Source organism: Protomyctophum parallelum (genome assembly GCF_964188405.1).
Source record: "Protomyctophum parallelum genome assembly, chromosome: 3".
NCBI classification, from domain to species: Eukaryota; Metazoa; Chordata; class Actinopteri; order Myctophiformes; family Myctophidae; genus Protomyctophum; species Protomyctophum parallelum.
In genome coordinates this window covers 52,939,805-53,058,338 of record NC_139698.1, presented here as the reverse complement: position 1 = coordinate 53,058,338, position 118,534 = coordinate 52,939,805, and the positions used below count along the sequence as shown (strand labels likewise).

Below are 118,534 nucleotides of genomic sequence, written 5' to 3'. Positions count from 1 at the left end.
GCATCACTGCACTGGCTTCCGGTTGTTTTTAGGATTGATTTAAAAATTCTGTTACTTGTCTATAAAGCTCTCAATGGTCTCGCACCTCCTTACCTCCGTGACTGCCTACCTAGATATGTCCCTAACCGCCCCCTCAGGTCCTCCAATGCTGGCCTACTTGAAGTCCGGTGAGGCAGCTTTTTGCTTCTACGGCCCAACAGCCTGGAATAAACTTCCATTCGAGCTCAGACACGCACCCTCTGTAGACATTTTTAAATCTCAACTCAAGACTCACCTCTTCACTCTTGCTTTTAGTTGAGTTTTACTATGCACGTTCCTACCCTGCCCTGACTGATTTGCTGCATGTGGTTTTTATTTATTTTATGTTCTTATATTCAATTTTGTTCTCTGCCATTGTTCTATCATTTTAACTACTTGTGTTTTATTGTATTTTATTTTTGTGTCCTGCCCTGTGAAGCACTTTGAGCTTCATTTATGTATGAAAGGTGCTATACAAATAAAGTTTATTATTATTATTATTATTATATTTTAAAGGTGAAATACACCGGTAGACCAAAATAGGCAGGCAGAGAGAGACCAACTCCTAAAGGGCTCAAAAGAGTATAGGTGTTGGAGGCAAGCAGAAGACGGACACATGCATTTTAAGTATTTATATAAAATAAAAATTAAATGATAGTAGCAATAATAATAATAATAATAATAATAATATCACTTTAATAGAGTTACAAAGCAGTAAAACACCTAAAGGGCGAGATCGCGTGCACGCATCCGCCTATAGGTGACAGCAGACTGCTGGGCGAGCGCTGGCGCTTTGGAATGGGGGGTCAGATCAACATATTCGCCTGGGTGACAGCAGCCTGCTGGGCGAGCGCTGGTGCTTTGGCATGGAGAGTAGGATCTTAATTTTCGGGCCTGTTTTCGCCGGCTGCACTAATAACTTTGGGACAGGCCCGTCTAGAATTTGAATGGACAGGTGTGTGTGTGCACATTTGGCATGGGCCGTGGGCCGTGGCAACAGTGCCGGAGATTAGCTGTACGTAGACGGGCGGGCGGACGGACGGACTCACACACGGACGCCTTACGGTCGCATAAGGCGAGGCTAAAGAGAAGACAAACACAGTGGACAGTGGATTGGCCGTTGTGCGTATAGAGCGCGACCCTCAATCATCCATTGGAATACAAATGCATGCCTTTCAGTCTTTGTAGCCTACTCGTCTGGCAGGTGTAAGTCTTTGAAAACCTTCAGTGCTTCTGATTGTCGGCCGGGGGGGGGGGGGGGGGGGGGGGGGGAGACGATGACGACGACAACACATCTTGCCTGCCGATGGGCTAGCGGACCACTGACAAGTACCCCCATGGACCCTGTCACTATGACTCAGACATAACACTGTGTATATAGAGTTCATATCTGGGCATGAAAGGGACACACACGCACACGCACACACACACACACACACACACACACACACACACACACACACACACACACACACACACGCACGCGCACACACACACACACACACACCACACACAGAGAGAGAGAGAGAGAGAGAGAGAGAGGATTACAAAAGCACTTTGATGATTAATGAGGTAAACAGTGAAATCAGGATTTCATATGATTGCAATGGTATTCTTCTCCCATGCTCTTTTATGTCTTTTTTATTTCCCTTTCCACAAAATGTATCTTGCCGAACATTAAAATAAATAAATAAATAATTCAAATTATCTAGCTTGTGTTGTCTTATGTATTTACTATTTATCATCTAATAATAAGGAGTCTAACTAATATTTTGAGTTTCATAATTTTTTTATTTATTTTTATGAATTTTGCTAGAGGATTGTCCCTTGTTGCAGCAACTCATTTTCTAGGGCCCTCTAGGGGGTCCACAAATGTTAAAGGGACACTTCACCTTTTTGCAAAAAATATATATGTTAATGACGTTAACATATATATATTTTCCCGCGGGGTCTTTATGTGTGTAGTGTAATGTGGTTTTAGATATTTTAGATTTTAGCAGTGAGCCCAGTGTCTCTGATGTCACACCCCCCGCCAAACAGGTACAGGGGGTGGTACTGGGCTACTAACATCCCCCAAATGGAATTTCCGTGTCTTAAATCTCTCTCACCTTTCTCTGTCCACATGTGAATTTCATGCTATCTCAATATCACAGCCAGTCCCCCTCATCCTCATTGTGCTGTATCGCCCTCCAGGAACTCTCGGGAACTTCCTGGAAGAACTAGACTCTCTGATCAGCTCGTTTCCGGAAGATGGCACCCCTCTGATTCTACTGGGGGACTTCAACCTTCCTACCGCAGAGAAATATCTTCCCGTTACATCCCTTCTGGCCTCATTTGACCTCTCCCTATCTCCCTCCCCTCCCACTCACAAGGCTGGTAATGTTTTGGACCTTGTGTTCTCCAGAGCCTGCTCTCCCTCCACACTCTCTGTTACCCCCTCAACTAGGTCTGACCACCACTTCATAACCTTCTCCCTCTCTCTCTCCACCCTCCCGCCTAAACCTATTAACCCTCCGAACGTCACCTCCCGATGCAATCTCAAGTCCCTAAACCCCTCCTCCCTCTCATCCTCTATTCTCTCCTCTATACCCTCCCTGGAGTCCTTCCTCTCCCTCTCACCTGACACTGCAACCTCATCCTTTCTCTCCTCTATCTCATCTGCATTCGACCAACACTGCCCGCTCTCATCCAGGCCAGCTCGCTCATGTCCACCGGCTCCCTGGCTATCTGAAACTCTCAGATCTGAACGAACACCTCTAAGGGCAGCCGAAAGAAAGTGGCACAAGACGAAGCTACAAGATGACCTTTCACACTTTCACTCACTCCTCTCTGCCTTTGCCCACTCACTAACCACTGCTAAAACCTCTTTTTACCACACCAAGATCCAATCCTGTACCTCTAACCCAAGGAAGCTCTTCTCCACTTTCACCTCCCTCCTTAAACCCCCTCCCCCCACTCAACCTTCATCCCTCACTGCTGATGTTTTTGTCAACTACTTCGAGAAGAAGGTTGATGATATCAGCAGCTCCTTTCCTCCCCTCCCACATAAAGTAGCATCCGACTCAACCAACACTAACCCCAACATACCATGCATGTCCTCCTTCTCTCCTCTTTCCCCAGACGAGGTTCTACAACTAGTGACATCCTCTAGACCCACCACCTGCCCTCTTGACCCTGTCCCGTCTCCAATCTTCCAAACCATCGCACCTGATCTGCTCCCCTTCATCACCTCCATCATCAACACCTCAGTAACCTCAGGCTGCGTCCCATCTGCCCTCAAGTCAGCCAGAGTAACACCACTCCTCAAAAAACCAACCCTTGACCCTTCAGATGTCAAGAACTACAGACCGGTATCACTCCTTTCATTTATTTCTAAAACCATTGAACGTGTCGTCTCCAAACAGCTCTCTCTCCATCTCTCACAGAACAACCTGCTGGATCCCAACCAGTCCGGATTCAAGAAGGCCCACTCCACAGAAACTGCCCTGCTGGCAGTCACAGAAGCACTACATGCTGCCCAAGCTGCTTCCCACTCTGCAGTACTGATTCTCCTAGACCTATCAGCAGCATTTGACACAGTGAACCACCAGCTGCTCCTAGACACCCTAGCGGAGCTAGGCATCGGTGGAACGGCACTAAAGTGGTTCTCCTCCTACCTCACCGACCGGACCTACCAGGTTTCCTGGAAAGGTCTGTTATCATCCCCCCGAACCCTCCAAACTGGGGTCCCACAGGGATCTGTACTTGGTCCCCTCCTTTTCTCACTGTACACTAAATCCCTTGGCACTATCATCTCTGCCCACAATATATCCTATCACTGCTACGCCGATGACACACAACTGTTCCTATCCTTCCCCCCCTCTACCACTTAGGTGGAAGAGCGCATCACTGCATGCCTGGCTGACATCTCACAGTGGATGTCCTCCAACCATCTCAAGCTGAACCCAGACAAGACTGAGCTTCTCTTCTTCCCAGCTAAGTCCTGCCCTATGCGGGAGCTAACTATTTCCGTAGACAACGCCCTGGTAACGTCTGTCCCAACAGCCAGGAATCTTGGTGTTGTCCTGGACAGTCAGCTCTCGTTCAAACCTCACATCACAGCTGTCACTCGATCCTGTAGGTTCACACTCTATAACATACGACGAATTAGACCGTTCCTCACCCAGGAATCAGCCCAGCTCCTAATCCAGACAACAGTCTTATCAAAACTCGACTACTGTAACTCCCTCCTTACTGGCCTACCAGCATGTGCACTTAAGCCTCTCCAGCTGATCCAAAATGCAGCAGCTCGCTTGGTCTTCAACCAGCCAAAATTCTCACATGTCTCCCCCCTGCTCCGCTCCCTCCACTGGCTCCCGGTCGCTGCCCGCACAGAATACAAAACTCTGATGCTGGCATTCAAAGCAACCAAAGGTATGGCTCCCCCATATCTTACAAGTATGATTGAACCCTACAAACCCTCCCGCGCACTCAGATCAGCCAACGCAGGGAAGCTGGAAGTACCCTCACTAAAAACGCCGGGACAACGCTCCACACGTCCCAAACTCTTCTCCCTTCTGGCTCCAAAACTGTGGAATGCACTTCCCATTGCAGTCAGAACTGCAGCATCACTCCCAATCTTCCGCCGTAGCCTGAAAACCCACCTTTTCAGACTCCATCATGGCCCTTAGCACTTACCCTAAACCCTTAGATAGCATTTCTGTTGGATTATATAGCATTTGATACAGACTTATAGCATGTTATGTAGACAGCACTGTAATTGTATTGTATGTAGTCATAGCACGCCATAGTACACATATATAGCATAGTAGTAAAGATGTATAGTTTATATGTATAGTGTATGTATAGTTTCACTATATAAATATTCCACTGTTACTTTCTTAGCTTACGCATGTTTCATGATAAATGCTTTTTATGTGATGTATTCCCATGCTTTGTTCTTGCTTAAATGTAAGTCGCTCTGGATTAAGAGCGTCTGCTAAATGCCTAAATTGTAAATTGTAAATGTCATCGACACTGGGCTGACTTCCTTCCTGGACTACAATTCCCATAAAGCTTTGGTGCACTGCTCCTCCTTGTGGATAGGGGGAGGGCTGCCTTACTGAGACAACATGTAAGGTCACTGCTACAATCTAAAATATCTAAAACCACATATCGCACACATAAAGACCCCCAGGAAAGTGTTTCCCTTTAATTAGGGGGCTTACAGTACAGTGGGAATAATGAGCAAGTCAATAACATGGTAACAACAACTGTGGTGGGATAGTTACATTTTTATTGTGCTGTACAGATCAGTCTTATCCATCCATTCATCCATCTTCAACAGCTTATACGTAGTTGGGTCGCGGCAACTGCTCCACCAGAGAGCTCCAGATTTCCCTCTCCAAAGCAACATTAGTAACTGTTCCAAGGGCAGTGAGTCGATGTAATCCCTCCATCTCATCCTTGGTCGGCCCGGGGGTCTCCTCCCATGTGGGACGTGCCTCGAGGACCTCCTTGGGGAGACACTCGAGAGATATTCTAACCAGATGCCAGAACCACGAACCGTCGAAGAAAACTCATTCTGGCTGCTTATTATTTGCGACCTTATTCTTTGGTCATCATGACCCACAGTTCATGACCATAGCTTTATAGGGATGACTATCTACTATCTTCATTTATCAGATAACAATTTCTTGACATAATCAGGTCAGCTTAATCTAAAATATGTCCTTCTGGCAAACAGTCACAATGACATTTCAATTACAATTTAAGCAGGTCATAACACTCGCCTGAGGTAAAATTGCCAGTTAGCTTCGCAAAGCTGAAAAGTGTGTTAAGCAATACAATAATTGGGACCTGAAAAAGTATTGTAGCCTACATGAATTGCAGGTTATGCTGGATAGTTTCTATGTCTATAATGTATGCATGCATTATGTCTAATGTAAGTGTATGGACAGTGTCCAAATACAGGAGGGGTTACAGGTCTGGCATCAAGGCTAATGGTTACATACATAGTGCAGTGCCTCCTCTCCTCCCTGATCCAATATATCCAACAAACAGGCCAGAAGGCAGGAAGGCAGAAAATATGATTAGAAGCAAATGAGACTGCTCTAATAAGACTTCCTCTCTGTCACACTCAACAGGTGCATAAGCATAGCACAGTACATTAATAATAATAATAATAATAAAACTTTATTTGTATAGCACCTTTCATGACATGAAATGCAGCTCTACAGAACAATGGAGAATAAAAGAAAAGCAAGGCAACGACATTAAAAAACAAGCAGTAATGCAGTACAGTGAGGACATGAAAAATAAAAAAATAAAAGATCAACTAAAAGCAATGTTGTAGAAGTGGGTCTTGAGCTGAGCTTTAAAAATGTCTACAGAGGCTGCATGCCTGACGAAGGTACAGTGGGAGCTTGTTCCATGCCGACGGCCTGTAGAAGCAAAAAGCTGCTTCCCCGTATTTTTTAGTTGCCATTTTTTTGGGCAAAGCGGTGGAAGACCTTAGGGGGCGGTTTGGGACATATTTAGGCAGGCAGTCATGTAGGTAGGAAGGTGCGAGACCATTGAGAGCTGTAACATTATTACAGAATGGTGGCAGAACACCTCACTTGGTCTATATAATCATTGTGACGCAACACTAACAGTATATTTTCCTTTGTGTTGGATAGTTTCCGTCTGGACTCATTTCTGTTTACCAAAACCCCACTCTCAACACCACTCGTCCTTCCGATTACAACCAGGTGACATGAATGTGAAAAGACAAACAAGTGGCCCTCTTGCTGTGAGAGTGGCCAGCTCTTGTCAAGTATCAAGTGATGGATGACCTGCTTGTAGATAATGTCTTTGAAGCATTGTTACATGGGAAGGTCGCTATTAAGGTGTGTGCATGCACAACATCAAGCTCAATTGATTGCCTTCCGTGAAAATGTCATGGCTTTTCATGCCACTCAGTGTCCACAGGGCCTGTGTGTGAATGTCTCAGTACACTTCAACCAACCACCATTCAGAGTCATAATGTGAAACTCCCATTGATGGTTTACCCTCCACCATTAACACCCAATGAATGCCTAGCATATTGGTTTGTTTACGTGTGGGACAGTGGGGTGTTTGTGTGTGATTGTGTGTGTGTGTGTGTGTGTGTGTGTGCGCGCATGCACTCACGTGTGTGTGCGCGTGCACGTGTGTGTGTGTGCTCGTGTGTATGTGTGTGTGTGTGTGTGTGTGACTGCGTGCCTGCCTGCGTGCCTGCGTGTGTAAGTGAGAGAGATAGAGAGAGAAATATTACCAATTTGTTTATACTTTTCTTATGGTTTTGTTCTCTTATGGTTTTGTTTCTTATGCTCTGTTTACACATTTCTTTATTCCCTTTAATAGTAGCCTAGGCCTATACAATACATGTTTTTGTTTTGACTGTTTTGTTCCAGTCAAATTTGGCAAGTTAGTGAACCACCTGGCACCTTCGCCAACAACAACTGAAGACATTATGACCTGTATGTGACTTGCAGTAGCCTCTCAGTGACCTACTTTCCATACATAGCTCTTTCTTGACTGGACAAGACACAGCTGTGCCCTTTTCACGGACAAGTCTCTTAGCTTTCTGACATGGAAAATGTTGCACAACAACACACGTAATATATGGGTTATAAGGGGGTGAGAACTATTATGTCGGCTCTGGACTTAGATATGTGTTCAGATATCAAACCAGTTTCTTCAGTATAATCTTTAGACTTTGACTATGACACTATGACAAAATGTCAGTGAACTTAGTGAAGAACATAAAAGTTTTTTTTTCTTTTTTAAGTATAGTCTGGAATGGATATCTATCCCTATTCATAAGGAAAACAGAAATAAACTGTGGGCCCTTGTACTGCATGCATATACTCTGGGGCCCATTTAGTTGCTAGACTTTTTGGAGGGTTTAAAAACATGTAGCATATACTTTTTTGTTGTTATCATTTACTCCTGCTTTTATTGCTAGACACTAAAATCACAGAGATATTGTAGGCCTCCTGAGAGTACGTTGTCATTACTGGTTTCTCAAGACAGATTCAGCTCAGCAATGGGTTCCAGATAGTTGTTTTAAAGGTGTCAAGTGAAATTAATTTTGGTGTAAGCTCCATCGTTTTTGTTGTTTCCCAGAAGGGAATAAGTTGAATGTTGATAGTTAGGCCTGTTACTAATCCTTGAAAAAACAAGTAGGCTATAGCTGATACCGGCACCAGACCAAACAGTTCACTTCACACAGATTTCTGCAGGCACAGGGGCATTTCTCAAAACAAATGACACACAAAAAACAGGTAGTCATAACAGAAACAGTGTAACACATTGGCAACAGTGCTTTTATGCAATGACATCACATTGTATAAAAGTGTTATAACATGATTAGTGATTACACATGCCGAATTGGATCAATATCATGTAGTTTATTGCACAGAGAAAGAAAAATAACAAGGCACAACAAATTAAATAAAAACGTCCACGTATAGGTACATACGTAATTTTGGTTTAAGATGCAGAATTATATACAGTAGGGGTTAGATCCCTGTCATTAACTGAATTTACACTATTTGCAATATCAAGCCACAACTACAATAAATATTTGTCTCGCTTTTTGCCAATGGCAATGTGTCCCAAATAAAAAAAATCAATGTTATTTTCCAAGTCAACATGACCTTGATAGGAACATGGTGACTTTAAGAAAAAAAACTCCCACCGTCTAGAGAATACAATGATCAACAAACAGGATATAGCTTATACTAAAATGTAGTGTAAGGAAGGATAAAGGGAGGGCAGATCAATAAATGTGCCCCCTATCAAGAGACTTCACACATTACTGTCGTGTCCACACAGTGACCACTGTTTTTATTGTTATACAGTCAAACAAAGCCAGCAGGGGTCTGGTCACCTGGCCCTGGATGATCATGCGAAACTCACTGGGATAGATTGGCCAATTGGAGAAGAACAAAAGAAAAACACTGCAAGCACTGCAAAAAACACTAGATAGACTAATCCCACGTTTTATAAATTTGTCTGTCCAAGCAAATGAGGAATGTATTTAAATTAATAGATAGAGTTTTTATTGTTATTATTATAGTAGCAGGGGGCGGACTTTTGGTGACTAGTTTCTGAATTTTGGTGTGGTGTTAGGTATGGGTAGCCTATAAGGTTTTCAAAAAGCTGTGCAAACGCGTTGGGCGTGCTCCCTATAGTGGTCTGTTTGCACAGACTCAAATATTGGATACATATAGGTTTGGTTGAAAACCAAAATAATTGATAGAAGAGATTTTTGAAAGGCATCGTTTTCAAGATGACGTCCACGATGGCTACTGCAGGGGAGCTTAAAATGCCCTTTTTCATTCCAAAGTTGCAAACCGACCACTAGGGGCGAGCCAGATTTGCTATGATTTTTGAAAACCGTATGACCATACCTAACATTAATCACATAGGCATTTTAGCTCCCGGCCTTGGGGTTCCAACCATATACTCACATATCTAATAGTGGTTTCATTGCAAACCGACCACTAGGGGGAAAGCCCAATTAGTTTGCAATGGTTTTTGAAAACCTTATGCCCATATACCTATAACACGATTAACACCATGCCAAAATTCAAAAAGTATTTACGAAGTGCATAATTGTTATGATTTTTTACAAATCCCAGTTTATAGGCATTTTAGCTCATTTTAGCCACCGTGGACGCCATCTTGAAAACTATATACCCATACACCACACCAAAATGCAAAAACTAGTCACCAAAAGCCAAATCTTTACAAGTGTGCCCCCTGCTACAGTTATAGAGCAGAGGGGCTTGTTGTTTTTGTTTTCTGACCTGACCTCTATGACAGAGGTCACTAGGTCAGATCAGAAAACAAAAACATAGATAAGACTATCTATGCACTATGCAGCATGTTGCAGCAAGCCAATGCACTAGGACCAGAACTTAGAAGTGTATATTTGTACGTCTCTAAATGTTTTGATGAATTGAACAAGGTGGACCCTCTTGTAAACAAGTGTAATGCTTTATTGGGTCGTCCACTCACAGTTAACAGTCTTTGTATTGAGTTGTGCTTGAATTGTACTGTAATTCTGCAAACTGTTAATACATATTTCAATCGATCAATCAATCGAAGGTAGAAGGATTGCACTGGAGCAATCTTGGGACAGTTTTTTTATAACATTTTCGTCAGGTCATCATGACAGGCACGTTGCTTGCGGTCGCGGTGCCCTGAGGCTGTTCCTTTCTCCTCCTTTCCGTTCCTTTTCCTTTCTCCTAGGCTAAGCCTATGGGTTGAGTGACTGAGTGTTGAGTGTCAAATGTCTAATCAGTAGCGGTGCGGTGCAAACACGGCGGATAATGTATAGATTACGTACACAGAGCTGTGTCTATTATTGGCTTGTCCTGAATACACTGCCCTTATAAAAACGTATGTTATGGACAAGTTGTCCATAACATACGTTTTATAAGGGCAGTGTTGTTGTCGATTCTAAAGTTCGCAGCGAGGGGGGCGGGGCGGGTAATTTTTGTTATTTTCTCACTTCTCTCAGGAAATACCCCCAACAAAGGAAGGGAAAGCGTTTCGCCGTACGACGGTGCCGCGCGCAAATGACAGACGATCTACAACTCTACAAACTTGCATCCCATTTCGCGACTAAGGACGAGACCCCCAGTGTGAGTTTTACAGATCTGCTATTATATTCCGCGCGACACCGTCGCGTGGCGATGCACGAATTAGGACTGAGGGCATTGACGTCACCCGTCTGGCAACAGGCATGGATGGCGTCCGACTAGAGCTCGCGGATTGGTCGCTGCGCTCCGAGCTGATGCGTGATTGGTCAGGTCTCGGCTACATAGCGCCTCTGTAGGGTCCATTTTGTTCGCAATTGGAGTCGGAAGGGAGATTTGACGTTACACAACAACTGTACAACGCCGTAGGAAAAGCCAAAGGTTTCTCGAAAATTGGTAGGAAATATAGCGTTGCTGCTATAAATTCAACATCATCCACCGTTGAGATTTCTGAGGTTCAATTTGACCATTCTATGACGAAGAGGCTTTCACCAACCAAAGCCTGAAGGATTCGGTAAGTTTATTTTATTTGGAGCCTCCGTCCGTCGCCATATTGTCACCGTCCTTTTCTTTGTTATGGTGCCAGACCGTAATGTGAGACACTATTGTAAAACAGTCACGTACTCATTCATATAGTATGTGGGTAATGGATTTAAAGGAATCCACCAACAAAATATACGTTTTTGGCTCATCACAACCAGTGAATACCTCGGTTATTACGATGTCTTTGTTTTTCCTCGGGACAAAGCCGAGGGCAGGCTCACACACAGTTGGATTAGTCGCTTTATGTAACGTTTATTATTGTGTTATTATTGTGATCATCGACCAAATGGAGGTGTTCTGTCGTTTTTTTTTGTTAATAATGATAGTTGTAATAATGTGGTACTGCAATATCCAGACCTGGCATGTTGTGTTTCAATCTTTGTGCGATGACGCACTTGGTAATTCATTGTGTGAGCGTCCCTGCTGTATTCGTGTCTTTGTTCATCTTCGTGTATTTTATTATTTCCCTTATTATTTTCAGTCTTTATAATGCCAGAACGATACGATTGCGTATATTTTATATATAACGATAAAAATGAATAATACAAATAAATATATCATTTTTTTTACCGAATGAACAAAATTAGCAGATACACTAGCCCCAATGTATCAACCTTTACATTTCACAGTTAGCTAAACCATTGTTATTTTCAACCCTGTAGGTAGGCCATCGGCTTCTTGGAGCGTCGAGGTGAATTAATGTTCAGCTCGGCATCACGGGTAAACATCGCTCATCATTGGCACATGAACACTTCAGAACTTGCTGGACACAAACGTGCAGCGAGAAGTAGACCGAAGACTACTTCGAGGACCTGGAGATCTGCTGGAAGGGAGAGATTAAGCTGCTGCGCAGTCAACTTTACAACAACAAAGAGGTGAGTGGAAGCTGCTGTTTTCGCTTGGCTGGGTGGGGGATGGGCGGCTCGCTGTCTAGTCTGCGCTGCACGTAGGCTGCAGGCAGCATAAGCCTTTGCAGTTTTTGTTGTTGTTGTTATGCCCGCCAGGTTTATCATGTGACCTGCTACTACTAGAGTTTATTGTTGTTTGATTGATAGATAGATTTTATTTACAGTATAGTCTATATACACACACAGTCATATATACGTATATGCGTATATGTATATAACCTGTGCAATTTATTTGTGTATGTGTCATAGCTGATATCTTATAGGTTAAATAGTGTACAACTTTGTATTTGCTGTGTGCATGAGTGCAAATAGTAGGGACAAAGGTTGACGTGTGCTGCACTGGATACAGTGGATAGGAGTGCATACAGACTTTTGTGCACTTCATAGATGGTGACATAACATTATTATCTCATTGTTCAGGTGACACTTGTGACACAGTGGAATAGCAGCATGGGAGGTGGAGAGAGGTACAACATTCCAGTGTCCCACCCTGAGCGCCTGTTGCCCAAGAAGAACCACCAGCTGGGCCGGGTCAAGCAAAGAGGTCGTGATCAAAACATTGCAGCAGCAGCATCCGCAGGAGTAGTGGGGGGCCTTCACATCCACCACCATGGCCACCGCAGGAGCGACAAGGGCACAGCCTACCCCTGGTCTCCAGAGGCCCGGCAGGCCGCGGCCGCTGAGAAGAAAAACGCTTCAGTCCGTTTTACCAACTATGACCAGAACTGGGAGGGCGCAGTTTCCCATCTCAACAACCTCCTCTTGGCCGCGCAGGACTGCCCGAGCTATGCAGGAGCAAAGTTCAGCGAGCCACCGTCGCCCAGCGTGCTGCCCAAGCCCCCTAGCCATTGGGTGCCCTTCGCCCTAGCCTCCTGTGATAACAGGGAGATGATGACCTTCCAGTTGAAGAGCCTGCTCAAAGTGCAGGCCTGAGACGGACCCCCGCACTTGCCCTTTATGAAAAAAGAAAACAATGCATGAACTACGACTCCTCTGACAGTATTTAGACCCACCAGGAACGCCTCAGTGCTGTACTTCTTTTAGTACATTTTTAGCTTGTTCTCTTGGGTGGCATTTGCAGTATTCCACTGCAAATGTCCACAACCATTTTTTTTAAAGTTTCAAATATTGCAGAACTGTAGCCTTGCTGGTGGGGAAGATGCTCTCAGTCGAGACAGTTTCTGTAACTGACGACGAACTGGATATCCTTTGTACTTTTGCGCTCTGTTATTTTGTTTTGCTGTTTTTATGTTGGCCATTATAGCAGGTCGAGTGAGCTTTTCTTCCCAAAATAGCAGGTATGGCAAGGTATTGTAGTAAGCAGTAGAGCTCAATCTCTTTTACGGTCCATTTCTGTGGACAGATATGCTTTTCCATTGACATAGGACATAGGTTATGCTAATCCTTTTTGGACCTCACCTCTAAAGCATCTGGTGCTAAAGCACATTCACATTTGTAGCATTTTTATTTCTTTTATTTGGGGCCCAATATATTATTATTTGTTTTATCTGGGATGTAAAAGCCACTCGCCTGCAATTCTGCAGGGAAACCAGAGATATATTTCTGGAGAGGAATCAGCTGTCGCGAATACAGGTCACAAGCATAACCTCAAAAAAACTGAAGGGTAATATGAGACCATGGCACACGGACCTTGGACTCTCAACTCCTGTACCTTTTTTATAGCGCTGTGCGCACTGCACTATGGGAGTTGGGCTTGTCTAAGGCCCGCAGTTCTCTATCATAGCGTTACTTGTGTTTAAGTCCATTTGTGTTGTAGTCGAAAGGTGTATGAGTCTGTCGCACTTAACCAAAGCAATGTCTTTAGCTGTGTTTTTGCCACCTCCTCTTTGCCTAACCGGCGTGGTCACTAGTGCCATATCGACCACGTTGGCCGAGTGGCGAATTGGATGTGAGTCCCTGGGGTCACATCCCAATTTCAAATCAGTGCTGTTAGCCCCCTCAGTCGAAACGCCACATGGCAAACAATGCGGAAGAGGACCAGACAGGTGGTGATGTGACTGCACCAATTTCACTCTACCTTTAGCTCATGTCATGGTCCTGTTTGCTGTGAGGCCTTCTTTCCAGTGGGGAAGGCAGGGTTGGTTGAAGTGCATGATGTGGCCCAAGGGTCTCAACAATGTAAGGCGCAAGGCCAGTGCGGGTGTTTACATAATATACATGGGTCTCAAGGGTTGGCCATCCCAACAATCTCCAGACACTCACTGCCTCCTGCACCCCATTTATCCTCTTGCACTTGTTGTCTTGAGTTACAGGCTGAAAAGCTGTTTTTCGCTCTTAATGGTGGGTGCGTTATCGACTATCTATAGTGTCTTTATTTTTATTTTACCAAACCTCTATTGAGGCTGTCTATTTTTTTTCCTTTGCAGAATGGGAGCTGTAATTGCCAGCTTAGAAATGACAAAACAAAGTATGAGTGCTTGAAAATATGTTAAGAGCCATGTATATAAAGAAATGTATTAAAATACTGTAGCATATGTACATTTTGCAGGACAATTTGAAGGCCTGCTTGACAAAGTATTTTTAGTAATAACACTGAATGTACACGACATGCTATGGACATGTCTTAACTTCAAATGCTGAAGAATATTTTTGTTAAAGAAAAGAAATATCTGCATATAGCATTTGTCAATACCCCTGCACTGTGTAATCTTGCCAGTGATCTTGCACATAATGTTTTTATTATTTTGTATTATGAACAGTGTAGGGTGAAAAGATGCTGTAAGTGCACATTTTTTAGAAAAAAAACAAAAAAACGAATCTTTAATTGGACCTTGGAGGAGGCTTCTGTATGTATGAATTGTTTGGATGTATTTTTTATTGTGCTTACATTATGTAAGCTTGCTTTTTTTATGATCAACCACTTGACAAGTTTAACAAAGCCTGATTGTGCCTATGTTGAATCTCACTCTGAAAAAGAACTTATCAGACTCATTTTGAGTTTTTCCCCTTCCTTTTCCCCCTCTTCATTGGGTAGAGCTCTTACTCATTGACCAAACACACATAGCCACCTGAAACCCAGCTTCAGTTCTCAGTTGTTCTTCCGCCAACTGCCACCTGATTTTGGACCATTTATTTTTATGAACTGTTTTCCCAACTATTTTATGTAAAAAAAAAAACTGTTTTCTATTGTTTTGTAAATGATCATGCATGCAAAAGTCTCCTCATTCTAAAATTGTAACAAAATTGGCTGTTAATTTGTCCCACTTGTTAATGTCACCGAATATGAATAATGAAAAAATGATTCCATGTCCACAGAATTGGTACTAATTAGATCTTCAAAAATGTTAAGATGCTGTTTAAATTGGTAAAGACAAAAATAAGCTAAAAAAAAAATAAACCCCTCCCCTTCCCCCCACCTTTGTCTGGTTGTCTGTATTATCATGTTCTTGATGCATATAGATTCATATAAGTGCAGACCACACCACAAAAAAGTACATCACTGTTATATTTATTTGAGTTTCACCAGGTCAGTTTACTTCACAAAATTCCAAAGCGGTTAAATGTAATTATCTTTACATATCCATTGTACACAGCATAATTCACCATTGATGCGTACCCAGATCTTTACTTCAGGTGTGTCGCTCTGAGCTCTTTTACGTCAACGATCCATAATATGCAGCTTGAGATGGTAATGTTTTCTGTTCTCAGCAAATGAAAAATACAAATGCATCCATTTATTGACGCTTCAATGGAATAACACCACTAAAATACAGATAAGAGTACTAAGGAACACTTGGGAGTCAATTAATTTAGTACATACATAAGGAAATAAAGCAGCCTATTTTGAATATATGGACTACATGTAACAAAATACAAAAATGGGCAATAGAAAGAATACCGCATACAGATTTCTGTAACAAACCAAAGACATCAGGCTACATTGCATACAATGCAATCCATTCCTTACTAATTGCAGAAATTAGTAAACGATGGTAAATTACATCTGACTGAATGGTCTAATAACATACAACAGTATATAACATGGTAACCTAAACGTGGAATCTTTTTCCTATTTTTAGTTCTTATTCTTTCCATTGGAGAAATAACTAAAACAAAGAGAAAATTTTAATGCTGCTATGTATAATATTGAATAAAATGGGAGTAGATTTAAGTTAACTTAACTCAACATTAAATTGGCAAAGTTAAACTGAACCATCTTTGAAACTATAAGCTAAATCCACAGTACGTAAGTCACCAGATATAGCGAACAACCTATCAAGAACACTCCCGGGAGCTTGCATTATATCCAACATATAATTAACTATACACATTAACGGAAATACCAGGACTTTCTTTTCTCTTGTGCCGTGCAGAATGTTTCATGGTGATATAAGCCAGTGGTTCCAAAAGGGGTCCTTGAGGATTCCAGGGGGTCCCCAGCTAAATGATAGTTTGGAACCAAATTGACCCTTATGGGACTGTAACTCCCGAGGGTCCATCTGGTTCCATTTGTACAGAGTTAAATTAACATTGATTTTGCAATATAAATTGGGGTCCCAGAGATAGAAAATAGAAATGCCATCAAATTGGGGTCTGTAGACTAATATGCATATCAAACTGGGTCCTTGAAACGAAACAGGTTGATAATCACTGCTAGAGCCGTACAAATGTTCTCTTATGGGGGTCCCCGACTCCCTGGCATATATTTTCAAATGTTGGTCCACGGGCCAATTGGTGTCAATTTGGGGGTCCTTGACATGAAAAACTTTGGGAACCACTGATAGCAATTAACTAGCAATTAACAATGGTGGGCATGAACATTTGAAACCTGAAACCATACTCAAAACATCCTTTAGATAAAGAACGACAGGACTTTGGAAGTGTGGGGTTCAATGGCCGCCAGACTTGCGGCCAGCCCACGACCGTGAGCGAGATCGAGACCGGGACGGAGACCTGGAGTAGGAACGTGATGGTGAGCGTCCCAAGTTCTGCTTATGGGAGCTGGATGCAGGATGAAAGTCTTCAGCTGGGCTTGGGGACCGGGACTGGCTTTTTCTGCCTTTGGGTCTAGATCTGGCAGGGGATGGGGAGTGAGAGGCTGAGCGACTACGGGATCCTGGGCCGTGGTGCGTCCTGTTGTGGTCACGGGGAGGGCCTCTGTACCTAGCAGGAAAAACAACATGGAGCCAAACTGGTATGGTAAAAGGAATTTCCCCTTTTCACATGGAATAATTGAATGCGTCATAGATGGGTAAATGCAGCAAGGCAACTACAATGCGATTGTTATTATCAAGGTAATTAACATTAACTCTGTGTCTGATTTTGGAATGTGTTTCTGTGTGCAAGCATGAAGTACATTTTACAGTAGATGTACCTGCTGTTACGCAAATAAATTAACCCCCAAATTAATGTCTATAGGAAGTACAGATTAGCATCAGTTAATATATAACAAAGCACAGAGGTTGTACAGGAATTTAATTTAACTCTGACATTGGCACAGAGGAGAGATGTCCCATTCTTTTCAAAAGATAATCTTCAAGGACATTTCATGCAACCCAAAAGGCCAAAACTATAACAGCTATATTATATTATTTCTAACATATATTATATACCGGTATATAGTTAGATGGATTAACACCTTAAAAATGTGATTGCTTATTTGTTGCATGTTAAAAATGAAGTTATTATTTGACGGCTGGGTAAAAAATAAATAAAAAGGATGCACTGTCTTAGTGCTATAACACAAAACAAGAAGATACTGAGTGACTAGAGTGAAAAGTGTATGCAGTCAATGGGCAGCTAATGATACATTTTCATCTTATAGGGTGCATCTTAAAGGTATATTCAGTGATTTCACTTAATTCAAATATCACTTATTTTTTTGTTTTGTTGTGATAATCCTCCCTACTATAGAGTGTGCTGGCCATATAAGGAGTTCCACCCTGTCCCCAGTTAACCCCTGGGGGTCAAAAAACCTTAGGTTTCGTTTTTGACTCTCTATCCTGATTGGACGAAAGGCTGGGTCCCACAGCCAAAAACGAAACCTAAGGTTTTTTGAGTGAAATCACTGTATATACCTTTAACATATCTAAACCGACTTTGATACTCTACGCCCGTCCATCCGCAAGCAACAAATATCCGGAACCGTTACCCCCGATCGATGTGAAACTGTGCACACTCCCACACCCAACATTTTCAAATCATTCTCATGGTGGTGTTACAATAGCCCAATTCGTGTTTTTTTTTCTATAACTTTTTCTATAACTTTTTTTTTCTAGCTGGACCAATCTGCGTGCAAACCAAGGCCCTGCATTTTTCACATGAGCCCTTCATAGCGCCTCCAGGAGGCCAATGTTTGCACAACAATTTATTTTATATTACAACTACAGATTTTGTCCAAACATCACACAAATCGGTACACATTATCTCTGTCTATAGTCATGTGATCAACACAGATTTGTCTGATATTTCATATTCAATCCTGACTGGCTAGGATTGGCATCTCAATTTCTCAGTTTGCAGGTTGTGTACCATTTCCTTTAGCCTGGCTGGAGACAATGATGGAGCTTACACAAAAACAAATTTAACCCACATATACAGTATACACCTGTAAACCTGTGATGTGACAATTAACCCATTCTGAACGGGAACGCATTTTGGTGTTAGCATCATGTCGTGCTTTAGCTATTGAAAAATAGCAGATCTACAAGCTCATAGCGCGCCACCGAGTGGCGCGCTACGAGCTTGTAGGTCTGCTATTTTTGAAAAATCGAAGAATGACTGACATTTTTAGAATCTGATCTCGGGTCAGAATGGGTCAATCAGACCAGTGTGTGTCCAGTGGAAACCTCGTATGAATCTGATCTCAGGTCAGAATGGGTTAAGAGGATTCTGATTCTGTCATGGAATGTAAGTGTGATAGCAAAGCATCACCATATCAGTACCATCAAGACGTAATGATTGTAGTAAGTTACATATGTTCTACTTCCATCAACAAAATGCTTCATAAAAACAATGTTGGGTTCTGAACGGCCACTGTATATGCGGCTGGTCGGTGATTTCGCCATGGTTCCTTGTTGGTTTAGGACGGTCAACCTCTGTCTACCTCTAATTTGTCATGGTATTGTCCTTTTTAGTAACAAACTAAATCGACAAAGTGTGTACTATTTCCCCATTAATTAGCCATCAGGTTGTGTTTGTAAAAAAAAATGTAATTGTCACATTTGCACAAATGTGTCTTCTGCATCTGATGAAATAAACCCAAAAAACAGAAGTGAAAATTCCACTGGGTATGGGAACGCAGTTTTTTCTTCTTTTTGGATCAAAACAAGCTTGATTTATTTATTCTCTAAAGTCTAAATGATACGATCCCCGGTTACAAAATGTGTTGGGTGAATTAAATAACATTCACAGGACCTGTTACATGATTATTCACTTCCTGACTCTCGGTTTCCGAGTGAAACCGGCTTTCAAAATAAAGGGGTTTCCAATAGAAAATCAATGTGTGGTGGTCCTGGGGTAGACAATTCAGACACCACACCAGTAGTGTCTGACCGCCACACATTTAGTGGCAGTAAATTAGTTAATGGTGTAGATTTGCTCGGTTCATACTTGTGCCATAACAGAAGGACTTTAGAAGGGAGGATTTTATTGTCTGGACTTTCTATCGAACAATCAAGTATCAGCTAATGTGCCGGTAATGTGCCGGCGCTGACGGCGCACAGAACGGTGAATGCATAACAGCCAAGCACTGGTCATTTAATTAAGCCACATACACATTTATATTATATAATCTATGAGGTTTCTATTTTAATTGAATATAATATCCCCGGTTTTGCAGAGATAAAGCTCTCTTCCTAATAGCTTGTACGTATGTTGAGTGCAAGCCTCGTCTTTCCATTAGTTCTCCGTTCAATCTTTAGTCGGCAAATGAGTAATTTTACAAACGCAAAGCGTGTGAATTGTCATTCCCAACGTTCAGCTGTGGTTCAGTTTGCCCCACAACACGGCGAGGGGGCGGAGATCAGAGAGAGGGGGCTCTCCATGACGAGACGTTGCTGGAAACTATACTTCATTGTACGCTGGTGTCACATCTAAAATATTGGTTATTTTTGCGATTTGTGAAATATTTTTTTTAAAGAGCAAAACTAAAATCTCTTTGTTATTAGCCCACCTGTCATTATCGTGGCTTCTGCTGCGTCTGTTCCGTCCATAGGATCGAGAGCTGCAGAAAAAACAAGGACAATTACAATTTAGGCATTTAGCAGACGCTCTTAACACATTGATTGCTAGAGTTTTCTATTTGCTCAGGCTTGGTGGTGCTGAGCGATTAACATTGGGACTTCTGAACTTTTTCGGGGCCCACAGCGAGGGGCCTCTTATAGCGAGAATCACACCGCATAAATCAAAAGGAAGCCAAACTAGTCCACTTCAATTTAAAAAAAAAATTATGATTCTACCATCTTCCATTCTGGAGATATTGACCTTTTTCTAACACCTGCTTTTCGCAGCACGCTGCTCTTTTGAAAAAACAGCAGAGATATGGAAGGTTGAAGTTGACAGACATTGACAGACAGATATAAAAATGAACACAAATAATATCATATACATACTACACACTGAATGAAAGCCCTGAATGTCTACTTTTAGGAGGAAAACAAATACACATGGTCCCATGTATAGTTTGTCAGTAATTGGCTATTGAATGCAGCTTGCGCCCACCAGAGAGGATTTCAGAAAATGCATGGACCAGAAGAACTATTATTCACAAAATAAGGCCTATAGCGACATGTACATACTATATACCGTATGAAACAGAAGACTCTCTGCTTTCATAAGAAAAATACTTCTACTGTAATAATAATTAAAATCACACCCCTGTGAAGTGAGCAGTGCAATGTTGCGCAACATTGCACTGCTCACTTCACAGGGGTGTGATTTTCATTATTATTAAGCAGAGAGTCTTCTGTTTCATACGGTATATAGTATGTACATGTCGCTATAGGCCTTATTTTGTGAATAATAGTTCTTCTGGTCCATGCATTTTCTGAAATCCTCTCTGGTGGGCGCAAGCTGCATTCAATAGCCAATTACTGACAAACTATATTTGAATATATTTGTATATTTGTTTTCCTCCTAAAAGTAGACATTCAGGGCTTTCATTCAGTGTGTAGTATGTATATGATAATAATTTATTTATGTTTATATCTGCCTGTCAATCTCTGTGACTTTAAACCTTTATAACTCGCTATGATAACTTCATGAGGAAATGCTCACTTCACAGGGGTGTGATTTTTATTATTATTACAGTATTAGTTTTTTTCTTATGAAAGCAGAGGGTCTTCTGTTTCATACAGTATATAATATGTACATGTCGCTATAGGCCTTATTTTGTGAATAATAGTTGGACCTGAACAACTGCATTCAACCTACTGACAAACTGTACATGGGATCAATATTATGTATTTGTTTTCCTCCTAAAAGTAGACAATTAGGGCTTTCATTCAGTGTGTAGTATGTATATGACAATAATTTATTTATGTTTATTTTTATATCTGCCTTCAGAACGATAGTATAACGGTGAGATGCGTTACTGGATCGGTGAGTTTAGTGGTTGAGGTTGACATGTCTGGACATGTTTGAGGAAAGAAGCACAGGAGAGAGAGATGATCAAATAACTGGCCGCGTTGTTGGACAACGCCATCGCGTCTTCACTTTGTTTGTTTGTGCAAAGAAGCACGATCAGCGATGGAAAAGAGCTTTATATCCACGGCAGATAAGTAATGACGTATTATCGAGGGACCGCCATGATCAACTAACTGCCTGGGACCGAGGCTACGTTGTCACCAGCCAATGCAGCCATCGCTATCCGTTGTGTGATTGTAGCCTTTTTATTCATTATAATTGCAGTGATAAGACCTATATCACAGCCGGGCGTCTCTCTCGATACCGTGGATATAGCCTACATCCACAATCACACAACGGATAGCGATGATGGCTGCATTGGCTGACGAAGACGTAGGCAGTAAGTTGATCATGGCGGTCCTTCGATAATACGTCATTACTTATCTGCCGTGGATATAAAGCTCTTTTCCATCGCTGATCGTGCTTCTTTGCACAAACAAACAAAGTGAAGACGCGACGGCGATGCACACAACGGATAGCGATGGCTGGTGAAGACTGAAGACGTAGCCAGGCAGTTAGTTGATCATGGCGTGTGCCGTGTGCGTGTTGAAAACGTTATGAAATGGCGATCGTTGAAGATTATTCTTGGTTTATATACTGGCAGAGGGCAAATCGACACGACTGCGTTATATCTTTTTCCGAGAATGAGAGAGCGGTGCAAGGCGATTGCAAGGCGCAGTGTGGCCTGGGGCCAGTGGGGGGGGAACTCAAACTGCAATGCAATCTGGGCAGAAGTTACTCCCCCCACAAAGATTCCTCGGGAGAAACCATGTAGAAACAGGAGGGGAGGGGGAATCGAGTGTATTCACAGACACTAGACTACTACTAGAGTATGGGTAACTCCATTTTAGATGCCCTGACATCTGCGTTGGTCTATGCCGTTGCCGTGCAGACCCATACGTGTAATGGAGGCATTGGAAGAGGGAGCGTCTTCGCCACAGACAGACCTCTTTTCAGGAGGGAGGGGCTTTTTACTCCCGGATCACATATTGGAGCTTCCTGGAGAGGATCGCTATTATTTTCTTCGGTGTCCTGGAGCATAGGACGTTGATGTACAGTAAGCAATAAAAAAACGTATAAAACGTATAGTTACGCTTCGCGCGTACGGCGTTCGATATTAATAAAGCGTATGGATACGTTTCCAGCATTTTTTGTGTTAATCCAGAGCGATTTACATTAAGCAAGAACAAAAAAGCATCATACATCACATAAAATCACATAAAAAGCATTTATCATGAAACATGCGTAAGCTAAGAACGTAACAGTGGAATATCTATATAATGAAAACTATACATATAAACTATACTATGCTGTACATATGTACTATGACGTGCTATGGCTACGTACAATGCAATTATAGTGCTGTCTACATAACATGCTATAAATCTTTTGCTATCCAAGTCTACAGAAATGCTATCTAAGGGGGTCGGGTAAGGTTAGGGGGGCACAACAACATATCTGAATATGGCCATCGTAAGTTGCACTTGCTGAAGGATTAACTCACTCTCTGGGGCTCTCGGACCTCCGTGGGCGGCGCTCGTAAGAGGGGCTGCGAGATCTGCGACGGTTGCAGCTGCGGCTGCGAGAGCGGCGCCGGCGATCATCTCGATCACCGTCGTCGTATCGGGAGAAACTGCGAGGGGAGTGGCGCTCCTTTGTCTTCATCTGGTTAGGGGCTACAATGGACAAGACAACGGGGGGACATTTTCCTGTTTTAACCTAGTCTTGTGTGTGCGGCTGTGATCTAGCTGGAGTTAACCCATTTGGGGCGGGAACCCCTTTTGGTGTTTTAAACATTATGTTATAATTTAGCTATTGAAAAATAGCAGATCTACAAGCTCATAGCGCTGCGCCACCGAGTGGCGCGCTACGAGCTTGTAGGTCTGCCATTTTTTTTTAATCGTGGAGGATTTAGAAGATTTCTTTTTAATTTCGAGGTCAGGCCAAAATGGATTAAATGCAATGTTGCTGGGATATGAAACATGGATGAAGGCTGTTCATACTCTTGCGGTCTCCCTGGGCAAACTGGATCTCGATCTGGCGGCCGCACACCCACTTGCGGTCTAGGTTGTGAAGGGCATCTTCTGCATCCCGGACGTCTTCAAATGTGCTGGACTGTTAAGGCTTCTTACTCAGGGATTTTTCCCTCTTTTTTTCGGGTGAGGTTAGGGGGGAGGGGGACAACAAAATTCTGTGCACATACAATACATACATACTATACAGGCTGGTGGCTCCATTCTGACAAGATCTATACATGGAGCTGATGTGTTCAATAAAATAAAATAAATTTTTTATATATTATATAATGTATACAAATGATTTTGAAGTAAAAAAAATAAAAAGACTGACTGTGAAGATTATGACTTCTACAATTACAGATTACAATTACTGATTCAAATAGGCCAACTCGTGATTTGGGACTGAAGACACATAAGACAAATACTGAGATGGTGAGCCATCAAGTGGTTTGGGTAGGATACAAAAAGTTTGGCTCGTTACCTTTAACATGCTTGACCTTTGACCTTCAGCTTGCTCTTTATTGGCTTGGCAGAAGAACTCGAGGTTTCCTGCTTGTCTTTGCCCAATAAACTCTTTGCTTTTCCTCCCTTTGGTAGACAAATGAAAGCCTGGATGCTCTCTTTCCTCCACTTTGCATCTTCATCTTTTTGCCTTTTCTTTATTTTCCAATTCCACTATTGCTTGGTGCCTGGGTGTCTTTGGCTTGATTCTACTCTACCACGGCCTTTCAACTTTCTTTTCTTTTGGTGTGGGGTCTCCAGAACTGTATCTTTACCATTTCTAAGGCAACAACAGAAGAAATATTAAGTTAGGAATATGTTTAATCCTGCATACAATATACTAAGTGACAAATTACAAATTAAATTAAATCCCATACAATAGACCAATCATTTGTTAAATAAAATACATATAATGTTGACTCTGCATCGGAGTACTAAATAATCCACTGCAAAGAAAAGGTTATTATTTAACCCATTCTGACCGGGCACACATTTTCGTGTTGGCATCATGTTATGCTTTAGCTATTGAAAAATAGCAGATCTACAAGCTCATATCGCGCCACCGAGTGGCGCGATACGAGCTTGTAGGTCTGCTATTTTTTGAAAAATCGAAGAACGACTGACATTTTTAGAATCTGATCTCAGGTCAGAATGGGTTAATCAGACCAGTGTGTGTCCAGTGGAAAACTCGTATGAATCTGATCTCAGGTCAGAATGGGTTAAAACATTTACAGTCAGTTGGGGGAAATATCACTCAAGTCAAAACATCTGAAACATGAAAAATACAAAGGATATTGAATGTAAGCAAATCCTCTTGGTCGCCGTGTATAGAAGTCAAGTGGAATGTAGACATCTACAATAGGCCCATAACGACCAAACTCACGGCGAATATCCTCTGGCCTAAAGTGTCATGAAATAAGGACATTTATTCTGCTGGCGAGCAGATAAGACTACGCTAGAGCCCAGTGTGTAGGCCACACACAAGCTAAAGCCAGCATCTATTTTTAAGACCATAATATATCATTAGCTCTGGTCCATATAGCTCTAATGCCGTCGCATTTAGAGCTATGTTACTGTCGACTTCCGGGGCTCGCATAAATGCAGACCAGCCTCTCCTCTGTCGCGAAAATTAAAAAAAAGTTTTACCTACTCACCAATACAAAGACGGGTTGTGTAATTAGAAAGCATAAATGCACTTTTTGGCCAGAAAGGGATTATTTTTTCACCCGAAGGAAAAATCTTCTCCATGAGGGTTTTCTTCTCTTGGCAATAGAGGGTATGTGTGTGACATCATCATCAAACCCGGAAGTTATGCAGGAACGTCTACTGAGTGGCAAAAAACTACTTTCTGGCCTTGACAGCCCATACATCCGAAAAGAAAAGTTGTATTTGATTAAATGACGATAAACGACATTAAATACAGTCTATGGTTAATACCCTCTATATCAGCAGAGGACGCAGTGGAGTAACTAAAAAAAAATCCTGGTGAAAACAAAATCCCTTTCTGGTGTATTTACACGTGTGGTGGGGGGCTCAAAGTGCATCCACTAAGGAAAGTAGGCTTTCTAATTACACAACTCGTCTTTGTATTGGTGAGTATGTAAAATATTATTTTTATTTTCGCTACAGAGGCTGGTCTGCATTTCATGCGAGGCAGGAAGCCAATCAGTTCCATAGCCAGCAAGAGCAGTAAGGCTATGGACTAGAGCTAATTTCTAATCAATTATTGTTTTAGGCTAAACACCTATCTCTCCCACCACAAAGTAAGCACCCCCCCCACAAGGAGCCTGTTTATTTGGGGACACACCGGTTGATGGCTCGGCATTCTTTAATTATAGACGGGTGTAAACGAAACGTTAGGGTTTTTAGTACGATTTAGTTTAATATTAAGTAGATTACATTAGTTTCAATTTCATAATCACCAAGCATCGGTCATGTTTCAGGGCCTGGTGTTCGATGGACATCATGACAGTGTACAAGAGAAGGGCCTGGTGCCTTGGTTACATTAATCAAAACAAACGGCCGTTTTGTTTATTTTAGTTCACTTTGATTGACCTGTGTCTTCGCTTGACGTGCCTTTTCAGCAGAGAAACTGCAACAATAATGCACACTCTTTTCCTCAACCGTTGGTTTGTTTAGCTCGTGTTTAGAGCAGACAGACGGTGCACACATCTCGCAACATCCTTGTATTGTGAATCCCCCCTCCGCCCGCAGCAGCAGCAGCACTACAGCAGCTCACGGCTGGAGCAGTGCAGTGGAGGTTACTCAGATTCCCTCCTAACGTTAGCCATCTTGGTCACGTCAAGCAAGCAGCAGCGTACAAACAGACGTACCTGGATTCGTCAGAGATGTTCCTAACGAAGAGAGAAGTATTTGGAGGTCTTAGGTACCTCGCCATTTTGTTATGGGAAACGAAAATTCTATATTTTTTTACACAACGTTCAAGATATTCGGCCCTAAAGCTCCACCGGCGGCTGACGTTACGTGGTCACGTCCGTGCCTCTGCCTCCTTCGCCTACGTGCAAGGGACTGCACGGAAAGTCCCATTGCGCATGCTCTCTAGAACGGTGACACCCACGAGTGAGTTAGCTGCAGCGGATAGAAAATAGTGTGTGCGTGTGTGTGTGTGTGTGTGTGCACACCATCCAGGATCCTGGTGAGTCATGACCATAAGGCATAAAACCTTTGATTCTGTGAAAAAAAATTAAATAATAAAAAATAAACAAAGGGTATTTATAGTACTACCGGTATGTCCATCATCATAGGAGGCCCCTCAGGGGGGCCTCCAAGCACAACCCCCGCCACTCTTGGCTCTCTCTATCTCGCTCACTCACTGCCTTGCTCTCTCCCACAATGTATTGTAAAGTTACACCTATTTTATGTTAATAACCTGGGTAAAATGTGCAGCATTGGGAGATAAAGGGGAGACACTTTAATTGTGAAGGGACGACAGGATGAGGAGAGGTGGTGTTGTTGCTAATTGTCGAGATTAATGGCTGAGTGTGATATTGAACAGTCAAACTATTTGTATCAATACGGCTGTATCAACAAAATAATTATGTCTGGGCCTCTGGGGGGTATATGGGGTATAGTATACGGGGCTAATGGGGGCCTCATATTTGGTCTTGAAACGGGCCTCCAGATTCCCAAGGCCGCCCCATCATATAATTAAATATTAAATTATTATGCTATCAATATTTTTGTAAATCTTTGGGGAAAATTAATTGGAGAGCTTTCAGTGGGTCCAGAAAATCACGTCCACTGCTATGAGCTATACTCCAGTGTTTTGATTGATGAATTGAATACTTTATTAACAGTTAACAGTGTAAATACAGTAGTATGAGTATACAATGGTGTTAAAAGCCTAAAGCCCTGATCGAGGGCTCCATTGTAGTCCTGTGTATTAAATTCATTGAGACATTTAAAGACATACAATAATAATATACAAGACATATATAAACACTAGTAGCAATACAATGTATATAGTAAACAGTTGGGGGTGGGGGCATTTCTGGTGTCAAGCTTTGGTGTGCACAGTGTAGAGATGCTGGGATTGCATTTACTCATGTACGCTAATTAAGAATGTGGATAAAGATGACAAAAGGCACATTTTATAAGCAACATTTTATTTAAATAACCATTTCACTGACACGTTTACATCTTCTTACTCCTCCTGATGAAAGTTGTGGTACCCACGGACAAAGTCTGGAATGTGAAACATAAGAGAGCGATTCATTGTTATGTACAAGATGTAGTGCTTTTCAATCTTTTGTTTTGGCTTTAAATGTGTGTAGTAGACAAAGCTAGGATAGACCTACAAAGAAGGGAAAGTAAAAGACGTACCTCAACCATCTCTCCTCCCTTTAGCTCTTGGATGTGGCTGAACTTGCCAGTGTTGGTTACTAGCTTTCCTCCGTCCATATTGACAGTGCACTGGGGAGCACAGAGACAGAGAGTGAATATCCTGTCAACCCTGAAACCTGAGCACCCGTCAGACCATTACTAACACTATACCAAACCATACCCTAACCTCAGACCATTACTAACACTATCCCAAACCCTAACCTAACCTCAGACCATTACTAACACTATCCCAAACCCTAACCTAACCTCAGACCATTACTAACACTATCCCAAACCAAACCCTAACCTCAGACCATTACTAACACTATCCCAAACCAAACCCTAACCTCAGACCATTACTAACACTATCCCAAACCCTAACCTAACCTCACAAGAAGACACGGGTGAGTTTTAACTGGCCATGCAGGTCCCACATGCAGGTCCGACTAACAGGATGACTGACTTATGGGCATGCAGTCCCCCTGAGCACATCACAGAAATAAAACGTGCATACTAAGGCATATTAAGGCTTTTTGTTCTTTGTTTGCTTTATTTATTTATTTGTATTTGTTTTATTTGCCTTATTTAACTATTTGAAGATAAAAGAAAGATACTGTGTAGATATTAACCTTGATGCTTTCATATTTTCTGGTAACACTCAAAGACAAGACAGCAAAATAACATTTAGATTTTGTTGATGTGCAGCAACAATTGTGATGCATCTTTTGGAGATTTGTGCACCTTGATCTTCTTGCCGTCCATGGTGGTGATGTCAGCCTCTTTGCCGATGGTGAAGGAGTTGGTGATAGACTTTCCAGGTGTCTTGGAGGTGATGACAAAGCTGTCACCGGTCTGCTGGATCTCAGTAATGGGCTTGATGTCCTTGGCAACCTTGACCATTTCATCAGGAAGTCCTGGTGAATGAAGAACACAATGGGGAAGTCTTCATCAATCACTGGTCAACTTTTCAACATACTGAAAAGTGGCATCTTTAAGTGTTAAATGCTGTTTAATCCCCATGAGCATCATCAACATCCAATTCTAGGACCACAATGGAAACAAGTCCCCAGGACTTTTTTGTTATCCGTTTAGCCTCAATGTCTTACGTTTACTGTAGGCTACCACGTGCTGTTTACATAAAGTAAGCAATCAATCAATCAAGCAAAAAAATCTATCAGATCTCCCTTCGAATATACCAAGTCTTTGCTATTCAAGCTATCTGTGACATATAACAAACACAAGAAATGCTTTGGTTTGCTCTACCAATTATATATTTGATTTTAATGTCAATCTTTGCAACGTTAAGGTAGCACTTTATGAGTCAACTCACCCATGGCTTTGAGGAACTCCTCGTAGTTCTCCTGGGCGTATACCTGCCATGTTCCACTGAAGGCCATGTTTTCTAGAAAGGTCTGAGTTCTCCTTCACCAAGGCGGGCAAAAGGCTTTGACAGCTGTGTGAAGCACAATGTAGAGAACACCAATGTTCTCCCACCTTCTTATATCAGAAGGTGGAAAAGGGGGGCCCAGGACTGTGATTAATCAGTAACAAGAGACTAACAAGAGAGTAATCCCCACTGTTTGAACAACCTAGCGTTCACTTGCACCTGCTTGGCTTGACCTCAACTTCAAGTGAAGAGGGATGATGATTTTGGATAGGAGTGTCCATGGCACGTGTGATCCGTGCTGCACAATCTCCAATGCTAAACGTGGTGGGATTATAGGATGATATAGTCTGTGTAACTAAATTCTCATTAACCCTTTTTATACAGGATAGGTTGGACTGAACACATGGCTGCGGTATGGGACAGGGCATTGAAGGTAAACCGGAGCAGAGGAAACCCACTTGAACTCAGAGAGAACATAGACTACAGACTCCACACAGAAAGATTTGACTGATGACCTTGTGGTTTTGTGGCAACAGTGCCTATTATGTAGAGATGTCATGTTAGATTATCTGTTGAGGGGACACATTGTTCACATGCCACTCATGTGGGTATGGATATGGCTATACATGTGTGATATAAGGGTGGGTGGGGTCAGGTTGGCACAGTGGCTAAGTAGGCAAAGCGCCCGCTAGGGCCGTTGTAGACTACCCCCTGGACCCTGGTTTTTAACGCCTACTCTACTGTCTGGGCTCCTATGGAGGGGTCAATGACACTGCAGGCGTTTTGGCTTTTTTGGACGAGAGCAAATGACAACATATCTGGTTGCATAATAATACACAAAGCAAATCTTTCACGTCACATTTCTATACCCGAATATAAATTAGGATAACAGCAACAGCATTGATGATAATAATAACAATAATAGTAATAGGCATTAGGCATCACCATAATCACTTTGAATAAGCAACTTTATTAGTTACACACAAGAGGACAGTATTTGAGATGTTATTCAGCATAGCTTTGAATAGGCCAATCCTTGAGCATAGTGCAGGGTTTCTTCCTTAGAAGTCTTTGTGAACGTACTAGTTCAAACCTATATGTCTAACATGAAAGCTCTAATAAAACTCAACATCATTGGAATTTTGAACATGCTCAGTTCTCTGTTCTGTATGTTATTGTGTAACCATTGAAGCCATGCAGATTAGCTTAATGAATCCAACCTCCTAACCCCCAGGTCATTATCTCTAATATAGCTATAACAAAAGATTCAGGCTGACTGTGTATAAATTGGATACTAGTAGACCGGTGCCCGGCTGTAGAGCACTGTGTCAGTAATGATGGAAGTTGGAGATCCATGTCGGAGTTTTTGTCAGGCCTGCCCAAATATGGAGTGCTAGCCTGTGATGTCAGAACATCCATACATGGAGCCCGGGCAGAGGCCTTTTGTGGCGGTACTGGACAACCGTGGGTCCGACCGACTCCACACCAGGCACTGCACTGAATGCACTCCCTGTGGGGGTATGGAGAGCGTGGGGGTATGGAGCGCGTGTGTTGAATTTGGCGAACGGTCCTCGAGTTACGTGCATTACAGCCGTACACACGTACAGACAGATGTACAGAGTACGGAAGTACTGTAAATGAAGTATGGAAAGTAATAATTTGGAGTAAACCTCAGTTAAAGTCTCAAAAGCACATATGCAAAAATGCATCCTCACAATAAACAAACCCACCATTTTTATTACTTGCGCAAGCAGAGCACGCAAGTACTGTAATCGGCTGCGTATGCAGATTGGCTTAATGAATCCAACCTCCTGGTCATTATCTCTCATAGCTATAACAAAATATTCAGGCTGACAGTGTATTAATTGGATATGGTGTTGGCATATTCATTGCCTGGTGTATAGACATGGAAAGTGTGGAAAGTAATAATTTGGACTGAGTAAACCCTCAGTTAAAGTCTGAAAAGCACATATGCTAAATGCATCCTCACAATAAACCAACCCACCATTTTTATTTATTATGTTTTTAAATGAATTATGTTTCTCCTTTTCATTGAAGGTCAAACTATAGCACACAAATAACAAACATTGTGACTGAGAGGTGCTGTTTTAATCAAACTGCACAGCGTTTGCTGGAGGCTTATCCCCATGCTTGTATATGCTCACGGTCACATTGACAGTCTGACTGCCATGCTTGTTACGCACAAAGACGTTGTAGTTGCCAGAGTTTTCCATTGTGACACTGTTGACAGTAAGAGAAGTGCTCTTAGACTCCTCGGTGATGGTAAACTGTCCCTGGTTGGTGATTTCTCTGTCATTCTTGAGCCAGAACATTTCTGGTGCCGGGTCGCCATCGACAAAGCAGGTCAGGCAGAGAGACTAAATAGAATAGGAAGAGCAGACAAGAATACTAAATGTATACTCTCAATGCTTGAGAAGATGTAAACGGGTTTCATCACAAAATGTGTCACCACTAAGCAGCTAAACAATGCATTCGTTCGATCGATGATCTAAGATAATTGAATATTTGCACTAATATTTGACAACATTGTACCTTGCCCTCCATGATGGCCACCACATCAGGGAGACCCTTTGTTACCCTGGCCCGATCTGGAAACAATAATGGTTAAGGTTTAATCCTTGTTAAAGTCCTCACCATAATCATTCAATCAATTTAGCAGACGGAAATAGCACAGGGGATTAACACATTCTACTCACTTTTCTCAGCAAATGCCACTTGCCTGCAGGGGTCAAATCAAAGTGGCATTACACGGTGAAACAATGTTCTGCAAATACCCTGTTGTTACTAATCCCTCTGCATAAGTCTGACCCCCCATTTTGTGTCTTCAACCACAGTAAGTCATGCTGAATACAAGATGCTGCACTTACTTCAACCTTTGGAACTCGCGCAAGGCATCAGCAAAGACTGTCAGAAATAGAGAATTAGAAAAGCATCTGTAAAATGATGTAACTTAATTTAAATCATATGAATACACATTAGTTATAATGCGTACTGGAGCAAAACAAAACAATTTTATATATATATATATATATAAAACAAATCTTCCAACAACCTTGTCCAGACAGATCAAGATGGCGTTTGTGTGTCTCCTGGCCATCAAACATCTCCAGTGTGTATTTGCCCTGGTCGTTCTCAGTGGGGTTAAAGACCTCAATCCAGACTGTCTGCATACTGGTAGCGGGCTTGCATCTGGCTTCCTGGTCAATCCTCTTCTCTCTGCAGGAAACGGAATTTTTGGTGTTGTTTTTCTCTTCCAATAAATTAGACAAAGAGACGTAAGTCTATAAAGAAACGCATGAGCTTGGACACTTCATTTAGCTTTTTCCATGGAATCAGACCCAACGTTATCACAGGTCACATCACAGGTTTATAGGTGCATAGTGGGGGGGGGCACCTAGTCTACTTTCAACCTATCAATAAAGGCAGAAAAAGCAACAAAAAAAAACTCTAGACGGGCCTGCCCCAAAGTTATTAGTGCAGCTGCAGCCGGCGAAACTCAAGAGAATGTCCCTGCTACCACCCTTAGATCTCCATATACTGACTGTATGGAGCTGACCAGTTCTGTGACATAACATATGTTGATCTGACCTCATCAAACGCTGTACACTCAACTCAAGACATGCTCCTTATATGGCCAGTACAGAATTCATTTCATGTTGGTCTGACCCCCCCCATTCCAAAGCGCCAGCACTCGCCCAGCAGGCTGCCATCAAGGAGGCGGATGTGTGCGCATGAGGGCGAGAAGCCTCTGTCTCTCGCCCTCATGAGTCTTACTGGTGTGTATATATATATATATATATATATAGACAGCAGAAAGATATCCATCAATCATGGAGCTGTCCACTCAGGTGAAAAAAGTAGCTAATTGTTAACTTCCAGCGTTGCAGAGAGAAGAGGTGTTTCCATAGTTACTTATGATCAGATTACCGACAACTATTCCATCACCTTGCATCTAATGCTCTGTTGCTGCTTTGAAAAAGGAATGGTCAGCATAACACATAATGAATACCTTTAATTTTATTTTTAATAAATAAATATAGAAAGACTTTTTTTCATGGCTATTCTTAAAACTCCCAGCAGGGGGTGGTATCACCATGAAGAAACAAACAGCTCCTGCCTACCCAGGCTGCAGACAACAGCATTAGATTATTACTTTCAAAATGTGTGTAACAATTTTCAAATTGTCTCAATGAATGAGCTGGTAAGATCAAATCTGACATGAAACAACATGAAATACAGAAATAGATAGATAGTTGGTTGAAGTCGGCTGCACTAATCCAAACATCCTAAAGTTTAAAGTATACAGAACAGATCCATCTTTGACTGGAACAAATTGACAATGGTTGACAGAGTTGATGCTAAAAAGGACAACGGCTATCGCCTAACACCATAGATAATGGTATAGAGAGGGGTGCAGAGAATAGCCATTTATTTTATACTGTATGTATGCCATACAGACAGTACCATACATAGTGTATGCATATTGTATTGTATACTTAACTTTCTGTCTACTTTATATTGCCAATGCCACAAGACAGTGGATCAAGTTAAGTTACCCACCAAGTCCACTAAGCCACTAAGCCACCGTACTGATGACACTTTATATTGTTCATATGCTTACTACATTTGGATGAGATTTTGAAAGTCTCTGTGCCATGGCAGTGTTTCTCAAAAATAGCAAGGACACAATATAGTGTATTTGGCCACGAACCCCCATCTGAAAAATATAATGTTGTGCCAGAGACAAATTCAAATGTTTCAAAAATTGTTTTCAAGATCTTCTGAAAATCAAATGCTGATCAAAGTAGCCAATGTAAATAATGGGTTATGGTGGTTAAAACTGCAGGTAGCATTTCTGTAGACTTAGATAGCATCTGATACAGACTTATAGCATGTTATGTAGACAGCACTATAATTGCATTGTATATAGTCATAGCACGCCATAGTACATATGTATAGCATAGTAGTATATATATAGTCTCATAATATAGATATTCCACTGTTACTTTCTTAGCTTACGCATGTTTTATGATAAATGCTTTTTGTTCTTGCTTAATGTAAGTCGCTCTGGATTAAGAGCGTCTGCTAAATGCCTAAATTGTAAATTGTAAATTGTCCCCGGACAACACTTTGAGAAACACTGCCACGTACAGTACAATTGGGTGTATGCTCAGGCTCAAAGCTATGCGATGTACTGTATGGACTGACTTCCAGTGCCAGATGGTCCTCAGGTAGTTCAGGTAGTATTTGAGAGAGCAGTAGAGCTTGAAGCCCTCGGGGCTGCACTGAATCCTCATCGGGCCTGCTGACAATGCTGTGGGTCAGACAGAGGGACATAGAGTGAAATGGTAATGGAGGGAATCACAAAATAATTCTACTTTAATGTCACCATTTTCACCTTCAGTTAATTACATTGCATTACGTATTCTGACATCACACCAAACGATTAAAGGTATATTCAGTGATTTCACTCAAAAAACCTTAGGTTTCGTTTTTGGCTGTGGGACCCAGCCTTTCGTCCAATCAGGATAGAGAGTCAAAAACTAAACCTAAGGTTTTTTGACCCCCAGGGGTTAACTGGGGACAGGGAGGAACTCCTTATATGGTCAGCACACTCTATAGTAGGGAGGACTATCAAAAAAAAAAAAAAAAAAAGTGATATTTGAATTAAGTGAAATCACTGAATATACCTTTAACACAAAAAATGCTGGAAACGTATCCATACGCTTTATTAATATCGAACGCCGTACGCGCGAAGCGTAACTATACGTTTTATACGTTTTTTTATTGCTTACTGTACATCAACGTCCTATGCTCCAGGACACCGAAGAAAATAACAGCTTTCGTCTCCAGGAAGCTCCAATATGTGATCCGGGAGTAAAAAGCCCCTCCCTCCTGAAAAGAGGTCTGTCTGTGGCGAAGACGCTCCCTCCTCCAATGCCTCCATTACACGTATGGGTCTGCACGGCAACGGCATAGACCAACGCAGATGTCAGGGCATCTAAAATGGAGTTACCCATACTCTAGTGTCTGTGAATACACTCGATTCCCCCTCCCCTCCTGTTTCTACATGGTTTCTCCCGAGGAAGCTTTGTGGGGGGAGTCTCTTGATCGCTTTGGCAGTTTGAGTTCCCCCCCCCAGGCCCCACTGCGCCTTGCGATCGCCTTGCACCGCTCACTCATTCTCGGAAAAAGATATAACGCAGTCGTGTCGATTTGCCCTCTGCCAGTATATAAACCAAGAATAATCTTCAACGATCGCCATTTCATAACGTTTTCAACACGCACACGGCACACGCCATGATCAACTAACTGCCTGGCTACGTCTTCAGTCTTCACCAGCCATCGCTATCCGTTGTGTGTATCGCCATCGCGTCTTCACTTTGTTTGTTTGGGCAAGAAGCACGATCAGCGATGGAAAAGAGCTTTATATCCACGGCAGATAAGTAATGACGTATTATCGAAGGACCGCCATGATCAACTTACTGCCTACGTCTTCGTCAGCCAATGCAGCCATCATCGCTATCCGTTGTGTGATTGTGGATGTAGGGTGTAGGCTATATCCACGGTATCGAGAGAGACGCCCGGCTGTGATATAGGTATTATCACTGCAATTATAATGAATAAAAAGGCTACAATCACACAACGGATAGCGATGGCTGCATTGGCTGGTGACAACGTAGCCTCGGTCCCAGGCAGTTAGTTGATCATGGCGGTCCCTCGATAATACGTCATTACTTATCTGCCGTGGATAAAACTCTTTTCCATCGCTGATCTCTGCTTCTTTGCCCAAACAAAGTGAAGATAGCGTTGTCCAACAAAGCAGCCAGTTATTTGATCATCTCTCTCTCCTGTGCTTCTTTCCTCAAACATGTCCAGACATGTCAACCTCAACCACTAAACTCACCGATCCAGTAACGCATCTCACCGTTATACTATCGTTCTGAAGGCAGATATAAAAATAAACATAAATAAATTATTGTCATATACATACTACACACTGAATGAAAGCCCTAATTGTCTACTTTTAGGAGGAAAACAAATACATAATATTGATCCCATGTACAGTTTGTCAGGCTATTGAATGCAGTTGTTCAGGTCCAACTATTATTCACAAAATAAGGCCTATAGCGACATGTACATATTATATACCGTATGAAACAGAAGACCCTCTGCTTTCATAAGAAAAAAACTAATACTGTAATAATAATAAAAATCACACCCCTGTGAAGTGAGCATTTCCTCATGAAGTTATCATAGCGAGTTATAAAGGTTTAAAGTCACAGAGATTGACAGGCAGATATAAACATAAATAAATTATTATCATATACATACTACACACTGAATGAAAGCCCTGAATGTCTACTTTTAGGAGGAAAACAAATATACAAATATATACAAATATAGTTTGTCAGTAATTGGCTATTGAATGCAGCTTGCGCCCACCAGAGAGGATTTCAGAAAATGCATGGACCAGAAGAACTATTATTCACAAAATAAGGCCTATAGCGAAATGTACATACTATATACCGTATGAAACAGAAGACTCTCTGCTTTCATAAGAAAAATACTTCTACTGTAATAATAATGAAAATCACACCCCTGTGAAGTGAGCAGTGCAATGTTGCACTGCTCACTTCACAGGGGTGTGATTTTCATTATTATTACAGTAGAAGTATTTTTCTTATGAAAGCAGAGAGTCTTCTGTTTCATACGGTATATAGTATGTACATTTCGCTATAGGCCTTATTTTGTGAATAATAGTTCTTCTGGTCCATGCATTTTCTGAAATCCTCTCTGGTGGGCGCAAGCTGCATTCAATAGCCAATTACTGACAAACTATACATGGGACCATGTGTATTTGTTTTCCTCCTAAAAGTAGACATTCAGGGCTTTCATTCAGTGTGTAGTATGTATATGATATTATTTGTGTTCATTTTTATATCTGTCTGTCAATGTCTGTCAACTTCAACCTTCCATATCTCTGCTGTTTTTTCAAGCGAGCAGCGTGCCTTCAAAAGCAGGTTTTAGAAAAAGGTCAATATCTCCAGAATGGAAGATGGTAGAATCATAATTTTTTTTTTAAATTGAAGTGGACATGTTTGGCCTACTTTTTATTTATGCGATGTGATTCTAGCTATAAGAGGCCCCTCGCTGTGGGCCCCTAAAAAGTTCAAAAGTCCAATGTTAATCGCTTAGCACCAGCAAGCCTGAGCAAATAGAAAACTCTAGCATACAATGTGTTAAGTAACATGTAATAGCTTGGTATTAGTTGTAGTAGCTCCATACAAAAAGATCACCCCTGGTGTAAAAATAATAATACAATTTCACAATTAATGTTCCCTAAATTAGGACTGATTAACTCACCGCACTGTTTGCTCAGGCATTGGAGAAGCTTATCAAACTCTGTAAATAAAGAGAATAATTAAACTCCCAGACAGAGTTGTAGGCTATATATATGGTTGTTGGAACCCCATGAATAACAAACACAGGATTAGGCCACAAGGTGATACGCCATCTGAATCCTAAAGACAAAATAATTGTTTTTAAATGTTATGGTGGCAAAACATTATTGGTGTTTATTTATTTGTTCAGCCGATGGCAGTGTCATGCCTCACCTTCATTCAGTAATTCCAAGGTGCTGTCATCCTCTCCCCTCCCGTCAGATATCACAGCTTTGTACACACCCGCCTCTGCTTGTGTTACCTGGGGAAAGCCAAATCATGAAAAAGAAATGCATTCAGAACTTCTTCTATTCTATTATCAATGTTGGGTATTAAGTTTGTATGTTAATTTAAAGATCAAAACTGCTACTTTTCAAGAAATGGAAAAAAGTTAATACTTTTTCATTGGTTAAATATTTATCAGAATGAAAGGAAGTCTGCACAGGCAGCTGCTGGTCCGAAAAGGTTTAATGTGCAAAAGGTTACAACGTTTCGACCATCAAGTGGCCTTCCGTAACCTTTGCACGTTAAACTTTTCGGCAGTGTTGGGCAAGTTACTTTGAAAGCGTAGCTTGTAAAGCTACAAGTAGCTCACCATGGCAGTAGCTTGATCAAGCTACATAGCTACCCCTGGAGAGATGTAGCTTGTAAAGCTACAGCTACATGGAAAAAGTAGCTCAAAGTAGCTCAGCTACTTTTTATTTTTCAGCGTTAAATTGAGAATGTACATGCGGGAGACCCCTCCTCCCCTCTGGGAGACCCCTCCCACCCTGCTCCCCTCGGGGAGACCCCTCCTCCCCCTGCTCCCCTCTGGGAGACCCCTCCTCACCCTGCTCCCCTCTGGGAGACCCCTCCTCCCACCCTGCTCCCCTCTGGGAGACCCCTCCTCCCCCTGCTCCCCTCTGGGAGACCCCCCCACCCTGCTCCCCTCTGGGAGACCCCTCCTCACCCTGCTCCCCTCTGGGAGACCCCTCCTCCCCTCTAGGAGACCCCTGCTCCCCTCTGGGAGACCCCTCCCACCCTGTGATACCAGGGCCAATCAGAGGCCAATTAGAGGCAGCTGTCAAGTGCTGATATGCCCTCAAAGCAATCAGAAAAAGGAACAGTCCTTGATTTTTCAAAGGGGGTTCTAGTACAAGAATTAACACAGCAACCAATGGTCAAAATTAATATATTTCTTTCATGTTATTGCCCAAAATTGTAGCTTGTAACTTGAGTAGCTAAGCTACAAAAAATGACCCAAAAGGTAGCTGAGCTACTTGACGAGGTACACAAATATGAATGTAGCTAAAATACCACAAGCTACAGCAAAATGTAGCTCAGCTACGTAGCTCAGCTACATGTAGCTTAATACTCCCCAACACTGCTTTTCGGTGCAGCAGTTTCCTGCGCAGATGTCCTTTTATTTTCACATGTTCATGTTTAGTTTAGCACCAGCATCATCAACCAAGGTTGATGTGCATAACTATTCTTTTTAATATATTCATAGAACCGATAGACTTAAAGGTATATTCAGTGATTTCACTTAATTCAAATATCACTTATTTTTTTTGTTTTGTTGTGATAATCCTCCCTACTATAGAGTGTGCTGGCCATATAAGGAGTTCCTCCCTGTCCCCAGTTAACCCCTGGGGGTCAAAAAACCTTAGGTTTCGTTTTTGACTCTCTATCCTGATTGGACGAAAGGCTGGGTCCCACAGCCAAAAACGAAACCTAAGGTTTTTTGAGTGAAATCACTGAATATACGTTTAACCACTTTTAACCTGGTGTCCCTACTCCCTATTTGGCCATGTCATGACATTGACTCATTATACAGTATAGTTATTAGTTAGGTGAAAATCTTCACTTACTAGATTGTCTATTTTTGCAATTTCTTGTGAGAATGTTGTACAATAAAGTGAAAAATGGGGCATTACTTACTATGAAATATTAACTCTAGAGAAAAACACCAACATACATATAATTAGATATTTCCACCATGATGACAACTTGGTTGTAACACTGTAACCTAGGGAATATCCCCAAATACTTGATAGTAAACCACAGAGGTGTGCTTATTATAAACAACCCTATATATATATATTATACACACACAACACATCCACACTTCTCTCTTGCTTTCTCTTCTCTCCACTAGTCCCTCAGCAACCATCTCAAATAATGGATCATATCCACCTGAGCTCTTAACCCACTCTGAACGGGCACGCATTTTGGTGTTGGCATCATATTATGCTTTAGCTATTGAAAAATAGCAGACCTACAAGCTCATAGCGCGCCACCGAGTGGCGCGCTACGAGCTTGCAGGTCTGCTATTTTTGAAAAATCGAAGAACGACTGACATTTTTTTAATCTGATCTCAGGTCAGAATGGGTTCATCAGACCAGTGTGTGTCCGGCGGAAACCTCGTATGAATCTGATCTCAGGTCAGAATGGGTGTCCTTCCCTTCCGTTCCTCTGCTACAACATAAGCTCTAAAAATAGAACCGGGGGAGAAATAACCATACCTGTGGGATAACGAGTGTACTGATTCCTGACGATGGGTCGTACACAGCAGCATCCACCCGCATGCCATCCTTGGACCATTTCAGGGTTGTGTCCTTGGTTACGTTTGTTACCTGAACAGGAAGAGAGGTACACCGCATATATGCTAATTATACAATATACACTGTACATAATTATCAGAATTATCTTAAGATAGTGGCTCCTGAACCGTATCATACCCACATGTGACAGACGAATGAAGTCCAGGTAACGTTAAAATGTTCATGTGTTTTTTAGGCTTTACTTTCCAGATGTCTAGAATTGGTTTGGTATGGTTAAAGGTATATTCAGTGATTTCACTCAAAAAACCTTAGGTTTCGTTTTTGGCTGTGGGACCCAGCCTTTCGTCCAATCAGGATAGAGAGTCAAAAACGAAACCTAAGGTTTTTTGACCCCCAGGGGTTAACTGGGGACAGGGAGGAACTCCTTATATGGCCAGCACACTCTATAGTAGGGAGGATTATCACAACAAAACAAAAAAATAAGTGATATTTGAATTAAGTGAAATCACTGAATATACCTTTAAGGTCAGGGTAGTGATCTGGAAGTACAGTTCCAGATCACTTAGCCAATGAGGTTAGCCAATGAGTTTGTGCGACCGTAAACTCATGGATTCAGAACTTGTGAAAAGTAGAACATGGCAGTAAAATGATTCATGGAATGTGAAATACATAACATTAGACATATTGTGAATGTAGTAAATCGACTCTGATCACACACTGACTGCAGATGTCCCTTTAAAAGGCAGCCACTTATTTGTAAGTGAGGTATGTAGACTATGCTGGAGTGAAGCGTGTTTGTTGTGATTCGGTTCCTGTGTTCATATTGATGTGTATTTGAGTTTCCTGTAAGTATGGATTTATGTTTTAGTTACCTTTACTTATTTATTGGTAACGAATAATAAATTCTGAACTTTATATCTCTGGTCTTCTGGTCTTAGTACTTAGTATCCAGGTGCCTGAGTTGACTGAAGTAACCTGAAAAATAGTACGCTATCATTTACTGAATCCATTACAAATGATTTGTGTCAGACTATAAGGTACCTTGCACCTAATGGATAGTTCACAATCCCTTGTCACAATCCATGTCAGGTAATCCAGGAAGTAGGGTCCTTGGAAAAACACAGAGAAAAGTATTAACAGTCTGCAGTGGACCAGAGAAACAATGACCACCTTCTCTTCCAGTTTCAAATGATCAAGGAAACACGCATTAGACATTAGAGCAGATGTCACTCTCCCCTCATGATCTGCCCCCCTCATTATGTCACATTTGTGTGTGTGTGTGTGTGTGTGTGTGTGTGTGTGTGTGTGTGTGTGTGTGTGTGTGTGTGTGTGTGTGTGCCTGCACCTGTATCTGCACCTGGCTCGCTGATAACAAACTATCCTTACACCTGGGAAAAACGGAATCCATTCTCTTCGGATCAAATAGTAATCTCAGCAAGGCAGATGGCTTCTTGGTTAGAGTGGGTGACAATATTATCACACGAAAAGATGAAATGACTTCTTGGTTAGAGTGGGTGACAATATTATCACACGAAAAGATGAAATGACCTACCTAGGTTCCATCCTGGAGGCCAATCTTTCCGGTGATAAAATGGCCACCAACGTAATCAAAAAAAGTCAATCAAAGAACAAGATTCCTTTACAGGATCTCCTCACTGGTCAACAAAAACACCTTGAAGACCTTAACAGGAGCCCTCGTACAAGGTTTCTTTGACTATGCATGCACCTCTTGGTACCACAGCACCTCAAAGGCCCTTAAAACAAGGCTCAGACCTCCCAAAACAAACTGGTCAGGCTCCTTCTTGGCCTCACCCCCCGAACCCACCTCACCCCTGCCCACTTTGACAGGCTGGGATGGCTTAGGGTCGACGACAGAGTACAGCATCTTGCAATGGGTCTGGTCCACAAGATTCGATACACCACCAAGATACCCATGTACCTGTCTAAATACTTCCTTAATGTAAATGAAGTCCACACCCACAACACCAGAGGGAGTGCAACAAACCATGTACAACCCAGATTCGGCACAAACAAGGGACTAAATTATTTTCGCTCCTATGCCACCAAAATGTAGAACGCCCTACCAACAGTCATTAAGACATGTGAATCCCTTGACTCCTTCAAAACCGCTCTCAAAGGGCACCTACGGATGGCTGCAATTCGAAACTGGCCTCTGTAAAATCTGAAAGGTCAACCACGCCAATGCAACTCCTTGAGTTGAAAGGAGTTGCATCGTTGTGTTTGACCTTAAAACGGTTAGACATTGGATTGTCTTCCCAGACTTAGCATAGGAATCCTGAGTTAGGTCGGTCTTGTTTTCACATATACATTTATTTATTTATTGGGGTAAGCTATTTGGTGTGCTAATCAGAATATTGTATATGTAATAGAGCTGGGACTCGATTAAAAAAATGAATCTAATTAATCAGAGGCTTTGCGATTAATTAATCTAGATTAATCGCATTTTAATCGCATATCAATATTCAACCCGAGAACAGCGAGAAACCTTTTTTTTAAATGTTTTTTGGTATCCCAGTGAATCAACAAATAGTGACTACAGGATACCACTCATTTTCAACATTTTACTGTCATTAATATACCTGTTGTGGAAATAATAATAAAAAGTCACTGTGTTGCCTAGAACTGGAGGTCTGAAAAAAAAATTACAGTACATCTCAGTGACATCACAAAGCTGTACTTACTTCATATTGTTACTGTTTTTTGTCAGACCTCCAGTTCTAGGCAACGCAAAATGGGGTGACTTTTTATTATTTCCAGTTTTCAGTACTATAGAAAAGCGCCCAGTGAGAAACGTTCCGCGGTGAAAAAAAAGGTGCGATTAATTTATCTGTAGTTAATCGCGATTAATTTTTCTGTAGTTAATTAATCTAAATTAAACGCAATTAGTCCCGGCCCTAATATGTAATATAACATTGTTTTAGGTTTAGGTTTTATTTATTCGCACATAAAAAAGGTTAAGATTGTAACCTTAAACCAATACGTATCGTACATACAAGGCCTGGATAGAACAACGTTATAATACAAAATACAACATATACGTGCAAAATGCATGTGCCTGTCTGGTAAGATATGATGCATGTAATTCTGAATGGGTTTCTGACTTTCTGTCATTCAAATTTCTGAACAAAAAAAGATCTGCAAATCTGATTGTTAATTCCTTGTGTCAGAGTACGAAAGTGTCTTGTTTTGGCTGCCTAAACCACACTCACTTTGCAAGTCCATTCAGTAAGATACCGCACATATTTTTTGCACTGATTTTGATCATTTAAATTCCTCTGTAATCTAGAAAGACTGATTGTTAATAATACTTATGTCAGTTATGTTTTTATGATCAGTCAGTCAAAGGTTGTGTGAGTGAAAGACAGTTGATGGGTTTGAGTGCCAGAAGTGCACTGTCTGGGAAGCAAAATGCAGCCCCATTGGGAAGCCAGGTGTACAAGTGTATGAATAAACACTATATTTGAATAATTGCAACCTTTGTCAAATAAATGGTTCGGGAAAGTAAAGTTCAAACATAACATTTATTCATACGCTTGTCCAACCGGCTCCCATTGACTTCGATGCATTCCATCAAATCTTCGGCAGCAGTTTGCCTCCAGTGCACTTTGGAATGCTTAGAACATGATGTATCGGACCGCTACATCTTTACAAAGCCTTGCTTGTATACCCATATTTCTGTATCCTGTTGTTGTATTAAACCTGTTGTGAATGAAAATGCGTAGTCCACAATCTCTGCCTACTCTTTCCTGCATTTGGGTTGTCTTGTCAGCTCCTTGGTCATCATTGTATTGTGGCTTTTAATGTGAATTATATGATTCAGTGGCGATTTAATAGGTGGATATATTCTTTTTAAATATATTTCTATAGATAGATACATATATCACCTATTGATCCCACAGGGGAAGTTCAGTCGCCCAGAAGCAGCACAGCAGTTAAGAGTCACAGAGCAAAGTATATACAGCAATACAAGGCAAGCAAAACAAGAAGCACCGTATGTGTCTCCTATCTAATCTCATGCAGATTTGTAAGTGGCATTACTGTAAGAAGTTTTTTGTGTTTATTCTTTCTTTCTTATTACAAAATATTGCCCCTTGCTGGCAAAGTGTCTGTCATACATGTGTATTTAGTGAAATGCATAAATTATTGCAACTGTAAAGGCTGGTTTTGGTGTGAGCTCCACATAAAGCTGTATATAAACTGTATTTCATGTCCGGGTAGCTCAGTCGGTCACCTTGGACCACATGGTCATGGGTTCCATGCCAGTATTGTATACAGTATTGAAAGGTAAACCTCTCACCAGACTTCTTATGGTGGTTTCTTCGGTTGGCCTCAGCCAGGGCCACAGTCTGACGGAACTCTGCCACAGAGAGAGAGAGAGACATTCACAGCATCACACTTTACAAAATAAACAGCTGCACAGGATACACATGTGGTCCTGTGTTGTTCATAATTAAACACTGACAGTGGGGCCATTTAACCCATTCTGACCTGAGATCAGATTAAAAAAATGTCTATTACATCCTGACAGTTTCATTATTAACCCATTCTGACCTGAGATCAGATTTTTTTTAAATCAGTCGTTCTTCGATTTTTCAAAAAATAGCAGACCTACAAGCTCGTATCGCGCCACTCGGTGGCACGATATGAGCTTGTAGATCTGCTATTTTTAAATAGCTAAAGCACGACATGATGCTGACACCAAAATGGGTGCCCGTTCAGAATGGGTTAAACATGTATGCACTAGTCATCCCATTGTGCGGTGCTTTGGATAAAATTGTTCACCAAATGATACAGTAGCCTATTATCTTGGATAAACAGGCTGATAATATATAACCAGGGTCTTTAAAAGGATAACCGCTAGTCAAGGATAAATAGCATGGAGAGGATTCGTTGAGGGGATAAAAAGGAATCAGGCTGGTGGTGAGTTTGACGGCAATGCAACTGGACAACAGCATTCATCACAATCACATTCCACGTAGGCTCTCCCCATCTAGACAGCCTCAAAAAAGATCAGACCTGTGCAAAAGTCTTCAAAGTAAAGTAAAACAAAACGAGCAGTGGCAGTGTTGCACTTTGATGTGTATTTCCAACATCCCGGCAATGTATTCTGTGACAGGGCGAGCGGGGGACTGACTTACTTTGATCCACAAACACCAGTGTGAACTGGTTCTTGGCACAGCCGTCCTTAAGCTGAGCCGTGTAGGAGCCTTCGTCTTCCCGAGACAGCTGATCAAACAGGATTTCCAGCAGACCACTGGCCTTGTCAAAGGTAATCTTACGACGCTATGGAAGAGCACACGCACACGTCACATTGCATAAATTAATGCATATACAGGCAGGTGCACATGCACACACACTGCAGATCAATACAACAATAACTAGCAACATGTAGTAGGAGACGAGAACCTAGGATGCAGTGCATACAAATTAGACACTCGACATTAGGTAGACAATTATGTATTTGCTCTTATACAGACATGCCTTTTACGTCCAAGCACATACACCAATGCACGCTCAGAAACACGTACATTTGATGTCTGTTTCCTGGCAACATTAGTGTGAGTGTGCACTGATTGGCATCAGCAATGAATGTGATTTATGATACACGGGAAGCCTGGGGGTTCTAATCAACTAAATGGCTTCAACTGTGATCATTTGGAATCAACTGTTAGTGTTGAGCTGTTAACCCATTCTGAACGGGCACCCATTTTGGTGTCAGCATCATGTTATGATTTAGCTATTGAAAAATAGCAGATCTACAAGCTCATATCGCGCCACCGAGTGGCGCGATACGAGCTTGTAGGTCTGCTATTTTTGAAAAATCGAAGAGCGACTGACATTTTTAGAATCTGATCTCAGGTCAGAATGGGTTCATCAGACCAGTGCGTGTCCAGTGGAAACCTTCGTATGAATCTGATCTCAGGTCAGAATGTGTTAATGACCCTATACTCAGATGCTGGATAATGGGTGTCTTGGGTGAGAGATGAACATTGAAATAGGATGAATGGATAATAATAACCAGTAATCTTAGAGGGAAACATAGAGCTGCTAATTCATGGATTTTATATGAAATTGCTCTCAAGTTCAATATTTTACCTCGCAATAGTCCTGCTCTTCAGAAACATATAATTTCATGCAAACATACACATACACACATGCATACGTACAAGTACGGTTTTCAGAATGGGACAAAAACACAAGTAGAATGTTGTGTTGCACAATAATAGTTTTAAACTTAATCTCACAAATAGGATATGTATTCATTCTGGGTTTGTTTTGCCTAATGATGATGCTTTCTCTGTCTTTTTTTTTTGGATAATGCATTTAAATTGCACTTGTGGGAAGTGGTAGGTGAAACTATTTGATTATTTTTTCATACTCCAATCCATTATACATTAAACCATTAACATATTATATAGAGAATTTGCAACTCTCAGGCCAATTCTCCAAAGTCATATGAAGGTTTTGCATTAAACAGTCAACCACAGCCATTCATATTGAAGTCCCAATTCTTACACCTGTGGGGTACTTATACATAATGTGTAAATTAATGCACATTTCAATATGTGTGGATTAGATTATTTCCTATGCACATGGCATAATAATCACTCTGTGATACAGTAGGACTGAGAGTTGTAATATCGTTTTGTCTATACATGATTAATGTGTGGATTTATTTTCACCCGAACCTTGATCTCACTGGAGACCTTAAAGCCTCACTATGTAGGCTAACCTTTTTTGTAATGAATATCATTATTTTATCCAATCTGTATGTTAGAGTATGTTATACAATATAAATAGGGCTCAGACTTTAAAGGAGCATTCAGTGATTTGGTCTGCCCCGGTAACAAGATGTGCACATACCACATGCACGCACAACAGTGAGGGGACACAAAACAGGCACACCAAGGCCCACCCCAGCTCGATCATGATTGGCGGAAGGCCCCTCTCTATCCTGATTGGATGAAGGCTGGGCCACCTAGCCAAAAACGAAACCTACGGTTTTTTGACCACAGGGGTTAACTGGGGACAGGGAGGAACTCCTTATATGGTCAGCACACTCTATAGTAGGGACTAGGGAGGATTATCATAACAAAACAAAAAAATAAGTGATATTTGAATGAAGTGAAATCACTGAATATACCTTTAACTGATTAATTTTGATTAATTACAGAAACAATGACGCAATTAAAAATATTAACACATTTTAATCGTGCTTAGTTTTTGCACCAGGGAACCTTTCTCGCTAGACGTATTCCAAGCGTACCGAGCATACCGGTGCACGCAATGGGAGCATAAGCCGATCAGACAGCTTTGCTTGATGAATGAGAAAATTATATTAAAAAAACATTATTCATTGATTTGCTCGTATACCAAAATCCATTCGAGGTCAAATATTGATATGCGATAAAAATGTGATTAATTTTGATTAATTAATTATAATTCCTCAAATTAATTAGATAAAATAATAATAATCAAGTCCCAGCCATAAATATAACTTATCCAATTATAGTGGTTGTACAGTATTTAGTCTCCCTGCTCTTCTATTGAGATATTCCTATAGATTGTGTCAAACGTTATGTCTCACCTAGACACAGGATCTGACACGGATTTTGACTTGATGGTCCAGATTCAATTCATCCCCCGAGCAAGAAGGCCCGCTCTATTAGCTCAATGGTTGACATTTCAGCAAACCGGGTTCAAATCCAGGTTAGAAGAGGAAAGTTACATATAGAGCTGCTTTAATGCTTGATCAAAAATGATAACAATTTTGGCCAAAGCATATTTTTTATGGTGTGGCACTGTAGGGACCAGTTAAATGGCCTTTGCTTAGAGTGTCCGCCCTGAGTCTGGGACCCAGATAGATACCACGACTATCAAAATGGTATCCAATCTCTCCCTGCTTGGCACTCTGGAGGTACGTCCCTGGGATGTACTAGCATCAACAGGAGTGCACTTGTACATCAAGCTGCCTCATGCCATAGAGATAGGACCCTGACCTATAGGAACCATTGGTTCACAAGGCTACTCGCCTACTGTACTGTAGTGGCCGAGCCTTCTAGAAGAGGGACTGTGAGTCCAGGGCTAATCTACAGACCATGACCTCCTATAGTATTGACATCATAGACTGTATGAGATCCACATGGACGCTATACTCTGTTAGAACCTGTACTGTATATTGTTAAGTACTGACGTCAGGGCTTCATGTGCAGAAACAGAACATCCAGTTAGTGGCATTTGTCTCACAGGGGTGCTGGTGATCTCTTGGGCGTTGCATACGAGACGAAGCTCAGCGGCATCACTCAGGCTCTCTGTTTGAAGCCAAAGGCGCACGCTGCCTTTCCCCGACACCTCCACCTGCCAGCCTGACTTCAGGAGGGCTATTACTGCATCGAGGGACACCACACCGGGGGAGAGGCACATTAAGCAGTTACATTTAATCACATTAAGCCTCATTTATATTCCGTGGTACGACTGTGTCCCTTGCCAAAAAAAAAGTGCTGATCTACAAGTTGACAACGTGTCACATCACATCGTGTTATTTCTGGTAAGTGCACCCCTCCTGCAATGGAGTATGAAATGAGCTTTATACACTCTCACTCAATCGCCATAGACAAAATAGAATGTGTATATGATGGGGAAATGCAACATTTACATGCGGAATATTTGATGTGCACAGAGTTGTTACATCATGTCAGCACTGGCAGGTCAATATGTAAAGTTCCACATTCCACATTGATCCTAGGTCCTTGTGTGTGTGTGTGTGTGTGTGTGTGTGTGTGTGTGTGCGTGCGTGCGTGTTGGCTTTTAAGAACAGCATAAAGCTTCTTCCTCAATACAACATTACACTTTGCAGTACTTACATGGATTTCTGACATGCCAGCCAAGTTCAGTCCATTTTTCAAGGTCTATGGATAAAATCAAAACACAGCCAGTGAGTTCCACTTATAATTCAAGTTAACATCCTAATCAGAATTGACATTTTTCTTGTGCAAATAAATAAATGAATAAATAAAATAGATAAACAAACAAACAGACAGACAAACCTGATCTGAGTGATGTTATTATAACCAGTTTGAACAATAAATGTATTTTCTCTCCAGCCCCCCCCCCCCCCCCGCCCCTTATTCTTCAGCTATTTTAACGCAGTTTACCTTCAGCGGTGAAGTTGTAGCTAGAAGAAAGGCTTGTGTTGTCCTTCACCTCCACCGTGTAGAGACCCAGGTCTTCCTGAGTAGGGTCTGTGAAGGTGAGGACTGACCTGGGGGTGAAGAGATGGTGGGATTGACATACGGGGATGGAGCCATGAGATAGACAGCTTCACCCACTTTTGCAACCAGAGCTTATTTTAATGGTGTTTGGGGAACAATAAACACTTTCCTGGGGTTTTAGTGTGTATATGTTTTTTTTCATATATTTTAGTTATGACGCCATGTATGTTCATGACCAAAGACCTGCCATGAACATGGTCTGACTTATACTTCCTGGACTACAAAGTCACACCTCCATGGAGCCTCCCCCCTCTCCATAAGGAGGGGAAGTACACTAAAGCATCATGGGCATTGTAGGAATTCAGCAATCCAGTCACACATACTGCAAATTTCAATTTGTGCTACTGTTATGTACTACAATAACCAAAAACATCGCATGGATGCACCTGGGACGTATCCTCAGTGATGTATCCCAAGGTCATCAGGGTTTTGGGTCTCTCGAACATCATACCCCTCACTCAGGTGACCCAGCCGGGATGATCAAGTCCCGACTTACGTCCCAGTAGCTACCCTCAATCAGTCCCATTAGGGAAAAACCAAGGCCACACAATCCGTTGCTCCGGAACTACTCTGCCGGGACTGGGAAAACCAGATTCTTGGGTTGACTCCTGTCCGGGCCCCTCCTACGTCTCACCAGGTCCACTCCTGCTCTCACCGGGCCCAGGACCTGTGCGTTGCACCAGACTCCCAGCACCAGGCACTTCATTCAGGAGTGGTGGATTATAATGGCCCTCCTAAAGGCCTCACCAAGGGGTTTTTGAGCTTCCTCCTCACGGAGGACACAGGCTGGGGCGCTAACCCATACTGCTGTATACAGGGTGCCGGGTGCCGTCTATATTCCGGCTGTCACCCATCTCTCCGGTGGTCACCAGACTATACCTGGTTGTCACATAGTCTATTCCTATGAGTCACTATAAATAGAATACTATGAATACTACAAATACTATTAACATTGAGTGACTGCAGTTTCTTCCAGCGGTGAAATGTCCCTTTAATGAAAGGGCAGTGATCCCCTGGCCAGTGGAAAGTATCTATTGTAAGTACATTTACTCAAGCATTGTACAATTTGGACTATTTGAGTGCTTTTGGAGGATACTTTAAACTGTCTCTTGTGTCGCTGGGTGAGACATTGTGTAGAATTAAAGGAATATCTGGGTCAGCTTAAACTGTCCCTCGTGGCCGCTGCAGGGTGAGACGGTGTGTAAAAAGATCTGGGTCAGTGTTGAACGGTCAATGGATGCCACTTAACTGGCCAGACAGACCTGGAAAGCCCTTTCCAAGACACGCACTTAACTGTGAGAGAAAGCCTCTGTTAAAGGAGAATTCCATGCTAGAAGGCTTTCTTACCTTTCTTTGTAGTCGTTACGTCCCCACCAAAGAGGTCCAGGTGTTATTTTGTGCAAAAGCTTCTTATTGGCTATTTCCCCTAGCCTGGGTAAACCCACTCCCCCTGCTGGACAACATTTCATTCTGCCAGGAGGGGTGAGTCTGGCTAAATGGTAATACAAAGTCCTTAAGATTGTATCAGCTTTGGTACGAGCCAATCCGCGACCGAGCTCAGGGCTCTGTGATTGACAGCGCACGTTGGCCAATCAGGAACGATTTGAGCAGTTGATGACGTGTGAACTCCTCGACTCATTCACAACAACAAACATGGGAATGAGGAAGTAGGAACGGAACGCGTTTAGATGACGCCTCTTGTTTTGATATACGCTGATTGGCTGAAGGGGTTGTCCGTCAACGCTACTCTCCCGCCCCACGGCTAAACAGCCACACAGGCGATTATGCCAGACTCACCCCTCCTGGCAGAATGAAATGTGTTCCAGCAGGGGGAGTGGGTTTACCCAGGCTATATTTCCCCTACCATAAGCCCTAAATGAATTGCATTGAATTGAATGGGAATTGAATGGGGCTATGGGGTGTTGTGCTAATTTGCTTATTTCCATCGCTCAAAATTATAATTATTTTGTATATATCCTCTCTTCATAATGTAAATAATATCCCAAGCGGCACAGTTTACTACTTATTCCGATGGAAATAAGCGAATTAGCACAACACCCCATAGCCCCATTCAATTCCCATTCAATTCAATGTAATTCATTGAGCGCTTATGGTAGGGGAAATAGCCAATAAGGAGCTTTTGCACAAAAAAACACCTGGACCTCTTTGGTGGGGACGTAACAACTACAAAGAAAGGTAAGAAAGCATTCTAGCATGGAATTCTCCTTTAAAGCTGACCCCTGGTGTGACCTTTCAGAATTTCAGACATTTTCGCCTCAGCTTGAATACACTGCTCTTGCTTGGCCCAATTCCCACACATACTCCAAGCCTGTGCACTACACGCACACGCATGCACGCACGCACGCACACACACACACACACACACACACACACACACACACACACACACACGCACATGCGCACATACACACATGCGTATACCTATTGTTCTTGTTCTCCACCCTGACTCCGGCGCCGTCGATGGACTCTCCGTAGCTCCTGCTCCAGAGGAACTCACTCATTTCTGTCATCTCAGTGTTCTCGTAGCTCAGGAAGATGAAACCATCATTGTCCACACCGATCTCTATGTTTTTGGTGCCTAAGGCAGATGGAAAAGGTTAATGGTGTTTCAGAGTGTTAAGCTGTACACTGGACGTTTATAGAGATAGTTATACATCACAGACGTCTGATGTATAACGTCTAAATGTAAATATGATTAATATTATGATTTGGATTCATAGCAGCAAGAAACAAACTATGTATCAAGATACATAACCCATACAGCTGAACTATGGGAAGTAAAATTAGCTACAAAATCCCTGTATTTTAGGCCATTCTGAACGGGCACCCATTTTGGTGTCAGCATCATGTTATGCTTTAGCTATTGAAAAATAGCAGATCTACAAGCTCATATCGCGCCACCGAGTGGCGCGATACGAGCTTGTAGGTCTTCTATTTTTGAAAAATCGAAGAGCGACTGACATTTCTAGAATCTGATCTCAGGTCAGAATGGGTTAATCAGACCAGTGTGTGTCCTGTCCAGTGGAAACCTCGTATGAATCTGATCCCAGGTCAGAATGGGTTAGGCCCGGACGGTTAGCTCAGCCTGACGGCCTTTGCCGCGTGTCACTCCCCATCTGTAAATCTATCAATGAAGGCAAAAAAAATCTTAAAAACCCCCCACTGTGGTTTGAGTATACACGTATATGTAAAACACTGATATAAGGGGGTTAAATGGAAGTTTGTGGTACTGCATGATGTCTGACCTGGTTGGGTGAGAGCTGTGATTGGCTCAGTGGGCAGGGAGGCCGAGCCCACCCCAGCTTCATTGACGGCAGACACGCGGAAACGGTACATCTGCCCCGCCTTGACACCCGACACCTGAGCCACACAGGAAACACACATTTATCTTCATATTCATTAGCTATTTGATATAGGTAGCCTTAATGCACAGTGCATACAATGACCATGCAAGGTCTCTTTGCAGAGACAGAGTTTGAACAACCAGACTGAGTTGACATTGTGTGACTTTATGAAGAAACACATTGTAAAACATAAAATGGTGCAGCTAACTACCGTATTTTGTGTGATTTCTGGACAGAATCTGAAGGAGAAAAAGTGTGTTTTACAAAAGTCGACCTCCTGGTGGCGCCATAAAAGGCAATTGTGAAAATGCAAATCAAAGGATTTTTCCTTGGCCTCTAGAGAGTGTGCATGCAAAGTTTCACGCAGATCGGTGCAGTTATAGATACAAATACGAATTGGCCTGTTATAGCGTTCATGATTTCAGCCATTTTGTTCAAAACGGAGAAATCCTGCAAACTTTGGAAGCCAATGGAATATTGGAAAATCGGACATATCCGTGTTGATCACATGACTATAGAGATAGTGTGTACCAATTTGTGTGATGTATGAATAAAATCTGTAGGAATAATATAAAAAAAAGTGTTTTGCATAAATCGGCCTCATGGTTGCACTATAACAGGCTGTTCTGGAAAACTGGGGCAGTGGTTCGGAATTGGCATCCAGAGAGTGTGTGTGCACAGTTTCGTAGTGACAGGGCCAACGGTGCCGGAGATTAGCTGGTAACGGACGGACGGACGGACGGACGTACGTACAAGGGGCGAAAACATACGTTTCAGTTCAACTGTATAGAGGTGAGTGAAGTTAAGAAACTGCTGAAATCTATTCCTGGATATTGGTTTGCAGGCAGTGAGACATTAATCTCCATAGCACAGTGTTAAACGTTGCTTCTGATTACATTCCAGGTCCCTTAAGTCACATACTTAACAGATGTCTGCTATGCGGGGTAGGGTATATCCTGACCTAGACTGTGGAAGGAGGGAAAAGTCATTCCACTTCTTAAGGACAATAAGTTACCTTTCTGTGTTCCAAACAGTAGACCTGTATAAGCTTTTCAATTACAATATCATGAAAAGGGGCATCAAATGCAGCACTGAAATCTAACATAACATGCAATGTTTGGGTCAATCATGTGCTGTTGCATGTCGAATGACCCTTTCTAATAATAAATAATAATAATAATACATAAGATGTTCTAGGTACTCAAAGTCGCTTTACAGGACAAAAGAATAAAAACAACTTTATTAGGAAAAGCTAGTTAAAGGGACTTAAAAAAAAAACTTTTGGTCATTTTATCATCTACTCAGGCTTATGTGACACCACAGACAGTTTTTAAGTTGCTTGATTCAGTAATTCGATATTTGATATTCATTTTAGCTGCACTCACTCCCTTCCTAAACACATCGTAACTTCAAACTCCATTTTAACCATAATAGATTAATCAAAAACACCCATCCTTATTTCTGGTACTATCATAGTGTCCTCCTATGTGAGGGGGCTGTGTTTCTTCATTTACTGTTTTCATTTATTTTTAAGTGGTGCAAACCACTTCATTAAGGAGCATTGTGTGTCCCTGGCTGCCTGGCTGGGTCTGTCCCTGGCTGGCTGGCTGTGTCCGAGCACGAAAATAGTATTTGGTTGGTTTTCAAAACCAAGTGTCACTGTTATGCAGCCTAACACACACATATTAACTGATGATTTCAGGTGTATCAGTACAGTACAGTACAATTTACAATTTACAATTTAGGCATTTAGCAGACTTACATTTAAGCAAGAACAAAAGCATGGGAATACATCACATAAAAGCATTTATCAATATCATGAAACATGCGTAAGCTAAGAAAGTAACAGTGGAATATCTATATAATGAAACTATACATACACTATACATATAAACTATACATATTTACTACTATGCTATACATATGTACTATGGCGTGCTATGACTATGTATACAATACAATTATAGTGCTGTCTACATAACATGCTATAAGTCTGTGTCAAATGCTATCTAAGCCAACAGAAATGCTATCTAAGGGGTTAGGGTAAGTGCTATGGGCCATGATGGAGTCTGAAAAGGTGGGTTTTCAGGCTACGGCGGTACAGTACAGTACAGTACAGGGACCCCCCGGGGACCCCCACACGGAGTTGCACCACTTACTTTACACAGGGGTGATTTTAATGTTTGTTTTGGAAAATAATAAGGAGCAGGAGGAGGCCGGAGGATACAGAAAAAGCTAAAATGAATATCAAATATCTAAATACCGAATCAAGCAACATAAAAACGGTGGTGTTCACATAATCCTGAGTAAACAATGACCAAAAGCTTTTTTGAAAGTGAAATATCCCTTTAAAAAGCTTAAAAGCTAAAACTTTGCGTGTTGATATCTGGTAGTCAAGTTAACATTGTACAAAACAATTGTCTTGTATTTGAACATGAATAATTCTCAGTTTACTAAGTGCCTTTATTTTCATTTAACCAAATACTTTACTGTAAAACACGCAAAATTCACAATAGAATATTTGCCGGTAATGGTCGTATATTTCGTATAATTCTAACGTAATCTATTTTCGAATAGCCAAATAGTATAAAATGCTGTTTGAGTGGTTGCAACATATACCTTGTAAAAGGTATTGGGCGTTGGCTCATCATTCACGGCAGTCCAGCTCTCAGATTGGTCACTCTCGCTGCTTTCCAGCAGATAGCCAGTAACGGGGCTGCGTCCTCCATACAATGGTGCCGCCCACAGCAGCACCACAGAGCCCTGTCTCACCTCCCTGAACTCCAGGTCATAAGGGCACCCTGGTGGAGGGACGGTGTAGATGGGTCAGAACAACCAGGTAGAGAGAGAGAGAACTATAGATAAAGTGCCCCTCGATCGGGCACAGGTATCCACCATGCAGGGCACCCTGGGCAGGGGAGGTTGTGGCCTCCTGGTGGCGCTATAATAGGCCAATGTCTTCTTACGCCTTGGATGGCAATTGGATGATTTGAGGAATTTTGTTCCAAAAATGTGTTTTTGCAAAAATCCACCTGTTGGTGGCGCTACAACAGGCCAATGTGAAAAGGGTGGGATCTATTCCTCAGCCTAGTAGGAAAGTCTGTGAAAGATTTCACGTCAATTGCAGGCTGCGTTCATGATTAGAGGCTTTCTGTTCAAAACGGGCCAATCCTGCAAACTTTGAAAGCCAATGTTAGCCAATTAGGATGGAATATGAAATATGGGACAGATCCGTCTTGAACACATGACTATAGAGATAGTGTGTAAGGATTTGAACACATGACTATAGAGATAGTGTGTAAGGATTTGCGGGATTTTTGGACTGAGGAGTAATAGAAAAAAAGTCGAGGTTCATCGTTGGCATCCAGGGAGTGTGCGTGTGCCGGATATTAGCTGGTAACAGACGGACGGATGGACGGACGGACGGACGCACGCACACACACACGGACTCACACACAGCCTCACAAACACACACACACACACACACACACACACGGACTCACACACAGCCTCACAAACACACACACACACACACACACACACACACACACGGACTCACACACAGCCTCACAAACACACACACACACACACACACACACGGACTCACACACAGCCTCACAAACACACACACACACACACACACACACACACGGACGGAGTGCAAAACATACTCTCTCCTCATGCCTTTGGCCTGATGGAGACAATGAGTGAGTGAGTGAGTGAGTGAGTGTGTGTGTGTGTGTGTGTGTGTGTGTGTGTGTGTGTGTGTGTGTGTGTGTGTGTGTGTGCGTGTGTGTGCGCGTGTGTGCGCGCGTGCGCGTTGTGTGTTTATACCTCTAGATGTGTGTACTGTATCTATGTGCACTCTAGTGGCCTTTTTTGCGATAAGAGAAATCCACAAATCTTCCAATAAAAATATGTCAAAGTGAAATATAGGGGAAAACAATGGCCCGATATTGGGTGGTAGATTTATATTTGCAGGGCCCCATAATAAGCCATAAAGGATAAAGCAGACTTTCTTTGACACAGCCTAGTGATCATAAATAAATAAAAACACAAAAAATAATGGTAAAGCAAAATGCATGGTGACTTTGCTTAATCTTCTACCCCTCTTTTTCAGTGCCAGCGTGTGGTAGTTAATTTGCCTAATGATTTTCGGTCACATTTAAATTATTAATGACATTGGAGAAGGGTAGTGGTGGTGGGGTACTACGTGTGCCCATTTGCAGAGATTAACGAGCTGCGCTTTAACAGTGGTGTATGTGCAATAGCTTCTCTCCATTTCCAATATTAATATCATGACATTATATTGAGTGGGGCCAGTACTGCGGGGCACGGCTGCCTACTGAACCATCGCATTATTGCATGATGGACTGTGTTTAGAAGAATGAATAGGGGAATGCATTATTAGTTTGCGCAAGAGCGTGTGTGTGTGTGTGTGTGTGTGTGTGCGCGTGTGCGTGTGCGGACATGCATGCGTGAGTGTATGTGTTGTGACTGTGTGTGTGTGTGTGTGTGTGAGTGAGTGAGTGAGCGAGTGAGCGTTCTCTGCACTTGGATCAGAATTGGCCAGGTCCCTTTTAAGTTCAATCACTTTCAAATTCAAATTAGAAACTGCAGTTCAACAGCTAATCACAGTGTATTCATTGTAACACTAACATATGTCAGTTTTCCATTAACACGTGTTTTAAGCCTACTGCCTGTCAGTACAGTTAAATGGGACAGTCCAGTATTGTCAGTACTCAGTAGTAGTAGTACAGTTAAATGGGACAGTCCTATCTATTGTCAGTAGCGTACTGTATATTATGAGCGTATCATATTGTCTCTGTTCGGTGGGAACCTCATTATAGCCAAAACTGCTACTTTTCAATCTTTTCAAATTCAAAAAGTAGCAGATCTACAAGCTCGAAACGCATCGCTTCGCACCGTGTTTTGAGATGTGCTACTTTTGTGTGAAGCTGTATGATCAATTAATTTAAAGAAAAAGAAAAACACAAAAAGTTACAATATGGAGATAAGAGGTTTGTGCCTGACAGTGACGATATAGTGTATGGGTGGTGTGGGTACAAACCTGCATCAATTAAATGCATATATATATATATCCCTTGAATTAGAGTAATCGAAATAAAGCAAACACAATTTACAGTAGGCCTATATGTGCGGAATGTGCCACATATAGAGGGCTTGAATCAGTTTTTTGTGTGATAGGCCTCACCTGGCTCCGGCATTATCCATTCCTCACAAAGGAAGGCTTCGCTGGCTTCAGAGGCCTTTCCAACTCCGGCCATATTAGTAGCAAAAACGCGAAACTGGTAATGGTGTCCACTAGACAGGTTGGAAACCTAGAGGTAGATATGGACGTAGAACACACACAGAAACACCTCAGGATTCAACGATGACATCCTCAGTCGTAAAATCCGATGTTCATTTATCCACCTGTAACTCTGAGAGTGTATAGCCTACACAAATGCAACCACTGCTTGGTTTACAATTCATACACTCAGTCGGATTAACCCCGCATGGATTTACAGTGTGCCTCTGATCAAAACACGGGTTACAGGGGCGCCTGGCCCTGTTTATTGTAATGACACAGTGTCGTCGTCCCCCGATTGAGTCTGGTCAATGCAAACGCCCACAAAAAGGTCCCCCCATGCCTTGCCAGGCAGGCACCACTGATTTGCGCAGACCGTTGTGTCGCTCGCTTTGTATTCAGACGTGCTTAGACTGTAAGCACGTCTGAGCGTCCCCCCCACTCCCCCGGGGTGTTGGGGGACCCCCTAGACGGACATGAGAGTGCTATTAGCACTCTCATGTCCGTCTAGGGACGAGAGTGCTAAGTTAAACTTAGCACTCTCGTCCCGGTCCAATTTATTTAACCACAGACACTTTTGAACATGGTTCCGTGCTGTGCCGCTGCCGCCACAGCACTTCTGCAGAGGTCCCAGAGACACTGGCTTTGGGGAGAGAGGGGATTCTTCCCTATCGATCTACACATTGATCTTCCTATTCACAGCCACTTTAAGCCCCTTATCGCTCCAGTGAAGAGCTCCAAACCTCTCCTGCCACATTAAGGCCCTCCAGCAACAGCTGTCCATCAATGGAAGCAGCCAGAGAATGTTGGGAGGGGGTTTAATTCACATTAACAGCATTTGCTTCCCAAAAGCCCATTTCCCGACCTGCATCTATAGATCTGCCGTTAACTATTCTTGGTACAACTACCCCTTTATTGGATCAATATCATGGAGTGTGTCCACTGTCCAGCTCTGTGAAATAGCCTACAAAAAGGACGCAGATACAACTTCTGCCCACTAGGTGGCAGACATGCTACATTTGTAATGTGGCGGTTCATTCAGTGGAGTTTGAGTTTCAAATCTACTGGGAGGCATTTGAATTCACCTCTTCTGCCTGTCCTAACGAGCCAGGATAGGTGGCGGTGCCAGGCTGACTGCTGAAGCAGTGAATGATTTTGTGGGAAATTAATTTACATTTGCTACACAAACCATGGAAGAAACGAGCCTGGAGCACAGAATCATAGCACAATCAGTATTCAAATTAATCTAATTTGCATGCAGGAAAACGGTCTGCCAGTGAAAATGTCTTTTTTAAGATATTATGATCATTTGGGAGGTTGAGGGGTAGAGCCCAACGGGCAATGCGGAATGTTCTCACACGTGAGTTTTCTGCAGCCAGTGTCCAATCAATGAACAGCTGAGCCTAAAAGACGCTGCACTTTTCATTTCAGATTGACATATAGTACTGTCATTTCTTTAATCTGCTTTGCCCGTTTCTCGCCAGAAGCTAAAGTGACAATTGGGATAAGACCTTTACATATTGTCTAATTAGCAGCACCTGCAATCTCCCTGAAACACGCTCAAGATTTCATTTTCTCCCTGGGTCTCCATGGACACCGCTTGTTGCCTAGTGACATATCTTATGCAGCCGTGGGAGTTTAGGCCAGAGTTGACATAATTGAAATGTAAATTAAGAAATTTTTGATTTTATATATATTTTTTGAGGGGCGCCTATACACAGGTTTAATGTTTGTCTTTAGTTTGTTTTGTAAACGCATTGACAACTAGAACTGCTTGCCTGTTGCACTTGCCTGTTGCACACTAGTAGGCCATAAATGGCCGACTAGTGCGCAAGCAGAGCGCGCAAGTCCTTTCGACCGCTGTAAACTGTCAAATCTCAGTATCTCTGTGAAGGAACGTTTGAAATGTATAATCTTTAGATGTAACTATTTGCTACCTACCTACTTTATGCATATAAACACCTAGTATTATTAAGTATGATTCAAGTTTCTATCTATATAAGAAATACTGTTTTATCGTTGTAGATATATTCTGGATCCCTTTTTAGTTTTTCAAAGACAAATAAATCATTGATATGTGACGTATGACTAGCTCTAAATGATGACGTAAGAAATATAGTATATATATAGTATATAGGCATATACTATATACGTATACATATATACTCTATACTCTATACTGTATAAAGTGTGTAGTTGTAAGTTGATTAGCGGTATACTGTGGTTACTTTACGCCAAAAACCGTGACAGCTGTCCCGCCATTTGATGTTTATGCAAGAAAACAGCAAATCTGTGCCTGGTTTGCTGGGACCAAATGACCACAAATGACCATATTTCTTACGTCATCATTAAGAGCTAGTCATACATATACACACCACGTACTCTGGTCCCAGCAGATCAGGCACAATTTGCTATTTTATTTATACTGATTATGTATATAGTATACGTATGACTAGCTCTAAATGATTACGTAAGAAATATATATAGTATATATATAGTATATAGGCATATACTATATACGTATACATATATACTCTATACTGTATAAAGTGTGTAGTTGTAAGTTGATTAGCGGTATACTGTGGTTACTTTACGCCAAAAACCGTGACAGCTGTCCCGCCATTTGATGTTTATGCAAGAAAACAGCAAATCTGTGCCTGGTTTGCTGGGACCAAATGACCACAAATGACCATATTTCTTACGTCATCATTAAGAGCTAGTCATACATATACACACCACGTACTCTGGTCCCAGCAGATCAGGAACAATTTGCTATTTAATTTTTACTGATTATGTATAATAGTATACGTATGACTAGCTCTAAATGATGACGTAAGAAATATGGTCATTTGTGGTCATTTGGTCCCAGCAAAACAGGCACAGATTTGATGTTTTTCTGCATAAACATCGAATGGCGGGACAGCTGTCACGGCGGAAGAGACCGGGCGAAATTATTACTTGCACGCTCTGCTTGCGCAAGTAACAAGTAATGAATGAAGGGGAATTTACAGTGTCATTTACATCATGTTGTCTCTTTATTGTTACTGGCGTTTAATGTTTGTGTCGGCACCGTTTGTTTTATATCACCATTACATCACCTAATCAACATGAGTTAGACTTTAATATATTAGCGCCCCTCACTTCACATGGGTGTGATTTTTTAAATATCTATGGGTAGCTTAGCTCAGTGATAAAACCTTCAGCACTTGTGCAGCAAATAGCGAACCCTAACTTTAATCCTATAGTAGTAGTAAGTAGCCTTGCCGAGCCATGAGGCCCATAGGGCAGGAGCCTATCTCCTATTTCTGTAGCGTGAGGCCCATAGGGCAGGAGCCTATCTCCTGTTTCTGTAGCGTGAGGCAGCTTGATGTACAAGTACACCCCCTGGACATGACTCTAGTAGTATGTCGCAGGGACTTACCCCCAATCCAACCCTTGATGCTGAGTGTCAAGCAGGGAGGCATTGGGTCCCATTTTTAGAGTCTTTGGTATGACCCGGCCGGGGATTGAACCCCGACCTCCCAGTCTCAGGGCAGACACTCTAACCACAAGGCCACTGAGCTGGTAACTATAGTACAGACCAAATTCAATGCACATGGTGGGAAACCTAAAGAAAGACACTTAGAAAGGTTTATTGGTAAACTATACTAAAAATAAGATGATGATAATGATATTAATCTCCTCACACCACATGCCTAGACTTCACAATCTGACCGTGTGCTGCCTGTCTTTGGCAGGTTTGGTGTTGACATCTCTCCATGTGGCCAGGCCACTGTCCCTCTGGTCCAGGTAGTAGCCACGTACAGGCTGGCCTCCGTTCCGGGCAGGCGCCTTCCAGCTCAGCACCATCTCAGAGCCAGTGCACATGAGCAGGGCAATGGCCGACGGAGAGGACGGAGTGGCTGGACCGTAGAGAGCATGAGAGTGTGCATGTTATCGTAGTTGCAAATGACCAAAAAACACCAACATGGACTGAAACTGTATTCTATATTCCAGGTTAGTCTATAGTCTAGTGTCTTGTATTCCATTTTATTCAATTAGATTTTTTATTTTTCATTCATTCGGGTCACATAAGGACATATTGTTCATTTACAGACACAAAGACAACCCCCAGGTAATGACAGACTCTGCTAGTGAGTGGCAGGCGAAATGACTCATCATTATAGCAGACAGCAGAGTGTATATTATCTGAAATTTAAATACAGTGCTCAACAGAAGAACGTTCTCAAACTGGTAACTCCTCCTGAGTCTTAATTTAGCTGTTTGTGAACAAACTGACCCGTGAGGAGAGAAAGAACGCCCCAGGTCCACCATTATATTAATTGGATTTGCCTGTAATTGCTTCATAGCTATTATTAGGTGATGCTATAAGAGAAAGAGAGAGACACATCTCGTATGATAAATGTAATGGAAGGCGTCTTTGTCATTTGCAAGCTTGACTTGTTAGTCCCTATTGCCTCTCTAGTTTGACCTTTTTCAGTTTTATAAATGCATTTGTAATGCCATTTAATATATTACACGCACAAACGCACACACACACACACACGCACACACACGCACACGCACACACGCGCACACACACACACACGCACACACGTAAGTGAAGACAGATGGTGAGCGGGACTACACCTTCTCTCAGCTACAGTATACACCCCTTTCTGTTTGGAAAACTGAGGTACAATAATATATTAATGTCTGCAGTCAAACAGATACAGATTTGTGTTCTTGCTGACAGTTGGAACTCACAGATGGCTGACTTGACCAAGGTGGAGGATGACTCGTCTGAATACTTGCTGTTTCCTGCTCTGCCAACCGACTTCACCCTGAACACATACTCCTTATTCTTCTTCAGCCCATGGACTGTAAACCTAAACAAGGAGATTGTGTTCAGGTAGATTGAATCACAAGTCAAGCCCAGCCAGGCCAGCTGCTACGCCATCAGCGCAGTTAAATCTACTTCTACTGCATCCTATAGTGTTCAGCTTGCACATGGAGGTAGTTTACAACAGCAGTATAGAGAACGCATACATTACATTAATGTCCTCTCTGCAGACTCTGCGGACCAAATGTCACTGATAACATGACCCTAAGTTGTAGACCTCCCGTTCTAGGCTAAACAGAATTTATTTATTATTAATTCCACGCAACAACTCTAAGGTATATTAATGGCATAGTTCAATGTTGAAAAGGAGTGGTATTCTTCTTTAATGCACATGCTTAACCCTAGAACACTAAACATGTGTGTTGGTGTGTTTCACACAGACAAGTTGTCACATATTGCTGTACTTATATTATATAATATATACAATATATTTTGATGAGAAATATATTCTATGGAATATATTACATTGGGTAGAATATAGCCGGGTTTAGTGATTGTTTGACAAAAGTTACGTTTAGTGTTCTAGGGTTAATACCGGTATAATCATACTATAATTCTAACAATGTCTGTGTGTGTGAGTGTGTGTGTGTGTGTGTGTGTGTGTGTGTGTGTGTGTGTGTGTGTGTGTGTGTGTGTGTGTGAGGGTGTGTGTGTGTGTGTGTGTGTGTGTGTGTGTGTGTGTGTGTGTGTGTGTGTGTGTGTCAGAAACACCGCATTATCTCTTGCCTGCACCAATCACTCCCACTTTTCACACAGGCATTGACCATATGAATATGGAGGGCGTAACGGAGCCCTTTTTTCGATTTGACACATTAATGATTAATAATGAATTTATTAGTGAATTAAAAATGCGACCAGGGGGGAAAATATCTCACAACGGGTAAGGACTAGTATATATAATACACCGGTAGTTCATGTTCAATGGTAGGAATATCCTCAGTTAGAAGCATAAAGGACACTACTGTGCATGCTATACTGTCATCAAACGCCGGTAGGAGAGAGATACTTCCGACATAGTATGTACAGTATGTATGCGCTGCAGGGTGAGTGACTTTCAATGAAACGAGTGGGCGGCGATTTTCTATGCCTCCTCCAGTTATTCCTCAATGCATGCAACACAGAGGATATGTGTAGGTCGATAATAAAAAAATAAAATAAAAATACATTCAGTTAACATGATGTATATTCTATATAATGTATACAATCTATAAGCAGTAAATATATTAATGGGTTATGGAATTGGTTATGAATGACTATATGTACAGAGTCTATCAACAGTGGATGTGAGACTATGATAAATGCACTGTCAGCTAGCTGGCCTTCCAACAGTGGTTATCTGAATAATATATTGTCGCTGTCAGGTGTGAACCTTGCAGCAACGGATCTATCAACAGTGCTAACGGTGTATAGGCCTATAATCACAAGTAAATATAAGTAAATAAATCTAATCAATCAATCTATCAACAAGGAAATGCTTATATCATCTTTAACCTTCACAGGTATCTGTCATGGTTCTGTGTAGTGTACATTTGTCCATGTATAAATCTTCCAGAATCACGAGTCAGTAATCCAAGGAGAGAATACAAACTTCTGGGGTTCATGGTTTTGGAGCCGGATGGCAACTGGAACAAAGGACTGTCAGAATCGCTTTGTTTACAGTTTCTGCTTGACTCTTTATCTGGAGTCAAGCAGAAACACTGACATATTAATTAACTCTTTATCTGGAGTCAAGCAGAAACACTGACATATTAATTAACCAATGTATAAAATCATATTGCATATAAAAATAGTAGTTTGTTTTAAATGCCAGCATCCATATTCCGGGGGGGACATTAGCCAAAAATAGCAGATTCCACAAGTTCCACAACTTGCCACATTGACGCGTTGTGAACTTGTAGATCGGCTACTTTTGGCAAAGAGATTTGGTGTAGACGGAAAACCAAGTACGGTCCAAGTACATACAGGTCTGTTTGACTAAGGATGTGGGATTAATTATCACCTGGTCTGAGTGACAGGCTGGTTGTTGATGGTGCTCCATCCTTGTGTGCCTGCTTCGCTGTAATAGAGGTAGTAGCCAAGGACGTGCTCTTTGTTTTTGGGTTCCTGCCACCGGAGGAGCACTGAGGTGTCCGTGTCTATGATGGCCACCACAGAGTGGGGAGGAGGTGGCACCACTGATGGAAAAGAGGTGGAAAACCCGCATGTGAAAGAAGGCCAGAAAGATAGAGAAAGAAAGAATGGGTCTGAAGACAGGTGCAGGAGAGGCCAGTCCATATAAACACACTGAAATATATGTTTTTCTTAACTTTGGATGCAAACCTTTTTCTTTGACTTACAAAAGTGCAAAAAGTTAAATAAAGTGATACAGAGAGTGGATTGTCCTCACTCATCAGACCATGGTCAACACACACAGAGGAAGACTATTTAATTTTTGCTTCCACATTTTTCAGTGTTGGAGAACTGGTTGAGAAATGTTTTGAGTCTGAACGAGAACATTGGACCGTTTTCTAAATATTTGAAATGTAGTGATCAAAAAGAAATGTTTATAAATGCTTTATAACAGGTCGTTATTGTAAAGTGTTACCCAGATTTCTTTATAATCATATTCATATCATTGCAGATGTTTATTTAATTTCAGGCCAGGTAGATTTTTTAAGAATAACATTTTGTCTCTTTGAGCTACTGTAGTACACAACTAGCTTCTGATGTCATCACTGTATACAGTTGTGGTATAGGCTACTGCCTGCCCTACTGTACTGTGTACAGTTGCATAGAAAAAAAACATACTATTCTTTCAGAGTCACAACATGTTAAAAACACTGCATGTTGATATGTAATGATACCGTATGGAGATTAAATGGCTCTCTCTCTCTCTCTCTCTCACCTTGTGGCTCTCCCAGGGAGATGGGTGCGCTGGGATCGGAAGGGTCACTGACGCCATACTTGTTGATGGTGCGAATCCTGAAGCAGTATTGCTTGCCTTTTTCCAGGTCAAACACAGGGAACCTGGGGGAGTTCACTACCATATCCATACTGGCCAGCTGCCAACTGTTCTTCCCTGCCAGGGACTGGTTGGTATAGGCACACAACAGTGTTATTTTAACAGCCAAATACATTATTTATATTCTATTATTTAACCATGCACTTAAACCCTATACTGCATACTTTGTTGTATATGTCAAATAGCAAGAATAACCACTATACAAGCTTGCAGAGCTTTGAGATCTGCTATTTTCTCAGAATGTTTGCCTATTTTTGATTATTATGTCCTGGGATGCTAGCATTATTATTATTACCGGTATTATTATCATCATCATCATCATTATTATTACCCTTATTATTGTCTCCACCAGCCGAAGGCATGGGGAGAGTATGTTTTGCACTCCGTCCGTCCGTCCGTGTGTCCGTGTGTCCGTGTGTCCGTCCGTCCGTCCGTCCGTCCGTCCGTGACCAGCTAATCTCAGCCACCGTTAACCCGGTCGATGCCAAATTTTGCACACACACTCCCTGGATGCCAACCATGAACCTCTGCCCCAAACTTTCCAGAACGGCCTGTTATAGCGCCACCAGGAGGCCGCTTTGTGCAAAACAAGTTTTTGCACAGTACACCTACAGATTTTGTCCAAACATCACGCAAATTGGTACACAGACTCTCTAGAGCCATTCAACCAAACCGCTCTTTCAGATTTCTCAGACTCCATCCTGATTGGTTAAGATTGGCTTCCAAAATTCACAGGAGTGCTCAGTTTCAAACAAAATGCTGCAAATCATGAACACATCGCGTGATTTCCGTGAAATTGTGCACCCACATTCCCACTAGGCCGAGGACGAAATGCCACATGAACAATTTCAACTCAGCCTCAAGGTGGCGCTATAACTGGCCCAAACGTGTTTTTACCTCTAACTGCACGGATCTGTGGATAACTTTCTATGCCAACTCCCTAGAGGCCAAGGAAAAACCTTTGCCTGGAATTCTTCACATCTGCTCATCCTGGTGGAGACCTGTGCCCAGTAGGGCACTTTTTCTAGTTATGTCTGTGTTCAATCATGTAATTATTGTTGGAGAACATATTGCTAGAAATCCACACCGAATGACAGAGTGGAAGACAAACGGAGAGAGTGTCAGAGACAAATCAAAGACAAAAGGGTGCGGACAATCATGCGAACATACAGACAGACGATGGAAAAGCATGATCCATCATGCCGTTTGTAATCTTGGCAAATTATCCAAAATGCACACCAGCTGTCTGCTATCACTTTGCCATCATTCATCTATAGGCCAGCAGTTCCCAAACTATTGTCTAATTTCCTCCCTCTCTTTAGCTGCTTTACTCTTTTGTTGAAAAGAGAACTTTGGAGATCGGTGATTATACCATTCTGACCTGAGATCAGATTCATACGAGGTTTCCGCCGGACACACACTGGTCTGATGAACCCATTCTGACCTGAGATCAGATTCTAAAAATGTCAGTCGCTCTTTGATTTTTCAAAAATAGCAGACCTACAAGCTCGTATCGCGCCACTCGGTGGCGCGATATGAGCTTGTAGATCTGCTATTTTTAAATAGCTAAAGAATAACATGATGCTGACACCAAAATGGGTGCCCGGTCAGAATGGGTTATACAATGCCCTTTCAAGGGCAAGAGACGGATATATGAAATTTCCTTTCATTTTATGGGTAGAAGTGAAGCCATATAGAAATGGAATTCAATAATTTTAGACGCAACTTATCAAAGTCCAATAAAAAAAAACAATTTCCTGCACCTGTTTGCTGACTTTCTTTCTCATTATTGCCATGTGATATTGGAAAACAGAGGTGGTCTGCTGTATATGTAAAATGATCACTCACAGTTTGTTTGAAGAAAACTGTTTCCAATATCCATTCAAAAGAATTATCAATAAAAATAATATTTATTAAACAAATATAATTTGCACACCTGTGTCCCCCACCACAAATGTGTAAAATAACAAACCCAATTGTGCTGTCACTTATTTTGTCAACTACTTTAACAGTCAAATCCCTTTCAGGTAGTTTTTAATCACCCATGAAGTGAACTGAAAAAGGTTCACAAGCAAGTAAATGAAACACCTGATGTCGAGGTACGTGGCAGGAAAGAGAAACTTCAGGGTCTGCTTGCCTTTAATGATTCTACAAATTTCCACCTAAAGTGGCACACTGGCACCACAGCAGAAGACGCTTATTTTGTTCTTCCACTGTTATGTCTTTAATTAGCACAGTTGCCAGAAGCTGTAAATTTGGCCCACATTCTGTCAGCAGACTGCACAAAATCAACATAGTTTAGAAAGTCATTGGGGAACTGACAGTACAGACACGCCAATGGATGGGTTCAATGTAATATATTATTATTATTATTATTACCCTTATTATTATTATTGGATATACGTCTAGGCCTCTATTAAAACCAATTGGCTTAAAAGCAACACGGCTTGGTGAACGCTTGATTCTGATTGGTCAATCACTGAATTCAGCGGGTATTATTTCTGAATAATAACCGATGAGCTCTATAACTAACCGCTGTCTAATCAAAGATTCAGGCGACCATTTCCACCCAGCGTAACAATTATTGACTACTTTCATTACAGTTAGCAAGGAAATACTTCATTTTGTATACTCTTGGCTCAAGGGTCAATATATGAATTAATGTATTAGGGCCGTGTAATAAGTGGGATAATTGACAGCTTGAGGGTAATAAGCACCCTGGCACCTCAATGACCGGCTGGCCGTCAATTATCCCTTGTTTAACCCATTCTGAACGGGCACCCATTTTGGTGTCGGCATCATGTTATGCTTTAGCTATTGAAAAATAGCAGATCTACAAGCTCATATCGCGCCACCGAGTGGCGCGATACGAGCTTGTAGGTCTGCTATTTTTTGAAAAATCGAAGAACGACTGACATTTTTAGAATCTGATCTCAGGTCAGAATGGGTTCATCAGACCAGTGTGTGTCCCAGTGGAAACCTCGTATGAATCTGATCTCAGGTCAGAATGGGTTAAACCCTACATACTGTACTTCGTTGACCGGGGTCCCCCAGGGGTCTATCCATGGTACCCAAGGTTCAAGGATGTACTTTATTGTTACATCTTGTGTACAGGACAGGTACATAAGAGTAAAACTTATTTTTGTTTGGCTTCCTTTAGACAATGCAGCAGCATAGATAGCATAACATTCAAAACAGCAAAAAAACAAAAAAAAAACACAGCAAGCACACGAAACAAATTAAAGGTTTTACGAAATTAATTTTCATTAATTTTTCTTTTTCTTTTTTCTTTTAGGTTTTATGACCTCAATTACACCCAAAAAACCTGAACTTTGAACATTCAGTGGATTTTCTGTGGTCTGAAGTTTTCTTTGGGGTTTGGAAGCCCTTTGAGCTACAATGAAAACAGGCAAACAGTGAAAACAGTGACATCTGCTGGCAAATCCCATTGACATATATGGGATTTTGCAGGGTCTTACATCACAATCTGCCGGCAAATCAGAGCACCTGTTTGAGCCAGAAAACCCCAGATCACAGAAAATCTACTGAATGTTAAAAGTTCATGTTTTTTGGGTGCAATTGAGATTAGAAAACCTAAAAAAAATAAGAACAATTCCAAAACCTTTTTTTTATGTCACAATCCCTTTAAGGGATAGAATAAAGAGTGCAAGAAAGAGCAATCAAAGAATTAAAAATAGTAACATACTGTATGTACACGTGTAGCTGTCCCAGTTATGGGTATTATGGTTATTTAGCTTATTTTTCTGAAAATGCATATGGTAAATTGTATTTTTGTTTTGGGCAACAAACTGTATATTTCGGTATTTGTATGGTAAATGCATGGTGAGATAGTGCCATCTACTGTGCTCTGTATTTGTGGTCTGTTTGTCTGTTTCATGGGCAGGTTGAATTTAGGCTCAAATCACCTTATTTCAATCACCTGTTGGGTTTGGGCATGTTTGGGCAGAACAAACAGAGCAGAGGTGAAGAGAGGAGCTCTTTCATGTCAGAGAGTCTCCACAAAAGATAAGAAAGAAAACAATATAAAAAAAGAACAAGAACTTAACTGAACTCCTAAACGTCTGTGCAGAAGGCGCATACGGTATGTTCCCAGTTGGTTTGTTTGGTGTCTGTAAAAGTTATATTGCCATTGTATCGTGTATTTGTTTGTGTTTGTGACATGCGGACATTTCATTGTGAGAATATGGACAATTTATTCATGGTCATTTAAAGAGACAGCGTGACTGACTGACAAGGGCATTCGTAATTTCATGTGGTAATAATTCATTGTGGTTAAAAAATATTTTGTGATTTATTTGCAGTTTTTCACGTTGTCGCTTGGGATAAATAAAAAGCCCTCTCGATATCAGTTGGGACGTTGTCTTATTTCTGCACCAGATGAAGATGGTTTAGGAGCAGTTATGTTAGGTAAACGTTTTGTGAACAGCTTCACAGTAGGTTATGTTCCATAAACAATTTAGTTTAAGAAGGTGCATGCCAGCCTGTATACAGTAGGTAGCAGCAAACTCTGGCTTTATTTTACCCCTTTAAGCGTCTCTCAAATATTGATGCTTCTGTTTGCATGTGGGAGTAAAAGACTGACCCGTTCCACGTAGAAGGTTAGAAGCTCCCTTCCTCTGGGTTCAGGCTCGGCCCAGCACAGCACCACGTAGGTGTTGCTCACCTCGCAGGCGTGCACATCCGTGGGCGGGTGGGGAACTTTTATCTGTCCTGGAGGAAAACAAGGAAGTAAAAGGAGAGAGGAGAAGACAAGATCACGTTCAGCTTATTTTCTTTTATTTTTGAGTGGTGCAACCACTCCTACAACCAGCTTGCAATGTCCTCGTACTTGTTTGTTTGTTTGTTTGTGTGTGTGTGTGTCTGTGTGTCTGTGTGAGCATGAGTATGTGACTTAATAATAGCAGTAGGGGGCGCCAGAAACAGTGAGAGGGGTAGTGACTCTAATGAGAGTGAGAGAGAGAGAGAGAGAGAGAGAGGGGGGGGGGGGGGGGGGGGGGGGAATTGCACCACTCAGTTCACACGTGTGTGATTTTTTTTTATGCAGAAGGTGATGGATGACAGCACAAGAAAAACTTTATTTTTCATTTCTTCTAATGGAATTTGGAGATGGAGATCGTTATGTCTATAGAGAAGCTAGTGGTTATATGTCACATAGAAGACAGTATAGGAAATTAAACGGGTTGGTTCGCCATAAAAAAAAAATCAATAAAAAAAAGATAGCATAGGCCTATTCTGTTTTTATCGCATATAACTGTCATTCTTGTAGACTCAGGATGTCTGTTTTCCTGTCATTTCAGTCGGGCCGTCTTTCCGTCTGTCTAAACATTAATGCCTGAATTTGCTTGATTTTCTCCGTCTGTTCTTCCATGTGTCTATCGGCCCGAAAAGAGTCGGCAGATGAACATGACGTGGATCAAAGCAGCGACAAGACCAAAGACAACGCAGTGAAAGATGTTGATCAGACAGAATCAGACAGTGGCACAGGGACTGTGTGTGTGTGTGTGTGTGTGTGTGTGTGTGTTCATGCGTGCATGTGTGCTGCAATAATTTTTCCTTTTTTCTCCCATTGGTGGCCTTCTCTGTCAAACAAATTGAACAACAGAGGACACAGTAATGCACACACACACCCGTGAGATCAAGCGTTGTGACTGATTGATATCGCTGGATAGCCTCACACCTGTGCACTCATGCACGCATGCACATGCGTCCATTTACAAGAAAGAGGACATGTCTGGCTGTGTGTGTGTGTGCGTACGTGCGTACATACGTTTCCAGGGGTAATCTCACAAACGGCTGGACAAATCAGCGTCAAATGTCTACAATGTTTTCTGTATTGTTTTTAAATATTTAATGGAAGTCAAAGCCAGATCAGCTTGAAACAGATATGTCCTACTGTAGAACTGGAATTGTAGATTGGCAGACCAACATTTATGGGTAATGTTCAGATGTAGCGCAATGAGCGCACTGCGCAATACAAACCAAATAGGTGAGTGCGCTCCCGGTGCGAGCTTATCCGAACGCACCCTAGAAGTCAGAGATCCACATGAGCGCCACACCATTATTAGACCCATGTCTTGTTCACTTAAGACATGCCCAGAATATCATCCGGCCATTATAGATTACATTTTACGTATATCCATTTACCAGGAAGCCAATGAGGACCATCCATTCTACCCTACTCTGCAAATGGAACACAATGTGCATTATGGCCTCGGCTGCGCAATTACCACAACTAGCTCTATAGAACATAACATGAAGATGCATTTATAGCCGTGCGCCTGAGGTAACATCAAAGGCAAGGAGCATGCACACGGTACACAGCAGCAGCATGTGACATAGTTGCACAGCACGTGCTGAAAAAGTTGGGTGTTCAAAGATATTTCATAATGTTATAATGTGTATATTATTGTCCTTTACCATGAATTGCATTCTCACCTTCCAGCTGGTCTTTAGTGATTGTGATCTCTCTCCCCCTGTGCACCTTGACCACTGAGAGACAAAGAGAGAGAGAGAGAGAGAGAGGGAAGAAAATAGTAAACAGAGATCGATGTAATGAACTTGTATGAGCCCATGACCATGAGAACACTATTATATGTTGAAAAAGCTGTCCTTGGTAAGCAGCCACGGCAGAGAGAGAGAGAGAGAGAGAACGTCTCCTATATGGATGTATAACTATCTCTGACAGAAAATGCACAATCTTTTATAGTCTCACAAGATAGTATTACTCAAAGTGTTTGTGGAATTGAATTGAGAGAGATAAAGAAAAAGACGAGAAGGAGGGGAATTGGCCAAAGGCGAGTAACCTTATGTCCGACCTTCATCTGTGCTAATGATCCACAGTATCTGTTGGGACATCAGTCCCAACAGATGTCAGTGTGCCACACAGACTGTGTGTGTGTGTGTGTGTGTGTGTGTGTGTGTGTGTGTGTGTGTGTGTGTGTGTGTGTGTGTGTGTGTGCGTGTGTGCATGCGTGCGTGAGTGTGTGTGTGCGTGCGTGTGTTACCCATGGTTCTGGTGGGTTCCAGGGGGTCCAAAGTGAGGACACGCTCTGTAGCCTTGGAGGGACGTCCCGCACCGGCCTGGTTGACGGCACACACTCTAAACTGGTAGAGGGTCCTCTCCTTTAGTCCAAACACTGGGTAGTGGCACGCTGTCTGGACCATGTCATTACAGCGTAGCCACTGGGCTTGAGCTATGTCATACCTTACCAGACAGACAGACATGATATTTAGGACTAGTATTTGTCCTTTTTTTTTTGGTTTGTGGTACATATCCAAAAAGAGTGAACCAAAATACAAATATAAAAAAAACGGGAATTATAGAAACAAACAAGTGTACATTTTTACTACATAATACAATATAATACATTTCCAAATTTGGACAAGGACGGCATGATAAACACTATGAAACAGCTATTGGTGGTAAACAAAGACTGTAAAGAATTGAGGTTTCAAACTCGGAGTTAGTGGGTTGCTAGGGAACTGGAAGGATTCTTGCTTTCTTTCCATTTCCCAACATCCAATATCATTCATCAGTCAGCAAGTACTGTACTTCTCGGTAAACCTGTTTTTATATTTGCGGCGACACACAGAGTGTGAGTGAGGGGGAAACGAAGCAGGAGATCAGCCAGAGTCGGAAACAGCAGGAGTAGTATTCCATTCGTTGTAGAGCTTTGCCTTCTGGCTCAGCTCTCTTTTCCACCAGTGCTGTACAACTTGTATCGATTTTTCAAAAATAGCAGACCTACAAGCTCGTATCGCGCCACTCGGTGGCGCGATATGAGCTTGTAGATCTGCTATTTTTAAATAGCTAAAGCATAACATGACGCCAACACCAAAATGGGTGCCCGGTCAGAATGGGTTAAAGGACCACTTTTCAACCAATCTTCATATAATAGGTCCTCACTAATAATCATGAAAAAATGGCGTATTTTTTCCCTACTCTGTCTGTGTCTCATAGGAGGGCTGTGGGCAGTTCAGAAACCGTCCGCCAACGACATCATCGATGGGGAATGCAAGATAATAGAAACTGCAGGCTTTCTAGTCCTTTCTAGTAGAAAAGTTGCAATGCGAAAATGGGAGCCATCGTTCTTACAATAATGAAAATCTAAACATTTTTTAATGATGTCACTGGAGGACGGTTTCTAAACTGCCCACAGCCCTCCTATGAGACACAGACTGAGTAGAAAAAACCTATTATATGAAGATAGGTTGAAAAGTGGTGAAGTGGTCCTTTAAAACACCCTGGACAACGCTGTGTGGGGTCATGACCAAAAGAACAAGATTGTGGATACAATCTTGACCGCATCATCAGTATACGTTGGATTCATGTTAATGTGAATTTTCAGACATTTAACCACTTGGCCTTTCACTCTGTACCTTGGTCTGCTCTTTCTTTCCTCTACACCTCTACGGCTGAAAATAGCCGATCTACAAGCTCACAGCGAGGTCTATTTTGGCTAATCTGAGGACCTTAGGGATAAAGTGAGAAATTCAGTCACCCGGGGCAGGCTCAGACTAGAGCCGCTACTCCTCTACAAGGAGAGGACCCAGTTAAGGTGATATGGGTGGTTTGTATAGAGATGCTTCCTGGGGTGTCCCTCGGGCGGCACAGCCTGCTGGAAGGAGACCATGGTGCAGACCAAGGGGAAGGGGAAATAATATCTCCATACTGGCCTTGGGGTCCCCCAGTATGAAGTAGCTAATGTGGCCTGGCAAAGGGAACTCTGCTGAAATTATTAACCTTGCGACTTGACTCTGGAATCTTGATGAGTGGATGAAGATGGATGGATGACTGGATGTGCATGTGCGCAAAGACACACACCGCACATGTGCGCATGCACGCTCGTGCGCACACAAACGCACATTATTTATATGATGTGTAGCTCCCAAAAGATATATAATATGTACCAAAAAGTGCTCACAGAACACGCATCAACCTATTGCGCACTTGTTCACAAAATGTATAATTCACACAAGGACATTGTATAGAAAGAACGTATGTATAAATCCGCACAAAAAGTAGTAACTACAAACACCTGCACCCATGCAAACACAAATATGCCCACGTATACCAGCTCGCACAGACATGGTACATATGTATACATGTACAGTACAAATGGCAATATTGATTGATTGGTGTCAGTAATGAGTGGGGCACCTGTTCTTCAGTGGGATACTTTGATCTGCAGTTATAGCACAGTGTTCCACGCATTCCCATAATTACCATGTATATATAATCCATCTCCTGTGAAGTCTGCCAAATGGATATTACGCCACTGTTGGCTGCTTACCACCGCCGTCTTTATCTACCCCAATCCAATTTCCTCACCCGCTGTGCAGAGACCAAGATCAGCTTCAATGGGCCTGTCTTGCTAACTGTCCTTTGTTAGGTTTGAAATGAGCGCAGGCCAGGGGGCTAAATGAGTTGTAAGGCCCATCAAACAAAAATGTGACAGCTATACAGTAGGCTACTACTCTCGTAGCATGATTGACGCCAAGAAATTTAAGGCAAGTTATGGTAATTGAAGAAGATGGTGGTGAATATAAACCTTTGATTTAATAAAATGATAATGCTTTGGCAGCGTGGATAGTTCTTCTATTTTATATAGCAATGAAAGATAGAAAGTAGCTGTAGCTGGAATTTAAGATAAGCCTTATCAGTGTGATGAGTTGATGTGACAGGGTGGTTTAAATGCATTTGTCCATGCAATGGGCTACACTATGTGCTTTTTGATGGTGCAAGAAGCTTTCATCCAGTGTATTTCAAATTGCCCTCACCCGGCTTAACATACATACTTTTAAGCATAGCAACAATCATTTATAGGGAGTTCGTAGCTGACTGTTATGTGTGAAAAATGTAAATGTAAATGAAAAAATGTATAAGAAAAACATTGAGAGATTATGTGTGGCACAAAAAAAATAAAGCTGTGTCTAAGTGTATAGTGTAGGCATAAAAGTTCCAGATTGCAGTTTTAAAAGTAAATCATTTGTACAAATATTTCAGGAAAGTTACGCTGGTAACTACAATAAAAGAAACTGATGGCACCTGCAGTCTCCCCACATTACCTTTCAACATAGTAACCCCGCACAGGACCGGCTCCATCTGCACTAGGTGGTTCCCAGGTCAAAAAGACATAGTCCTTATTGACGTCAGACACCTGGACGGACAGAGGAGACGCTGGCCCACCTAGCACTGCAGCTGATCCATCTGAGAGAGGAGACAAGCCCATAGAATTACACTCTGATCCACTATACTTACTTACTTTGAATGTTATAGTCCAAACCACAGCAGCCTCAAATTTTGCAGACAAATATGTACGTCCGTCTGTACCGACTTCAAACACGCTGTGCATGTCGCAGACGACTGGAGGGGAGTGCTGTACTCTCAGCTATAGGCATGTAAGGACATCCGGGTTGTTGGATGAGTTCGCTGTTAGCTACTCCAGAGTGATGTCTGTTGAGGTGAACCCATGCAGGCATTCTGATATAGGCATAAAATATGCACATATATGGAGATCCGGTTGTCCAGAACCGCCGATCCCACCGATATGCCCATATATGTGGGCGGCTGTGGCTCAGGAGGTAGAGCAGGTCGTCCAATGATCCATGGGTCGGCGGTTCGAATCCCGGCTCCTCCTGTCTACATGTCGAAGTGTCCTTGGGCAAGACACTGAACCCTACATTGCCTCCAATGAGTTGGTCGGTGTGAGCTCGCCACCATTGGTGTGTGAATGTGGTAAGTGAGGACGCTGGCGTCGACTGTTCGCCGCTTCACCTCCCAATGTATGAATGAATGAACCATTGTAAAGTGCTTTGAGCACTTGGAAAAGCGCTATAAAAATGCAATTCATCATTATGGACATACCCATATACTGATGACATCAGGGATCTATTATGGCCACAAAAGGGACACAAGCAGGCAGACGGGTACAACAGGTATTGCATAATTGGGTAGAGAATACAGGCACCGTTTTATTCTCCAGTGCAGATATTGTTTGTGCTGCTTGTGTTTTCACAAATCGTTTTGTTCTAGATGAGCAATCTTTTTATTGAACTTCAATAACATTTATTTGCATTGGTAAATCTATGATTCATTGTGGACATGTTTATGTGAGTTTTACACTTTATCAAATGTGGAGTGCATTACTTTAATTGCAACCCCAATCCGAAATAGTTTTTTTTATTTTCTGGGACCGCAATCCGCATGATCGTTAGTTAATGTAACTCTGAGAGTGTACATTTGGTGACCATTTGGTTTCCCCCCAAGGACTCCTGGATGTCCCTGAACCCCATGTCGAGAACCAGTGCACTATGTCTCATTAAAAGAGTAGCATGAGTGAGAAAGAGTGAGGATGAGGAGACTGTGAATCAGAGTGAGTGAAGTGTAAATGTGACAGGATTAAAAGTAATCTGGTTAATGTGATCCCCAAGCTATTGTTCTCACATGACGTCTAGGACAGAAAGGAGCAGGGCTAAGCCAGTGGGTAGTGGTGAGATTAACAGGTATGTGGATAAATCATCAGAGAGAGAGAGAGAGAGAGAGAGAGAGAGAGAGAGAGTAATATGGGGGAACATTAAGAGGACTGACGTGATAACTTAAGACATGACACATTAGCAACATTTTCCTTGGGGGCTATATGAATGTTTTATCAACCAAAACGTTGTCAACGGCCATCATCTGCCCGCAACTCTCTCATTCATGTTTGAGGGGTTTTAGACCCACCTACATCCACCTTTTAGCTACCGTCCACAAACTTTGTCTTAAACAAACTTTAAATTCCTATTGACAATGAATGGAGAACTTTACGTCATAGCGTCTGAGCAAATAGGCATAGTATCTATTTTAAGTCATGATGATGTACGATGATAAGAGCGGCGCTCACTTCACTAGCCTTGCGTTGCGATGCTAATATACCACTGCGCTGGACTGCGTATAGTGCAGGCAGATGAAGTCTGGCTGCGCCAGGCTATCACTTCACACAGGTGTGATTGATTTATTTATTTTTATTGGTTAAATACTTTATTAGTCAGAAATGTATACAGCATGGAGGTACAGTAAGATATTTAGGCTAAAAGGACAACACAAAAAAGTCCTAGGGACTTGTTTCCATTGTGGTCCTATATGTAATTCTCTTCTCATCCAATTCACGTGCATGCCAAAAGCAGTACCAATCTACAACAGTTAACAAGACATTTAGAGGAGAAAACACGCTGTTTGATGATTTAAAAAAAAATGCATAATGAAACACAATCCAAATATAAAAAAATCCACCAAATATGTACAGTATACATTCACAGTACAGTATACATGGTATCGTTGGACTCACCAGTGACAGTACAGTATACAATACATGGTACCGTTGGACTCACCTGTGACATAGACAAAGGAGCTGTGCTCCTGAAGCCCATCCCAGGCCCTCAGACGGACAGAGTACATGCCCTCATGCTCCTTATGCACCCTCCTCAGGGTGATGGAGGCAGAGGCACCAGCAGTCTGAATCTCCACCCTGCTGGACTGATGCAACTGGACGCCTGCAAGGCAAGTGGACAGATGAAGATGACATTGAAGGAGTGTGATATTACTAAGTGTAACACCCTGGGAATGGAACCCAGGTCTCTTGCATGGAAAAGACAACATCTTAACCACTAAAGCCAAAGGGAATTGCCTATATGGCTCGGGGGAGATACTTGACTTTTGAACTGAGCCACTTTGCTATACACTCACCCCCCTTTTGACCTCCCACAGGGAAACCCAATCCGGGTCACGGCACCATTGTAACGCCCTGGAATCGAACTCGCGGGTCTCCGCATGAAAGTCATCAGGCTGAGGCTGTGAGCCACTCTGCTACGTACATAAGCATCCTGTGGTGGCTTGATTTGATGGGTTTTACAGCCTTAAATGAACAAATGATTAAAACATCCATCTTTAGTTGCAGTCGTGCGTGTTCCCGGGAACAGAATCTGGCCCGTGTGGTGACGTAATGTACTCTCTGCTGCCCCCATCTGGCGGAGTCAGGTTAGACGTAATCTACCAGTGACAGGATTTTAAAGTGACAGCCAAGTGACCATTCAAAAATATTACTGGGAAACGAACGACAAAACATGGGGATGAAAATCCCAAGTCGTCTTATTCTCTTGAGGTCTCCTTGTGTCTTTCACATATAGCTGCTTTCCCTCCCTATATGTCGGACTTCTGCAAATACATAGCAGCAATGTTAAACTCACCCCGTGTCAGTGAATGTGGACCAGCTAGCTCCCCATGCACTCACCGTTTCTGAGCCAGCTGATGTTCTGCTGAAAGGGCAGCAGGTCCGAGGTGAAGCTGCACTGCAGGGTGAGGCTGCCCCCCTCTTTCACCCAGGTCGGCTGGAAGGTTGTGTCCAACTGGGCCTGCAGGTCCAAAGCTGCCGCTAGAGAGAGAGAGAGGGAGTGGAGAACAAAAGCCTCGAAACATGAGTTTAGCACTTAAAGGGACACTTCACCCTTTTTGCAAAAAAATATATGTTAATGACGTTTAGAAGCTTTAGATCACTTTCCTGGGGGTATTTATGTGTGTAATATGTGGTTTTAGTTATTTTAGATTGTAGCAGTGAGCCTGTTGTCTCTGATGTCATGGACACTGGTCTCACTACCTTCCTGGACTACAATTCCCATAATTCTTTGGTGCACTGCTCCTCCTTGTGGATAGGGGGAGAGCTGTCTTACTGAGACAACATGTAGTCCAGGAAGGAAGTGAGCCCAGTGTCCATGACAACAGGCTCACTGCTACAATCTAAAATATCTAAAACCACATATTACACACATAAAGATCTCCAGGAAAGTGTTCTAAAGCTTCTAAACGTCATTAACATATATTTTGCAAAAAGGGTGAAGTGTCCCTTTAAACACAATGGGAACTTCATATATGTTTTAGGTGTATTACTATAATTGTATCTAAAGGAGCATGGAACCCCCTACCTAGGGGTATTATTGTGTCGCATGCCGGAAACTGCTGATCTACAAGTTCACTACACACATCGCAATGTGACACGTTATGAGCTTATAGATCAGCTATATCTGGTACATGACACCAATGTATGGCGGAGGATAAATTAAGCATTACACCTTGCGTGTTCTATTATTGTATGCCCTGAATACTAAAAGTAAGCCCCAGACACAGCATGAGTGCACTGCAACAACAATCATTACAGACTCAGACAGTAATCCGTTTTCCTTGGAACAGTACTGCTGTGTCCAGGTCTATTTTTTGACAACTACAACAGAGATGAATGTGACAGGTAAACTGGGGGAAAGAGTAAGGGAGGGGAGAAAGAGCAGAGAACAGATCATAAGTGACAGGCCGGGGACTGGCCACAACGTCAGCAGTGATTAGAGATGAGAGCTCATTTCTCTACCATCTCCACAGCCTCATCACCGTGTTAATCCAGACTGCAGAGTTGACTTGACATTCTCTATACCGTGGCACGTACTGTCGTGCCATGGTGATATCAGATCTCATTATTTTTTACACAAGTGACAAGCTTTCCACCGTTTCTCTCACTCGCTTCTCTCCGTTTCTCTCAAATGAGCAAAGTCAAACAGTCAAACTATAAAAAAGAAGCTCTTATTATGCCAACTGGCATATAACCGTAATGGAAAGAAAGGCTCCACCATCTCCCAGAGCAACACATAGACAATGGACAGCTACGAACACATACTGTAGACCAGGGACGGGCAACTTTGACATTGGAGAGGGCCACTATATTTCCACACTCACTCCAGAGGGCCACATTGCATATTACTGTCGTAGCAAAAGAATAGCCGATTTACAAGCTCAAAACGCGTTGCATTGCGACGCGCTTGCGACGCATTGAGTTATTGTGGGGGCCGCATGTGGCCCCCGGGCCGCTAGTTGCCCATGTATGCTGTAGACAATGTCTACAGTTGTCTATAGTTGTCAATGTCTATAGTTTAGCAACCGTTAGAAACCGTTAGCACGGTGGCACAGTTGGTAGTGCTGTCGCCTCACAGCTAGAAGGTCCTGGGTTCGATTCCCGCTCGGGGCGCTGTCGGCGTGTTTCCTCCTCCGCGTCATCAGTGCCCATACCCGAAGGCGGGTTTGGCGAAAGGGCCTTTCTGTGTGGAGTTTGCATGTTCTCCCCGTGTCCCCTATAGGGTAGGTACCCTCACAAAAACATGCAGTAATCCTGGTCTCTAAACTGCCTCCCCCTGGCCAGCCGGGACGCCTGATGGAGGGGAAAGGAACTGGTTGGAATAACGTGCTCCTTCCACGCGCTACGTCCAACCAGGGAAACTCCCCCCTGTCAGGTGTAAAGGAGCAACTTGGACACTCAAGCATGAAGGAAGCATGAGTTAAGTCCGTTGCTCTCCCTAGGTTGGCGGAGGGTGTGTAGAGCCCAGGATCACATCACAGGATGATTGACACAGGGGTGAAAAATGGGTTACAAAATCGTGGGACAAAAAATATAAATTAAAAAATAAAATAAAAAAGAAACCGTTAGCAAAAGATGGCAAGCTTTCATCACCTCATAGCTGCCAGTGTTATTTTGCATGGCTGTGTTGTTGTTAAAGTCGGGGGAAAAAAATTGAGCCACCCAGGTGATGGCAATAATACTTGCATTGCATCTCAATGGGTGAGAACAGGACAGCATTACCATGTCTCCTGTCCTGCTAACATGCCTATTGGACAAGGACGGGTTGGGGAGGGACTTAGCGAAGTTGAGGGAACCAAGAGGACGTGACATATCTTCCTGCAGTATACAGTTCTTGACGAGACTTTTCTGTTCATGGTTGAATGAACTCTGAAGCGACGCATTGTGGAAGGGAGATCTGGAAAGGTTTGCTACAACAAGGCCCTGGCTGTCAAATCCTGCTCCCTGCGGAGACTTAGCCGAGTGGCGGTGATACGTCTCTTATAATCATCCAATACTCCTAATCAGAAGAGCGTGCATAAGCCTAGCCTTAATAATAACCTCCCCCTCTGCTTCTCAATCACTGCCCTTCCATGCTTCCCTACAAGCAATAATGATTTTGATAAATGCGCCACAGTTGGACCTTTGTTTGGTGAGTGATGCTGCTACTGCTGGAGATAATGAATCTTCGGCCCCATGAAAACACCAGCACCCATCCACCCATTTTCCCCAGCAAGCAGGCCCTGATTGCATTACATGCTGATGAATCTTCATTGAGAATTATTGGCAATTAATTTCTAGATCATGCAAGCTGTTGCTTACACAGCATTATATGGTAGAGAAGATCGGAAGAATGTGTATAGTTGGAAATTAAAAAGGTGTTATGAACTCATAGCTGGAAGATCACAGCAAGGCGAACAGCCACAAAGCAACTGTTTTTAGTGTTAATTTTAATATTTCTTATTATAACTTTCAATATATTCTCTCAAACCTTACAGACAGACAACAAGGGAAACATTTCCAACACACACACACACACACACACACACACACACACACACACACACACACACACACACACACACACACACACACACACACACACACACACACACACACACACACACACTTGGTGGAGGGTGGCTAATCCAGGTCAAAGAGTGGCACGGCCAGTGATGATCTCTGGCTTGAAGCAAAGCTGAATGAATTCCTCAGTCTCAGTAGAATGAAATATACATGACTCTCGCTTTGGCTCAAATGGCAAAGATTGGTATCAACTGTGGCTCACAGTCACACACAGCCTTACTAAGCGCATAGTAGTGCATACTAAACCTGTGGAAACCCATGGTACACAAAGCTCACACGTGCATGCAAGCGACACCCCTCCCTCCTCCTCCATGAGCAAACATCGTCATCAACACCATGATTCCTTTCAACTTTCAAGTCTTCAAAATCTTCTGTCTTAAGTGCACAGCAGCAGGACTTTGTGTTGGACACCTCTGCCTTCAAAGCCACTCTGCCCTCACAGCACAGAAAATGAAATGGGACATTTTTCATTAGACATCGGTGTGAAACTTACCAGGGATTTGCGAGTGCTCTGATCCAGCCACGGCTCCTTGATATGCTGTATGAAGGAGTGGGCCAAGATGGGTGAGTGGGGGCGAGAGAGTGATAGAGAGAGGAGAAGAGAATGGAAGAGAGAAAATGAAAATGGAAGAGACAAAGAGAGACGACAGATCAATCGTGGTGAAGCTCCGTTTATACAAGTCACATCTAATATTCCCTTTAACCTATTTTTAACCATCGAAGGACAGCCCGTGAAATATGGATGGCAGGGAAAAGCTTCTTGAAGTGCCTCATTAGGGCTCTCAATTTCTAATGTATGTCGTAAGACAGAGCGCTGTGTCACTGTTATTTCTGTTGTGCCCGCATGCTTTTTCCAGTATGCCTGAGCCCCATTACCAGCTCCAGCTGAGAAAAAAAAAAACAATGGTTAGTTATAGGAGGTAATCCACGATGCTCAATTTTTCTTTTCTTACATCAATTCATCACTGAGCCAACAGATTCCTAATAATCGATTATGTAGAGTAGACACATCAGCTTGGTCTGACTCTGGTCCAAATATATCATAATTATACTTTTTTGCAGAACATTAGCATTAGGAGGGCTGCCCTATAGTGGTTAGAGCATAATTATGCCTTTCATGCAGAAGGTTGTGGGTTCGAACCCTGCCTGGGGTCGACGTCAGCAATTTGTGGTCGCAACGGGTTCCTAACGACAAATCAAATGGGTTCAGATCTGAGGTGCGTCTAAAGCCTTTCCTGGACGGGGCATCCAGCAGTAAAAACAAATCCACAGAACATGGCCTTAGGAGGAAGGAAAAAAAGTGGCATAAATGAATGTGAAACTTCTCCATAAGTGGAAAATAAGAAGGAAAATATGTCCTTTTCTTAAAAGAGTGAACACGTCTGGTAAGCAGTGAGAAATAAGGAGGCATTAGTATTCACAGAGGGGTGTCTTGGCGGTTGGTGCAGTAACACATCCATCACAAATCCATGATTAATTTCCACAAGGGCTTTGAGCAGAGATGTAATGTATAAGTACATGTACTTTTGAAAGTACTCACAGTTCACCACCAGTGTTCCAAATGTAGAGGCTTCACCCAGGGGACTCTTGGCAACCACTTTGTACTCGCCAGCATCTTCAGGAGAGCACCTGGGGACAATATGAGACTGTTATATGCACCATGTGAAAGTTCTTTCTACTGTGTAATCAACTATGGATTGATGATGATGTAATCCTTTGTGAATCCACTATGTTGCCATATTTGATGTTAGCATTATAAAAAAAGAAATGTATACGTCTAAATGAGTAATATTTGTTATGTTTGAGGGGCGATAGCCCCTCCTATATACAGATTTTATGTTTGTCTTTAGTTCAATGTTTGTTTTGCAAATGCCATTGACAATGAAGGGAAACTTTATGTCATAATGTGCCTCATTAAGTCATATTGTCTCTTTATTGTTAATGTCGTTTAAGGTTTGAGTTGGCACCGTTTGACCATTACATCACCTAATCAACATGAGTCAGACTTTAATATATTAGCGCCCCTCACTTCACAACACTTTCACAAACCTAAGAAAACATATTTTCATTATCTTCTTGATTATTATCTGAAATAACCCTTAGGTCTAGATATTTTTATTTATTTACAGCAAGCCTGCGACCTAAACATAAACATCAATAATAATGTTACCATTGTCTGGATGAATAGTCTACTATAATAGCTATACTCACTCAAAATTTGCAGCCGCAGTAGGAATCTATTATCTAACCCGGCTCAGATGCCAGCATAAAACAGTCAATAGCTTGTTATTATTGGCAACTTGTTTTACTATCCAATATCTTAGTTACTTTAATCAGTCAAATAAAGTGGTGTACATAACGTGCAATATTACAATAGAGGGTATGCGCATGCTTAAAGTGAATGGCACATCGAGTGGCAAAGCAACATGCAAAGTGAGTTTAACATTGTTTAATGTTGTTTAATGCAATCAGATATGACTTGTCTGTGTGGATGTATGGGCCAGAAAGTAGTTTTATGCCAGTCAGTAGGCGTTCCTGCATAACTTCCTGGTTTGATGAGGATGTCACACGCATACCCTCTATTGCCCATGAACTATCCCATTCTGACCTGAGATCAGATTCATACGAGGTTTCCGCCGGACACACACTGGTCTGATTAACCCATTCTGACCTGAGATCAGATTCTAAAAATGTCAGTCGCTCTTCGATTTTTCAAAAAATAGCAGACCTACAAGCTCGTATCGCGCCACTCGGTGGCGCGATATGAGCTTGTAGATCTGCTATTTTTCAATAGCTAAAGCATAACATGATGCCAACACCAAAATGGGTGCCCGGTCAGAATGGGCTATATTGGCTCCAATTCATCATAACACATGACTACCACTTAAGTCTGATTCATACTTGTCACAGGATATTGTGGCCTAACAATATAGCTAGCCTACTGCTGTAGATAGATAATGCATGCTGTTGTACCCTTGACGATTGCTTCTCTTAGACTACACTCTTTTACATTATATTTTATTTATATGCAGCAAATTGTAATGTATAATGCATTCAAGAACAATAATGTATTCATCAATGCCTCTGTTAATGACTTAGTCAAGTGCTTTATAAATGGTAAATGGTGCATTTATATAGCGCCTTTATCCAAGGCGCTTTACAGAGATTGTGCATTACATTCACCCATTCACACACACATTCATACACCGATGGCAGCGGAAACCATGCAAGGCACCAACTAGCACATCGGGAGCAATTAGGGGTTCAGTGTCTTGCTCAAGGACACTTCGACAGTAACTCTGGGGGAGCCCGGGTTCGAACTGGCAACCTTACGGTTACCATCCAGGCGCTCTACCCCTGAGCCACCGCCGTTGCCCTTATAAATAGTTTATGAATAATTAGTTATTAAATAATTATAAATAGCTTCATTACTATTAATTACATATTTTGACCAAAGAGCTGAACAAGTTATATGTGAGTGTTGATGCTGGCTTCTTCTTTCTTAATTTCCCTTTTTTTTTCAATAGTTACAATCTAGAATAGATCATCCGGTGTGTTGAATGTAGGTAGACTATTTCCTGGGCTGAGTTATTGCATTAAACCCCCAACTCGTGAAGAAGCACACAGTGAGAAGGGAGAGGTGGCACCTCCTGACTACATGACATGACTGATTCATTTGTCAATGGGACAGAAGCAAGAAACAGCTTCTTATACAGTACACAACAGGGAGTTAAATGCATGCATTTTTCATCCGACTGCCTCATTTAGTCGTACAAGACTATATGCCCTTCTCCTCTCCGCCCCCTTTTATAATGCTTTATTTCTTTTTAATGTTTGTTTATTCACGGCAGGGACTACTTGCTAAGCAAAGCAAGCTCCTCATAGTCTCCCTGATATCATATCTGGTTGGAAGTACTGCTGTGTAGCCTATACATTGAGTGGTGTCTGGAATTCAGAATTCAATTGAAAAGTACTAAAGTATAGAGGGAATGCGCATGCATAAAGTGAATGGCAGATCGAGTGGCTAATCGAGTGGCAAAGATGAATTTAACATTGTTTAAAGTAATTTAATGCAATCAAATAGGACTTTTCTGTTTGGATGTATATTGGCTGTCAAGGCCAGAAAGGCATTCCCGCATAACTTCCGGGTATGTTGATGATGTCACGCGCATCCCCTCTATTGCACTAAATGTACTTACTGTAAAGTTCCAAAAGTAGAAATTAGCTATATATCTGCATGAATTGTATTAAAATATTTTGAAAATAGCAGATCTACAAGCTCACAAGTGAACAAATGAGTGTTATTTTCAAATGGCCAAAATATATAGCGCTGAAGTGGGTAATGGATGTTTTATAACTTATTTGAGTAACGTTTTTAAATAATTCATGTAGTGGAGTAGAAGTAAACTAACTAGGCCTACTACATGTACTCAAGTACGGCACTTAAGTACAGCACTTGAGTAATGTACTAGTGACTTTACACACATACATTACCTGCCCATCCAGTAGCCTATACATTGACAGTAGTAGAGAGTACAGGACGAAACTTCAAGTTGAACCAACAACCTACCTTCTGATCTCCAGTGAGTTGAGGCCAAACTTCTGCTGCAGACTGTGTGTCCACGGCTGGCTGTATGAGCTCAGAGGCACGCCGTCTTTGTACCTGAGGTAGAAAGAAGAAAGAGTAAATGCAAAACAACCGTGCAGGGCACCAGCTCTCCCCAACATGTATCAAAGCAAGAGACAGGTTATGCTGCTTGGGGGGGTTCCAATGCTCCTATGCCCCGACATTACTTATGCACATCTTTCATTAATCAACAGTTAATTTGGTTTGGTCTATCACTGCGATGGAGTTCGGGCGCGGTGTGTCTTTGATCTCTCATTCCGTTTTGAGTTTGCGTATTGTCGAGGGCAGCTATCGGGGAGCTCATTGCGGGCTCGACAGGTCCCATCTGGAACGGTTAAACCCACGAGCCGCAGGTTATCTGCATCTGGGCTTGGGTTCATGAATACAGAACATCATATTCTTTTCATCAGCTAGTCTCTCAGCAGCACTGGCGTCACGCTCAGCATTTAGAAACATTGCCTGAGGGAGAACAGTTAATTTCACTTTAATACGCACATCCCCCAACTCCAGGGATCATAACCGGGTGGAAATGTAGCCATAACCTCAGTTTAGAATTGCTACAATGGTCATGCTCGCAACATTATTCTATACCTCTGCTAATGAGCTAGCGTATTAATACATTGAATAGAACTCTGTTAAATAATGGATGAGCTATGAATCAGTCATGAAACTGTCATAACCTATAACCAAGGTGCATGTAAATGTCAATCTCTGAAAGTGTTGACAGATAAGAGGTGTGGTTGTGGTGTTAATTGTGATTGTTTCAGTGGCGTACTGGAAAGAGAGGCTAGTTTCTCACCAGTGGTGTAAAAAGTACGTTTTTGACATAAAGGGATATTTCACTTAAAAAAAACTTTTGATCATTTTATCGTCTACTCAGGCTTATGTGAACACCACAGACAGTTTTTATGTTGCTTGATTCAGTATTTATATTTGGAATGAAGCGTTGGACTGAACTGGACAAAAAAAAAATCACTTTGGATGCACAACAGCACTTTAAAAAAACAGTGCTGGTAACGTTTTGTTCATAAGGATAGCACCAATGTGCCACTTTATTTATTTATAGGTTGTGCGTGGTGTTGGTAACTCTTAACTTTTCCATTTTAATTGCACGTCATCATACATACTGGGGCTCTTTTTAAATGTTTGTCCATGTTTTGTTTTAGTTTTTAGCTTGTGTTTTTTTAAATAGGCTCTATGTTTTATGTTGCACTGCCAATAACTGAGGGGAAATGATATTTGTCTCCACCAGCCGAAGGCATGTGGGGAGAGTATGTTTTGCACTCCGTCCGTCCGTGTGTCCGTCCGTCCGTGTGTCCGTCCGTCCACCCGTGAGCAGCTAATCTCGGCCACCGTTAAGCCGGTCGATGCCAAATTTTGCACACACACTCCCTGGATGCCAACCATGAACCTCTGCCCCAAACTTTCCAGAACGGCCTGTTATAGCGCCACCAGGAGGCCGCTTTGTGCAAAACAAGTTTTTGCACAGTACACCTACAGATTTTGTCCAAACATCACGCAAATTGGTACACAGTCTCTCTAGAGCCATTCAACCAAACCGGTCTTTCAGATTTCTCAGACTCCATCCTGATTGGTTAAGATTGGCTTCCAAAATTCACAGGAGTGCTCAGTTTCAAACAAAATGCTGCAAATCATGAACACATCGCGTGATTTCCCTGAAATTGTGCACCCACATTCCCACTAGGCCGAGGACGAAATGCCACATGAACAATTTCAACTCAGCCTCAAGGTGGCGCTATAACTGGCCCAAAAGTGTTTTTACCTCTAACTGCACAGATCTGTGGATAACTTTGTATGCCAACTCCCTAGAGGCCAAGGAAAAACCTTTGCCTGGAATTTTTCACATCTGCTCTTTATAGTGCCACCAGGAGGCCGACATATGTAAAACACATTTTCTATTATTACTCCTTCACATTTTATCCAAATGTCACGCAAATCGGTACACATGATCTCCATAGTCATGTGATCAAGACAGGTTTGTTTGATTTCTCATATTCCATCCTGATTGGCCACGATTGGCTCCTACAGTTTTCAGGAGTAGCAAATGGCCACAACTCCTCAACGCAGCGTCCGATTGCGATGAAACTGTGCACGCATATTCCCACTAGGCTGAGGAAGAATCCTGGTGGAGACCTGTGCCGATTGGCACTTTATCTAGTTCATGTTCTTTTGTATGCAAGTATATAGGAAAATGACACATAAAGTGATTCTGAGTGACCTTCCTATACAAAACCATATAACTTCAAACTCCATTTTAAACATGATAGATTAATTGAAATCACCCAACCTTTTTTCTGTTGACTGATAATGTCCTTCTAATATGTGAGGTCTAATATGTGAGGGGGCTGTGGTTACTGTTTACATTTATTTTTAATAATTATTTTTGATTTTGTGAGCAGTGCTGGAGGAGGTTCTTTTCAAAAAGATATTTCAAAAATAAATTAAAACAGTAAATGAAACTCCACGGCCCCCTCACATAATATTAGAAGGACAATATCAGTCACCATAAAAAAAGGTTGGGTGATTTCGATGAATCTATCATGGTTAAAATGGAGTTTGACGTTATAATCGGTTCATATAGGAAGGGGGTGGGGCAGCTAAAATGAATATCAATATTTTTTAAAGTGAAATATCCCTCAAGTAAAAGTATCAATACTGCAATAGAACTACTCCGTTACAAGTAAAAGTACTTGACAGCGTGTTGCGGGTTTGGGTCACGAGCCAGACGACCGTTGCTGCATGTCTTCCCCACATCTCTATCCCCCTTTCCTGTCAAACGGCAAAAAGCCCCCAAAAATATCTTTAAAAAAGTATTGACATCAAAAGTACTCATTGTGCAGAAATGTCCCATTTCAAGTTTTCGAATGCATTTAAAAAAAAATAGCATATCTACAAGCTCACGATGTGTTGTTCAAATGGAAGTGAAGTGAAGTGTTTAATGTATGCTTTGAAATAATAATATAAAACTATAAAGTAAACTAGTAACTAAAGTTTTCAAATAAACGTAGTGGCGTAAAAGTATAACATTTGGATCCGAGATGTAAAAGTAAAATGATTGAAAATTGGAAATACTAACTCAGGTAAAGTAGAAACACCTCAAAACTTGAGTTAATGTACTTATGTTACTTTCCACCACTGGTTCTCACCAGGTGACCTCTGGGGTCGGGCAGCCCTGGACAGTGCAGCAGAGGTTGACCGACATGCCCTCCCAGACGGCGTGTGCCCTCAGTGGGATGGTGAAGTCTGGGGCCTTCCGACTCAGCTCCTCTAAGTACTTGAGGTGGACAGTCGCCTTCCTCTTCGCCTGGAACACGGACAAGCCCATGAGTGACACAGCTCAGCCCATTAAGACCTGATCGAGGCCGATTCTACGAATGCCTTCTAAATCGGCAGTTCTTGCAACTTTCAAGATTTTTCAAAAATGTAAAAAATCTAAAATTACACTGACATTTGCAGGACCCAAATGCAGGACAGCAAGGCAGGCATAGTTCAAAATCCAATATTGGGGATTTATTACAAAAACTGAGAAAACATCACAATCACAAACTAACACTGAAAATGAAGTGGCACCAAACAATGACTCGACAAGGACTGACTGGGGAACAAGACTAATATACACAAGTAAGACGTGCAAACGCAGGAAGCGAACGCAGCTCGTAAATTGCAATAACAACAATTAGAATAAATTACGTACTTTTTTTTTCTTTTTAGTTAGTAATTTTTTTAAGTTTTCTACTGTGTGTGTGTGTGTGTGTGTGTGTGTGTGTGTGTGTGTATGTGTGTGTGTGTGTGTGTGTGTGTGTGTGTGTGTGTGTGTGTGTGTGTGTGTGTGTGTGTGTGTGTGTGTGTGTGTGTGTGTGCTACAGCTGCGCCCTCTGGTGGTGGGCGGGTGTTGTCACAGCGGGACAGACAGACACACAGACATGATCTGCAGGGTCTCATAGTTAGTGCTCATTGCATTCACAACAGGGCTGATTACACATGAGAAACACCTGGGGAAGACAAGAACATAGAACCAAAACAAGTAGAACACAACATAGAAATACAACACCTAGACAAGCAAAGTCTGTGACTGTGACAAATAAACCACATAATACTATAAAAGAACAGAACATTGTTTGTTCTAGTGAGATGAAGAAACCCAAAAGTCTCTTAGACACAGCAGCACACAAAACAAAGAACACAATGCATTATGCCAAACAGACACCGAATCACAGAAAAAGGAGTGAAACGTATAAAACTAAATGTGTAACAGAAAGTAAAAAAAAAATAACACTGACATAAAAACAACAGCAGAAGATCCAACTGAAAAGTTGTAAACTTGGGTGTTCGTTTATGTTAACCCATTCTGACCGGGCACCCATTTTGGTGTCGGCATCATGTTATGCTTTAGCTATTGAAAAATAGCAGATCTACAAGCTCATATCGCGCCACCGAGTGGCGCGATACGAGCTTGTAGGTCTGCTATTTTTTGAAAAATCGAAGAACGACTGACATTTTTAGAATCTGATCTCAGGTCAGAATGGGTTCATCAGACCAGTGTGTGTCCAGTGGAAACCTTCGTATGAATCTGATCTCAGGTCACGAATGCAGATCCTTACCTGTTTTCGCAGGGCCAGGTGATCAATGCGGGTGCGAATGGCACGCTGATTCCTGATGACTTCTATCTCCACCTTCTCCCCTTCATTCCCAAACATGGTCCACTTGTCTCTGTAGTATTCATCATCAGCTGCCATGGTGTCTTTTAGCACATCCCTGGCAGAGCAAAACGACAAGATCTATTACGAAAGAACTCTTCATTCATTTGATTTCAAGTGGGGCAGAAATAGTATGCACACTTAAGTGGGAAAAATACAGTAATCAACTCTATTGGGAAACTATGATTATACAACACTGGCCTCCATTAGAAAAGGGAGGGAGAAGAGAAACATTTTAGATTAGATTAGATTAGATTCAATTTATTGTCACTGCACATAGTATACAAGTAAGACGCGCAAACGCGGGAAGCGAACGCAGCTTGTGTGTGTGTGTGTGTGCGCCCTCTGGTGGCGGGTGGGTGGTGTCACAGCGGGACAGACACACGGACACACAGACACACAGACATGATCTGCAGGGTCTCATAGTTAGTGCTCATTGCGTTCGCAACAAATACTTTGACAATGAAATGAATAGTGGCGTCCAACCAGAGTGCAATACAGTAATGAGAAACATTTTGACAATACGTATAAGTTAAACAATCATTCACAATCACAAACAACATTCAGCACTGCAGGGTACGGTGGTTTGCAGGAGAAACTTCATATTATTTCTATACTTATACTCCACTTTTCCACAATGATACACACTCACTTACACATGCACATGACAGCCTATAAAGGGCCAGTTCGGTCTTTTGTGACTGGAATATCAAAAGCGGCTGCCATTGTTGATTCCCACCAAGGTGTTAACCCATTCTGAACGGGCACCCATTTTGGTGTCAGCATCATGTCATGCTTTAGGTATTGAAAAATAGCAGATCTACAAGCTCGTATCGCGCCACTCGGTGGCGCGATACCTGCTTGTAGGTCTGCTATTTTTGAAAAATCGAAGAGCGACTGACATTTCTAGAATCTGATCTCAGGTCAGAATGGGTTCATCAGACCAGTGTGTGTCCGGCGGAAACCTCGTATGAATCTGATCTCAGGTCAGAATAGGTTAACATGCAGCAGCAGTACTTTTTATGTGTCAAATGCTGACATATGGGTCTCTCCTGGACCTCTCCAGGTATAGGCACAGTTCAAAGCGCTGCTGTGTGTCCTGGTCCCTGAGACGCCTTTGATCAAGCCAGTTGTCAGGGAGACATGGCCACATGGTGCTTCTAGATTCACTTTGATTGGATCAGAGCCTTTTTCAACCGGGGGAACCAACACATGGTGGCCAGTCAGTGTATACATACAGTACACACACACACATGCACACAAACAAACACACACACACACACACACACACACACGCACGCACGCACGCACGCACGCAGTGAAGCATGCACAAGTGCATTTAGTCACAGGATATTTATCCATGCTTTGAAGGCTATACTAGGGCACAAATTCCTGTGATATTTGTGTCAATTACACAACACAACACAAAGAAATCAAAATAATGCACATACGCAGTCACACATATATGCACTGATATGCACACACACACACACACACACACACACACACACACACACACACACACACACACACACACACACACACACACACACACACACACACACACACACACACACACACACACACACACACACACACACACACACACACACACTCGATGCATGTCAACGCCTGGGGTATTTTCAAGGCTGTGTGTGTGTGTCTGAGAGTGTTATGGCTTACTTACTGCTCCAAATGGTAATTTTTAATATCATTTCACGGTGTAAGAAGCGGCTGACCTCCACACAAAAGGGCCAAGCATGCGTGAGTGAGCATCATCATTTGCATAATAAGACTCTCCATGAAAGGATGAAGTGGAGGTGAAGGAAAGGTAGAAAAACCGAGAGAAGATGGTGAAAAGGAGTTGTATGGACTATGGAATGAGGTGGGGTCACCGTATATGAACCGAATTATTACAGTGCGTAAGTGGTAAATGAATACTGGACAATGCAAGCACACACTGTATACAGTATGTGTGTGTGCACGCACGCACGCAGATATAGGCCTATGCAACCTCATCCTTTTGTTATTCCAATGACAGCAAAGGTCCCATCATGCCACTCAATCACATCATTCACATGTCTAGTATCCAGGGATCTCAACACCATTCTGTGAGATGGTTCTTCTTAATCCATCCGACCTCCGGTCCCACCACTCTCCCTTCACCCCTCTAAGGGAGGGGGGGTGTAAGAGAGAGGGACATAAGTATGCTTCAGAGGGAGACGACGACCTCATTAACGCTGGAGGAACGAGGATTACCACACAGTAAAATCCTCAGTGATACGGACATTTAACTCTGAGAGTGTGAACATTGACCTGTAAAAGGATTTCGCTGTGCAGGTGGGAGATATCCGCAAGGTGACGCACTGACGCCTGTCGAATTAGCATTATAAGCACACCAGCGGACTGCTCTGTGCGTGTATGGGTGGTGGGTTGTGGTGGTGGTGGGTGGGGGGGTTATTTGAGAGGCTTGTGGGCTGAGGGCACTTAATGAGATGCCAAGCCGCCAAAGTTGGGCATGCAAGGCGCAGCTGAGTCTCATTACTGTCAACAGCGCTTTGTCTTTGGAGGGGTGGTGATTTCACCCTCTAGGACGGACCCCCCCCGGCCCCGCCCCACCGCTCTTTATCACTCTGCGCTGACAAATCCGTTCCCTTGTGTTCTTCATCCTCCAATGCTCTGTGCAACCGCTGTCCTTCCATCGACCGCCTACTGAGTTCCACGCTTCCTTCCTCAGATTGAACTAGCAGGGGCGGGGGATATCATTTCAGCGCTATAGCTATATTTAGCTAAGGATGAGGATATCTGCATATGCCGGGGATGTCAAATCCCTTTTCTGACACAAGGATCAGATCAAAGTCATCCATGGCAAAAATAAAAGGAGCAGAAAAGAGCCTGTCACGCTGGTGATCAAATGTGACCTATAGGGAGCAAGTTGACTGGTTGAAGAGGGATTTTGGAGGTAAGAACTTCCCTGTTCTCTGTGACTATAAACTCCCTCCAGTAGTATGGGAATTATTTTTAGGTTGATGATGTATTGTAATGTAGCCTATTCCAAAGTCGGGCATTAATTCCCACTTGCATTGTGAGAATTGCGATCATATCACAATGGCCTCATCATGTGACGAACGTTTAGTATAGTGGCAACTGGTGAATTAAAGCAAGGTGCAAGTCTAACGTTAGCATATCTGATGTACCCCATGGTTCTATGTTCCCTGCTTACATGATACCCCTATCCATAAACCTAACCCTGAACCCTAAGCCTAACCCTATACCATAAGGAAAACTTAAAGGGCTCCATTTTCGTCACCCTAAACTTATTTTCCTATTTTTCCTATTTTGCAAAAGATTTTTGAATAGTTAAAATGGCCAAGCTCACAACGTGTCAATGTAGATTGGCTAGTGGAACAATTCAAAAATGTTTTTCAAAATAGTAAAAAAAAAAAAAAGGCAAAGAAGTTTAGGGATAAGGGGTTTAAAGCGGTGATGAAAATGGAGCCCTTAAGGCTCATACATAGTCTGGATTTGCGGTGGTTAGGTGACCACCGAACTACAACATGACGTCACGAGCCGCGGTGAAGAGCAAACCACCGCCACCGCTCCAGCCCTTCTCTCTGTTTTTACTCACCACCGCTCAACGTTATTTCAGCTCCGGTGGTCAGCTCACCACCGGAGCGGTGGTCACCTCACCACCAAAAATCCAGACTATGAATAGGCCTTTAGAACCCAGGGAACATAGGGACAACCCCTGACAGGTGACCAAGAATAATTTCAAATTTTAATGACTTTTAGAGTCCCCTTGGCCATGATGTGCTTTTTCTGTGATTACACTGATCACACATCACAGCTCATGGCTTTACGGCTTTCTTCAGAAATGTCATGAATGGTCCTGACTCCTGTTTCTTGTTTTCTTGAAGACAACCTTAGAGCATATAAATAAAGAGCATCCTTTCTGTTCCAGTTCCAGACAGTGTGCTGGTCCTCCTGGTCGTCCCACACATCTGTCACCAACCTCTGAGGTGTTCATCGGCCTTCTCTTAAAACTTTAGATCATACAATTTATTGAACTTTTAGGAAAGAAAATGTCATTGGGAAAGCAGCTGGCTGACAGCTGGTAATTTTTTGTGCATGTGTGTGTGCGTGTGTACAGTGTATGTGTGTGTGTGTGTGTGTGTGTGTGTGTGTGTGTGTGTGTGTGTGTTGAATGAATTCCATTGGCTTAATAGGACAGCTGAGAAAGATACAGCCGAGCAGATACAGTTCCATGACAGCCATAAAGGAAGTTGACCCACTCCTCCACTTCCCTGATAAATGTGCCTCATTCAGGAAGGTTGTCCTCAGGAGTAAGACTAGACTCCGGCATTTGAAATGAGACGGCACGATGCCAGCATGCCTTATGTACAAAGTACAGAGTACAAAGAGGACTAGTTCCTTCAGAGAAAATGTGCCAATTCAAGGAACTTATCCAACAAAGCATATCCATTAACCCATTCTGACCTGAGATCAGATTCATAACGAGGTTTCCGCTGGACACACTGGTCTGATCAACCCATTCTGACCTGAGATCAGATTCTAGAAATGTCAGTCGTTCTTCGATTTTTCAAAAAATAGCAGACCTACAAGCTCGATATGAGCTTGTAGATCTGCTATTTTTCAATAGCTAAAGCATAACATGATGCTGACACCAAAATGGGTGCCCAGTCAGAATGGGTTAAGAATAATTATGTAATGTTGTGATATTAATTGTTTTGTATAGTTGCAATGTATCTACATATACATCATGAACACAACTCCATTAAACATCTTCAAGAGAAGCATTCCAGCGACGTCATTGTGGACAAGTATTAAAGACATTTGAATGTTCAGTAAATCTGAGTGTGGTGGGTGGGGTCAATATTGCGGTGTGTACTGTACAAAGTACATTGCTCGCTCATTGATGTATTGGTAATGCATCATTGATGCACTGATGCATATTGATGGATCCATTATGATTGTCAGTGGAATTATAGAACTACACTTTCCTTTTTCTGTGAACCAAATCAGTTGAGCTAGCTGTTCCGGAAAGCAATTTCCATAAAAGCCCCTTTATGATGACAATTCCTGATTGTTCAAAATTGCATATTTGTGGGGATATAGAACATACAGGGGAGAAAAATATTTTTTAGAAAAAGTTGAATTTCATGTTATAGGTCCTTTAATGTAAAATGTAATCTAAAATAAATAACACCTTTAATCACCTAAATGTAATCAGCCGTTATACACTCTTCCCTAAAGCCTAAATTAGCATCTCTAAAAGCAGTGTTGCCATGCAATGTAGGCCATTTTCACTGTACCATGTCCTGTGGCGGGGGAAGTTGCCAAGGAGCTCCTTAGCAGACATCGCGTCGCCGGGGATGATGGGATAGAAGTCGGCATAAGAAGGCTCCTCGTCACTGTGGCATCGGGACAGCATAGCAGGAACACAACACTCCATTACTAGAGAGTCATTAGAAGTCAGCTTAATTGGCAATTGTGAAATAAATCTCTAGTGCGTTATACTCTTCCCCCAAAATGGGCTGGCGAATGGATTGTGTAATGAATATTGCTATGTCTGATCATGTCTCAAGTCTGCCACAGTTTATTTGTTTATTCATCATTTAATTTGACAATCACCATGCAGCCCATATATTCTCCTCAGCCTCATACTCCCCTTCAGGTGACAGCTGTTCTGCTGTTCCTCCTATTAACAGTAGGGGGGGATGGTGCACAAACACAACACCCGCTGCTACAGTGTGTAGGCCAACCTATAATATATGCATCCATTATTGCATTCATTCTAGCACTTTGTTTAAAATCCTTATCTTATCTACAGATAGAAAACGGCTTCAATGTATATCTTCCGTCTTCCGTTTACGGTTTAGCAAAAGAGATCCATAATAATGCCAGGATCTATGGACGGCAGACCCTCTTGGAAACATGCTGTCAGCATTGTTTGTCACAGTGTCTCCGAGCCATAGAAGCCCACAGGCTTATGTTTAGATTAATGGGTTACCACAGGGTATAGAACTTGCAGCACTGTCTTGAGCACAGTCTGTCACGGCTCAATTTGTCACACATGCTCTCCAGCATTGTCCTTTGATCTAGCACAGGAAATTGCGCTCATCTGTGCAATATTCTGCACTTGGTGCTTGTCGAGATTTGGGCTGTATAGTCACTCGATCCGGCACCGCGGCTGGAGTGATAAGAACTCCAGATTGAGATGCAGAATGAATGGAAATCCCTGCTGCAGGGTCCTCCCACAGAGTGATCTGGTTGGATCACATGATGTACCGTGTATGCTCATGTTGTCAAATGAGCAATGTCTGAAACGCCACTCCTGAATGTTCTACCATGAGACATGGCTGTATGACATGACTGGTTATCTGGTTGCATATTATACAGTACGCTCCTGAGCTCCTCCCACAAAGATGGTTGGGTACGGTAAGGTGCAGGACCAGGAAAGCTGCAGACATCATGGGATGCCTGCAGCTGACCTGCTTTTCTCTCAACTGCAAACTCATCTGATGAGCATCATCATTAGCGGTGAGCAGCTTCCCTCTGCTCTCCGCTATGTTCCCCTTTTCCTCACTGGAGCCTGAACACGCACGCACGCACGCACGCACGCATGCACGCACGCACGCACGCACGCACGCACGCACGCACGCACGCACACACACACACACACACACACACACACACACACACACACACACACACACACACACACACACTACAGTAACCTCTGCTCATTATGCTAGTATGGGATGGCTCAGGGTAGAGGACGGAGTGCACCAACATGCAATGGTAGAGGACAGATTGCACCAACATGCAATGGGCCTGGTTTTCAAAATACTCAAGGGACCATGCAGTGCCCATGTCAAACCTGTCAAACTACTGAGAAACGCCCAGAGCTCCACCGATCTCATTCCCCCCAGATTTAGTTTTTTATGTATATGATGTATTGCCATGCTTTTGTGTTCTTGCTTAATGTAAAGTCACACTGGATTAAGAGCGTCTGCTAAATGATAAACAGATCTACTGTACACATGGATACCCCCCACTTACAGCAGATCTACTGTACACATGGATACCTACCCCCCCCCCCCCCTCCTTACAGCATAAGCATACTTAAAGCATGAGCTGTGCTTTTCTATGTGTGCCTCTAATAACAGAAGGGGGGTATTTGTTGTCAAGGTCATCCCATATCCAGACAATAAAGTTGGGAGGCATCTCGTAACAGGAGACTATGCTATCTTCAGTTCCACTTTTACCCAAGAGACTATTGTACTCACGTCACGTACTGTACTGGCTTTGGGAAGACTAATTATAGTTGTATTATGAGGAGGATATTTTAGAATATTTTGGCATTGTGCTGCTACATGCGTTTTTGTCGGACTCTGTACAGAAAGATTATCTAGAAAACTTCCAGGCACCATCTGCACGCTGTAATTGATTTTTGTAATTGATTTCCAACCAGGTGTGTGTGTGTGTGTCACTGTGCGTGTGTTTGTGTGTGTGTGTGTGTGTGTGTGTGTGTGTGTGTGTGTGTGTGTGTGTGTGTGTGTGTGTGTGTGTGTGTGTGTGTTTACACCGCCACCAGAACCAGTCACCTTATAAATATGCTCAACAGCGACGACCCCACGGTCAGGGAAATGGCTCGTGAGTCACTCATTCAACACATGCAGCGACGTAAAGTACCACCCGCGCTGGAGAATGAGACGCAGTTCCTTGGATTCAAGACTAAGGCGAATGGTAAATTGGACATTAAAGGGATTGTGACATAAAAAAAAAGGTTTTGGAATTGTTCTTATTTTTTTTTAGGTTTTCTAATCTCAATTGCACCCAAAAAACATGAACTTTTAACATTCAGTAGATTTTCTGTGATCTGGGGTTTTCTGGCTCAAACAGGTGCTCTGATTTGCCGGCAGTAAGTGACATCACTTACTGCAAATCCCATATATGTCAATGGGATTTGCCAGCAGATGTCACTGTTTCACTGTGTTGCCTGTTTTCATTGTAGCTCAAAAGGCCCAAAAAACCCCAAAGAAAACTTCAGACCACAGAAAATCCACTGAATGTTCAAAGTTCAGGTTTTTTGGGTGTAATTGAGGTCATAAAACCTAAAAGAAAAAAGAAAAAGAAAAAGAAATTAAAATGAATGTCATAAAACCTTTAAAGCCGCTGGATTCGGTGTGCGGTCCGACTGGATGGATCTTAATGATCTATGCCAGCGATCAGGATTACAGTTAAAGTGGGTGGCGCCTGATACAACAACTGCTGCGCTCAACAACAGCATCATCATAGATCCGCGTGTCCGTGCATGTGCGACCTACGAGCAGGACGGTGCGCACCATGAACTGTTAATCAAATCCGCGACCGCAAGAGCCACCATTCTAGGAATGAAGCGATCAGAAAGTGCACAACACTGGACCAGTCTGAGGCTGCAGGGAAAACTGTCTCTCCTTCCCTTTGCAAACCACTCATTATCACACTCTATACTGTCAAATAACACCATAGGTGAGGACATTCTCATTTTCACTATTAAAGCCCGTTTACAGGTGTTGCCGACCAAGTTCAACTTGGCAACCTGGTACCCATCAGCACACGACCCACACTGCATCCTACATCCAGTACCACATGACAAAGAAACAGTCGCACACATATTAAATGGTTGCAGCCACTATAAAGGACTGTACATTGCCAGACATGACCGTCTGGTGGACCTGGTCTCAGACAAGATCAGAGGAGTACAGGACAGGACAACAAGAATGTATAAACACAGCACTGTAAAAATAGACTGGTTTGATCACAATGACACGCATGACAATTCACTACAAAATATTCCAAATACCCCAGATATTGTGTTCATCAATGAAATTAGAAAAACTGTTACTATATTTGAAATAGGCTGCCCATTTGATTTGTATATGGACACTTGTTTTACATCCAAACTTATGAAATATCAGCTTCTGGTGGAACGTATTATGGCCTTGGGATATAACTGTCAACTTATTGTCCTTGTATTTGGAAGTCTGCAGGGCCATGTCCATAAACTTGTGCTCAGGGGGTCTGCAATTGGGTGGATTGTTAAAAACAAATGCAAAAAAGCTGGCTAAATACTGTTCTGTCTCAGCTACTATGGGCAGTCTGTCTGTCTGGAGAGTTGTTTCATTTATCCCTAGGTGGCTTAAAAAAAAAAAAAAAAAAAAAAAAAAAATCCTGTCTAGTAGTGTCAAGTAATAGTATGTAAACAATGTGCTATATATATATATATATATATATATATATATATAAAAAAATAATCTTCTTTTCCCTCTGTGTGTTAAGCATGCAGCAGCTATATCTGCTTGGACCATATAATGTAACCTAATTCTGATCAGTGTTTGGGTCTATTGTATTACGCCTCTTGTGCAGATCCAAATAAAATAATTCAAATGTGTGTGTGTGTGTGTGTGTGTGTGTGTCACTGTGTGCGTGTGCGTGCGTGTGTGTGTGCGTGTGTGTGTGTGGGAGCACTTCCAGGTGCCGTTGCTCGCTAATAATGACGTCTAGCCTCAGGCATACCGTTTTAACATGCCATCTAACAAATAACAATGCAAATTGACACCACTTCTCTTTTCTTCTGTTTATAAGCTGGGGAATTTCCCCTGTTTCATGGCACTCAAAGAACAACTTCTGCTTTGTCCTGCTGTGTACACACACTCATACAGGCTGCTTTTGTTTCTCACCGTCCGTGTTTTGGTTCCTCGACTGTTCTCTTGCACGTACTGTACACCGGGGGGGGTCCAGGTTGGTGAATAATGTAGCACAAACTAAGCTTGGGGCCTGGCTATGTAACACAGGCTAACAGTCTGTTCACAGAACACGCACACACACGCACGCACGCGCGCACGCACACACACGCACGCACGCAAGCACACACGCACGCACGCACGCAAACGCACGCACGCACGAACGCACACACACACACACACACACACACACACACACAAAAGTGAGGATGTTATAAACACTAAACTTCCTCAAGGCCAAAAGACGAAAAAAACAAACAATAACAGAACCTTTACAGTGTTAGTGTCAGTGGCATTTATGATGTAGTATTGAAGTGTAATTTTATTTCTGCCTCTTGGCCAGTTCCCACTTGTATATAGACACAGTCTCAATGCGTTTTTTACTGGTTAAATAAAGGTTAAAAATATATCCCCCAACATCCACACAGTTATGAAGTGTGCGATGGAGGTGGAGGTTTTGCAGAAGTGAAACACATTTTCACCTCATTGGTGATGTTTCTTAAACCTACCCCGGTGCCAATGTGCTTCACCTACTAACATGGAGATAAATGTGAGTTTCTGCCATCCAACACATGACCTCTAAGTTCAGAACATTTCTATTTATTTTCTTACAGCAGAGAGATTGAAAAAAAAGTATTTGAATAATGCACGGCAGAAATGGACCCCTAAAGATGATATTGGAAACCTTGTCTTGATATTGCCTGTGCACAGGCTCGGTACTGAGCGACATTAGAGATCTCATTAGCATGTAGTGTGGACTGGAATTAACCACTTTCAATGTGGGCATTCCTATTTTGGGAAAACATACAAAAAAATAGCACATCCACCGGCAACACATAACATCGCATTCTGAGATTGCAGATCAGCAATTATTAGAATTTTGTAAAAAGTATTTTTGAAAGTGGTTTAAGGGCATTATAGGGTGCTTTCTGCCCCTCCTTTCTTTCTCTTTCTGCAAAGTTCCACTAGAGTTTTTGGGTAAATAAGGATAATAACGAGATCATTAGTTGGCCTGAAAGGAAAAAGTGATATGGTCTATGAAGCTGCAATCCGGGATGATATTTTTCATCTGTACAGAACAGTGATTCATGGGTCATGGCCAGCTCACTATATTAATTTCCCCTTGCTAGTACAGTACATCTGCTCCCTATAGTCTTCCATTGAGAAATGTAGACTCTGGTTTCGGGTAGGACACATAATCCTACTGCTGTGTGTGTGTGTGTGTGTGTGTGTGTGTGTGTGTGTGTGTGTGCGTGCGTGCGTGCGTGCGTGCGTGCGTGCGTGCGTGCGTGCTACAGTGCGTATGTACTGTAGCTGTTCCAGGGTGATACCCACCACAGCTTTGACGGCTCATTGAGCTCAGAAAAAAAAGGCTATTGTATTTGTACATATTTTCAACTGACAACACTTTGTGGAGCCAACATGCTGCGTGTTTCTATTTACAATGCCCTTGAATTCCAGCAAACCAAAGAATATCCATCACAACTATACAACCCATCAGCCAAGCTATATTCTGTCAACAGCACACAGTAAAATCTTCAGTGTACTGTTAGTTCAACTCCAAAGTGTGTACAAATGGAGTGTGTATATACAAAGTGTGTACAAATGGTGCATTTGATTCAATTTGGTTTAGTTTACTCTTAAAGTTAAATTAAGTAAGTAATTTCACTGCACAAATACGAAGGTCCTGATCCCTGCCAAACCACTTGAGTTATATGTGTACCTTTTGTGAATTAAAAAAAAGTGGGTATACTGGTACATTTTTACACTTCAATGAACAGTGCTTATAAGCTTAACCGCACATTGCAGAGGAATCCGTTTTAGCCAGTGTGGTACGTTCAAATCCCACCATAACTCTGTAAAGTCATTTGTTCAGTAGCCTAACAGAGGTTAGAGAAAAGGGTTATTGTGGTACGCTGGGTTGAATTCCCAGATCAGCTGAGAATATCTGGGACGGAGAATGAAAATGAGTAATGTTCTGCCTTTCCTCAACGACCACCAAGGTGCCCTTGACCGATGCACTTAACCCATTCTGACCTGAGATCAGATTCATACGAGGTTTCCGCCGGACACACACTGGTCTGATCAACCCATTCTGACCTGAGATCAGATTAAAAAAATGTCAGTCGATTTTTGTCAGTCGATTTTTCAGTCGATTTTTCAAAAATAGCAGACCTACAAGCTCGTATCGCGCCACTCGGTGGCGCGATATGAGCTTGTAGATCTGCTATTTTTAAATAGCTAAAGCATAACATGATGCCGACACCAAAATGGGTGCCCGTTCAGAATGGGTTAACATCCGCTACTGCCTTTCCTAACCTGTGTTTGTACTGGGTAGCTCCCAGGTGTGAATTCTGTATAAGCATTATGAAAGTATACAGTGGCGTGCACAGATAGACACTAGGGGGTGCTAGAGCACCCCCTGCCCTTTTGGCAATTTTGCTCTTAAAAAGAAAAGAAAAAAAAAAAAAGTTGTATTTATTTTTCTTAATTTGTAGTGTGTGAACCATGCGGTGACATTGATCAAATCTTGATAAAAAAAACGCTTCTACTACATTATTTAGGCCCCCACAATCTAAAGCTATGTTTCTATGTCAGTGGTTCTTCGATTAAAGAAAAATAGCAGACCTACAAGCTCGTAGCGCGCCACTCGGTGGCGCGCTATGAGCTTGTAGATCTGCTATTTTTCAATAGCTAAAGCAATAGCCCCAAAATGCGCTGCACAAGGTGCCCTTTTTTCACTTGAGCACCTGCCCCTCTAAATGTCTGTGCACGCCACTGAAAGTATAGAGCACGGCATTAAGGTGTAAGTGATACTGTATTTGTCGAGTTTGTACAATAACAGGGGTCTCCCCAAATTATCTCTTATTTTATTTTATTTTTTACAGGTCGGGGCTCGCGATACCATTTGACAGGATACAGGATTACCACACCAAATAGGAAGTTGTGATACGAATACAATTATAATATTAGTTACTCCACTGCGCCCTCTACCGATATTGCCAAGAGAAAACCCTCATAGAGAAGATTTACGGGGGGGTCCTTGAAATTAAATGGGTTGAGAATCACTGCTAGAGCCGTGAAAATTCTTCTCTTATGGGGGGTACCCGGTGTATCTTTTTTAAATGGGGGTCCGTGGGGTATAATTGACATGTCGTTGACGTGAAAAACTTTGTGAACCACTGACTTACAGCACCTTTTAAAGAGCACCCGGGTATAAGAAAAAAGGACAGCTATAAAGGAAACTGCTATACATCATCCAAGTGCTTGATGGTGCGCGGCGGTCTTTGTATACCTGGAAGTGAAGGTCCTCTTCTTGATGTGGGAGGACAGTTCCATGCTGTGAGACATCTGGGACGTCTGCTCCTCCTGCTCCCGTCGCGTCGTGGTCCCGGCGTCCGTGGTGACCCCTCCGACTGGCACCTGCGGGTGGGAGGGATATCTGCACGTGAGGATGGAGCCATCAGGAGGGGGAAGACGCGGGCAACAGCTGTCCTGTGCATGCATGGTGGAAGTTGTGATGGCCAGTTGGCCACACTGGATATATAAAACGCTAAAGGCTTTGGCAGGGGATCACATCACAGTAGTACTATTCAATGACACTCTTTCCGGGAGCACAAATATTGTTGTAGTTCAGTTAACCCATTCTGACCTGAGATCAGATTCATACGAGGTTTCCACTGGACACACACTGGTCTGATTAACCCATTCTGACCTGAGATCAGATTCTAGAAATGTCAGTCGTTCTTCGATTTTTCCAAAAATAGCAGACCTACAAGCTCGTATCGCGCCACTCGGTGGCGCGATATGAGCTTGTAGATCTGCTATTTTTCAATAGCTAAAGCATAACGTGATGCTGACACCCGTTCAGAATGGGTTAATAAACTGACAAACCGAAAGAGGACGGAGATAAGAGCGCAGCTATACTTTATATTCAGGATTCAGCAGACAGCTTTGCATGCCTATACTATTAAGTGCAGTGACTGCAGTCCCTCCAGGTGGTAAACGAATGACCGTGGTCACCTATTTATTGCTGTGGTGTAGAGAATTTGCTAATGAGTCGCCCCGGCTTCAATCCTTTGGGAATAGTATACACGAGCAGAATGGGTGTGCTAAGTGTATGCAAAATGTTAATGGCACCATTTAGCTGGCTGATAGATTAGTTCTATACAAAGGGGGCACCATAAGCGTCTCACATCTGGAAGCATCTAGGGACCAGTGTCTGAAGTCCATTTGGAGACAGTATGGGATGCCATTAACAATAACCCGGCTCTGAATCACCTCTTGCAACAATTAAGCTTTCCAATGATTCTTCTGTGAGACCCCAAGGTCAACCATGCAGTCCTTTAGCATGGAAACGCCACACAGCTATAAGGCAGGGTTTGATTGCTGTACTGTATGTACTTGGAGAAATATGCTGCCTTTACTGTATATGTTCACTGTTTAACCCATTCTGAACGGGCACCCATTTTGGTGTCAGCATCATGTTATGCTTTAGCTATTGAAAAATAGCAGATCTACAAGCTCATATCGCGCCACCGAGTGGCGCGATACGAGCTTGTAGGTCTGCTATTTTTTTTTTAATCGAAGAACGACTGACATTTTTAGAATCTGATCTCAGGTCAGAATGGGTTGATCAGACCAGTGTGTGTCCAGTGGAAACCTCGTGTGAATCTGATCTCAGGTCAGAATGGGTTAAAAAACATTTGACCAAATGCTTAAGATGATCCATAGCTTTGAGTGTGATACACGACGTGTTTAAATTAAATACACACAAATGTGTGTTTCTCATCATTATGATTGCTGGCATTTCATTGAAATGCACCTCGAGTCACAGTGTGTTCTTTTCAATGGCATGCTACTAGACAGGTGTGTGGCTGTGCGGGAATTCAAGGTATGGGTTCCTTCCCATACATACATAAATGAATCAGCCTTTTTTTGTAGGCTGTTGAGCCAGTAATAATTCATCAGATTGGGTCTGCCGTGCTGCATGCCTGCACCCTACCACCATTAATCATCAGGCCGCGCTGGAGAGTGGAACGCAACCAACAGAATCGGGTCGCGGTTGAGCGTTCGCTCACTGCCACTAGTATAACCACCTGCGTTAGCATCATAAACAACTATAATGTGTTGCTTCTCATCTCCCTACATTATCCCATTCTGACCTGGGATCAGATTAAAAAAATGTCTATTACATCCTGACAGTTTCATTATGAACCCATTCTGACCTGAGATCAGATTCTAAAAGTGTCTTCGATTTTTCAAAAATAGCAGACCTACAAGCTCGTATCGCGCCACTCAGTGGCGCGATATGAGCTTGTAGATCTGCTGTTTTTCAATAGCTAAAGCATAACATGATGCCGACACCAAAATGGGTGGCCGGTCAGAATGGGTTAAGCCAGTTTTTCTGGTGAACAAACACCAATAAGTAACATAGTAATATCATAACGCATTGGGACTTTCTAGTTCTCCGTTCTAGTATATCTTCCTTGCTTCTATACGAGAAGGTACTGTATATTACAACTGATTAGTCTCTTGCAGGTGGATCCGGATCCTATAGGACCCTGTTGAGATGGTCGGTGTGGTCTATAGCGAGGTTAATTCTTTTCTCCACACAGTTTACAGTTTCAAGCCTCTGTATAGTTTCCGAAGACTTTAAAGGACCCTCTGCATTCAACTAGCAGACAACAAACAAAACACACAAAAGGAACGTGCAGGAAATTATGTTATTCTGTTCGCACTGTCTGAACACGATGGGAGCTTGTTTCGCGTCGTCCCGGGGGAGTAATTAAAAGATACATCCATCAGAAGGCGAGACCATTAAGCCATTCTGACCTGAGATCAGATTCACACGAGGTTTCCGCCGGACACACACTGGTCCGATGAACCCATTCTGACCCGAGATCAGATTCTAAAATTGTCAGTCGCTCATCGATTTTTCAAAAATAGCAGACCTACAAGCTCGTATCGCGCCACTCGGTGGCGCGATATGAGCTTGTAGATCTGCTATTTTTCAATAGCTAAAGCATAACATGATGCTGACACCAAAATGGGTGCCCGTTCAGAATGGGTTAAGAAGTACAACTAGCTGGAGATGCTAGTGGATAGACTCTCGAGAGAATCAACAGACAGAAAGATAGGGCAAATAATTTAGCGGCTCTGTGAAGTCACGTGTAAAAGGAATAGCTATAGCGTGTGATTGGCTAATCCGTTGGGTTTAGCGTTATAATTGTGCCTTCCGTTATCAAGCACTGCAGCGGTGTGTTAGTAAATTGTCCTAATTGACAGAAGGCAGACAGCCATGATTACACCAGGAATAGACGTATAGATCAAAACTAGCAGATTCCACTCACGTCCATGTTTGAAGAAATGGTTTGTCCAAGGCACCTAAGGATTTGTAGGATGGATAGTCTGTCTGTCTATCTGTCTGTCTGTCTGTCTGTCTGTCTGTCTGTCTGTCTGTCTGTCTGTCTGTCTGTCTGTCTGTCTGTCTGTCTGTCTGTCTGTCTGTCTGTCTGTCTGTCTGTCTGTCTGTCTGTCCTTGCTCGTTGTCTCTTCACCAATCTGTCTCAACTTACTGCCCTCTCTGCCTTGTTGCGTCTCTATCTCACAGCCGCCTCTCCCTGTGTCTCTCTCACAGAGCAGAGCAGGGGTGACCCTGGACAAAGTGTCCTTCATTGCCAGAATGTGGACAACACAATGCTGTCTCGTTCTTAAGGTGGTAAATATAGACCAATGACACCTCCCTTGTATACCCATAACCTCCAACCACACATGCACGCACGCACGCACACACACACAAACACACACGCACACACACACACACACACACACACACACACACACACACACACACACACACACACACACACACACACACACACACACACACACACACACATGTGAACACAAGCACACTCGTGCACGCACGCACGCACGCACGCACGCACGCACGCACGCACGCACGCACACACACACACACACACACACACACACACACACACACACACACACACACACACACACACACACACACACACACACACACACACACACACACAAATGATCAAGGCCAGCCAGCTAGATTGACTATTAGAGGCAGCTATACAGAAGTGCCACTAAAGGACGGGACAATAGGCTGAAACCATGTGACCTGCAGCAGCTGAAAGGAACATCTGGAAGCACCACAAGGGAACCACTGGTCATGGTACTGTAGCGCTGCGAAATAATCTGCCGTCACAGAAAGGAAATACAGATTGTATATGAGCCTCCCTCAACACTGGTCCATTCGGGTTCAAAGGAGACAAAATTACTGCCTGGGACGACATGACAAGCATGAGAAATAGAGATGTGATGGAAGCTGTGGGGGTGGGGGGGTGAGAGGAGGGCTGGCTCAGAGAAAGAAAGAGAGAGGCTAAGTGAGTAAAGGGTTTTTTTTTTGCAGAAGGGGGAACAAGACAAGCAGGAGAGGGAAGAAGATAGAGAGAGTGGGTTCAAAGGTGAGAGAGGAGCCTGGAGGAGCCAAGAAGCAGAAAGGAAACAGAAAGAGAAATGAGAGAGACATTGAAGGCGGACAAGATTGTCGGGGAGAGAGACACAAAGGTACAGGGTGGCTGTGCCCGAGAAAAGAAAAACGGCAGAGCGCATATACTGTAGGCGAGCTGTACAAGAAGAACTGTACAAGAAGGCACCACCACAGCCACAAACCGCGGCCGTGCAAAGAGGCCTATCCGTCAGACTGCTGAACAGGGCATGATCACCACCTGTCGTCAGGTTGGTGTTGGACTTTTGCTCCACTTGGATCTGTGGATTGTATAGAGTCAGTTACTCAGTTACCTTATGTGGACAAATAGTCCTTATGTGGACAAATAGTCCACATAAGGTAAATCATGCGGTTCGACACTTAGCTTTGTTTGCACCTTAATCCCATGTACAGTGCGTTTTTTCTTGGTACCAACTAACATCCATAGCATAGCATGTAGTGTACGGTATTCACTATACACACTATACAGGTATCTCTGCTGCTATATGCTCACACACCTTTATGTCTCATCTCTCAGGTACTTTATTGATCTCTCAACCCCCCCCCCCCCCCTTCTCCCCTTTCTCTTATGGAAATAACAAAAACGATGGAGCTTGCACGCAAAAAAACAAATTTCACCCACTGTTTTACACCTGTAAACGTTGTGATGTGACAATAAAGTTGATTCTATATAGGGTTGATGAAACGGAGAGAGAGAGAGATGGAGACAGAGGGAAATCAGAAAAGGGTAAAGAAGGCAAGGGAATTAAAGAGGAAGACGGCAAGGAAATGGAACGAGAGGCGGTCGATGGGTCGAGGAGTCAAGGACACAGTGACTGGCTTTGCCGTATATGAGAAACCCATAACGGACTGAATCAAAGCCTTTATTCTCAGCCTGGCCTTGAACACCAAACCAACGAACGCCACCACCAATAACAGGGAGAAGGATGACCACGGCAGCATCTGAGACTCACACACCCGTCTGCATACAGTCTTCTCTACTTCCATCCTTAATTCCGTCGTCACCATGTGGTTCTTTCCTCTTCTCTTTCTTTGCCCCCATGTCATTTGATGTGCCTCTTTTGCATTCCCCCCCACCTCACCTCACGTCTCTCTTTCCACCTCGTTCTCCTCCTCCATATCCTTTTGCAGTGATCTTTGATTATAGTCCCTGCATGGAACTTGTGCACTGTTTTCTGTCTCATTAAACAGGGAGCTCAGTCAGCTTGACTTCATTAAGGTTGTGGTTATCACATCATGTGTGCGTGCGTGCGTGCGTGCGTGCGTGCGTGTATGCGTGTATGCGTGCGTGCGTGCTTGTATGCATGCCTGTTTGTATTCAGCGAATGCCTCTATGATTTTGTCAAGCTTTCTCTCCTGGCAAATGAAACCTTGATTCTTCTGCAGAAGAACCATGATGAAAAGAATATCAATATCTCTCTCTCACCATGTTGGGTGTGTATGTGTACTGTACGTGTATGGGAATATTTGAATTTTATTTTATTCGTGTGTGTGTGTGTGTGTGTGTGTGTGTGTGTGTGTGTGTGTGTGTGTGTGTGTGTGTGTGTGTGTGTGTGTGTGTGTGTGTGTGTGTGTGTGTGTGTGTGCGTGCATGTGCGTGTGCCTGCCATCAGTGTAGCGCTGACTGATGTGGCCTAACAGCACACAGGGGTGGGGGAGCATGCCATGCAAGGCCATGGCATTGTATGGAAGGGGGCATTGTATCGAGGCGGTGGGGGTTATTTATCCCATTCTGACCTGAGATCAGATTCATACGAGGTTTCCGCCGGACACACACTGGTCTGATGAACCCATTCTGACCTGAGATCGGATTCTAAAAATGTCAGTCGCTCTTCGATTTTTCAAAAATAGCAGACCTACAAGCTCGTATCGCGCCACTCGGTGGCGCGATATGAGCTTGTAGATCTGCTATTTTTCAATAGCTAAAGCATAACATGATGCCAACACCAAAATGGGTGCCCGGTCAGAATGGGTTATAAGTCTTTAGTTGCCACACCTGCCTCTGGAATATCAGCACACAATACAAGCGGGCCTCTGTACTGTATATCAGCAATGACAGTCTAACCAAGAATAACTGCTTGCACAGAGGCAGCTGAGGGCCATCTTTATTAGTTCCTGTACAACACGATCGGCTCCCCTTACAGTCATCAGGAGCCATCAGGCTCCCCTCAGCCTCACCAGGGAGCGTTAATGCTGCTGCCAGATGAAAACATTGTAACTGAAATTAATGAGTTTGCTTCTTCAACTGAAGAATTACACGGCCCACTGCATGGTTGAGCAGGTGTTATGACAATCAGGGTTATGAAGTGTGATACCAGTGGTCACTCAGCCTCCAAAATGGCTACCACACTCCACCCTGATGGCAACAACCACTGTAGCAAACTCTATATTCAACCCTATGCCTGCATAATACAGTTTCGGATTATACCAAAGTCTGTGGGACAAGCCATCATCTCCTGTACAGCGTGTACAGGTGTACACAGGTGGATATAAAGGTGCAATAACAACATCTAGATCTCAGCTTTTAAGACATGATTAATACTGTGGTAGATTAGCTCAAGCAGTAATGACTGCTTTTAATGCGTTTAATCAGTGCTGACGAAGGGAACACGCACGCACGCACGCACGCACGCACGCACGCACGCACGCACGCACGCACGCACGCAAGCGCACAAGGAACTAAAAGGAACAAATGTAAGCGCCACAAGAGAACCACTGGTCATGGTACTGTATAGCGCTGCTAAATAATCTGCTGTCACAAAGGAAATACAGATAGTATATTATGAGCCTCCCTTAACACTGCCCCATTCAAAGGAGGGTTCAAAGGAGACACAATTACTGCCTGGAACGACATGGCAAGCACGAGAAAGATAGATGTGAAGGACTGTGTGGGTGGAGGGGTCTGGCTCAGTGAAACACGCACGCACGCACGCACGCACGCACGCACGCACGCACGCACGCACACACACACACACACACACACACACACACACACACACACACTACAGACTTGACAACTCATCCTTTCGGTGCAAGGTACTTTAAGCCTCTGTCTCACATTCTCATCCTCCCCAAAGATATCTCAAGCCACAGTGAAGCCTCCCTGATCAACACTGTTATCTGCTCCTTTCACCTAGCAAAAACTATCATTATAAACTATTATGACCCATATGTGCCACTGTGGGAACACAACGATCGGATTGGAAATTGCCAATAGAACTCGCAGGAACATGCAATATCCTTTGCCTCTCAAGAAGAGTGTGCTGTTATTGTTAATAGTGTTTTGTCCATTTCCACATAACTGCCCATTCACAACACCCAGTTCTCTCGAAATGAAAGTTAATCTGTTCATACATGAAGTAGAATATGGCATTTTGTTGAGTGCCAGACTGCATCTGTAACATGCATGTTTATTTTATATTAATGCCGTTACATTATAGAAAATAACAGCTGGTGCCTAGATCACCCTCTTCTACGTTGTCTTCACCACTATTGAAATGCCTGTCCCGATGACCCTTTGAATATATATTAGGGATGTCAAAATGTGTGAGTTAAGCTGTGATTAATCTGATGAAAAATGTTAATCGTTTGACAGCCCTGTACAGTGTATGTGTGTGTGTGTGTGTGTGTGTGTGTGTGTGTGTGTGTGTGTATATCGCCGTCTGAGGACGACCTACTGTAGAGAGATATCCCTCTGCTCATGAGAATAGACCACACCCAGCTTTGGAAGTCCCTTTATGGGCACATTTTAACCCATTCTGACCTGAGATCAGATTCATACGAGGTTTCCGCCGGACACACACTGGTCTGATGAACCCATTCTGACCTGAGATCAGATTCTAAAAATGTCAGTCGCTCTTCGATTTTTCAAAAATAGCAGACCTACAAGCTCGTATCGCGCCACTCGGTGGCGCGATATGAGCTTGTAGATCTGCTATTTTTAAATATCTAAAGCATAACATGATGCCACGGACAGAATGGGTTAATTGTCTTATACCACTATCTCACCAGAGTAAATGAGGAACAGCCACAGAGGATCTCTTTGGAGCTATATCAAACTGGGAGATCGGAGTAGAAGTTCATTAGTGGTGAATCCATGTATATATTTCAAAGCAACCGGTTAAATCTGTCCACCTTATCAGAAAAGCTAAGGAGGAAGGGGGGGGGGGGTGGCTGCCATGATAGGCTATATGACAAGACACCCATATTTAATAATTCCCCCACGTTCAGTTTTCTCAGTATCATCAAGCGTGTTCTGATAGATTAGTGTATAATTGCTTCAAATTATTATTTTATTCACTCACTGAACGCACTCTTTCCAGGCTGCAATTTTAGCTTTGAGTGTGTAATAATGTTAAATATCTTTACAAACATTATGTTCCATGCAGACATTGTAACCAATAGCCCTAACCAAACACAGAAACACATTTCTGGATCTTCACAAAGACAAGTCACTTTAGATGTAATGGGTGTTACATTTCTACACCGAAAATGACCACTGTAGCGACAACTAGGCCTACAACTCAGAACACAGACAGGTGTAGGTGTTTGAGGCATCTAATTGAAACAGAGCTGGTAGACTATACATGGGAGACATGACTCTATTGAGCAATTTGAGCAAACAAACAGTACAGAGAGAGACAGAGGAATGGAGCTGGACCCAACGAAGGAAAGTGAAGGATACAGTTTGGACATTATATTCTCCATTTGGGATATTTTTTGTTTCTTTTTGTTCCATTCATCCATCCATCTTTAACCGCTTATCCATAGTCAGGTCGCGGGGGCAGCAGCTCCACCAGAGAGCTCCATCCATGTTTATTTTTGTTGCATTTTGCAAATTGCCTCAGGTTGGCCTATTAGCTACTTGAGTTATTAAAATATACATTTATTTCAGGTAACATTGTAGTTTTTAATCATTGCAAGAGAAAAAAATAATTTCAGGCACATGCTTTATATGTAAAAATAAAGGGAGGCTCTGCACACAAAACTACAAATCTATGTTAAATCTGATTTTATTAAGATGGCAACCTTTCGGTTGGTAAACCAACAATGATTTGTTGCTCGCCTATGCCTGCTGAGGCTGAGAATCTGAAACGCCTTTAGAGTGCTGGTGTGATTGAAATACCAATGGTGCAGAGGACCTGGGTTATCCAAACGCCTGTGCTCCATTCACAGTTCTATCATGCCTGCAACATTGGCCATTGTGTCTTCTGAAGGCATGGGCAGTAGGGAAGGAGAAAAGGGCAAGCATTCTCATGGCAGAGAGCGAAGCGCCTGTCAACAGTGGAGGCCAGGTGAAGTCTGTTTCAAGCTCCTGGACAGCTGTCTGAAGAACGGACAGATACTAGAAGAAGATAAAGCCAGAGGAATAATACAACATGGTATCCTACCTGTCTGCTAGACAGTCTCTAGGTGAATTGGCTTCCTCTTCTCCTCCCAATTGTCTCTCTCCTATACAGTATCTCCCATGGTGTCAGAATGAAGTGTCATGTGTTAGTCGCTGGGCCTTTCTTCCACTCCTGTTTTCTTCTCTTGACCATTGGGTGCTGTTGGTTGGTGAAGTTTGATTCACATTAGGTTTTTGGGAGTCTCTCTCTCTCCCCCTACTTTGACTCCTGTACTCAGAGATAGGAGACATTGACTCTGTATAACCACGTCGCTCAGTGAAGGTAACTGATATTCAACTCAGCTGTTTGCGGGTGCATTGTCAGTTCCACCTTGTTTTGTCTTCCTTCGCGTTGTCCCCCACCCCCTGCTGCCTTTCTCATCTCTTTCAAAAAAGAGTTAGTGTATCAACATTTGCTGGAATTTCATTTTTAACTAAAATCTGAATATTCTAATGAAGGACAGAACAGTCCCAAATCAATATTGACAAGCTGTGTGTGTGTGTGTGTGTGTGTGTGTGTGTGTGTGTGTGTGTGTGTGTGTGTGTGTGCGTGCGTGTGCGTGCGTGTGACTGTGTGCGTGCGTGTGTGTCACTGTGTACGTGCGTGTGTGTGACAGTGTGCGTGCGTGCGCTGGCTGTATGTGTATGAAATTATGCTATAGGATATTGCAATAACTAATCCATACAAGTAAAAATGCAGCCGACATAGGGGGCACAGTAACCCAAGTGGGCGTGACACAAACAACATGTTACTCAATCAGAATCATAATAGACTTTTCTGTGAAGATACACATGGGCGCATAAGAACATTCCAGCGGCAAACACACTTACAGATTGCTTTCCAAACTGTACCATGTTGGTACTGAGACTGTCTCAGAGGTAAATAAAAGTCATGTAAAAGGACATTAATGAGTGCTGGCATCTTCTTCATTTCAACTTATACTTTCGAGCCTTGCACCTTTAAGGATTTAGTTTGAACCTGGAGTGCTGCGGGTTGTCTACTACGGTAGTACTTCTCTCTCAATTGTCAGGACTATGACTGTGATTCTGTCATCTCTCTTCCTTTACATAAGTAGTTCTTAGTTCTTACATCTTACCATGGCATTATGTAGTCTTCTGACAACGGGATGACCAAATGCTGCTTAATGTAAGTACAAGGCAAAAGACAGAAATGTAACTTTTTGTTCAAAATGGGTTGCCAACTAGTTAACCAACATGGTACAGTTTGGAAAGCAATCTATAAGTGTGTTTGCCGCTGGAATGTTCTTATGCGCCCATGTGTATCTTCTTCACAGAATAATCTATTATGATTCTGATTGAGTAACATGTTGTTTGTGTCACGCCTCGCTCCTCTGCCTTTGAATTTGAGCGTTGACTTAGGTCCAGACCACTGGAGCTAATATTTGGCTTGGCCTTAATGGTTATGTGGTTGATTTATGTTCTGTATTTGCTTAAGTCAAGAAAGGAAGTTGTTTGGAAATCTGAAAAACCACCTTCACAGAGACACTGGCTGAATGAGCTTTCATCATACTGTACCCCTGAAAAGATACTGTACAATGTAAGAAGAAGGCCTGCTACTTTTGAAAAGATATGGGGCAGGTTCTTTGAGGTTCTACCTTCAATATCTCCTCTGGGTTGATTTAGTTTTAGTTTGATTTATATTGTTATTTTCTTGTATTTATCCGAGTTGTTGCTGTCAAGAGGTGTTGTGTACAATACAGAGTAATGAGAGCTGTGTAGTTTTCCTTTCTGGGGTTGGGGTGGGGTTGTTTTACTGTTTTTTGTCTTTTCCTTTTTGAGTTTGTCTTGTCTTGTTTAAAAAAAAGAAAGAAATCATGATTCTGTAATTCATTGTTGTAAATGATATCTGCATTATCAATAAATAAATCTTTTTTAAAAAAAGAAAAAAGTTGTAGTACTTGTTTACTAATACTGCAGTCCTTCTGACTTATTCTGTTATTCTCTGTATGTTCAGTATTTTGCCTTGTCTTCCTGTTCTGTTTGGTTTTCTGTTACTCTGTTAGTTTTGTGTATCTTATTTTGTAGTATGGTCCCTAGTGTTTCCTGTCTGCCTACTGTTCCCTACCTTGTGATGTGTCAGTGTTTTCACCTGTGTCCTCTTAGTCCTGTTAGCCTATCCTGTGATTGATTGTATTTTGAGTTCACCTGTGTCTAGTTAGTCTTTGTCTATTTATATACCCCAGTTTGTTCAGTTCCTTGTCAGATCGTCACTTTATGTCAGCGTGTATACTGTGTCCTCATTTTGCCTGCCCCACTTTATGGGAAGTTTTAAGTTATAGTTTAATAAACATCCTGAACTGTGAATCTTGCCTTTTACAGTCAATTCTCAGCAACAACTCAATCATTTAATAATAAAAAAAACGAGTGAATTAAATGATGCAACTTCACACAAGCCCTTCATAAGAGGTTTTCAATCTTTATCTATCCAAAAGAAGTTACTACGGTACTTTGTTAATGAAGCCACACAAATCACGATGTGATGAAGCCACACACTCTACACAAAAACCTGGCAAAGGCACGCACACATGGGAGCCTTTATAGCACAAAGTGCCCTTACTTATGCCCCCATAATTTCACTGTTGCCAAAACAACCCTCATTGCTCTCTGTCGTGCTCTCATTCAAGGATAGCCTAGGTTATTTTTGTTGGCAGCGTCCCATGTTTTCTCCCGCTGATTAAGTCTGGTTTTAGGACATGCCTAGTTGCCTACTGTTAGCACATCTATTTAATGCCCAAAGGTGCCCAAAAGTGTGAACTTGCTAGATTCCATTCTTGATAGGCTTTTTATTGTATTGGTCAACAGTATTACGCCTTATCTATTGATAATTACAATACCATACCTTCCATATTACTAATATATAAACTAATAGATTAAGCGTACTGTTTACAGTACACTTTTGATTGAGAGGGTTTTGTTTAGCTTATCTTGTTTGTAAATCTACCGTCCTGGTACAGTATGAATTAATGGAAGTTTGTAAGTGTGACCTTCCCCTCCCGAAAGTCTGTGCCCACATTGACAAAACGGCTGCAAGAGGGTGTATCAATTTATGTGGTGGCCGGCATCTACTCTACTGTGTGTCTCCTTTTGCCAAATCTAATCTTTATAATAGAATCATCCTACAAAGTGCTTCACAACAAGAACATTGTTTGTGTAAGGAGATCCACTGAGAAAAAGACCCAAGAACATTTGTACGCGTACTGATTCATCAATTGCGATCCAGCTTTCACTTTCTTCATCACTTTGCCTTTCGCTTCCTGGTTGTGCAATGTGCATACTGTTCCTGTTGTGTTTACTTACTGTATGGCCAGAGGTGGTTCTGTCTCTGTGTGTCATGCTGCACGTAGCAGCATGATCTATGATTAGTCAACTTCGAGGGGACAGACATGCATACTGTACATACTGTACAAACAGACAAACACTTCTCTTTTGCCCATGGGGTACTAAAAACAAGATTGAATGTCATGATACATTTTCACAATGTTACATAATGCCACATTTGAATAAGGCAGGTAGACCAGCTGCACAGCCAGGCCCCAAAATGTACTCTACTTTATTTTGACTGTAACCTGGCAACAGACTGTACTTTGACTCCTTTGTATGCTGTCTAGCCTACCTCTTTATTGCTTGAGCCATA

At 42.4% G+C, this 118,534-nt stretch overlaps 4 protein-coding genes across 7 annotated transcripts; 1 reads left to right on the top strand and 3 right to left on the bottom strand.

Annotated features, from left to right (window-relative positions):
* Positions 1-10,899: 10,899 nt before the first annotated feature.
* pnrc2 (proline-rich nuclear receptor coactivator 2) lies at positions 10,900-15,396 on the top strand. The gene is made up of 3 exons (XM_083761087.1): positions 10,900-11,085; positions 11,777-11,989; positions 12,443-15,396. The coding sequence occupies exon 3, from the start codon at positions 12,473-12,475 to the stop codon at positions 12,953-12,955; it is 483 nt and encodes a 160-aa protein (XP_083617213.1). The 5' UTR covers positions 10,900-11,085; positions 11,777-11,989; positions 12,443-12,472; the 3' UTR covers positions 12,956-15,396.
* On the bottom strand, positions 13,309-26,695 carry srsf10a (serine and arginine rich splicing factor 10a). 3 transcript variants are annotated; one of them, XM_083761086.1, is made up of 6 exons: positions 26,520-26,695; positions 24,973-25,086; positions 23,671-23,777; positions 23,172-23,343; positions 20,157-20,207; positions 13,309-17,146 (listed from the first exon to the last, which is right to left on the bottom strand). In XM_083761086.1, exons 1-6 carry the CDS (start codon positions 26,582-26,584, stop codon positions 16,873-16,875), a joined length of 783 nt encoding a protein of 260 aa, XP_083617212.1. In that variant the 5' UTR covers positions 26,585-26,695; the 3' UTR covers positions 13,309-16,872. The 3 variants fall into 3 exon arrangements, with proteins under 3 accessions (XP_083617212.1, XP_083617210.1, XP_083617211.1); XM_083761084.1 differs by lacking the exon at positions 24,973-25,086 and adding an exon at positions 24,148-24,466 and having other exon boundaries at positions 23,671-23,766; positions 26,520-26,650; XM_083761085.1 differs by lacking the exon at positions 24,973-25,086 and adding an exon at positions 24,148-24,466 and having other exon boundaries at positions 13,309-17,140; positions 23,671-23,766; positions 26,520-26,650.
* A 1,145-nt stretch (positions 26,696-27,840) lies between these two features.
* fabp10a (fatty acid binding protein 10a, liver basic) lies at positions 27,841-29,426 on the bottom strand (the record flags this gene model as incomplete). Its single annotated transcript, XM_083761045.1, has 4 exons — positions 27,841-27,891; positions 28,030-28,119; positions 28,771-28,943; positions 29,360-29,426. 4 exons carry the CDS (start codon positions 29,424-29,426, stop codon positions 27,841-27,843), a joined length of 381 nt encoding a protein of 126 aa, XP_083617171.1.
* Positions 29,427-30,779: 1,353 nt separating this feature from the next.
* Positions 30,780-108,396, bottom strand: myom3 (myomesin 3). 2 transcript variants are annotated; one of them, XM_083760322.1, is made up of 37 exons: positions 108,304-108,396; positions 105,246-105,373; positions 97,475-97,573; positions 92,046-92,199; positions 90,591-90,748; positions 87,367-87,459; positions 84,337-84,425; positions 83,290-83,334; positions 79,569-79,709; positions 78,670-78,831; positions 76,366-76,507; positions 73,302-73,501; positions 72,733-72,786; positions 70,880-71,007; positions 66,160-66,343; positions 65,275-65,449; positions 63,140-63,261; positions 62,108-62,295; positions 58,298-58,424; positions 55,702-55,883; positions 52,984-53,098; positions 52,160-52,316; positions 49,601-49,707; positions 49,296-49,354; positions 48,693-48,815; positions 45,584-45,728; positions 44,743-44,802; positions 41,466-41,533; positions 40,386-40,496; positions 38,056-38,143; positions 37,805-37,843; positions 34,646-34,751; positions 32,490-32,653; positions 32,305-32,341; positions 32,134-32,156; positions 31,970-32,025; positions 30,780-31,794 (listed from the first exon to the last, which is right to left on the bottom strand). In XM_083760322.1, exons 1-37 carry the CDS (start codon positions 108,307-108,309, stop codon positions 31,525-31,527), a joined length of 4,305 nt encoding a protein of 1,434 aa, XP_083616448.1. In that variant the 5' UTR covers positions 108,310-108,396; the 3' UTR covers positions 30,780-31,524. The 2 variants fall into 2 exon arrangements, with proteins under 2 accessions (XP_083616448.1, XP_083616447.1); XM_083760321.1 differs by having other exon boundaries at positions 48,693-48,832; positions 49,310-49,354.
* Between the last annotated feature and the right edge of the window lie 10,138 nt (positions 108,397-118,534).

Excerpts from the sequence above, each read along its gene's own strand:
- myom3 (XM_083760321.1), bottom strand. Across the intron at positions 45,729-48,692 it reads AAGAGATCACCAGCACCCCT|CGTCGTAAGATTACCTTTGA; the intron begins GTGAGACAAATG and ends GCTCTTCCATAG. Across the intron at positions 38,144-40,385 it reads GTACACTCGTTATCCCACAG|GTAACACAAGCAGAGGCGGG; the intron begins GTATGGTTATTT and ends GGCTTTCCCCAG.
- pnrc2 (XM_083761087.1), top strand. The coding sequence starts at position 12,473 with ATGGGAGGTGGAGAGAGGTACAACATTCCAGTGTCCCACCCTGAGCGC.
- srsf10a (XM_083761086.1), bottom strand. The coding sequence starts at position 26,584 with ATGGCGAGGTACCTAAGACCTCCAAATACTTCTCTCTTCGTTAGGAAC. Across the intron at positions 23,778-24,972 it reads GCTTACATTCAATATCCTTT|CACATTTGAAGACGTCCGGG; the intron begins GTATTTTTCATG and ends TTAACAGTCCAG. Across the intron at positions 17,147-20,156 it reads AGAAGCCACGATAATGACAG|GTACAGAGGCCCTCCCCGTG; the intron begins GTGGGCTAATAA and ends TTTTCCTGCTAG.